The sequence below is a fragment of the Protomyctophum bolini genome (genome assembly GCF_963924005.1).
Source record: "Protomyctophum bolini genome assembly, chromosome: 15".
NCBI lineage: Eukaryota > Metazoa > Chordata > Actinopteri > Myctophiformes > Myctophidae > Protomyctophum > Protomyctophum bolini.
The window spans coordinates 24,899,182-25,043,360 of NC_137876.1; the positions used below are offsets into that span (position 1 = coordinate 24,899,182).

Below are 144,179 nucleotides of genomic sequence, written 5' to 3' on the forward strand. Positions count from 1 at the left end.
ATAGCGCGCCGTTTTTCATCATTTTTGATGATTTGACAAAAATGAAAAAATGAAAAAAACGATGGGTTATAGCCCATGTTTTTGAAATTTTGAAAAAAAAAGTTAGCCTCGTTTCTCATCATTTTGGACCATGGGCTATAGCCTATATCGTACGGCATACTATAGCGCGCCGTTTTTCATCATTTTTGATGATTTGACAAAAATGAAAAAATGAAAAAAAAACGATGGGTTATAGCCCATGTTTTTTGAAATTTTGAAAAAAAAAAGTTAGCCTCGTTTCTCATCATTTTGGACCATGGGCTATAGCCTATATCGTACGGCATACTATAGCGCGCCGTTTTTCATCATTTTTGATGATTTGACAAAAATGAAAAAATGAAAAAAAACGATGGGTTATAGCCCATGTTTTTTGAAATTTTGAAAAAAAAAGTTAGCCTCGTTTCTCATCATTTTGGACCATGGGCTATAGCCCATATCGTACGGCATACTATAGCGCGCCGTTTTTCATCATTTTTGAGGATTTGAAAAAAATGACGAAATGACAAAAACGATGGGTTATAGCCCATGTTTTTTGAAATTTTGGAAAAAAAAGTTAGCCTCGTTTCTCATCATTTTGGACCATGGGCTATAGCCTATATCGTACGGCATACTATAGCGCGCCGTTTTTCATCATTTTTGATGATTTGACAAAAATGAAAAAATGAAAAAAAACGATGGGTTATAGCCCATGTTTTTTGAAATTTTGAAAAAAAAAGTTAGCCTCGTTTCTCATCATTTTGGACCATGGGCTATAGCCCATATCGTACGGCATACTATAGCGCGCCGTTTTTCATCATTTTTGAGGATTTGAAAAAAATGACGAAATGACAAAAACGATGGGTTATAGCCCATGTTTTTTGAAATTTTGGAAAAAAAAGTTAGCCTCGTTTCTCATCATTTTGGACCATGGGCTATAGCCTATATCGTACGGCATACTATAGCGCGCCGTTTTTCATCATTTTTGAGGATTTGAAAAAAATGACGAAATGACAAAAACGATGGGTTATAGCCCATGTTTTTTGAAATTTTGGAAAAAAAAGTTAGCCTCGTTTCTCATCATTTTGGACCATGGGCTATAGCCTATATCGTACGGCATACTATAGCGCGCCGTTTTTCATCATTTTTGATGATTTGACAAAAATGAAAAAATGAAAAAAACGATGGGTTATAGCCCATGTTTTTTGAAATTTTGAAAAAAAAAGTTAGCCTCGTTTCTCATCATTTTGGACCATGGGCTATAGCCCATATCGTACGGCATACTATAGCGCGCCGTTTTTCATCATTTTTGATGATTTGACAAAAATGAAAAAATGAAAAAAACGATGGGTTATAGCCCATGTTTTTTGAAATTTTGAAAAAAAAAGTTAGCCTCGTTTCTCATCATTTTGGACCATGGGCTATAGCCCATATCGTACGGCATACTATAGCGCGCCGTTTTTCATCATTTTTGAGGATTTGAAAAAAATGACGAAATGACAAAAACGATGGGTTATAGCCCATGTTTTTTGAAATTTTGAAAAAAAAAAGTTAGCCTCGTTTCTCATCATTTTGGACCATGGGCTATAGCCTATATCGTACGGCATACTATAGCGCGCCGTTTTTCATCATTTTTGATGATTTGACAAAAATGAAAAAAACGATGGGTTATAGCCCATGTTTTTTGAAATTTTGAAAAAAAAGTTAGCCTCGTTTCTCATCATTTTGGACCATGGGCTATAGCCTATATCGTACGGCATACTATAGCGCGCCGTTTTTCATCATTTTTGATGATTTGACAAAAATTAAAAAATTAAAAACAACGATGGGTTATAGCCCATGTTTTTTGAAATTTTGAAAAAAAAAATTAGCCTCGTTTCTCATCATTTTGGACCATGGGCTATAGCCTATATCGTACGGCATACTATAGCGCGCCGTTTTTCATCATTTTTGATGATTTGACAAAAATGAAAAAATGAAAAAAACGATGGGTTATAGCCCATGTTTTTGAAATTTTGAAAAAAAAAGTTAGCCTCGTTTCTCATCATTTTGGACCATGGGCTATAGCCTATATCGTACGGCATACTATAGCGCGCCGTTTTTCATCATTTTTGATGATTTGACAAAAATGAAAAAATGAAAAAAAAACGATGGGTTATAGCCCATGTTTTTTGAAATTTTGAAAAAAAAAAGTTAGCCTCGTTTCTCATCATTTTGGACCATGGGCTATAGCCTATATCGTACGGCATACTATAGCGCGCCGTTTTTCATCATTTTTGATGATTTGACAAAAATGAAAAAATGAAAAAAAACGATGGGTTATAGCCCATGTTTTTTGAAATTTTGAAAAAAAAAGTTAGCCTCGTTTCTCATCATTTTGGACCATGGGCTATAGCCCATATCGTACGGCATACTATAGCGCGCCGTTTTTCATCATTTTTGAGGATTTGAAAAAAATGACGAAATGACAAAAACGATGGGTTATAGCCCATGTTTTTTGAAATTTTGGAAAAAAAAGTTAGCCTCGTTTCTCATCATTTTGGACCATGGGCTATAGCCTATATCGTACGGCATACTATAGCGCGCCGTTTTTCATCATTTTTGATGATTTGACAAAAATGAAAAAATGAAAAAAAACGATGGGTTATAGCCCATGTTTTTTGAAATTTTGAAAAAAAAAGTTAGCCTCGTTTCTCATCATTTTGGACCATGGGCTATAGCCCATATCGTACGGCATACTATAGCGCGCTGTTTTTCATCATTTTTGAGGATTTGAAAAAAATGACGAAATGACAAAAACGATGGGTTATAGCCCATGTTTTTTGAAATTTTGGAAAAAAAAGTTAGCCTCGTTTCTCATCATTTTGGACCATGGGCTATAGCCTATATCGTACGGCATACTATAGCGCGCCGTTTTTCATCATTTTTGATGATTTGACAAAAATGAAAAAATGAAAAAAAACGATGGGTTATAGCCCATGTTTTTTGAAATTTTGAAAAAAAAAGTTAGCCTCGTTTCTCATCATTTTGGACCATGGGCTATAGCCCATATCGTACGGCATACTATAGCGCGCCGTTTTTCATCATTTTTGAGGATTTGAAAAAAATGACGAAATGACAAAAACGATGGGTTATAGCCCATGTTTTTTGAAATTTTGAAAAAAAAAAGTTAGCCTCGTTTCTCATCATTTTGGACCATGGGCTATAGCCTATATCGTACGGCATACTATAGCGCGCCGTTTTTCATCATTTTTGATGATTTGACAAAAATGAAAAAAACGATGGGTTATAGCCCATGTTTTTTGAAATTTTGAAAAAAAAGTTAGCCTCGTTTCTCATCATTTTGGACCATGGGCTATAGCCTATATCGTACGGCATACTATAGCGCGCCGTTTTTCATCATTTTTGATGATTTGACAAAAATTAAAAAATTAAAAACAACGATGGGTTATAGCCCATGTTTTTTGAAATTTTGAAAAAAAAAGTTAGCCTCATTTCTCATCATTTTGGACCATGGGCTATAGCCTATATCGTACGGCATACTATAGCGCGCCGTTTTTCATCATTTTTGATGATTTGACAAAAATTTAAAAATTTAAAAAAACGATGGGTTATAGCCCATGTTTTTTGAAATTTTGAAAAAAAAAGTTAGCCTCGTTTCTCATCATTTTGGACCATGGGCTATAGCCCATATCTTACGGCATACTATAGCGCGCCGTTTTTCATCATTTTTGAGGATTTGAAAAAAATGACGAAATGACAAAAACGATGGGTTATAGCCCATGTTTTTTGAAATTTTGAAAAAAAAAATTAGCCTCGTTTCTCATCATTTTGGACCATGGGCTATAGCCTATATCGTACGGCATACTATAGCGCGCCGTTTTTCATCATTTTTGATGATTTGACAAAAATGAAAAAATGAAAAAAACGATGGGTTATAGCCCATGTTTTTTGAAATTTTGAAAAAAAAAGTTAGCCTCGTTTCTCATCATTTTGGACCATGGGCTATAGCCTATATCGTACGGCATACTATAGCGCGCCGTTTTTCATCATTTTTGATGATTTGACAAAAATGAAAAAATGAAAAAAAAACGATGGGTTATAGCCCATGTTTTTTGAAATTTTGAAAAAAAAAGGTTATCCTCGTTTCTCATCATTTTGGACCATGGGCTATAGCCCATATCGTACGGCATACTATAGCACGACGTTTTTCATCATTTTTGAGGATTTTGAAACCATGGACCATGGACCATGGACCTTTTTCGTGATTTTACTCAAATCCATGGCCATTGATTAGGAATAGGCTAATGACTGGAAGACAAGAACAAATGCTACATTTTCAGTAGTTTTATTGAAAAATGCCTCTTCTGTTTCAGAAATAAATAAGAAAATAAGGCTGTGGAATTCACAAATGTGCAGTTAAAACATGAGAAAAGCAATTCTATGTCCATAGTCTTGCACGCAAATCCCAACTGCATTGATACAAAACAACAACTATTTTCTGATTTAGAAATACTTAACGTCCCTAAATATACAACACAGACATGCAATTCCACCTTTGGTAACAAAAATATTGTCAGCTGTGAATTGTTACAATATTTCAGATTAACTTTGGTTTACAGGACTTGGAAAAGCCACAATGACCAATCGGTGCATGAACTGGAATGGAGATGTGGATAAAATCATTATGGCAAACAGATTTACATTGTGAATTTGTTTTCCCTAACTGTGAAGTAAACATAGCTTTTTGGAAAGCATTGACAAACATACATACTACTCTTGACATATTTGTTGATTTTCACATGATTAGTGCATTGCACATTGGACTCCGATAAACACTTGATGCAGTTATATTACAAGCAGAGACAATTAAGGGAACAGTTAGCAAGCACACAGGTTTTGTAATGAAAGAACATCGAGAGTTTTGTACTCTTCTTGCTAAACTTGTCTCACGTTGGCAAAATATATATGTTCAACAAAGCCAGGGGTATCAAACCCGTAGAGTTTTTATCAAGTCATACTTACATGTGACCATTGAAATAATTTTAATATAGCACTTTTTTGAGAACTCATGTTTGTGCCTATGATGGTATTCTCTCAGTATCTCTTGGTAGTGACCGCTTTCCTCGCTGGTTTCGTGTGTAACCAGGTGACTGTATTGTCTCATAATCTTCGGCTGGTTCCTCAGGTATAGACACGACCGCAGGCTCGGGCTCGTAGTGATTGGCTAGAAAATATTTAAGTTTGGCCAATCAAAAAAAAGGGTTCATTCTACATTATTTCATCTTAACATGCTCAACATACGTTTAGTGTTACATTGCACAATGCTATGGGAATCTGGCATGGTTGTTTCCTTCTTAAGATGCCAGGAGAGTTTTGAAAACCTCTTATTTTTAAACCTCAAAAATACAAAATAACAACCCGAAAACAAAACAAAAACACAAAATGTAAGGATGGCATTGACAATAACACATTCTGGACTGATATTTGTCTCAATTTCCTTTCTAATCCTAAAACCCGCTGAGGTATTAGATAAGAATATAGGACATCATCAAGTAAAATAAAAAATAAAATAAAAAACAACAAATCGCAGGAAAACAAACATTGTCAATTCTCAGGCAAACACAAAAAACATGATTAATTGTACAAGTGGCACATGCTTCAGTCTGAACTGGAGCACTAGCTACTGTATATAAATCACTGAATGCATCATAATCAGAGGTTATGCTGGCAGTAAGTAAGCAGAGTGTTATAGGGCACAAGCTCAATACAGATGTTAACTTGATTTTTTTAGTGAATTGTTGACTTTCAAACATCATTTACAAGGCACAAATTAGTTTATTTACAGGTATCACCTCTTCATTGACATGTTAACACTGCTGTTGTCAGTTACGAAATCCCTTTGGTTAGTAGTTGTTTTGGGGTGAAGTTTTGTTTTGTACATGCTCCTTCCTTTGTAGAAAATGCTCTCTCACTCTGTTTTTTCCCCACCGGGTTTTGGGTTCAAGATGCAAACAGGCCAGTAGGTTGCCATCACTGTAGCTTGCAGCTGTGATTGGATGTTAGTGCCAGTCCACTTCTCTGTTTTTTCTTTTTTTTCTCTTTACAGTCTATTGGTTCGTTTTAACGTTGCTCATTAATTATGTCCATGGTGATTAATCCTTACATGCCCCTTTAGTGACCGGGAAAACATCTCAGAAACAGGACTTCAAAGTGTAAGCAGCACAGGCGGCTTAGTTTATTATGCCGTACCTGAAAATAGTTGAAAGAGGGTGTGAGTGTTTTCTGTAGCACAAAGTCATCTGCATTCTGCATCTCATTCTGAGTAACCAAACATCACATACACAACGCATCACATGCCACTTTCAGTATTCTATGTCAAATGTATGGTTTTTGTTTCCTGAATATAGGGGTTCCTCGTGAAAAGATGGCATTCGCTCTCAACAAAAGTGAGAACAATTATTTGCGCTCGTTAACCACTTAAGCTTTGTCTACTTAAGTCGTACAAGAAATAGTGACAAGACGTGCAAACATATAGAAGAGAATAATGCTTGCACACTGAAGGAAACCTAAGAACACCACACCAGGGTTTTCAGATGCAACATTCTTTTCAATAATAATCCATGGTGTGATGCAAAACAAAGATGCTTCCACCATGGATAATAAATATATTGAAAATACTTTAGCAACCCCAGTGTGTGGACATTCCCCTCTTGACGAATCAGTGGGCGAAAAATGTTTACTGTAGCCTATCATTCTCTATAGTCTCAAACATCAATCCGTTGGAACCCTTATATTCTGATCACCATACATTGTCAAAGCAAAAAGGTAGTGCATTGAGTTGCGAATAAAAATTAGTGTGCATCCATTTAACCCGATATGTAATATTGTGCCATGCAAGACCTAAATATTGTTCTATGTACCTGCATATCCTTGTCCATGTCCGTTGTAAGGAATGCCAACACACTGAGAGGAGTCGCAGTACCCTGGAGGTCCTGGTGGTCCCCTCACCCCGGGAGTACCCTGGCGACCCGGAGGGCCACGAGGCCCAGCAGAGCCGGAGGGACCCGGGGAACCCGTTCTCGACTCGCCTGGTGGCCCTGGAGAGATGAGAGAAGGTTCAAATAGGAGGACTCGCTGCCAAGAAGAAAACCCAGTGACATCACCAACGGAAATGATATGGGTCACACTGGTATGTAGTACTGTAATTTAAATATTTAGACAAGCCAATTAAAAGCTTGACCACAAACATACCCCCCAACCCCCAAAAAGTTGTACTTAAGGGGGCTCAGTGCAGTTGCCCCCCGGCCCCCTCTGTCTAGACGCAAAAATCCCAGGGTGGAAATCACCCCCCCTTCTCTCGTTCTCTCTGACTCCCTTAAATGAGCCCATGTGTTGTCAATGAAGCCACCAAGGAAAAGCTCATTGTACAACAATCTGAATCTCCCACCCACACACACACACACACACACACACACACAAGAGTGAGTCATCCATCCATGTGGGTTTCCTCCTACTACTGCTCAGTCTGTTCTCACTTCATTCATAGAAAGACAGACATGGCAGTGTTTGGATTGGGGTCGGCAACACATCAATAGAAGATGCCTGCCGTTTCCCACTACCCCCCCCCACCAATGATAGGCAATCGTCTGAGGTGGTTGGTGGGCTTTTCCGAGGAAGCAAACTGAATATCGGTTGCAGCCGAGACTCGTATTGTGGCCAATTCCATGCAGACAGTGTCCTAATAATAACTCGGCCCAGACTAAATACAACATTTTGGTCATTTCCAAACAGTTCCAACAGTATTGAGATCAATTTTTTTTTAAATCCCATATGACTATGAGGCATTTCAATGGAAAGTAGTCACTTTCCATTTAAAGTAGGCTACAATAGTTCACGCATTGTGGAATAATTTTCTTTGGCAGAATGTGGGTTTCGCAGAATAGCTATTATGTGCACGAGCTGTAAATCATTAAAAAATGAAATAATTGGGAATACAATTCCAAGTATTCCCCAAGTGGTGAACGAAGGTACTGCACAGTAAAATCCTCAGTGTAAATGTATCCATTCTGTACCTCAGAAGAACCCTGTATAAATGTAACCTGTGTATAAATGTAACCTGTGAGGGTACACTCTCTGAGTTAAATTAACACTGAAGATTGTACCGTAGACACACAATATGTAAATCACGCCTGCTCTTTGGCGCCTGTGATTTTAATTGGACCAGGAGGAATGGTCACAGCAATGTATAGTGAAAGAAAAGTCACCATTTTGGAACTAAAATGTTAAAAACCTCCCTGGCAGTGAACAGTGAGATACACCAGACCATCTGCAGCTGTTGAAGAACACAAGGTTGTACAGGAAGCCTCCGTGAAGATGCTTTTATGTTCCATGCTTCACTGTGATGCACATGGTGCATAGCAGCCTCATTGTTCATCGTTACATGTCACAGTCACAGCTGCCTTGCAATGTGGACAGCACAGTACAACTAGAAGAGGATGTACTGTGTTCCTTGATGTCAGTGCATGCATCACTAAATTCATACGCTCTACATTAGTGGAACGGACTCGAGATGGTCTGCTCTTATTTCCTTCCACACCAAATGTCTTCGCCATGGAAATGGTGGATCTACAAGCTCACGACGTGTTCCCGCGTGAATGTTCACGCTTGGCATTTATTTCTGCCGAATGTTCCCCCCCGTAATAGGCGGTGATGAGGTTCAGGTGGTTAAACGATGTTCAAGCCCAAATTACTACCTTGAATGTGGTCCCGGGGATCAGACAAAATTGGAATGAAATGGATCTCTCGTGGTCCATAGGGTGAGAGACGAAGGAAAGTCTTACCTGGTGTACCACTGTTTCCTCTTTGTCCTCGCTGTCCAAGTCCTGGACTTCCTCTCTCGCCTTTCTCTCCTTGCAAACCTGGAAAAAGACATCAGAAGGGGCGAAATCAGCAACAGTAACAGTTTGCACTAAAAAAACAAAATGGGTCTGGAGTGACGTACTGTATAGATCAGGAAGAATTAACCATGATGGAAAAGTCTCATGTTACTAGTGTATACTAAAGCTAACCTAATCCATCCATGTGCAAACCTCACAAGGAAATATAATTATGTCATTTCCTTCAGGCCGGATGGAACAGCATGGGTACCGTAAACGTAGTGACTACGGCGTAGTCAAATGCCACTGTGTGCTTAACTACTCTTTTGTCATTCTTCTGTGACACCTTCTGAGACCCTGTGACACCTCCAAAACCACCAGTGGAACCAGCACTTGGGACTGCATACCTCTTTCTCCTGAGTTTCCAGGTTGACCCGGATGACCCGGGGTTCCGCTTCGCCCAGGCTGACCGGGCTCTCCTCGGGTTCCCTGTTCGCCAGAGGGGCCGGCGGGGCCGGGTGGCCCTCCCGTGCTGCTGCGGTATCCAGTGGGAATCTGGTTCAGCATCATGTCGATCCTGCTCATTTGGCCTGCGAGAGGTAAACGACGTGATTTCATGAATTTAACCCATTCTGACCAGAGATCAGATAGAAAAAAATGTCTTCTAAATCCTGACAGTTTTCATTCTGACCTGAGATCAGATTCTAAAAATGTCTTCTATGTCAGTCGCTCTTCGATTTTTCAAAAATAGCAGACCTACAAGCTCGCTATGAGCTTGTAGATCTGCTATTTTTCAATAGCTAAAGCATAACATAATGCTAACACAAAAATGTGTTCCCACGCAAAATGGGTTAAAATAAAATCTCACGACACAGGGGGGATAAAAATGCGTATGGCCAAAGTCCTAATATGCGATTTGTGAAACATGATATCATACTGTGTTCATTGTTTAGGAAACAGCGCTATTTTATATCATAATTGTCAATATGATAAACATTATGATGTTTTAGTAATATTGTTCCTGCTGTTGGCAGTACATACTGTACTGCCAACCAGATGAAGAAATCACAAACAGACTCTTTAACCTTTGCTTTTATGACATTTATGGCAAATGCTTCAAAACATGTTGCTAGTTTGACCACTTAAAATGCTCTAATCTTTAAAAGAAATAGTCAAGTTCCCAATGCATCTGTGATGCGTTTGGAGCTTGTAGCTTCCATGCTTCCATTGAAGACATGCTGGCTTCTTTGGAATTCCAAATGCCTGAACTCAAGTGTGGCGACTTTAATCCATGCGATTTGTAAGGTTTGAAAACAAAACAAAAAACTAGATTTACAGGTGGTGCAAATGTCCTTTAGGCCATTGGTTCAGTGGACGAGCCCCATGGGTTTTATTGTTTTCTGTGTACATTTTAATAACACAAATCTTGCATGGGAGTCCCTGGCACAAAATATGTTCAGATGTGTGCCGGCGGCCAAATACATACTCACTTGCCATCCTTGACATGGAAAAAAGTTAGAGAACCACTGCTTTAGACTAAAGAGACATTCTACTTACTGTTCACGAGCTGTTCACAAACTTGTCTGGCGATGGAGCGCATCATGTTCTGGGATGCAAAGTCTCCCTGAGCAGCAGAGACATTTTAATGAGACCAGTTTGTCTTTATGCCACATTATAATAGTGCATGATTATACGATTCTAATAAACATAATACATACCCTCTCTCCCTTTTCTCCTTTGATGCCAACTGGTCCCTGTTAAAGAGAAGAACGCCATTGTCAGTGACAAGATGAGAAACACGTTGCTTGAGCTTTGAGGCAACACCAGAATGGAACATGAATAACCATGGCTTTAACATTCAAAATAGACAATAGATAGATCCAATGACATCTGACCAATTTAATGCTTAATACTTTTGTGAAAACAATAGACAACTATTGGGTATCTATTATACTGCAGAATCTTCTTCAGATATAAAAGAATATATATAGTGACATGCAAGCATTTCAATCTCAAGTCAAAGCATGGCTTAAGGCAACTTAAACTTGCCAACATAAACAACGCTGAAGCTGAACTCATGAACCTCTATTCTGTCTTTCACCATAACAGGATGTTCCTCACACGTTCACCTGAGAGGACAACGTCCTCTACGGTTTAGTATTGTAACGTAGTGTAATTTCATCATAATGCATTATTTTGTATGTGTTTTGAGTGTTTTTGTATACAGCGTGGTTGTTCCGTTTCATTTGCTCAATAGCTACAGTACATCTGGTACACCGCGTCAGATTTCTATTGCTCAAGTCAGTTCAAATGTGTACACCGTCTATGTCAGACAAAATAAAGTAAAACAAACAAACAAAACACTTCATCATCGTGGTCCGTCCATGGAATCGAGTTGCGTTGCACATACCGCGTTTCCCGTTTCTCCGGCCTTCCCTGGTTTTCCTGAATTTCCCTGTGCTCCTGGATTACCAGGATTTCCCTGGAAAGAAACACAAAAAAAGTGTACTGTAATATTGACCTAGTGCACATTACGTGCACAGCACAAAGTGTAATATTGACCTAGTGCATGTTCACGTGCACAGCACAAAGTGTAATATTGACCTAGTGCATGTTAACGTGCACAGCACAAAGTGTAATATTGACCTAGTGCATGTTAACGTGCACAGCACAAAGTGTAATATTGACCTAGTGCATGTTCACGTGCACAGCACAAAGTGTAATATTGACCTAGTGCATGTTCACGTGCACAGCACAAAGTGTAATATTGACCTAGTGCATGTTCACGTGCACAGCACAAAGTGTAATATTGACCTAGTGCATGTTAACGTGCACAGCACAAAGTGTAATATTGACCTAGTGCATGTTCACGTGCACAGCACAAAGTGTAATATTGACCTAGTGCATGTTAACGTGCACAGCACAAAGTGTAATATTGACCTACTGCTTGTTACTGTACGTGCACAGACCTCATCACCATAACGGCTCACTATTATTGTGATGTGATCAGCTTTCATTTCAGATGTGTGTTTTATGTACATAAGCCCTGTCCGGCTAAATTAGTTGATATAGCATCCAAATCAGTTTAAGCACTTTAACCCTACATACAAGCTCAAGCTTTGTAGATCTGCTATTGACGCTATCCCTTGACACAGAAAACGTTGACAGCCACTGTGATACACCACTCCCAAACGCACTACAGAGGATGTGGAAGACCACATCTAGATGGGATGATTGTTTACTGTACTGTACTGTAATGTACTGTACGCGCCAGCCCATGCTAAGCAGCCTTTTGAAGAATCCAGAACGGTATAGTGCACGTGAATGCCATGTTGGCATGCATGTAGCCCCTGTGGCATTGTGGGACGATTAAGTAGATACAGGCCTAAACCAAACCACAGAAAAAGAAAATGAGATGCCTTGGCCTTTTTCTCTCATAACAGAGGCCGAGAGACTACAGTCTGCGTTTTTATGTGCAGCGCCATTGGAGTGGAACTCCACAACCGGACGGGTAATTGTTTTACATATATCAGGAAATAATGCATGCTCCAAGGGGGTGTTTACTCCCCTTAACACAAAGACACCCCCCCCCCCCCCTCCCCACACACACACACACACACACACACACACACACACACACTGTCCGAAACTGGTACTTTCAGGATTCAAATAAATAAAATAGAGAAAATAGCAGATCTGCAAGCACGATTCTTTTTTGATTCTTTAGTGTGACATTGTAGTATGATCAAGTATAAGGCAGACACACACACACACACACACACTCACCATTGCTCCTGGTGGGCCTCTGGGTCCAGATTGTCCCTCCTTCCCTGGTGGTCCCTGTGCAGAAACAACAATATACGCTGACACGCGGGGTACAACACACTGGGGACCTTAATCCAATACAACGGGTCCTGTTGAGATCTTTCTTTCTTTATATTTCTACCTGAACAGGGTGCTGAATGGGGTGCTGGACAATTCATTACAGTAACATGCATTTACTGCACAAAGAAAACAGTTTTGGCTTGAGGCAAAATGGATAAAATCCAAAGTAACTGTGAGATATGGTAATGCTACTGTACATTACAGTACATGCTGAGCTACGTAAGTGCTCACATGCAAAGCACATGTCTAGGTAGGTGTTGGCTGGATTTATTTGTAGGCTGTCAACAGCATGTGTACATTGAACAGGCTTACCCGTGCTCCGGATGGTCCGACTGGGCCTAGCGGGCCAGCAGACCCGGGAGAACCCTGTAAATAAAGCAGACACACTTAATCAAATGGTAATGATCAGGAAAATAAGATTCATACAGGTCCCAAATGACTGTCTATAAAAATGTCTGCAGTTTCCTAATGATGTAGCCAAAGATGATAGACCATCTGTTTCCCTCCAAACCGGAACTATTTCATTTTCTTTTAAACTGTAGCTGCATGTGTTTATTGGAACCGTGTGCGGGACAATGCTGGCATAATTAGCTTGATTGTGCGAGGGAAACAATACAATGGTGCTAACAGCACTCTGAAGCTGCCCAGGTCTCAATATGTGATTATTCCCATGTCTCACAACTGCCTTATTTCTAGGTCAAAGTAATCAGTGATGAAGTTCTGTCCAGTTGAAGGGTGGAAGTTGGCTGAATGAGAGGTTCCTCAGCCAGAAGATGACGCTGTAATGCCAGGCCATTCAAATGGCCTTGAGAAACCATGGTGATCTTTTCAGAATGCTAAATAAATCCATCTAAATGTCAAAGCCAAGTCGACCTCAGCAAATCTGAGTACCATTGTCTGCATGGAGCCTTTGGACTTGGTACAGCACAGCGTCTACAATCCAAAGAACCTTCAGGAAAACATTAAAAGAGACAGTAGGAACCTTTGGAGCAGTAGTAATCCAATTTTTGGAGGTCGATCTTCTTAAGACTTCTATTCCATCAAGCTAGCGGAGACGAGAGATGTTCAGACCTATACGACAACGTGGTCTCTGGGTCTTTTCACAAAGTCCTTTTCAAGCACCAGAAAAGAACGTGTTCCATTCCCGTGTAAGACGAGTCTGCGCGCCATAATAATTTAACTGCATCAGCTGGCCTTCTACTGTGTGTCAATCAGTGGGCTGATTTCAAGAGTGGGGGGGGGGGCCTCTCGGGGGGATGGCACGGTCTACCTCCCACTTTGAGTGTGGTTTCAGACTCGCCATGTGGACCCATTCCAGGCTCCAGTAGCAATGCTTCTCTCCATGGATAGCCTCCGGTTTCCTGTTCAAAAACCACAGCTGGGGAATAAAAAATAAATTAAAAAAGAGAAAGCAGCACTCACTTGACGACCAAGCAGACCTGCGTCTCCGTTCTCTCCCTTTGGTCCTTGGCGACCCTGAAGGAGGAGTGGGGAGGTGACAGGTTAGAGTTGAAATACCAATCGAGATCACTTCACTTCAAAAAAAGAAGGAAAAACTAATAAACAACCTAACCTGCTCTGGTCTTTCTCTCTTTCACTATAGGCCGCCTATAAATGGGAATGCATTAATATGCATGTGTTGAAAGAGATTCAGAGAAGGAAAGGAGGAAGGAGTCTATCTGGCTGGCAAAAATATAGACCATAATCAGTCAGTCAATCCATCCATCCATCCATGAATCATCTTTAATTACCACACAAATGAGGTGTTGACAGTGCAGACATCAAGTATAAATCACAATCACTGATAGACTAGTATCAGAGAATATTATGATTATATTATATTCATAATTATTGATATATAATATATTGATATATTATATTCATATTCTGCCTTCTTCCTACAAGCTGTCGATCACTTATCACTGGTGTGCATAGGTGTGGTCACTGTGGTGTGTCACATGTGGGCCAGACCGCTCATTTTCGGATATCGGTACCATTAGAGAGGGGACAAAGGTTTCATGTTGGTATGTAGTGAATGGCATAACTCAGCAACTAACGGGCTGATTTGGATGAATCTGCTATCAAAGAATAGGTGTTGAGTTGATTTGAGGTGACTGAAGCAATCCAAGTCCAGTGGCATGTGTCAAAGGTCAATGTCATGGTCATTTTGGCCTCGACCTTTATGTTGACCTTGCCCTCGATAATACAGATGGAATAAAATAAAATTGTGTAGCAAATAGCAAACATAATAAGCTTGATTGTTTTAGTATTTTTTTCCATTATCGCAATAATCTTTCAAGACCCACAGGCTATTTTGTTCTATGACGATGTAAACACCAAATGTCTTGAAAGAAAGAAGAGTGTCTACTTTCATCGGGGGTGGGGGGAGTGTGTTTCTGTTCTTTAATTATTGTATGGCAATTGAATAGAGCTTGTTTTTACCAAAAATTCGGTCTGAGAACAGAAAGCAGAACATTTTATTCTTATAAATCCCATAATACTACTAAACCGTCTTGGATTTGTTTTCATTACTTTTTTTCCTGTTGTCCTCTGATCCGGAAGCCTTAGATTAACTCACATGTTACGGAAGAGCGGCCTCAATCGGAAACACTGAAAACACCAAATGCCGGTCTGTGCGTTGGATTTGAAATGAGGTCTATAGACGGCATTCGCAGTCAATGAGTTAATATAATAATATATCTGTCAACAACTGCAGTTAGGAAACTTGCATAGTCGTGGACATTTACAAGCCCAAAACTCATAGACTACATGTGGTGGAGGGGCTGTGCATATTCAATGAATTGCTAACTGTCCACCATCAACAGTTGTCCATCCACTGTATGGGATCTGGTGCAGATGAGTCTGTGGAGAGCATCTCCATATTCAAGTCTGGTAATTGGCACGGAGGACATGGAGAAATACACTTTCACTACATGGTGGGTGGTCCCAGACAGATACCAGCTACAAGTGAACTAAGTTGAAACATCCCAAGTCTGGCTAAGTTGTTTGAATGAATATAAGTGCTGAAAACAAGTAATTTAATTAAATTGAAAATCAGGGTTTTTCTTCAATAACGTCAGTGCATTCAGTTTTCCACGACCAGCAAAGGCAATCACAGTGTCATAGAAATGTGTAGCGCAACCAGACTCTCACAGAGGTTAATTCTAGTTGTGTGATCCTCATTTACATTCCTTTATTTGAATTTATTGCACATCTTCCTGAGTTGAGTTAATTGTGCGCTGGGATACAACCATGAGTGTCGGAGTTCCTGACTCTTCAAAGTAAAGTCTAAATGTTTTCTCACCTCACCTATCCCATAACCCTGGAGGGTCGTTGGGGCACCACATCCTCATAAAAAAGAGGTATAACTCATGATTCTATGATGTTTCATTCAGAAGTTGTATGATAATTTCAAACATTGTTTTTATTGTGTATTGTGTGTGTGTTTTTTCTTATTTTTTGTTGTCTTTGTGATTTTTCTTGTGGTTGTTTTTTGCTGTTCTTGGCTTTTTTTCTCAATAAAAATTAAGTGAAAAAAATGTTCTCCGTCTCAAGAGTGGCCGCCATCTTGAATTTTCCCAGTATGGCTACCAGAAGGTATAATTCAGCCTGTCTGTTGTTATACTGTATTATGATGCTGGTTAGAAACATCAGAAATGTGCATAACAGTGAATAATTTAGGAGTTTAGACAATGATGAATTATGTAGTTTTGCACCAGAGTATACTCCGCTCCGCTGCCCATCTGCTATCACACCTTTTATCACTCCTGGATGTCAGACAAACAGTACGATAACACATTATGGCCTCTATTTGTGTCAATGCTAAACCCCTTATCCCTAACCTACTTTGCTATTTTGAAAATAATTGTTGAATAGTTCAACTAGCCAATCTACATCGACACATTGTGAGCAAAGTATTTCAAGCTTGTCGATCTGTCACTTTTGACAGAGGTTTCCACCCGACAGAGATTTCCAAAACTTTTCAGAATTCCGATTCAAAAGTAGCAAAAATAGCAGATCTGCAAGTGCAAAACACATCACTATATTCAAGTAGATCAACTATTTTCAACTTTGTATGAGTGCAGTATGACGAAGTTGAAATATCTAGATATACCAGGTTTCAGCAACAATATATACTGTAAGTGCGGTGGCTGACACCTGTATTCTACTGTAGGCTACATAACTGTAGTCCTGGCTTCCAGAAAGCGGCATGCCCATTTCTTGGCAGCAGAGCATACAAGCTGAGTGGAACGGGAGCGGAGCGCGACATTTGTTAACATAGGGGGGAGTGGGTTTATAAAAAGGTAGGAGCAAACTCTGAGCGAGGACCACCTGCCGTTCCAAGCCGCTCCGGTCGGGGCCGCACGCCACATGTTGGGGCACACGTGTTGCGTGTTTGCTGCGTGTTTCCGACACGCAGCAAAATGAAGGCGAGCGATAGAGCGATGGAGCGGGGTGGATCATAGCGCCGGGGCGGGATGGGGAATCAACATGAGCAGATAGCCGCACCACTCGGCTCGTATCCTCTGGTCGCAGTATGCCGTTGTGCTGTCTAACTGCATACACACATGCTTCTATGTGGACCTACCGATGTGTTGCCACTCTTTGTTTGCACCTTGTGTCTAATCTACCTACTACCTGTGCATTCACTCACTGATTTACACCTGCAAAAGATATATATATATATAGATCAGATTGCAATGATATTTGAACTGGAAACTCATTATGTCCCCTCCACATGTGTTCCATTCTGCTGCTGATCAAATGAAGCGATGGGAAAACGAACCGGAACGGGAGACAGTCATGTCACCTTCTTGGAAGCCAGGACTACAGTCATGCACAGATCCTACTGACTGAAGCCAGGACTACAGTCATGCACAGATCCTACTGACTGTGATGATGACCGTGCTTTGTTCTAGACTGGAGTCTAGGCCTAATATCATGCATGAGTGTAGTTTTAGTGGAACTGAATGGAGGTTTTAGGAAGCAGTTAAAGTTGACTCACAGGCTCTCCAGGAATAGACAGTCCGTTAGGGCCTTGTGGACCTGGGGGTCCCATCGTACCTGGAAGACCTGAATCACCGCGGGGACCACTTGGACCCTACAGAATATACCCAAAAACAAAATGGTTAAACGCAGCCACACTTAAAATATACACGCACAAATACTACATGTCCTCAGAGAAGGAGAGCAGCATTTTCACAACAACATAGATGGGAAAAGGATAGTACTGGATACAAGGCCATGAACACCCTAGGTGTACAAATGGATCCCTTACAGGTCCACTAAAGTTTGGTTCCAGTTGAACACTCTCTGCGTTACAGCGTTAAAGGTCCATTTGGTTCGATCATTAAGCAATCATTAACAATCATATGAGTATCAATCATTTGAGAATCGCTGACATGAGAATGAACCACCACAGATAATTTTGAGAAATGTGCCTTTGGAACATTCAACATACTGTATGGCATACAGTATGTTGAGTGGTTCCCAAAACAGTGACACCCCCCCCCCCCCCCAATGGGTCATTGAGTCTCCTAAATCTCTTATGGTGTCCCTGGCACAACATATTTTCAAATGGTACCATGTCCTGTGGGGTTCTTGAAATCACGCCAACAATTGTAATAAACTGTTCGATTTAGGAATTGTTTTTGAGAACTTGACATTATATTGCCTTTATGGTGCAAATGTGTCTTTTACTGGCTGGTAATGTTCAAAACCTTTATATGACCGATGTATTACAAGTCAGAGAAAACGGTCAAAAAGAGCGTGCAGCTTGTAACTTACAGCAGGGCCGCTATCGCCTCTCTCTCCTCGTGGTCCCTTGGTGCCTGGGCTTCCCTACGATAGCAAAGAGAAAGCAGTCGGTGATGATTGAGAGTGAGTGTAAGAACAGGAGCAGATTCCAGAGGTCCTAAAAACGCAAGCCATCAGAAATGATCCTCGCTGAGGTTGCAGAGCACTCATATTCCAGACCTCCTCTTCAAGGAGTCTGCTGCCGTTGTTTTTTTTCCGACGGGCATTTATCTTTTGACACGTCTCCCCAAGCCCCCACGTTGTTTCACATGCCACTGGTTTCGTCCCCCTCTCGATTCCCCTTTCGCGAGGAAAAGGAAAAACACCACTCCCTTTCGCTAGGGATGTCCTTGGTTTGTCTCTCTACTATCAACTACCAAAAGTTTATTTTGGAACTCTGCGTAACTCGGAGTGGGCCATTTTGTTATTTGTACACTCTCACATTTAAATGGGATTTTATTATGTAGCCCACTGCCTCTATGTGATTCGTCTATCTATAATCAGAGAGATATATGGTATTATCGTCATCATCATCATCACCACCACATGAGAAAGGATACAATCAGGCGACTGACAGAGACAGAGCAGGTGATGAGAGACAAGAAGAGAGATGTGTAATGTCTTTACCAAAGGTCCAGCAGGTCCTTGAGGGCCGATGCTGTCCTGAGTGCATGTGCAGGAGTGAGGAAGGGACGGGCACTTGGCCTCATCTCTCTGAAAAGGAAGGATGAGGAGAAGAGATACATGAAAATCAGGTCAGTTTATAAAGAACGCGCATCTTAAAGAGTCCTGGCATGTTCCTCTAGACTTGTGGCAACCCAGAAACTGCATGGGGTAAACTAAAGTGAAGAGTGTTGATGTGAGTGAGTGACAACGCACTGGCAGCTGCGCCTTTGGCATTCCCTTGGAGTTTAAAAGGAGGAGACATATTAGAAAACCTGCGGAAGCCATTATGGAAAAGTGGTTCGTAGAGAAATGGGGATCTAGGACAAAACTCTTTATGGCAGCTAAAATCCTTCAAAATATTTAAAGGAAATTAGCATTTGACATAAGTCATGTAAATGCTACAATCATTGCATTAACATCTGATGCATTAATATCTGATGGAAATTATACACAAATAACTTATAATTGGCTTAACTGCACATGCATCCGGCGGTATTTGACACATCACAGATCATGAGCATGACGATTTGCTATCTGCCTATGATGAAAATAAGTAGTGCTTGTTTCTATGTGATTGGGAGGGTTTATTGACCACATTCAGAATGGTGCTATTAGGCAGGCTACAATGTCCCATTCATTTGTGTCCAGGCAACAATTTCAACGAGGAGCCTATTTCTGAGCCTCCCATTTAGCCTATAGCAACATGTGTGTATCATAAACATTGTAAATTGCAATGCCCCTAAAGGCATAGCCATAGGCTACAGTACATGCGTGAGTAAGAGCCATGATTCCCTGACCATGCATTCCAAACATTGGTCTAAACATTGGGTGATGATGGATAGGAAAAGAAGAAAGAAAAAAAATACAAAAGGGGTGTTTTTTTTTTTCCTGGTTTTCTTCTCCCTCCAAGAGTGCATGTTTTAAATCATCCAAATGGATTCAACATACGACAGAGATAGAGAGAAACAACATCGGCAGGAGAGTACGACTGCTACGTTCAAATGACGTTGAATTACAATAATGACACTTTCCAAAAGCCAGCGAGTTTTCCCTTACCGTGGCAGGCAGATCGCAACATTTGTCCCGCGTGGACCAGCTCTTGCTGCAGACAATATCAAACATCTGGAGCTGGAACTAATAGAGCACAGACAAGGGGAAACAATGAGGGGTGTTACAAATGGCTCCCATTCAGGATGAAAAAGGCACGCTTTGGAGAAATCAGGCCAGCGCAAACCAAGATCGAGACCCTCCGAGAGATGAGAGTGAGAAGTGGCCTGTTGTTAATTGTTGATCGTGCCAGCTACAGTATGGATGAGGATCTGGGTGAATGAATTCAACCTGACAACCTCTGCGACACGCCCCCCAAAACTATTTTTCCCCGCTTTTGAACTTTGAGTACCGGTATGTTTCCTATTTTTTTACTTACTGTTGCAGATAGCCGAAAGAAGCTTGGCTTTTTGTTTAATGCAATAGATGCTGCTTTCCATGGCCTACTAGAAAGAGCTAGAAAAGTGAGGCACTATTCCTCTCTGCTTTAGACTATGGGGACATAATATACAGAAATATACAGAAATGCATCAGCTACCACACAAGTTTGGACTCAGTTTATTATTCTGCCCCTCAGATTTATAACGGGCGACAGCTATAACACCCATCACTGCATACTGTACAATAAGGTTGGATAGCCCCCCTTGTGACTAGGATTGCATTGGTTCTAATTTATCTATAAAGCTTTAATTGGGAGTTCACCCTCTTATTTAAACAATGTAAAACATTTTTTTTTATCATACACGCTCTCAGGACAATTTGATTGATTTGATTGAAATTGAATTGATTTCCTGATTTTCCAGTTTGGAAAATCTGCTTTCAAGTGCTGTGCGCCGCACACCGTTGGAACACTTTACATACTTCACTCAAGTACAGCTCTCTTGTTCCACTAGATCGCTTTCAGTCGGACATATCAATCCCCCCTCCCCCTTTTTTTACTTTGTTGTTGAAATCACGGCACCGCTGAAAAAGAGGTTCCTAGCTCTCAGTGTGTTCTCCAATACCTAAATAAAGGTTGAAATTAAATGAAATAACTTACTGTTGCAGATTGCCTCTTTCCACCTCCAGGCTTGTTTATCTTTCCAAGCACCTCATAGCCTTCCAATGTGATGTTGTTTGCTTCTTTGATGGGCTTCTCTGCCACCTCTTGACAGTCAATCCTGAGCTGAACATTCTCTGGTGAGATGGTGATGTGGAGCTGCGAGAAAGACAAGGGACAGAAGTTTAGAGAAACTTTCAAAATGTTTAATTGCTAAACACCTGGCAGCTTTGTTTCAATACAAATGCTTGGCGTCGGTACCAAGGACATTTACAGCTTTGGAAAAACTTGGTTTGGCATTCAATTTGGCTTGAGAGGGGGAATGACTGCCCCTTTAAAAGACAAAATAAGAAAAATTAACCAAGCGAGTAGGAACAACCTCTGTGAACTTCCTCTGTGATGCTTACAAAGATGCTGATACTGTATTTCACATAATCGCTGCATTTGGTAAAATGTTTAGTCAATCTTGTCTCCACAGAATTATGCTAATTACAGATTCTGACATTACACAAGAGTGGTCAGAGCTTTGGCATGAAACCCATGTTTTGGCATCCAACCCATGCCTTAACAGATGAACGGAACATTAAGAAGAGAAACATACTGTACTGTGTAACAGTTGCCATTTCCATGTAGCATTAGTGATTGTGTAACAACTACAATGACAAGGTGCCAGATTTTGAGATTTCCTGTCCAGGGAATCCTATATACCACATCTTGAAATCATACCATTTGTGGTGCCCCATCAAAAGTGCTACACTTTCCATATTTTCCCCTCACTGTTGCAAATTTCCCCCTGCTGAACAGGCCGACAAGCTTTCTTTCTGTCAGGGGAAAAAAAAAGGAAAAGCAAGCTAACATTTCTCTCCACAGAGTTGTACCAACCACAGGCTAGGCCATAGCTCTTGGCAACCAATCAGAAAATTACAGTTGACTTCCTTGGCAACAGAACAGACCGTCACACAGACCACAGCGGTGTCTGTTACTCCAGGGTTCTGGCTTGGATACGTATATTACACCATGATGCTCTTGAGGGCTTACCAAAATAACTCTCAATGATATACTGGGATGTGCAACTAACACATACAGTATATACATAGATTACCTCATTGACCAATACGTAAACACAATAAATACAGTTCAGTCCCCTGGAAAATAATGATTCATGAAAGCCAGCTTTCCGAACAACCATCGCTATACTGCAGTTGACTTGGCTTATACTGTCAACTTTGTCAAGTGATCTGGACATGCCATGGTCAAGCCATGAATGATGAAGAACGTTTTAGTTCTTCTCTCTCAATAATATGTATTACATATTAGAAATATGTTCCATATGGGGTGTCTCGTGCCTGGTCTGGTTGAGCCAATCTAACTTCTTCTCCTCCTCTGTCACAACCAAGTTCGAGTCCGACTCCAGTCTTGTCTCACATGTACTGTATACCATCTTTCTGCCTTCAGTTTCCTGTCTTTCTACACTCGCCTGTCTAAATAAAGCAGAGCATGGCGAGTATAAATCGAAAGAAAAAAGAAATACGTTCCATGTTGTCCACATTATACAGATAGTATATCTGTATACCTACATCTGGTTACGTTTCAGGTTCTTTCCCCTGGACTCCATCAATATACGTACTTCCATGATTTCTATCAGACTCCGTTGTATTGTTCTTGGCTCGTTCTTTGTCCCCCGTTTGTATTTCCAAACCTATGCCTTCACGCTCACACTTTTGTGCACTCACCATTCCGTTAATGGCCCAGGTGCATTGTGCGTTACCTCCACGAAAATGCAACCGAGAGTTAGCAAGTTAGTGTCGCTGATAATAAAACGGAAATTCAAATGTAAAGCCACTCCATGAAATGGCCGTCTCGGTGGACAGAACGCAATATTGTCTATTAAATCTCCACTTTCATTGACCAATGTTCGCTTTATTGTTGCCAGAATGCAAGCTCCCATGTCCGCTCTGGGAAGACACTGCTCATCAGAGGCCCGGGATTGAAATATTGCATAGAGAGCTACTTTGAGTTAGTCACTAAATCATTTCCCGCATTTCTAGCATGGCTTTTCAGTTCATTAATTCTACTTGGCCAGGTCACAATGAGCAGACTTCTTTAGCAGAAAAGAAAGCATCCAAGTCAAAATACTGTCCTAAACGGCGGAGTACAAAGAGTGCAGTCAAAAAACACTGAGAAAAGTCTGCAGGGCCAGCACCATAAAGAGCTCTGGCTTTGTGGAGCGCTCTGTTCACCTCCCCCCCTCTTGCTCAATTAGTGCGTGCATACACTGGCACGACAGCCTTCCCCAATCCAGTCCCTGAAAGGAAAGTTTGAATGACTTTAAAGAAAAAAGAAAAAACAATAATAAACTTAAGGTTGTGTGGCTTTAAGCTCAAACATCGTAGTGTGTCTACGACCACTAAAGCACACCCCTGTTTCCATTCCAGGGCCGCCCTCGGGGCACAAAACTCTACGACAGCGACGCATATAATGTCAGTGTGAGTTCAGGAGAAATGTCCTTGTCCGAGAGGAACGTTCTCTCTTACTCCCCCCCCCCCCCCCCCCGACGCCCCTCACCTCTACAGGGAGGGATTCCCTCCTGCAGCCACGCTAGCTAGGGACCGTCGGCGTCTGTTAAAACTATTGCTAAAAGCTTTCCCACATGAACAGCCAGCAGCAAGGTAGACTCTGGCCTCTTCAACCTGGATTTTGCTTTATTATTATTTTTAAATTACCGTGCATGTGCCATACTATTTATATCCATAAACGAACAGTTGTGTTGTTTTGTGACTGACTGCAGTTACTCTATTAATTCTTCCATTCTCATGACAATGAAAATAAACGCTTTTCATGTAGATTTTTTCTTCTTCTTTTGCATTCTTGACAAATAACTGTAAACCTCATTTATTGCAACAAATTGGAGGTAAAATAAATAAAAACTAGTACCACTTGTATATAGTTGCTGCAGTACATAAAGATAAATGTACTCTAAAAATCAGTAACCCTACCCTGAGGGTCAACATTATTTGTGTGTTCTTTGTCACGGTTGTTCCGGACATTAAGTTCAGCTGTCGTTTGTGTCAAAACCTCAACTCTGAGGCCTCAGCACAGATACTCGGGTCACTCCAGTAAACGACCATGGACATAAGTGTTGGGAAACCACTGACAACACATAAACACACAGCAGCAGTACGACACTTGGCACCACTGCCCATTCGGCAGACCAGCAAATAAGCAGGTAGGCAGACCACTACAGAGAGCTCTGCAACTACTGCACCACAACGCAGCCACACAGGGTACATTCAGACTGGAGGCTCCTCCACGGCCACAGTCTTAACAAAACAAACACACGCGTCAGCCTTGTGCGTGCGCGCGCGCACACACACACACACACACACACACACACACACACACACACACACACACACACACACAGACCAGGCTGGCATCCAACTAGAGCAGCGTTGATGTCACTTTGGTGATGTCACTCGCATCTAGCCTGAACCAAGCCATTTTTCAGGGTCCCACTCATTCATGAAGTTAGCCTTTAATTAGTCGTCTAGCGGTCGAATTGAAAATACATTAACTGTTCACTCTGATTCCAAAGCCAATCTATCTCCCACAGTGGGTTTTCACTAAGCGTTCTCTGCACAAGAAAGAGCTGTACTGTACTCTCTTATACCAGGAAGGAAGTGGGCGACGTTTGATGTTGTAGTTAAGGAAAAAAAGAAAAGGGTCAATCCGTTGATTACCTAGTAGTAGTAAGTAGTAGGAAAACGTTGAACTTTTGTTTCAAAATAAGGGTACATTGTTCTTCCTGGGAACAAAAATCAGATTCACAATTGCACATGCCCTCTACTGCGCGTTTTTGTTTCTGTGAAGAATATAGCCGTTTAAAGCCATTCCGGGTCGGCATAAAAATAAGCTCTTCCATTGTTCAATCCGTCACGCCTTCCAGTTGGAGGGGAACAAAACAGTGGATGTTTTATATCCACTGCTGCTTTGAGTTGAAGGGCAAGGCGTTTGATGTCCCCTTTAAACCCCCTGCTGTGCCCCTGGGAGACTCTGGCGCTTTTCAAACAACTGTATATCACGACTGTTAAGCTTGGTATGTGACTAAATCATTATAAACAAAGAGTGAATTTTTTTCAAAGAAAGTGCCATTTCATCGTACAGGGTTCAATAATAATGCTTTCCCCGACGACACAGGGCCAGTAGAAGTCATGGCGTGACAGTACACTCACTGTACCGTTTGAAAGAAAAGAAATTGGCAAAAGAAAACAAACATAGTTATTCTATAATATTAATATCACCGCCTCCAGCCTGCTACTGTTCAACCGTCTGGCCCAATAGTATCATTGACATTGAACCCTGAGAGATGACAGGTTTTGACACAGTGATGAATGGCTTTATTTGTCATTTTAATCAATTGATTCACTACATTTCCGAGACGGGAAAGAGAAATATCCCAATTCAGTCATGGCAAATTCTATTTAGACTTGGTGACGTATGCCAACAGCATCTCCTTAAACTTTAAAAACCTAACTGGATTCTATTTCTGAGGTCAGAAACAGTCAGGTTTAAAGAAGGAAATTCTGCCTATTGAGAACAAAATTACAGTCAAGCTTCCATTCCTGAAACAATATTCAAAGGCAACTTACTGTACAGTAGGCAAATGTTTCATTCTGTTTGCCAATGAGAACCTGGCCAGACTCCTAATGCACTGGGCTGCATTTACCGCAAACAAGATAAACCCAAACAAAAGCTGATTCAATCCACCACTACTACACAACGGTTTGGAGCTCAGAGTCAGCCACCATCACATCCAATCAGCACGTGGGGAGACCTCTGTGGCTAATAGCACTGTATTGTGCTAGGTCTCTAAGGTCACTGACTTCTATATTTATAGCCTTTCTGACCCATGAATCAAACGAACTGCCTTTGGTCGAAGAAAACCAAGATTAAAGCCAAAGTGTAAAAAAGGCCCTATGTATACTTTGGCGTCAAATCCTTTGCTGCTGAGAGATGGATAGCTTTGAATCATTGTGATGAGGGTAACGAGATACCTTGAACCCCGGTCTCGGCTCTGGCTTCTAGTGAGGTCTTCACCTTAAAAGGTAGTTTAGCCAAGTAAATGAGGCGCGGATGTCGCCCATACGGTCATCAACTATGGTTAAATGTGTCCAAGAATTGTTTCCGCAAAGATGAGCATCTTTGCCTTAAGGGGTGCATACAATTCCAACACAAAATCTATTGTAACCAAAAACCAACACCACGGAAAAGAATATGATAGTCAAACACATCTGAAAAGAATGATCAATGCAGATGCTGAAATTATTCACGCAAAGTCTCAACAGAATCTGCTAACACTCAAGTTACAGTGCCAGATCATCTCCGATCATTCATGAAATGAGATCACATACAGTAAAAACCACCTAGTCTCACAGTTGCCAAGCTTGAATAATATTGCAATGTGACACATACAGCATTCTTCCGATTGGAATTGTGCATGGTGTTTACCTTGTGGAAGCTCCCATGGAAAACTCGCTTCACTTGCTCCTCATTAAACGTGGCTCTCTGGATCTCTCCCCGCGTGTCCTTGTTGTAGAACGTGATTGTTTTGCTGGAAGCTGAAAAGAAGAAAGTCTCTGGTGAGTCCCTGACAGGGACACTATGATGCTGTGGCACGCGACGTGCGCATAAAGGAACACATGTTGGCGTACAGAGGCAAGATGTAAAGCAAGGACGACGGAATAATAAAGGCCATTGTGAGGGATCACAAAACATGCATTCAACATTCACCAAGTGTCCGCTTATAAAAGACACAATAGTCAAAATAAAAACCAAAACAAAGTAGTGAACTGAATCACTCTCCACACCTTTGGGACGCACTGCCCGTCTATGTACAGCGGTCCAAATAAAATAAAATAAAACAAAACGTTTGAATATGAAGATGAAACAAAATGGGGAAAATGGGAAAGAAACCCCGGGAGGGAGGTAGAAAGGGATCGAAGAGGAATGAAGCATTTCACAGCTGTGCAGATGTTGGGTCAGGGACAGCCGAGGCCCACATTGAGAGAGAGGGGGGGGGACTTACGGTTGAGGGTGACCCCGACCTCTGGGTTATTGCTGCTGTCGGAAATCTGCCAGATATCAAAGGCTTCAGTGGCGGTGTCAGGAAGGAGGCGGAAGAGCAGGATGATGGTGTAGGATGGGGGAAGACCGTCCGGATGAATCTCCCTGTTAGCACAGAGCACAAATATGTACACGTGTGATGGGAAGTGGGTCAGAGCTCTGGTTCCCCAAACAGTGACTTGGGACTAGAGGTGGAAAATAACATCGATTCTCAGGTTAATCATAATTATTAATCGATTCACAAATGTCAAAAAAATATTATTTTATTATTTAAAAAATATATATTATTATTTTATATTATTAAAAAATATTTGTTTATCTTTTTCTGTTTTCTGCAATTGTTTGTGTTGTGTAATACAACCTGACATATCTCTTCCATTTGTTTTTTATTAGCAATACAAGCTAATCAAGAAGTAAATAAATGTGTTTTCTTATGGATCATTAGAAAGCACTTTATTAGTCACACAGTGAGGGGGAAATAAATCACGTTACTTCAAGCATTGGCATTGCGATTGCTCGGTAATCGATCGGTAATCGAATCGTAAACGTAACGAATGAATATGAATGAATCGAATCATAGCCCTCTGAATCAGGATTGAAATGTCAGGTACCTAGCGAATTCCGCCCCTAGTCGGGACCCATCTTTGGGACGCGGACCAATGTTTATGAGTAAATATCTATTTTTTCCGTTTCCTAGCTGGGCATAGGAGGGGCTAGCACCCCTTAAAAAAGTAGTACTGAAAACAGCAGATCTACAAGCTCACAGTGCGACGAGAAGTGATGCGTTGTGAGCTTGTAGATCTGCTATTCATTCATTTGCATTCATGTTATTTTCAGAGGTGGACACCTAAGTAAATTTACTTAAGTAAATGTACTTAAAGCTGCAGAATTTCTACTTAAGTACTGTACTTAAGTACAACATTTGTACTTAAGAACAGATTTACTTAAGTAAATGTCCACCTCTGGTCATTTTAGACATTTTGTTGGCAACCTTTTTGTATGCATGTCGATATGCATACTAAACCATGACCATTGAAAATATCAAGGCTGTATAGCAGGGAACTAATTAGGCTACGCTGCCACCTCACCATAATCCCGAAACACATTTGTGTATGTTAATTTGGATAAGTTCAAGAATGTAATTCAAGAATGTAATTGCATAAACCCATGAAGATAACGGTTGCAGGGCGAAGAGTCAAGTTTGCAGCACAACACACATTTCAAGTCCATGTGAGTTAGTGCTGGAGAGATGCAACAATGCTTGCAATGCAACAGTAAGACTATTCAACCTTCCTGACAGGATGTAGACTGTAGGACCTGTAAATGGTTGCCAGTTCTTCCTTGGCCTCGTTAAAAATCACCCGCATACTGAAAGTATTTTCTGTCCCCTCTCTTCCTCTAGCCGTGGCTCGAAGTGTTTCCATTTGTTGAGCATTAAGTCAATGATTGTTAGGCCATGCACCCCGACTACATTCATTATAAACAAATTAACAAAGCATGCTAAAGATCCTTGAATAGTTGAGTGGTTCAACTATTGCCTAAGGGCATTTTAATGGGGCCATATAAAGACCCAGAGTGCTCGACCTGGGGGCGATTCCCTTGCTCCCATTAAGACTGTTGGGCCAGGTCACCCAGGCAGGGGAGTGTTTAACTCTCTGAATCTTTTTTTTTTTTACCAACACCTCATACTACACAAGCTGAAACAACAAACATTGGCTGGCGTGTGGGTTTAAGGCCGCAGGGCACTGGGGATGGAGGTTGTGGAGGCCGTTGAAGAACATTATGAATTATGATGATGATGGGCTGGCCAAGACTATAGTGCAGTGTGAGAGAGAGAGAGAGAGAGAGAGAGAGAGAGAGAGAAAAGAGGCCAAGGACTTGGGAACATGCAAAGAGAAATAGAGGCACGCGTGGTCATGAATGGATCACCATGAATATGGGCATAAAACCACACTCGTGCACAGATGGGCACAGACATCCATCAGCAGAGGTGTACAGGAATATGAAAACAGCAAGTACATCCTCAAATGATCTCACACTTGTGCAGACAAGCATGCATGTACTTGCTAATGCATGCGTACACCCTTTCCTTATCTTCTTATCATTGGTCCTCACTAATGCTCATTATACTGTAAGATGGCACCCTTTCCATCTACTCGCTCTGCATGTCAGTTCAGAAAGCTGCCTACCGATGACATGATTGATGGGGATTCCAAGCTAATAACTATAGCCTTTCTCTTCCTAGAAGCCTTTTTATTGTTAGGTTTTTTTTCTCGTTTGAAATGACCGAGGAAGTAATCGGTAGGTACTAGGTAGGTAGGTTTCTGAACTGTCCACAGCCCACCCTGAGACACACAGCGAATAGACAAAAATGGCACCGTCTTATTATAGAGCATTAGTGAGGACCAATTATGTAAAGGTAGACAATGGATTAAGTGCTGATTTAAGCCTCAAACCAGGTAGAAATAGCCAATTGTTGCCTGGCCACGCGCAAGCGACGCAGTATGAGCTTGTAGATCAGCCATTTATGACGCTGCGACACCGGCATGTAGAAAGGTGTGGCTCGTACTTGGTGGGCTGGTTGATGAAGGAGTTCTTGTGCAGCCGGTAGGCGATGTAGCTGTTGAACGAGCCCGTTTCCATGGAGACGCCGCTCATGCCGCCATACGTCTTGTCCGTGATGTTGAAAGCATCCAGCATCCTGAAGCCTGATGGGTGTCAACAACATGTCAACACAGGGGATTAGATTGCACGCCGCGTGATGGGACAAAATGAAACAGTGGGCAGTGAACATACAGCCACTTCGAATGTTATCAACCGATAATCACCAGTACGTTCTTATCTGGACCATGCGATGCAGGCAGTGTGGACATTCCTACATACTGCCTACCCCGCGCAGTAGGCTACTAGGAGATGCGGAAGTGAATGACTGCCGCCGTAGCGAAAACATTGTGAAACTGACATACATGGCTGCTTAAGACTGATATGAGGTTAGGGGACTTACGTGGCCGGTTAAGACTGATATGAGGTTAGGGGACTTACGTGGCCGGTTAAAACACAGGTCAGGGTTAGGGTTACGGTTAGTAAAGGTCGGACAACGTGACCAATGCATACTCACCAGGCGTTGTGAATCCGTTCATGTAGATCAGCGGGCAGGCTGGAAAAGGGAGCAGACAAGTTGTAATCGGTGGTGGGAAAGGTACTCGCATGTTTTACTTAAGTAAAAGTATCAATACTGCAATATAGAAATACTGGTACTCCGGAATTCAAAATGTACTTGAGTAAAAGTACAAAAGTGTTGGCAAAAAAAAGTACTTAAATTACCACATTTTTAATGTACAAGTATAATTAAAAATATGTTGAAAATAACAATCTACAAGCTCACAATGCATCGCGATGCAACGCATTGTGAGCTTGTAGATCGGCTATTTTCAAACGGCCGAAATGTATATAGGGTTAAAGTGGTTAATGTATGTTTTGTAATAATAATCAAAGTAACTAGTAACTAAGGGTTTCAAATAAATGTAGTGGAGTAAAAGTACAATATGTGCCTCTGAGATGTAGTGGAGTAGAAGTAAATGCATTGGAAATACTAGTAAAAGTAAAGTACAAATGTGTGTAGTTACAATGTGTGTGAAACAGAAGTTAGCAGCAAGTGTGTGCATGAGTGTATATAGTCGGTGTGACTAATCTCTCTCAACACACTTCCTTTGGCAGTAAATTGAGGTCAAAGCGATTTGACATGGAAAGAGAACTACTCCAAGTTATTCAAAAGATCCAAGGGAAGATGGGAGTTACAGTATATGGACAGGGATGAAAATAAACAACTGGAAAATGACAAAGAATAACTCCATTCTTTAGGAGAATAAGGTTTGGGGTTTTGCTTAATTTCCTCTTCACATTTGTTAAGCACTTCAGTGTGGCATTTAATCTTTGCTTTAATCTCCTTACTGGAAGTGGCCGTTTCGCAGATGAAGGTGATCAGGTTATCCTGGATCTTGTCGAAGGACTCGAAATCGTCCACCACGAAAACGTGCCTCTCGCTGGGTTTGCTGCCGATGCTTCGAAGCTCTGTGGTGTCCACGTCCGCCACACCCACTACGAACACACTGTAGCCTAGGAGGCAACGCATTCACACAAACAAACAGACACGCACACATACACACACGCACACACAGATACAAGACAGCTTCCGTTAGTCAAAGACCGCTGCATTATCACATTTGATGTGGCCAAGAAAAAGTTGTGTTTGGGAGTGTAACTAATTAAAAACAGCCCGGTTGCATTTATATACAAATTACAAAACAATAAAAACAAAACATAACAACGATTGAACAACATCCCCTAGGAGAGGTGCTGTACATAGTACTTAACCCCAGTACTAGAATCAAAGTAGAGATACTCCTGGTCAATATAACTCAATTACAATTAAGAGTTGCTCAGTCAAATTTGTACTTGAGTTAAGGTACTGCATATATTAAAGTAGCCTATTCAAAAGTACAACTTACAAAGTAATAATTAATTGCATTTTTATAGCGCTTCTCCAAGTGCTCAAAGCACTTTACAATGGTTCATTCATTCATACATTGGTAGCGGTAGGTGAAGCAGCCAACAGTCGACACCAGCGTCCTCACTTCCCACATTCACACACCAATGGTGGCAAGCTAGCACTGAGCAACTCATTGGAGGCAAAGTAGGGTTCAGTGTCTTGCCTATAGGGACACTTCAACATGTGGACAGGAGGAGCTGGGATTCGAACCACCAACCCACGAATCATTGGCCGACCCGTTGAATTGGACTACCTCCTGAAGCCACAGCCGCCACAACCACAGCCGCCCTAGATTTTCTTTATTTAACAATGCACTCTGTATTGAATTTAGCTACCCCATCCTACGTACCTTGGTGCTGCAGTTTCTCAGCGGCCTTCTTGGTCTCGTCCTGGGAGCGTCCGTCTGTGACCACCACCAGCACTTTGGGAACGTTCCTCCTCATGCCGCCTTCCGACGTGAACAGCTTATCGTTGATGTGCTTCAGCGCCACGCCTAGAGAGAGGACGACGACAGAGGGAGACACCACTGGATTCAACCAAACTCTTCTGCATAGAGTTCCTACTAGCTGCAAACGATAAGAGCCATGGGACTCGTACGCCCAGTCACACGTGCAAGCAACTGAACCCACATGTCTACTGCTGAGCTAAGATGATTGTTAATAGAGCACCGAAGTGTGATGTCAATATCGGTAGAGGGCGCAAATCCACGGGTTCATGTACTTTTTATTTGCATTGTATCCCCATAGGGGGATTTTAGATCGCCTCATATAATAACTGTGTCATCCCGGCCATTTCACTCATATGGATATGAAGAATCAACTGACTGAGAGAAAACGCTATTGTTACTGCTACTGAATTAGTTACATTTTCGCTAGAAACAGACCGTATATGAGTGACTGACTGTCGCAAACGATACAGAGACACCTCCCTGACAATAACGCTGTGACAGCTTGTTTATTTTTGGACCACAAGGCTTATATGAAACGATTTTAAGATGAACCCATGTTATTCTCCATAGAGAAATGACTTCCGTGAACCAGGGGATGAGCGAGTGACGTCAGGACTTTGGCGCTTTATTGCAGATTTATTATTGGAATCTTATACATGTCCTTTTATTCCCATGTTTTAGGCATGCTGTGTTTTTACCTGATGTTTGCTATTTGTTATGTCAGACTTATCTTTTTAAATTGTGAATTGTTATTTGAACACTATCCCGGCTGTGAAGCACTTTGAACTATTATGATGTACTGTGTACCTGTCTTGGTGTTTCCTCCTCGGTATTTGACCATCTGCAGAGCAGACAGCACTGTTCCCTTGTTCTGGTAGCTGTTCAGCTTGAACTCAGTCTTAGCCTCGTCGCTGTACTGCACAAATGCAATCTGTCACCAGAAGACGAGAGATTAATTAGCCACCGTCAATCTGCCGTATCCATTTTGGGCATGGCATCACAAGCAAAAATATTCAAAAACAACGTTCAAAAGAATTGCAGCGATAGCCTATCTACAAGATTGTAGATAGGCTAATAATTGGGCTTGACAAAAGAGTGGAGCATGAGAATAGCCGATGAATGAAACTCCAGCATAAATGACAAAAAAAAGTTTGAAAATAATAATAGTCTGTTCCCATGTTGTTGCAATCTTCAAAAAACAAAACAACAAAGTCAAAAAAACTGTCCGAATGAATAGAGATACTTCAGAGATAGAAATAATAATAATAATAATAATAAATTAATAATGAATTTTATAGCGCTTTTCCAAATGCTCAAAGCGCTTTGCTTTGTTCATTCATTCATAGATTTGGAGGTGAATCGGCGAACAGTCCTACTCCAGCATCCTCACTTCCCACATTCCCACACCAATAGTGGCGAGCTAGCGCCAACAGACTCATTGGAGGCAATGGAGGGTTCAGTGTCTTGCCCAAGGACACTTCAACATTGTAGACAGGAGGAGCCGGGATTCAAACTGCCGACCCACGGGTAATTGGAAGACTTGCTCTGCCACAGTCGCCCAAGAAGGTGGACTTACCTGCATGCCTTTATTGCTGATGACATCGAAGGCTCCGGTCATGCTGAAGACAAACTGGATCACCTTGAGGAAGCTGTCATCTCCGATACTCCAGGAACCGTCGATGAGGAACACCAAGTCTGCCTTGGCGCCCTTGCACACTGAGGGAAGCAAAATAACTGGGTCAGTAACGAAGCGTCTGGGCTGATGACCCCAGCACACCTCTTATTTCCACATTTTAACTTGTTGTTTTTTACTAGCTGCTGTGTACTAGCACAGCTGGTCAATGTTCTCTCTGCAGTGCTTTCACGCCCACTTGCTGTAGTTGAGACCTACAGTATGTTTCTCATTGGCTGTACTGACAACCTATCGTCCTGATAGTTTTTGCCTCTAGCCGACGTCTCAGCCATGGATATAAGGCAGCAGCTGGTAATTAATTGATGTCATCAATTCTTGTTCGTAAATTAATGCCCTACTTGACAATACTACAGCATCACACGAAAGCATCAAAAGAAGCAGATCCACAAGCACAAAGCGCAGCGCTAAGCGACACGCTTTGAGCTTGTACATCTGCTACTTTTGAAATTTGAATCCTGAAAAGTAACAGTTTTGGATATATGAGGATGCTAGCATCTTGCAGCATCTTACCATCCAGGGCAGGAGGGATGGTGGCTGGAGGAGGAGGCGTAGGAGGCTCCGTGGGGGCCTCAGTGGGTTTGACCACTGCAACACAAAATACATTACATGAACATAACATACAGCTGAAGGCAGCAGCACGGTCTGATGCAGTGCTTTTACATAATATTTGGTGTGCAAGGCACAACGATGAGAAAGTCGTCTTAACTGATATGTGCAAAATGACCTCAAGCTTCACAATCATGCTATTTACAGTAGTGATAGCAATGATCAAGTCACGCGAAGAGCTACAAGATCACTCTTGAATCCTGCATCTATTTACGTGTCTCTGCAGTCTGCAGTAGTCTAGCAGTCTATAAGACGGTCGGTCGGTCTGTATGTGTCCGTCTGTGTGTCTGGAGCAAATCTCGCATACCGCTGGACTGATCAGCCAATAATCGTAATGTGCACACTGTCAGTATTAAGCCACAGAATTACCTCCACTCATTTTCTTTTTGAAACATTTAATGTAATTGTATAATAGGAGTCAAAGGGTGATGCCTCGATGAGGCAGAAGCCGTGGCCACATGTCATCATACTGTAGATGCATTGGAGCCATTCCCATGTGGATATTATTAGATTTGTATGCAACACCATCCATCAACAGACAAAGAGGGGGATTTCCCTTACACGTGCGCTCCTTGATGCTGACTCCGGGTCCCTCCAGGTTGGGGGTCTGGGTGTAGACGGTGGCGTTGTAGAGGGCGTCAGGGGTCAGGCCGTCAAAACAGTAGGTGCTCTCGGAACCCCTGACGGTGATCTCCTGAGCTCCGCTGTTAGAGGCTGGGAGAGGACAGGGTTCGGATACAAGAGAAGAGCGCAGAGGAAAACAAAAACAAGGGTAAATCATGAACATAAGTCCAAACTTTAACGTGTCAAATTATTCAACAGTTCTCAAACAGACATGCGCTCACATAATAATGGTCTTCATAAGTGCTCTCTTTCTATCTGTAATGGCTACCATATTCATTATTCACATCCTGCTCCACTCCAATACTCTGTTATTATTTTCTTTTTTGAGTTTTTTCCTATCTCTCTCCTGCTTTTTATTTAAAAGTTCTCAGGCAAAGGCAAGTTAAACAAAAACAGATGGACAGGTCGCCAAAATTCAGGCTATTTGTGGCTACACTGAACAATTTACTTTCATGCTTTCTTGGGAGAACGCATCGTGCACTGGCTTTCACATTAGGTCTAGACATTGGCGACATGAATAAACAAACAAACATTTTTTTGGGGGTAAATACAAGTTCAAAATTTCACAGACTATAAGGCTAGATAAGATGGTTGAATACTTACGGTCAAAGGGGTTGACTTTGAGTCTGTAGGAGGTGGCAGCTCTGTGAGGGGCCCAGCGGATGCAGAAGCTGTCGTAGCCGACGTTGTACGTGGTCAGATCCGTCACGTTCAGATACACTGGAAGAGAAACTCACACTTAGCATACAGGATTATATACTTAACCCATTCTGACCGGGCACCCATTTTGGTGTTAGCATCATGTTATGCTTTAGCTATTGAAAAATAGCAGATCTACAAGCTCATAGCGCGCCACCGAGTGGCGCGCTACGAGGTTGTAGGTCTGCTATTTTTGAAGAATCAAAGAACGACTGTGACATTTTTAGAATCTGATCTCAGGTCAGAATGGGTTAATCAGACCCAGTGTGTGTCCAGTGGAAACCTCGTATGAATCTGATCTCAGGTCAGAATGGGTTAAAGCAGTGGTTCTCAAACTCTTTCATATCAAGCACTGCCTAAATTGATGTGGCCGCAAACCCCCCCATCTGAAAAGGATTTCGTGCCAGGGATGCCCAGATGAGAGGATTTATGTTAAAGGATTCAAAATGTTTTTTTAATAGCCCATGTTTAAATGGATAAAGTAGTTAAAATGATTTTGAGTCTACAGTACATTAACTACCTTCGCTGGGAACCCTCTGGAATATAGCCAATGGAAAATAGAGAATCTACAAGTTGTTAAAACTATCCAATGAGAAATGATGGATATCTACAGTACGTACGCGTGGTGCCTTCTCCAATCAGCGGTTCGCTCAGGCCTGTGGGGTATTGGGCCAGCACCTTGACGTCGTACGTGGTTCCAGGCTTCAGGTTGTGCAGCTGATGGGTGGTGACGTCTCCAACAAGCGCCTCCATGGACTCATCTGAGCCTAATAATAATAAATGAAAATAAACATTATTTATATAGCACCTTTAATGACATAATAAAGAAAAAATAAATTAAAAAACATCATAACATTAAAATAGGCCTAATAGCAACAACAAAAATAGCGGGGGAAAAAGGTTAGCGAATCAGGCACAACAGTGAGTACATGAATAACAACACAGAGATTTAAAAACTCAACTAAAAGCAAGAGTAAAGAGATAGACCTCTATTGGTCTACAGAGGCTTAAAGGACACATACCAAATAAGTCAATATTAAATACTCAATGCGGGGGAATTAACAAAACCAAAGCTATCAGTGGTTCTCAACCTTCAGGCCATGACTCCCAAAATAATCATATTTGAACTGGGAACCCTCGACCCAGACAAGCACTTGGAATTATAGGAGTTGAGGCATTACATATAGTTCAACTCGGTTCCACAGATACTGTACATATTGGATCTACGCACTGCAAGGCGTTGTTGATTAGTTTTGATGCAGTGATGGTCTTTTTCTTTTTGAGCCTTTGAGTCTTTTAAAGTCTTTAAATGATCACTTCACTGTCATCTGGCCTGGGTGGGACTCCCGACCCACAGGTTGAGAACCACTGCGCCTAGTTATAACTGCAACCACACTTACTCTTGACTTTTTGGGAACATGAAATCCTTGATAATTGGAGTTTTGGAACAAACAAACAGTGCTAACAACACTCCATCTCCTGCAGAGACATACTGTATTGTAGGAACACATGTTGCGTACCTTCAGGTTGGTAGACCAGCTTGTATCCAGTCACTTTGGAGGGGGCAGCGTCCCAGGACACCCTGAAGCGGGTGTACCATTCATCAGACACACGCAGGTTCTGGGGACCCAGCAAGCCCACTGTTTGACAAGAACACATTTGACAAAGAACAGTCAAAACAGGCTTGCATGATGGCACAAGAGAGAGTGCACATTCTTTCAACTTGAATGAACTGCCAGCATTGGGACTTTATATCACACACATGGGCATGCCTGACATTAATCACTTTTGGATTATTTATCATAATCACTTAAAGCCCTTATAAACTCGATAAGCTCACGACTTCGATGCTGACATTATAGATGTTCTTCTTTTTTTTTCCGTAAACATTTTGAATGCCCAAAACAGGGACGGTTGAAAGTAGTTAAAGTTTAATCGAAATCAGTACAACAATATTAATCATGTCAGAGAAAATGGGGACAACAAAAGGCACTTGTGCAAGCTCTACTACTGCATGGTATAAGGCAGGAATATTCTCTTTGATTCGTGAGGGGAAATCGGTAAGGACACTGGGCGTATTTACGAGTGTGAAATCTCCCCCACTGGAGGACTGCCAGTCCAGAATTCCCTGGCACAGGCTGTAGGTAATGTTGGCCTTCAGGACGAGTCAAGAATTTCCCTATCGTTTCATCCATCCAGGATCATAATCAGCAGTTCAGCCTATTCACATTTTCTGCTGAGCATTCCTCTGTGTGTGTGTGTGTGTGTGTGTGTGTGTGTGTGTGTTCCTACGCATTTCTTTCCTTAACCGTTTTCTCCACATAAGCTTTATTGCTTTCACCATACAATTAGCCTCAGCAAAACATGTGTTAAAAAGCAGCTGGCAAGAGCGCGTGTCGTCCCCCCCCCCCCCCCGTGCGTGTGTCTGTGACCTACAGGTGTGTCCATCTTTTTCCAGTTCTCCTCCTGGTCCATCAGCGTAGATGGCGGTCACTCGGATGTTGTAAGGTGTGTCTGAGTCGAGGTTCTGAAGCACCACGCTGTTTCTGTTCCCCTGCACTGTGGTCTGTTAATGCACACAAAGACAGTCAACTCATTGAGCCCTTGGGTGATAGTAGTACACATACAGCACCTTCGAGTGCCTCAAAGTGTGCTAGGAGTAATAGTACATACATTATTTTTCTTTGCAGAAACCCTTTATCATATTTTTCATAAATGAATGCCCTACTTAATTGATCATAGTAATTTGTAGTCACAAAGGTATCAAAAGTAGCAGATCCGCAAGCTCGAAACGCGGCACAAAGCGGCGAGTTTTGAGCTTGTCCATCTGCTACTTTTGCTATTTTGGAATTTTAATCATTCCTTTGATTATCAGACATATGAGGTTTCCACCCGACAGAGACTAATTGTTATTCTTAATAATTTATGTCTTATTTCTGTTATTGCTGCTACAATGCCGAGGAACCAAAACCAAAGAATTGTCCTCTTGTGTACTCGTATATAAGTTGTAATAGTACAAATATAGGATGTTGAATCTATTCACATATACCGTAAATATTATGTATAGTATACCGCTCAACAAAAAAAGGAGTGATTGTCACTTCTCATTCAAACAATCATCAACACATAATTGTCCCGCTGTAGCATGGCTGCTTACATGTTCCTCGATGGGGTCGCCGGTGGTTTGGGCGTAGGTGATCTTGTACTGCGTTACGGGACCATCGGCGTGTTCCCAGGTCGCCGACAGGGTACTGGTGGTGGGGTCGTATACGCGCAGGTTCCTAGGGCCACTGCGGGGGACTGGGTGAGGGGAAACAAACATTTAAATGGTGCATAAGAGCCTTGTTGGACGGCTAAGTGGCTCAGCTCATCATATCATGGCAACACTGTGAACAGTTCTACAAACTCACTCAATATGAAATATAAAAGGTATTAATAGGCTAGTTGTATTGTTAATATCCATAATTAGGGCTCCTGATCTACACCCGTTCTCAAGGACTTACTCAAGGTCATTATTTAGGTAGCGCACACGTATTTTGAATGCCTTCGGCAGAGTTCAAATGAGCCATTTTTATCTAGATTAACTCCAGGATTGCAGTGAAATTAATATAGATTACATTTTTTTATGCCCACCACTAGAGAAAACGTATCCTATAGTATAAAGGGTATGCACATGCATAAAGTGAGTGGCAAAGTGAGTTTAACGTCATTTAATACAATCAGATAGGACTACCCTCTATCGACATCATCCACTCGTCATTATAATGCCCAAGCTAAAATAAACTTAAAATAACCCCAACCAGATTCAGTCATTAGATACTTTCTGTATCCACCACTGCATGCTGATCTGGGGTCTTATTCGGGTTATTTCAAGTGGGAGTGACTGAACAGTCAACATGTAGGAATGCAAAGCAAAAACCATTACACGGGTGTCATTTAAAGTAGTGCTTTATTTCATCACCGAAAACAATATTTTAGGTAAGATCAGTGTTCCTGCCTCTATTCTGCGTCTGGTCGGTGAGAGTTTTAAAGGAGTAGTTCACCAGAAAAAAATACTTATTTTCTATCAATTACACTTTCCTGGAGATTGTTTAGTTTTTGCCACATCCCTGAGCCAATAATTTGATCACTGGCAGCGGCGGCGGAGGAGACTTGCTACTGGATACTGATAAAATAATGAATGGCATTTTTATAGCGCTTTTTCCAAGTGCTCAAAGTGCTTTACAATGGTTCATTCATTCATAAATTCAGAGGTGAATCAGCGAACAGTCAACGGCAGCGTCCTCAATTAACACAGCAATGGTGGCAACCTCACACCGACCGACTCATTGGAGGCAATGTGGGGTTCAGTGTCTTGCCCAAGGACACATTATGAGGAGCCGGGATTCGAACCATCAACCCACGGATCATTGGATGACCTGCTCTACCTCCTGAGCCACATCCGCTCCCCGAGCAGGTGTCGGGGGCGACGTCTCCAGCTCGAATACTAAAAGATCTCCATGAATTCAAGGCCGTTCATGGGGTGTGTAATAGATAGAAAAAGACTTATTTTTTTGTGGGTGAACTACTGCGTTAAGTTTGGAAAAACAAAACCAAAAGCTTTGATGGATGAATAAATGAGTTCTTACGTGTTGTGCCCTCGTCGCTGATGGCGGGACCTTCTCCGTCGGGGTACAGGGCCACCACCGCGATGTTGTAGGGGGTGTCTGGGAGCAGCTGCTGCAGGAAGGCTGTGGTCTGGGTGCCTTCGACTACGACCTATAGCCATACATACAACAGACCCCGGTTAAACAGAAAGTAAACAGTGCCTTCGACTACGACCTATAGCCATACATACAACAGACCCCGGTTAAACAGAAAGTAAACAGTGCCTTCGACTATACGACCTATAGCCATACATACAACAGACCCCGGTTAAACAGAAAGTAAACAGTGCCTTCGACTACGACTTATAGCCATACTGCTACAACAGACCCCGGTTAAACAGAAAGTAAACAGTGCCTTCGACTAAGACCTATAGCCATACATACAACAGACCCCGGTTAAACAGAAAGTAAACAGTGCCTTCGACTAAGACCTATAGCCATACATACAACAGACCCCGGTTAAACAGAAAGTAAACAGTGCCTTCGACTACGACCTATAGCCATACTGTTACAACAGACCCCGGTTAAACAGAAAGTAAACAGTGCCTTCGACTACGACTTATAGCCATACTGCTACAACAGATCCCGGTTAAACAGAAAGTAAACAGTGCCTTCGACTACGACTTATAGCCATACTGTTACAACAGATCCCGGTTAAACAGAAAGTAAACAGTGCCTGGGACTACGACCTATAGCCATACATACAACAGACCTCTCTAATTGTGGAGACTTCTTGTGAAGTTACTTAATGTTTAACAATAATTTAACTCTTTTACAGGTCCATTTGGTTCCATTTTACAGTCTGAAGAGATAAAAGATCTATAATGGTCCATTTGGTTACCAACTCTCTATCATTTAGCTGAGTACCACCTGGAACCCCCTCAAGGACCACTGCTAGTCCCCGGACTACATCTACATCTACATCAATGCATGTTACGTAGATGCAGACTTACGTTGTAAGAATAGCATTGGACAAACAAAAGGTTTAATTCTACTGCAGATCTCTGGTTCTAGTCAACGTGGGGTCAGGAGACCTCCCCCTGCAGGGGTCGTTGAGGCATTTCCAGGGGGTCCCGGCCGGCCATTCCTGGCTAAATGATTGATAGCTACTGTAGGAACCAAGTGGACTCTTAAGGGTCTGAAACTCTGTGAGTGAACAAATGGTGCAGTTTCTGGTGCGGTGACACCAGCCCGTCACCATTTGTACAGTCTCAGAGTTGAATGAGCACAGTGTATATCGGGGGTCCCTGGCCAGAGACACAATGCTGATGATTCTCTGAGTGAGCAAACGTGACACGAGTCCCCCTACAACACGCACGCACGGACGCACACACTCACACACTGACAAGCTTTCCTTCCCTCTTCGACAGCTGTTTGTGTCGGCACACGCCCTCTAATAGCTCCCACTCACTCAACGACCACTTTGTGTTGTCAGCACAGAGGAGTGAAAGGGAGAGGGTTTGGGCGCTGCCTTTCATGTGGGGGGTGGAGGGGGGGGCGGGTGTCCCGTGGACACGGGGCCTGTATAATAACACAGTCCAACGGCGGTGACAGCTGATTACAGCGGTGACGGGCGGCCTCCTGTTCCAACCTCGACGCACTCCCATCAGTGGGTTAGCGGGCTGTAGAGCCCATGAGGTCAGCGCTACCCTGGGGCTCTGTGCTGGTGCCATACCATGTGTGTGTGTGTGTGTGTGTGTGTGTGTGTGTGTGTGTGTGCGTGCGTGTATGTGAGAGAGAGTGAGGGAAAAATCCCACTGATCCACATGTTCGTTTACTGCAACGTCCTGACTCAAACTCAAACTCAAAGGCTAGTGCGTCTGATGTTAAACTCGAGCTGGCATCTCCGTGCTGACCTCTCTACACAGTTCAAATCCTGAGTGTTAACCCACGGGTCCATTGGGTTCCATTTGCACACTCACTCTTCGGAGTTACATAACACTCTGGGATTTTACTGTGTGCACCCTTCGCTGGCACGCGGGCACGCCAGCGAAACTACAAAGTCCTGTCTAATCTACTCGACTTCTCCTTACATCACTGGCCCCACTTTCCACTGACTCGTACAGTATAATCAAAACTTTACTGTATGTGCACTGCAGTAATATAACTCTGTTACGGGGGTAAAAAAAAACCCTGAGCCGATATGACATGCTGCTCAGTTAAGCTGGTAATGCACGCTACAAATCTCAGAATGGTGTTAAAATTTGATGGCTCTGACCGACAAAGGCCACATTGCCGGTGACGGGTATCTCTGGCTCCGGCCGTGGAAAATTGCCTAAGCCACCATATAAATGTACAACAAACCATTTCAGAGCGGGCGAGAGTGCCCCTCTCTCCGTCCATAAAATGGAAACTGCATCACTCCATGCGAAGCTGTAATGTGTCTTTGACTCCCAATAACGTGACAAGCTTGATTGGTGCAATATTTGCTGGCAGAGCGCGGAGCCAGTTGGTTTGCCTTGCTGCGACGCCCAGTACAACGTTCAGATGATGTTTATGGATGCACTATAAAGCCCCTTCAGATCCCAGCCCCTGCATGTGGAGTGATACCAGCTATTTAATTAATCGACACTTTTAATGAGCTCAAAAGTTGTTTAAAATATTATGCTGTTTGTTATTACTAACAATAATTCAAACTGACATTAACTGCACATACACAATTACACATACACAGCATGCACGCAACACATACAGTACAAAACACTCACATGCTCCATTTGAAGAGCAGGCTGTTATTTCCTTCTTATCTTATCCTTATATCTCATTGTTATCAGTAAGGGCATAAAAATGATTCTATTCCCATTGTCCAAAAAAAAGACCGTCAATGTATCGTAACACTGTGTTGGTTTAACCTGACTCACCCTTAAGGGCTTGACCTGGGATGAGCCTACGACCCCAAGAGGGGATGTGGGTTTGGTACGTGTGTGTGTGTGTGTGTGTGTGTGCGCGCGCGCGCGCGCGTGCGTGTGCGTGCAAATTAGAGAGGTTAATTCCTAATCTTTCAATGACAATTATAGTCTTCCCCAGCATCCCCTCTCTTGTGCCTTCATCTGACCCGACTGCATGTTTGCTTTCGTGTGAAAAATAATGGTACTAACTTCTTATCTTTCTTTGCATATCTCTATTTGCCATAGGAGAATATGGGTGAACTCACCGACTCAGCGGGCCTGGTACCGGTCACAGGGGAGTAGACCACCCGGTATTGCTGGACGGGGCCTGAGGCGGCCTCCCAACGCACGTTCAGGGTGTTGGTGGTGGGGTTGAACACCTGGATGTTCCTCGCTGGGTTCCGCTCCTCCACTGGAGAGAGAGATTTAGGATTTAGGGTGGGAGATAAAGAGATGGCATGAGATAGGATTCAGGGTGGGAGATAAAGAGATTGGGGCCTGGAGGGAGGGGAGATTATAGGATTTAGGGTGGGAGATAAACAGATGGTATGGAGGGAAGAGAGATTAGGATTTAGGGTGGGAGATAAACAGATGGTATGGAGGGAGGAGAGATTACGATTTAGGGTGGGAGATAAAGAGATGGGGCATGGAGAGAGGCGGACAGTAGATTATTGGGGCAGAAAAGTGAAAAGGTAAAGGAAGCGAAGGGTTAGCGTGGGGAGGGGATCAGGATGAGTTAAGCGTTGGAGGGGGTTTGGGGAGAAAGGAGTGATGACAGGAGGTGTAGACAGAGAAAAGAGTGATGCGATGGAGGGGAAGGGTAAACACCATTAGCACGTGGGGAGTGATGAGGGAGAGAGATAACAACACATAACAAAACAAAAGAGCTTGAAGGAGGGGGGGAAAGAGAGGAGGAGGAGGTTGTTAAAGGACACCAGTTGGGTCGTATCTTGGGGGCCAGATTTACAAGTGTAGTAAATAGCACTCTTGTGAATGTTCCTCCAGTGCTATAGTGACAGTGTCTTTGTCTACTGCTGTGCATGGTCTAGACCAGTGTTTCCCATTTTTTAAGGGTTGTTGTGCATGGGTACATTTATTTTTCCCCTACAAAAACATGCTTATGAAAAATAAAATAAGGTGCAAAAAGTCAAACATTTTTTAAAGAATTTCAGAAATGTTATTTCTTTTTTATATATACATATTGTATATGCGAGTGCGACACATTGTGAGATGATAGATCGGCTTTTTTCACTATTCTTTGCTTCAGCGTTTAATTTGTATTGTCTTTTTGTAAGACTGGGTACCAAGGAGACACCACCAGATGTGTCTTTTGGGTCTCTCGAGACGAAAGGTTTGGGAACCACCGGTCTAGACTGGTCTAGTCGACCGACGGAGAAGTCAGCGGAACACATGTGAATGTTTCAATAAAGGAACATCACTCCCCAGCACTCCCCGCAGAGACGGTTTTAAAGACACTGCTTAACAATATTGCTAGCGCCAGGACGCTTCTTTTTAATGCCTTAAAGGTTAATGAAAAGGATATACTGTACCAGAAGCCTGTGCTTCCCTCTGTGAAGATTGCCTTCTAAAAACCAAAGCAGATGTTTGGGGGCTTTGTACTACTCTGCATTGTAGCCTCGTAAATGAGACCAAAAAGCAGGGTGAACTTCCGCACTGAAACACTTCAACGAGCGAAGCCTAAAAGAAAACACTTTTCAAAAAATAACCTACGCCTAAAAAAGCCTTTCAAGGAGTCAACTCGTTCATCGATTGTATAGATTCTCAATGGTGAATGAATGAGTCAACTCTAGAAATTAACTAAATTGAATTGCATTTTGTTTGGCAATTGAAGAGACAATCTATTCCGCATACTGTAGAGATCAAAACCACAGGTGTTTGCCATCAAAGCCATCAAAATTGCAATGTTCCACATCTCCTATACGGGTAGAGGTCTGAGAGATGCAGGGTTTTTGCGTTACAAGGGCCACAACCCACAAGCACTTTTGAACCTAGCAGACCACAGGCTATGCTATGGGGAAATGGGTAGAAACATGGAGTGTGACCTTGTTAAAGTGATCCAAGAGCCATAAGAAAGAGAATGCTCTCCATTCATTTCACTCCCTCCCCCAGTTTCTTTCTTTTCCCCCCGAGGGGAGCCAATTACTTGCCCCACCCCCCAAGCCAACCGACGCTAACCCACCATCAGCCCTGACCGCCAGCCGTCATGCTGGCCCATAAACGGCCCATATTACGGTAAGAACAGAGGAGACACCATTATAGCGCTGCCAACCCGGTGGAATTCCTTCCTACGCAATCACCCCTCAAAGCGCTGACTCATTCCCAGCAGAGGTTGGTGGTTTGAAACTGCGGGACACACTGACGATTGACCCGTGCTTTCTGATTAAGTTGAGAGAAGCCAAAAACATAACGTCATTCTGTACCATATGTTAGATCAAATGATGAAGAACTCCCTAACATTTCCGTCAGCATGGCTCATACACATACTGTAAAATGTCAAGTCAACCTGTGTATACGTACATTTGGCCCACGATAAGCAAATACTGCATAATATTCTTGGCTTGAATTGAAGGTATTGAAAGGTCTTGGATTGTTATTTTCTTTTACAAAGCCAGCAAAACAGCTCTGTCTGGACGCCCTCGACGCAGCTTACTGACATGCAGAGGGAGAGGCCAATGAGTTCATGCCGGACGGACAGAAATTGATTCATTCCAGCGCAGCAACGGAAAGAAAATGTCAATGCCTTGTCAACGTGTCTTTCTCAAAAAAAAGACAGAGCGCAGCCTTCACATTCTGTATGCAGCTGATTCGACACTGGCACGTGTCCAAAAATGCTACCACGCTACTGTGTATAGCCTATAGTATCTGCACACGTCGAAGAGTCTTTGAGAGAATTTGCCATTGTTGCTGTGCCGTAACAACTCAATAGTACAGAGCACACAGACTCAACATAACCACTGACTACAATTGTGCAATATGCTCTATAGCCCACTTACGCGTCTTGCCGTTCTCTGCCATCCGCTGTCCCTCTCCAGCAGAGTAGATGGGCACCACGGTCACAGTGTAGAGGGTGTCCGACTCCAGGTTGGTGAGGACGGTCTTGTAGGTGTTACCCGATACCTGCGCCTGGAGCCACAAGACAACACAGAGACAACTCCTGTTCATTCCTTGACGTAACTTTGACATGGTTTAATGGTCTCTATACAGGCGTGTGGTTTTCCTGGATAAGAAAATAAAATAAAGAAGGGGAACAAGGTTAAGAGGACAAGTAGAAGCGGGTGTGGTCCAGCCCTACCATCTCCTCGGCTCCACCAGCCGCAGGCACGTAGAAGAGCTTGTACTGACGCACGCTGCCATCAGCCGGCTCCCACTGGACGTTCAGGGTGGTGACGGTGGGGTCTGTGACACGCAGGTTCCTCACACCACCCAGGGGCTCTGGAATACACGGTAGGATTCATTTACAAACTGGTAAGAAAAACAGCCTTAGGCTAACAGTATGACTACATCAAAATCACACCCGTGTGAAGTGAGGGGCGCTAAGATATTAAAGTATAAGGGCCGACCGATTCTTACTCCTATTTTAGAGCCGAATAAAAGTCGGTTCGGCTCAGTAGAGCCTACAATGTGACGTCATTTGAGGTTCGGGTGGGGGGGGGGGGGGGGGGGGGGGGGGGGCGGGGCGGGTACCGTCCTAAAGTCATCTCTTCGGTGCTACTGAAAATTTCTGACGAGCACTACAGCAGTAAAATAGTAGTATGAATCGGCCCTAACTCGTGTTGATTAGGTGATGTAATGGGGATATAAATGGTGCCTACACAAACATTAAACACCATTAACAATAAAGAGACAATATGACGTGATGAGGCACATTATGACGCAAATTTCCCATCATTGTCAATGGCGTTTACAAAACGCCATTGACATTGAAATGAAAACATTGAACTAAAGACAAACATTAAACCTGTGTATAGGAGGGGCTGGTGCCCCTCAAAAACAGCTCTATCACAATCTTCATTGTGAATCCTCAGCGGCACCACCTTTAAGTCATCATCTTCTATGTCTGAAGAGCAATCAAATTCCTCTGACTAAAGCGATGCATCTCAGTCCAACATCCCCCAGAGCCTGATTGTGCGTTAATTCTCCAAAAGGTACTGCTCTCTATGATCTAATAATCCATTAAGTCATTATAGCTTGAATGATCGAACGCTCCCAAAAGACAACTCTACATGAGATCTCTTTAGCACATCTGTCGACATATCGGCGAGAGACAAAGAGAAAACAAAAGACAACTCTACATGAGATCTCTTTAGCACATCTGTCGACATATCGGCGAGAGACAAAGAGAAAACAAAACTACTCACTTGTCTTCCCGATGCCGTTCAGCTCCTTGCTGACCCCGGTGGCGTAGACCGCTACCACGGTGATGGAGTACTCGGTGTCAGGGGTCAACTTGGGAAGCAGCACAGTGGTCTTCTTTCCTCCGATCTGGGTCTGTTGGGGATGGGATGGGGTGGGAGAAGGGGGCTGATTAACCTCCTCGAGCGACAGTATATTACTCTTGATTAAGATATTCCACATATGAGTATGACTCTTTCAAATGATGAAGAGGCCCCTGAGATGTCCTATTGGAACGGTGATAGAGTAGCCGACTTGCACCGACACTCACTGGTTTCACACGTTCACAGACACAGACACTTGGCTGCCGTATTCTGTTGGACAGCTGCGGTATCGCCCTTTTATAGAAGCCTATCCTACTATATATATATATATATGCACCTCTTTCGTCTAAATTCTGAAAGCACTTCTGTGACTTTGGCGTCAACGGCATCTGGATGTTCTTTTGAGTTCTGGGAGACACCGAGGGGAGGGAGTTGATCTGTTTCTAAGATGGGACACAAAACTCATCCCAGGACTCTGGAGTTGAAGTCACAAAGCTGGTGGAAAGAATTTCACCTGAGAAATAATGGACTGGAGGGATGTTGTGAGAGTATTTGGATGTTGTTACTAGAGTGTGTAGCGGCCAAGGTAAATATATATCCTAATGGCAAAAACAGTTGGATGTCCTGCCATCACAGACATTAGTGGAGGGTCAATTTACTACACCGAGTTTGGCAAGGCTAGAGGGATGCTGTAGGACAGGGAGTGGGGATGGAATGTGGGGGGGGGGGGGGGGGGGCGGCTGAGAAACTGTGTGTGTGTGTGTGTGTGTGTGTGTGTGTGTGTGTGTGTGTGTGTGTGTGTGTGTGTGTGTGTGTGTGTGTGTGTGTGTGTGTGTGTGCGCGCGCGCATGCGTGTGTGTGTGGCCTTTACACCCACGAGGGAGTGATGGATATACAATACAAAATATGAAATACTTGCTAGCAAATATTTCACATTAAAATGAGCCTCGTTCCGAACAAAGGAAAAGAACGAACCCGGAGTGTAGAGACCTTAAAGCACGTGTGTGTCTGCATTACTGTATTGTATGCGTTTACAGTGTGTCTTTTCTACTACTCCATGGAACCGACTGCCGAAATGTCTTATCAGCTGATTCTAAGAAAACAGCGGCACGGAAGCCTCGTCATTCGGCACCGTGACAACTTTCCTTGTACTCAAGCGCAAAGCGTGTGTCGGGACATTTCCTAACACAGAATTCATCAGAATTGGTCAGACACACACACTTGTTGTCCCAGATGAAACAATGCAGGGCCGCAGCCTGGGCATGCTACACTTGTTGAAATCCCTACAGTGAACCAAAAAGACTTGGCCCACGCTCGGGCGGTTTCTGTAGCTCGTTTCCAGTTCTCCTTCAATCTCTCATCTCTTTAAAGCGTGATATCACTCAGGCAATCAGCACAGTCAGCCGGGTTTTCCTCCAGTCAAAAAGACCAAGACCTTCCATCCTGCATTAAGGGCGTTACGCAGCTGGTGGTCCGTCGGCGTGCAGCGTGTGACCTCCACACAGCCAGCTGGACCGAAGCTGCGTTTCTCGCAATCTTCGGCATGAAATACAACCTATGCTGGATGGTAACGGAGTGAACATCTGGGCCATATATGACGAAACAGGAAAACTGACGGGGGAAACGAGTCTTTCTTGAAGTGCATCGCAGTTCTGTGCAACACTGTAAACACCCTCTTCAGAATATGTCCCCCATGGCAGCGGACTCTACTGTTACACAAACAGACACTGATCCCTGCCAGGTCTCAGCATTCCATCTCAGACTGCGCAATGAACACAAACATAAAATACGACTGTACATCCGGACAAAAAAATGCACATTCCGTTCGCTAATTTCAAACGTACAAACTTATATGCATACTGTATATACTCTCAAATACGCACAAACGCCTACAGACAGACACACACACACACACACACACACACACACACACACACACACACACACATTAATCTCAAGTGCCTGGTCAATGTTTCCCTCAGCGGCTATTAAAATGGTTTCATCTGAACGTTTACAAGGTGGGACTCTGAATGTCTCTGTTAAGCAACTCTTCACATCCTGTAAACTCAGTGATGGCTGAAGAATGCTTGACCTCAGTTCCCTGGATGGGTAAAAGGGAAGATCATAATCTTCTTGGGATCGTTTAACAACGACATGCAGGGCTGTTAAATAGCAGGAGACACAGCTCGCCTATGCATGTGTGTGGGTGTCTACACAATACACATGCACAATAGCTTGATTTATTATTTAGATTTTTTAAAATGACAGCCAGCCTTGCTTATCGATGTTTCCATAAAAGCAATCAGAAATACTCATCAGCATAAGTGGCAAAAATGTGGCTAAATTGTCCACGAGTAAGCTTCTACGATACAGCTGGTACACTGCTAGGAACTATCTGAGGAACTTTGGGTAAAATCCTCAGGGTTAATTTATCCAGTTAAAACTCAGATTTTTTTTATATAGGATTGGGGATTCTTTAATTAAGACATCTGACCATAGTCTGAGTATATTCACACTGGTTGTGTGTGCGTGCGTGCATGCGCGTGTGTATGTGTATGTGTGCATAATATCGTGTCCGAAATGGTAACTTCCAAATCCAAACAAAAAGAAAAAACCCAGGGAAAACAGCAGCATCTGCAAGCACGGAATACGTCGCTTCACATCGCATTTCGAGCTTGTAGATCTGCTAGTTTTGATACCCGTGTGTGACGCTGTAATATTATCAAGTAGGGAGTACATTTACAAGAAAAACTATTTAAGAATATGGACATAGGATATGCTTACAGTTTGGGTCCTGCCTCCGGCAGTAGGGACGTAGGTGATCTTGTAGTTCTGGACCCGGCCCGGTGCAGGGTTCCACCTGGCATTCAGCGTGGTGGTGGTCTCATTGAACACAACCAGGTCAGTGGGAGGTCCGTCTGGCACTGGACACGCGCACACACACACACACACACACACACACACACAATTACAACCACGCGGATATTTGAATCAGTCACATTATTATTATTATAGCAGATGCACAGTAGATTTATTTTTACAAATAATTTTACAATAAAGAATCTTTAAAAGGACACAATCCTTGATATTTTGGTCAACAGACTCTTTATTAATTTTATATAAAGGAAAACTTAGTTTTTTCAAGATGTGGATAATTCCTTTAATTTATACTGAAACAAAGAGGCTGTGTTGCTCCCATACAGCAAAGAATATTTGACAATGTTGGACACCAATTTGCAAAACTATATTTTAACTGCATGGCCAAACCTTCTAAAAAAAAAAAAAAAGGAAAAAAACATCTGTGAAAATAAATTTCCAGGGTTCAAATTACATTTTAGAATTCTTTGCCAAACTTTTGTATTATAATGTATTTCTTTGCAGTAGAGGCATGGTTTGGAATCGAGGATTGCAGCTTTAAAGAAAGAAAAGACAATGCGTCCTCTGGTATGCCGTCTTTTCTGAAGCGGGGGGTGGATTCACTGGAACAGCAATGGATTGATGGATGAATGGATTAATGGACTGATGAATACGGATGGATGAATGAATGAATGAATGAATGAATGGATGGATGGATGGATGGATGGATGAAGGGATTCACAGCCATGACGTTCAGGATGAATGGAATGACACAGACCAACATAGAGGTGAGAGGGATTGAAACCCCTGCTCTGCGGGGCATGCATATACTTCAAGTACTTCAACTAGGAAGGCTTCATTTTATACGCAGTTGCACGTCAGTGTCTCACACACACACACTTGGAGGACAGCAAACATACCAAGCATCGTGAGCTTGTAGATCAGTTATGTTCAGCAAGAGACACCGGCACGCAAAAGACGTATAAAATAAAATCAGGCGTAAACTTGGCTGTTTACAGCAACAACCTGCTGTGATGACTGGCGGGGGCATGGGGACGCACAGACAGACAGAGACAGACAGACAGACGAACACAAAAAAAGGCTGTTTCCAGCCGCAATGCAGCACCACTGGAGCGATGTATGGGTTAAATATGCCTTGCTCAAATGACACAATGATGGCAGTCCGATGAACATCAGCGCTGATGATTGAACAAAATAATGGAACATGCGTTCATCTCTTGAGGTGAAGAAAATAAAAAAAAGAGAGATCATCCTCTTGGTTTACTGCAAATATACTTACCACGACCACGACTAGGTTGACCGGCTTTCACTAAACGATCAGAAATAGAGAAGCATAATGGACACAACCTTTACCCAACATTTCGCAAAAGCCTTATATCGTGTTACACATTCCATTCGGTCAGGAATTTAAAATATGAGTTACAGTTTTGGAGAATTGTCAGTGGAAATATTCTCACCAATCAATCACAAGTATGAGGAGATTTCATATATCGGCTAAAGGTCCTTACACACTGGATGCTTCTTTTATTTTCTTTCATGAGACTACCTTGTCAGTAAATATTGTTCTTTGATGTGTACATGAGTACATCCACACAGAACGTGAACGCCAAAACAAGGTTGATTTTCCGCAGCAAATAAAATCATCAACTTGAACGATGCATCAACCAAATGCATAATTCAATGCCAAAAAATTCAGCGACCCAATTTCCTGATCATTTATTCTCGACGCCACTGGTGTGTATAAGGACCTTAAGTGTAACTTCATTAACTGGCGAGGTCATAGTGACGTTAGGACAGTGTTTCTTACGCGTCCTCTCGGTTCCCAGCAGGTCCTCGCTCTCCGACTCGTCGGGGTAGATGGCGGTGACGGACACGTCGTAGGGTGTGTCCGGCTCCAGGTTCTCCAGGAGGTGGTTGGTCTCGTCGTTGTTCAGGATGGCCTGTGGGGGGGGGGGGGGCGTTAGAACACGCACGCAGGTGGCAAAATGTGCAAGTCACCATTCCATCAAAGCCGGCAAACCGGTGAGAGTCATGTTAGATCATAAGCAATGTAATACAACTTGTTATCCGTTGCCAGGGGTCTGTTTTGCAGATGTTTGGCCCACCGCAGGAGGTCCCTATCACAGGAGGGCTTTATCGCAGCTGGAGTGCTTTGGCACTCATCAAACAACTACACACAGAATGATTCATCCCAACACCAACCCTCGAGTCCCTATTCCAGGGCAAATGTAGTTTGGCTATTTTTGGCGAAGAGATATGGTGTAGATGGGGGGGGGGGAGCAGCAGACTTTGTATCGAGCCATGGGGGACTCCGGTGTACAGTATAGTACAGTACAGTATATATACAGTACAGTAGGGTCATTAGGGGTTAACACAGCTAGTGAGTTCTCTTACATATTGGAAGTTGGTGTCTCCCTTCTTGTTCCAGCCGATGCGGTAAAGGGCCACGTCAGGGGCCCCGTGCTCCCAGTGGGTCCTGAATTTGGTCTGCGCGGTTTCCGAGAAGCGCAGGTTCTGGGGAGCGGGAACCACATCTGCAAATAAAAAGGGGAGGAAATTAACAGACGGCTAATGGCAATTTTAACATAGTATCACATGAGAGCTAAATGGCTGGCGTGTGAATATATATGTTTTTACCCGTGACAGCTTCTCCCAGCATGGGCTGACCAGGACCCTCGTCGCAGATGGGAGTGACGGCCAAACCGTACTCGGTCTGTGAGACGAGGTTGTCCAGCACCCTGGTGGTCACACCGCCGCCCACCTCCAGCTGTGGACAAATGAAACAGGATTTTTTGTTTTCTGATAGCATCACCCAATGCAGTACATGATCCAACGACTCAAGGGCTTCATGAATAAACTTGTGATCCCTCTGTTGGACGTTAAACTTCGTCAATGCCTCTTTTCTTCCCCTTCGAAGGCCCGATTGCCAAGGTTCTCTCAAGTCTAATGAAAATCGAGTTCCATTCTCACAGCGCGTTTCCAAGAGCGATGGCGACAGAGGTGACGTACATACACCGAGAGAGGGATTCTAAAGCTTGACCCTGGCACAAGAAATTGTGTCCAGAGGAAAATGGAAACAAACAAGGACATTTGGATCAAAACTGTGAACAACCACCAACCAGACATCCCATTCGCTTCTGTTTGGGTGTTATTATTATTTTCTTTTTGGAAATGTGTTTGAGTCATAAATCTGAACTGACATTTCTCTGGATTTGGCTCTCTGAGATCATAAATCCAAGCTGACAGGCCTTTCCTGGATAGAGGATGTTGCACCGCGGTGAGCTCTGTGAGTGGCGCGCTGTCACCAAATCAGGTTCCACCGCGTTATCCATCAGGTCAGAGGGTCGAAGCCCTTGCTCCTTTTTTTCTGGGCAAGGAGGCTTCTTCGCTCCCACGTTTACCCAGGTCAGAGATCCAAATCCTCTGCCTCCATGTGTGTTTTTCGACTCTTTTAAGAAGTCCCACAGAGGAGTAAATGAGGCACGCTGCTGCCTGATTTATGCCTGAGGATGTAGCAAATGGCCTGTGCCAGAAACTTCAGTTGTTGACCAAAGACTCCCAATGCAGGGAGGGGGGGGGGGGGGGGGGGGTGTGCCATGCGACCATTGAAGTCTGCCAGTAACAGGACACACAGGACCACAAACCTTATCACAGCTGCCTAGTGCTTTTATATATTACCAATTACCAATTACGGTACCTTCCAACTCTAATCATGAACCCTATAGAGCGTCGCAGTCCCACCCCCTATCATGACGACGCCAGGCCCAGGAAATGATTCCCAATGCATTTTTCCCATGGACATTTCAAAAGGTATTTATTTAAAGACGGTTACGCCAACTCGAGTCGTGACAACTCATGACAACAAACACAATATTTTGGACCAAACAAATAATTACAAAGAAGAAAAACAACAAAAGAAGTGTTGTAAATTATTTGTTCGGCCCCAAAAATGGTGTTTGTTGTCATGATTTGTCACGACAAGAGTTGGCTTTGTCCGCGGCGTAAACGTCTTTAAATAAATACTTTTTGAAATGTCTATGAGGAAAATGAACGGATAATCATTTCCTGGGCCCTGGTAGGGGGCGGGACTGCGACGCTCTATCTATAGGATCCCTATTAACAGCCAAACATTTGTGGAAATAAACGGCAGCTCTACATGTTGTGGGATCTTGTAGAATAGATCATCTATTTTCGACGAAGAGATCTGGTGTAGAGGGGGGGTGGGGTGGGGGGGGGGGGGGGAAAGGAGAGGGCCAAGTAAAGACCCCTGGGGGACACTAGTCAATGAAGTATATCATTCTATTCAAGCACTTGCTGCTGATATCGTATACTCTTCTGACAAAGCTATGATACACACACCACAGTCTCTGTCCAATAGGAGCACTCCCTGAGGTCCCAAAAAAGAAGATCTCACCAGCAGCAGCTGCAGTCTCTATCATGCTGTCTAAGAAAATATTATTATAGTGATCAGTCATATGGCATAACTACTAATTTATCAGACGTAATGATTCAAACAGACAAAAAAGTAAGACGTCGAGTATATGGGATGAGCCAACGCGAGGAGATTCAGGGTTACGATTCTTGACATCTCACTCCTGCACCCATTCCACATCTTTATCTATTATTCTTTCAGGTGCAGCGCCAAAGAGTTTGAGCTGGAACGGATAGGTGTCATTTCTGGAAAGCTTCAGTTGCGCCGAGTCCATCGCTCTGTGCGTGCGTGTGCGTGCGTGCGCGTGCGTGTGTGTGTGTGTGTGTGTGTGTGTGTGATATGGACATAAAACAGGTGCATATAATCTAGAAGGCCAGTCCACACCAATGCAACTCCTTGCTACAGAACCGTTTTAAGGCCAGTCCACACCAATGCCATTGATCCACAATATCCCAACGGTTGCACGTAGTTGCAAGGAGTTGCATTGGTGTGTGGACTGGCCTTAAAAGCCAAACAGAAATGACGTTTTTATTCACAGCGTTCCAATGGTCAACGACAGTAAAAAACAAAATGAAATCGTTATAATCACAAATGTAATCATTGGTGACAGCCCCAGCGACCAGTACAGAGTCTCATAAGCTCACCTCCTTGGCGTCGGCGTCCTCGGCCTTATAGGTGATGAGGTATCCCCGGACGGAGCAGGGCGCTGCGTCCCAGTCCAGGAGCAGGGCGCTGTGGGTGACGTCGGACACCCTCAGGTCACCGGCTGGGGGGAGGGGCACTGTATGGGGGGGGGGGCACAGCAGATCCCAGTTAGGGCGCAAAAGTATCCCTGACGCGAAGTCAGTTATAGATCACGGTAGATCTGACAGCGAACCTGCTCACTCGTCGTGTGACTGCCGAAACAGGCCGCAGTCGCGCACTGCCGTTGGACCGAATTGCATTTAATAACACCTCATTATCAAATATATGCATGGTTATTGTCGCCCCATGAATTAACACTCACAGAGTATACAGTATGCCTGGTCACAGATCAGGTACTTATTGTGATACGATACCACTACAAATATGTGACCTCGTACAGTAGCAACAAATACATTTACAATTACAGTTTACAATTACAATTACAATACCATTTACAATTACCATTAACTGTACATTTACAATTTACAATGACCATTTACTGTACATTTACAATTTACAATTACCATTTACATGTACAATTTACTATTGCCATTCACAGTTACCATTTACAATTACAATTTAGGCATTTAGGAGACGCTCTTATCCAGAGCGACTTACATGTGCGTAATCAGAGTAAGCAGAGTAATCAGAGTAAGCATGAACCCTCGTCAACCAACAACATTGTAAATAGTCACATAGGCAGAGTGCAAAGACAACAATGCAGCACTTCAAAGAGGTTAGGACACCCGCTAAACAACACAACATCTACCGTCTGTCTGAACAACATGCAACATGCATCCATGTCATCTAAATAGCATTCTTAACATTTGTGCTCAAGCAAAACAAATCTAACAAAAACCATGTGAATAAGTAACCAACATTTGCATGCATAGTATTAACCCATTAAGACCAGGAGCGCCTTTGTCACTTTAGCGTTAAACCACATTAACCATTATTTTATACTTTAGCTATTGAAAAATAGAAGATCTAACAAGCTCATAGCACGAGCTTGTAGATCTGGGATTTTTTTTTAATCGTGAAAATGTGTGCAAATCTTTGATTACCGGTATATATTCTTTCACAGCGGATGTTTTTAACTCAAATATTTGCTTCGGGGGGGGTCCCTGGAACAACATACTTTCAGATGGGGGTACAGATAATTCTGGACATGAAAAAGTTTGAGCACCACTGATAAGTTTTTTCAGAAAACTGTCATGCGATTTGGAAGACATTTAGTAGAATCTGGGCTGAGGCCTTAATGGGTTTACTAGCATAAAAAAGGTGACGAGAAGGACGAGAGGGAGAGAGGAGTGAAGTCTGAAGACGACGGCATTGATCAAGCGATGAATCCGGTGACTATTTTACATACGGGTGACTCCCTGCTCGGTCAGAGGGTCACTGGCGGCCTCTCCGTGCAGAGCGAAGACGGAGAGGGAATAGGCTGTGATGGGGAACAACTGAACCAGCTGAACATCGGTGACATTGGATCCCACCCTCATCTGCAACGGTCAAACCGCAAGAGAAACAACAACTTACACACGGGGGTCATGTCAGGGGAGTCGACGACAAGGACTCCTCAGTGTGACTCAGAAACAGACATGTTGGATGAGGGGCTCTCGTCTCTCGTGTGTGTGTGTGTGTGTGTGTGCGTGTGCGTGTGCGTGCGTGTGTGTTTGTGTGTGTGCGTGTGTGTGTGTGTGTGCCTTGACCCTTTGGGGTTTGACACCTCGTGGAAAGAAAAGGGTGATGATGTTCCCTTGGCACAGTGAGCTCATAGTTTACCCACCCCTTTGTGTCAAACAAATCTGTTTTCGCCCGGGCGAACAGCGAGGCGAACACTGGTGGCTTTGTAAGAGGTTATTACACTGCGTGACATCTGTATTTTGTCAGGAATCGCTGACAGGAATTTGGAGTATTTGGTCTATGTGTGTGCGCGTGTGTGTGTGTGTGTGTGTGTGTGTGTGTGTGCGCGCGCACGCCTGTGTGTCTATGCACGCCTGTGTGTCTATGCATCCCTGTGTGTGTGCACGCGTGTATCGGCGCACGCCTGTGTGTCTACGCACGCCTGTGTGTCTACGCACGCCTGTGTGTGTGCACGCCTGTGTGTGTGCACGCCTGTGTGTCTACGCACGCCTGTGTGTGTGCGCGCATGAGTGCCTGCGCCCTTATTATATGCGTGTATGGCCCTATAAAGGCGTCGGGTTATGTCATATCCACAGCTGCTTGGCGGGGTTCTAGGGGCATTGGGTGGATGCGTTATCGCCCAGTCAGGGGGCGTTGCTCTGACCTCCTTCTCGGGGGCGGGCTGGGTGGCGTTGATGGCGCTGTAGAGCAGCATGTAGCCCGTGGCTCCCTCCGCCGCCTCCCACCTCACCCGCATGGTGGTGATCTGCTCATCGTAGACCGTCACGTTCCTCACCACGCTCAGGGGCACTGGAGGGCCGTGGGAATAAAATGACGGATGGGGTGCAATTCAAAGCAACGGGAGAGGGGTCGAAATATTCAATGGATCGTCATCGGTTCAAAATACCTTTCACTCACCTGTCAAGTAGTGGTTCATGAGAATTACATTTATGATTACAATTACAGTTTACAATGTAGGCATTTAGCAGACATGCTAAATGAGGAGTTAAGCATGAACCCTAGTCAACAAAACGACAGAGTAAATTGTCACATAAGCAGAGTGCAAAGACAACAATGCACAGGACATGAGGTTAACAGCGAAACTGAGATCTGTCTAAACTCTAAAATAACATTTAAAAAACCCCCCAAAAAAAACATTGTGAAATAGGGAACCAACATACAACTGCTTAACTATCATGAGGTGACAGGAGGGGATACAAGGAGAGAAGGGCCCTGGGGGGTGAGGTGTAATCTGAGTCTTCAGACTGTGGAAGAGTTTTGTTGGAGTTCAATACTTTGTCATATAGCATATTTGTTGCGATAAGCTCACATCTTTTAGTGATGGTGAGGTGATGGCTCCAACCAAACCCAGGTTCGGCACGTGTGTATATGCCTACAGTACATTAATCTTACAGACATTACATAATACTTATAAGGTACATTACACTACATAGTATACATGCGTGTGAGCAATTACACACGCTTACACACAAATGGCTACAGAAATTCTTCCACATCTGCGAGTTTGCAATGTGAACGGGCCAGGCTGATTTCACGTGCTATAAGTAAAAAGTCAGTAGAATTATTTTATGTGTGATTTTTACAGTGGTATAAGTCACGGCATGAAAACTGTGCTATTCTGGAGAGCACAAATAAAACAACAACCATGAACGACATGAAAGACGCCAAGAAATGAAAAAACATGCCAAATTCCCCCCAAAACCTCAATGAGAGTCCGTTGCAATTGAACTTTACGTTAATTAAGTTATGCTAATGCTCACTTTATACACCCACATGTGGTCTCACAAACGAGATGACAATATTCTGCTTTTGAACATTTAATTAATCGAGGCCACACAGGAGTTACAGTCCGTAAACATACAGTATTGCGTACTGTATGTGTTGTGCAACCTTGCTTTAATCAGACAACATCCTGCAGGTCTGGAGTTCTTACATCACGTTATCTTGGGCCCTATTTCATCAACTGTCCAAATCTTGATATCTTTGATATAACCAGACCATAGATCTGATCCAAGATCAGCAATCAGCAACCGACCTTATCGTTAAGAGAGGTCGTAGAATACACACATCGACAGGTGGGTGCTGGGCTAAAAAAATAACGTCAGTAGTTGGATGGAGCCCGCACACCATATAAGGTACAAAGAAATACTTATTTATTTATCTGACAACGTTTCGACCCTGTGGATTCATAACCTGATGAAGATCCACAGGATCGAAACGTTGTCAGATAAATAAATAAAGGGAGTCTTATTTGTACCTTATATGGTGTGCGGGCTCCGTCCCTCTAGTACATCATTACCAATCCGGCAGAAACCTTGTATCTCTGAGTTTCAAATGATTTTTCATAAATTATGAAAGCCTTTCTTCGTCCTAAAGAGTGTTGCACAAACGTGGTGAAAATAGCAGATGTACAAGCGCACAACACAAGTACAACGGCTCGCGCTGTGAGGCGCTGTGCGCTTGTATGTCGGCTATTTACACTATTTGAAATCGTTTTTTTAATAATAATAATAAAAAAAGAACGGTTTTGGACATACAAGGTTTCCACCCCGTTTTTCATTTAAAAAAAAAACGTTTAGAAAATTGCCCCTCAGGTCTTAAAATTGAGGGTTAAAATTGACTTATAATGTAAGAATAGTGGCAAAATCTAAGATATAAAAAGCATTGCTGCAGTGCAGACTCACGTGTGGTCTCGGCTCCTAGGAGGGGCTCGCTGCTGTCGTCAGCCACCATGGAGTAAACACTGACGTGGTACAGGGTCAGAGGGTCGAGGCTCTGCAGGACCACGGTGGTCTGGGTACCGTCCACAAACACCTACGGACAATCAGTAACAATGCACTTAAAGCACAGTCGCAGAGTGCCTCGCACAGCACTGAATGTAAAACAACAACGTAATAATTGTGCGATAAACATAATAAAAGGGCATATAGGTATACGCAGGTGTGAGAGGCACATAATAAAAGAGCATAAAAAGGGGGGGGGGAAGAAAACACCAAACAGACTAATCAGGTAGTAAAAGTAAGTGTGTTTTAAGAAGTGGTTTAAAAGCCTGATCTCCTCGGGCAGGTTTCCCTTGGGGGCAAAGGCCCGGGTCACCTTTTGTCTACAGCCTATACTTTGGAACGACCAGAATGGCTCTGCCCGACGATCTCAGGGCTATGCTCCTGCTCATATGGGGTTAAAATGATTGTAGGCAGAGCCATACCTTAGAAGTAATCAATACAATCTTGAAGTTAATTCTAAAATGTGCTTTGCTCTGATCGTTTCATGAATTATGTCTTGCTTCTGCATTCTGAACTAATTGGACATGTTGTTTTTATTTGGAGCCAGGGTGCACTAATCTAAGAGAATTTGAGAAATATAAGCAAATGGACCTTTTACGGGTCCATTTGTTTATTTTTGTACACTCAGAGTTAAATATCTCAGTGTGGGACTGTGGGTGAAAGTGTGGCGTGTGGCGCGCCTGTGCACGTGCACACATCATAGCTAAGTGTGTGTTTGTGTGAGGGGTACTGCTGTCTGTCTCGGCACCAACGTAAACCCAATAAACAATAGGTTTTGTTTACGATGGTACAGAACATCTATTATGCGAGACAACTAACAAAGAAATCTATCTGTTTTCAGTGTGGGGTTTTTTAATGGTTCTCCAATTAAAACCACAGAAGCCTCTGACCAAACTAAGCTGGGTCCAAATCCTGCGTGCGCGCGAGCGTGCATGCATGCATGCGTGCGTGCGTGTGCGTGTGTGTGTGCCTGGGGTGAATTACAGATCCCCAAGAAAAATAAAACCTCATCCACGATGTTCACATACAAGCAAAAGCATGGGGGCTGGACAAAAAACAAACAACTCCAGAAAAGTAATTGAATTCAGACGCTACAAATGGATCAATTCCATACATCCTGGAGCCAGAGGCTCGCTTGTCCCATGCAGCTATTACACATGAAACAACTCATTATTTGCCTTCTCCGCCATTAAAGCTGTGTTTGTGTTGCTTCGTCCGCTGTCATATTTTATTGTACTTTAGACACCCACACACACCAAAAGGCCAACACAAAGCTAAAGGTTAGGCTAATTGGCTGGAGTGTGAACGTCTAAGTAAAGTTTCCCCCCTGGCCGTAGCCAGAGTGAGTCAAAGGATTGAGCTGAGCTGCGCTTCCTTAAAATAGAACACTACACAAAACTACAAAACTTGTGTGGATTCTTACAGTCAGTTTAAAATGGCACCACGCTTCCCACAATGCTCTGGCTGATGAATAATGTAGGGCTCATTTTTCACAGCTGCAGGGATTTGGGAAATGTGCAGAGTAATTTTACTTTAAGAGGGTAAAAGATTTGCCCAAATGAACACTCATATGGGACCCAAATGTTTAGCTCAGGCTTAAATAGAATTAAAACAGGGATTTTGAGTAGTGTAGAGTAGTATTACGGGTTAAGCGTGAGTGTGAGTGTGTGCGAGTGTGTACTACCTGCTGGGGGCTTCCAGACACAGTCATGTACTCCACACGATACTTCTCCACAGGGCTTTCTGGGGCCTTCCAGGTGGCTCTGAAGGAGTGATAGGTGACCTCAGAGGTCACCAGGTCAGTAGGAGCCTCAGCGCCTCCTTCTCAGGTGGAGGGAGGGGAGAGAGAAGGAGGAGAGTATTACTACATCGCTGTCGGGAAGAAACCGCTTATCTCCATATTTTTGCCAACGTAATTGTGGCACAGTAATATTTATCACAAGTCACACAATGTGTTTATAGAGCATGCTACTACAGCTTCGAACGTGGCTAAGCCAATCATAATCAAGGACCGCAATCATATTATATTTTCTAGTTTTTACCGATGTATTCAGACAGGCTTATTGGTGTAAAGAGACAGGAAAGCAAGGGGCGAAGAACGGGATGCAAGGCTTTTAGTTATGAATATGGGCCACAGCTTCCGCCTTCCAAAGCTCGAGGTGGTGATATGAAAGCGCTTTGATGTATCAAAAGAACGCATAACCTGTCCTTAAGATGGCCCTGTAAACATCATAAACATGATGCCTCATGAACTACTTTTTTTCCAACACAGCCCGTGTATTTTTGTCGCCGCTGCATGAAAAAACTGTCCCTCGTGTATATCTGGGAAATGTGATCCAGAGGAGAAAAAAGGAATACTCTAGCCTAGAGTGATAAGAACGAATAAGAACTCGTCATGAGCAAACCATATCTGTGCTTTTTCCACTCCGCTACAAAGACAGATGGTCTCCGAGAGTTTTGCTTTGTGTACTGTATTCAATAACGGCTCTTTAATTCGATTAAGGAATAGACTATTTGTAATTCCAGTGACAAAGGGGAAAAGCATGAACTGGTGTGTAAGAGAAGAGAGGATCTGTGATCATTTCCAGGAGTTTGGCTGCTTTTCTTAGCCTCTAGTGTTACCTGCAGACATTTAGGAACTGTCTGTGGGTCTTGGATACAATATATTTATATGGCATACCTTTAATCCGTTATGGCAAGAAGGCTAGCCAGGACATCATGTCAATGTACTCAAACAGATGTGAACGTGTAATTTAACCACATGAACCCGTACGATAATACAAAGTTGACCGGTGTCCCCCAGGGGTCTATAATTAGCCCTCTATGTTTTTTTCCTGTACATTAAATATCTTCACCGGAAATAGCCGATATACAAGCTCTCATCACAACTCGTGCAACGTGTTTTTTTCCCCGACTGTTCGTCCCCAGAATAGGAACGCTGGGGTTCATATGGTTAATGAAAACACGTGACACTTGGAATATCCGAATATATATGCACATCTCTGTATTCTACTACGAATTACCCTAATGGGGGTGCAACCACTTGCATAATAACTTCAAGAATGTCTCTGCATAGAAGTGTGTGCATAATGTGAATTAAACTCCTGCGTACCTGGTCCCTTCACGCTGTTACAGAGGTTGTCCGTGAGGTCGTCCACAATGTCCAGCAGGAAGGAGAAGTCGGCCACATTGTACATGTGGATTTCATCTGGGTCGGTGGCGATAGACCTCAGCTCGTTCTCGTCAGCGTTCTTCACACCTAAGCAACAGCCACAGAGTTCACAGCTCATTAGTAACATTTTCCTCCTCAACATGCTTTGTGGTAAAGATGGTAAGCCAATGACATTCACACTTTCACACAAATAATTTATTTAGTTTAGGACATGGAAGTCTGAGTTCACTTCCGACACCGACACAAAACAAAACGTAAAGAGAAATAATGGCTCGCGGGAAAAAGGTGTCACAAACTATCCTAACTTACCGATAGCATAGAGCTCGATGCCCTGGTCACGGAGATTCTGGGAGTTGGCGATAATGTCATCCTGGGACTTGCCGTCAGTGACCAGCACACCGATCCTGCGGGACTTTGGCCGCATGCCAACGTTCTCGTCAAAGTTGTTCTGGAGGATGTAGTTAAGAGCCAGACCTGCGATGAAAACACAATACAGTATGTACACCTTCCTTTACCAGCCCGATTGGGGACTGCTGCTGCCAGGCTCTCCAGCATACAGATCCACAAGAATTACCAATGAAACATGAAAATGGGATATTTCACAAAATGTTAGATGCTCAACATCAGTTCTGAAACTAAAGGATCTCACAATATGAACAGTCAGAAAGTAATTATTTCCACATATGCATAGGATAGCTATAATCATCATGTGAGCGTGATAAACGATAACGTTCTGTAAACATTGCTGAACCTGACACCGCAGAAAGTTTGATTGGATTATTTTTTTCTTTTTCTTAATTTTTTTGGATTCTTGGTTTCATAAAATCGCTCTGGAATTGACCCCGATATGATTCACAACTGCTGTTACAGTTGTGTGAACACTACCATGCACTCAAGTTAGAAATGTTTTTTTTGTTATCATCCTTGGTGTGGTGAGGACGGCTATTAACACGAAGTGGCAGCGAAGGGCATCGTTACCACTTACCAGTCAAAGTGTTTCCTCCCTTGTAGGGCAGGTTAGCCACGGCCTCCAGCAGTGACTCTCTGGTCTTGTGGGCGTTGAGGTGCCATTCGGTCTTGGGGTCACCGCTGTACTGAGCCAAACCTGAAACAAACGCAAAGCTCTTTGTCACACGTCACGTCACCCAATCACCACACTCCACAGAAGTCACAAGAAACTAAGTTCAAATGTGTTCACTACATAGTTGAGCTACACCCACCGATCTGGACCCTTTCGGGGCTGATGTCGAAGACTCCCACCATGCGGGCGATAAAGGACCGAATGGTCTTGAAGTTGAGACGCCCGATACTCCAGGAGCCGTCGACCAGCAGCACGATGTCAGCCTGGGCCTTGGTCTTACACATCACATCTGAGAGGTCGAGGGGTAGAAGGCCATTAGCAAAGCTGGATCCAAGCGAAAACCAGATCCATGCAAAAACTATGTTTTTTGTATTATAATAGCATGATCAAATATGACTTAGATGTGCTCAAAGAGGTGTGAGCCATTTAGGAAAAGGACAGAAATCAGGTCAGTGACATCACATAACATAACATGACATGACTGGACTGGCATTTAACCTGCAGAGCTTACATAAAAAGAAAGCAATGAAAAAAAAAGAAAAACATTTCCTGCTACACAAACACATTTCCTTTAATTTTCTTTACAGGCAAGCAGTAAAAAAAGAAAAGATAACATTCTCCCTTCCTTTTTGTCTACTACTGTATTACGAGCCATTTTTATCAGAGCACATTTTATTTTCCAGGTGTGGTAATTATCATCTTCATGTCTTCTGACGTGTCGAGGCAGTTTGTCACTGCTGGTGGGTCTTCTCAGAGGCACCAGGGACCTCGTCTGAGGAGAAGGCACCTGGCAGAGCTAGCTCTCCCCATATGACTGGGATCTCCTCTGTGCTAGATTATTGTGAATTCCACAGTTTTCTGTTTTCCAGACACCTGTTTGATGATGAAAAGGAAGGCGTCTCATCCGTGGCACCTAAAGAAAAAGAAGCCAGGCTGCAGATGTGCTAGGGGGCATAGACGCCGTGCAACCTGCCACTGTCTGCAAATTGAAAACAGGTTACATGATGTGTGATTTACAGACATTTTTTCACCCTTATCCACTAGCACTAACCCCCAACCCCCCACACCCCCTCCCTCCAAATTTAACCCCCTCCCATCCCAGATTAACAGATGGCTGGCTGGAGTTTGAGGGACAGAGAGAGAGAGAGAGAGAGAGAGAGAGAGGGGTACTCAAACATGTGTCTGCTCGCTCTCTATTCCAGGTACACAGATGCAACGATGAATATTCTGAGGATATTTTAAGAGTTATCTGAGACGAGCGGACGAGGGGAAAAGTTTATTGGCTTTGGCATAATGTTTGTCCTGGCATGCCGGTATGCGTTTCGCCAAATAAATTAAATCCTGTCCAAGCCCCATTAAATGGCTCTGTAAATCCACTGCTTGCTTACTTTTACTTTGTTGATCGCAGCCGCTCAAAAAGGGAAAACCTCCTTTCAAAGGCATGGAAATACTTTAATTGGGGGAAAGAAAACGATAGGAGGTTTACATTAACCACTTTCAACTTGGCCTCGCTATTTTGGGCACGTCATTATGGTCTAAATTTGAAAGGTTCTCTCGTTTTCAGGAATAGCAGATCTACAAGCACAGAAAGCATCACGATGCAAGCTTGTAAATCGGCTATTTTTGCTAGCATTTTTAAGTAGTTAAGTTGACTTCAAGTATGCATCTTTTTGAGGCCCCATGCACCCCTGTGTCTCCTTGCACCTCAGATTGTAGGAAACTAACTGAGGTAATAGATCTCCCATCTCCTTCTGGTTTATCTTTGGGAGCGTAACCCCTTCACTGTACGTGGATCTGCTCCCTATTAGGAGGGGAACTCACAGCTGAGGGGTCAAGTCAACCCCCTCCGGAGACCTTCCGTCCAACTCACAACATTTTCCTTCTCCTTGCGCTTACCGCCTGCCGTGCTTCGGCTCACGAGGTTGTAAAACATTTCGTAATTGCAAACAGATCAGAACGTTTGTGGGTCAGTTCTTAGCCCCGTGGCTTTGCCTGGACGCGGAATAAAAGAAATAAAAAAGGAAAAAACACGAGGATGAAAAACGAACGAGCTCAGAATGACACAAAGTACGAAATAGCCGACATATGGGATTGTCATTACATCTGTTATTTCGCGAGGACAATTAGCTTTGAGGAAAGGCATTTAGGGCAACTCATCAGCTTTTATGGGCTGTGAGTGTATTTTCCTAAGTAAAAGGTTTACTGTGTGATGATACGTGTCTCCATTGTTAGACCGTTACTGTACAATGTCAACAAGATATAGTAGACACCACTCTTAAAGTGGTGAGAACCATTGTGACACCTTCATTCACCAATCTATCTATCACCAATAATCTATCTATATAGACGCTGACAATCTATATGTCAGCATTAATATCTAAATGTTAACGCTGACTTCTTCAAGTTCTGAAGCATATTACGTGCAGTTTGTGCAGCTTTAGCATCTCACAACAGTTCCCAACATGTTGGTTATTTTGCCATTCTGATTAACTTCTTAATAATTATTGTATCGTGTCCTTTGGCAGGATAGCGTGTGTGTGTGTTTAATGTGGTCTGGTCAGATTAATAAAAGATTTAAAGATGTAAATGAAAGGATTTGGAAGAAGAGGTATATTACCAGGGGCTTCTAGCGGAGGTGGCTCAGGACCGTCATTGAGCGTGGTATGCTCCTCACCAGCCAGTGGCATACTCACTCCGCCATCAAACATTCCTAACACGCTCACCATGTACTTTGTATTAGCCCTGTGGAACCAAAACAAATTCAAAACAAACATCGTATCACAATATACAATTGTGGGTACAATTTACAATTTAGGCATTTAGCAGACGCTCTTAATCTAGAGCGACTTACATTAAGCAAGAACAAAAAAGCATGGGAATACATCACATAAAAACATTTATCATGAAACATGCGTAAGCTAAGAGTAATATCTATCTACAATAAGATTATTATTATTTTAATATGTCAAAGAATTTGAAAGAGTGAAGTCATACCGATAGTATTTAGTGAACCCACCTTAATTCCTCCAGTACCACAGTGTTGTCATAGGGCCCCACCTGCAGCTCTCCCAGGTCAATGTCATCGCCTATGGGGTGGAATTTGACCGTGTAGCCCTTCACGTCGCCGGGAGCATGGTCCCAGGTGACGCGGAAACTAGTCCTGGAGGGCTCAGAGGTCTGCAGGTTTCTGGGGCCTTTGTAAGGTGACACTGAAGAAGGAAGCAAGACATGACTTTGACCTAGACCTCACACGTTACGCATACTCAAAGGCAAACCCTGACTCGGAATGATACTGTATGTATATGCAAGAAACATAAAAATGAACTTACGCGTTGTTCCCTCCCCTTGTCTTGCTTTTCCCTCCCCCTGACGGTAAACCGGGTGGACGGTGATGTCATAGGTGGTGAGGTGAGTGAGGCGTCTGAGGACAGTTGAGGTGGTGCCGCCAGGCACCTTGGCCGCCAGCTGGCGTCCTCCTTCCTTGGGCTTGTAGGTGACACGGTAGTTGACCACGTTGCCAGGCGCCGGCTGCCAAGTCACCTTCATGGTCTTTTCCGTCTCCTCCGAGACAACAACCACTCTGTCGGCAGCTGAGACTGCAAGGAGGGAAAAATAAGGATGAAACAGGATGGACGGGTGAACTTCTATAGAAAGTAGACTTTTTTGGACCAGGCTCAACTGGAATGTGCGACAATTTACCGCCAACATTTGCCATATGCATGTACTTTTGCGAATACTGGGGCTTTGGCTTTACTACGGGTGAGTAAAGTAAACATTAACACGCTTGGCTACCTCAGAGACTTCCATCAGGGTATCTGCACAGTTTTCATAATTGCTTATGAACACAAATCCTCCCAAATACAGCTTGATTTTCAAGAATATACACTGAACAGACCCATCTTTACAAGATCGATCGTGTTTAGCTGGACAGGTTAGAAGCCAAATATAGATGTATTTTTTTATTTTATTTTCCACAGTGGTGGTCATGGAGTTTTTCTTCTTCTTCTTCTTTTCAGAACAGGAAGGGCAAGTGTGAATTGTCAGAACCCTCTAAACGAGCCGAGGAAAATATTCAGACATCTTGACTTCAGAAGATTTTTTTTTGTTTTTTTATGAACGGAAAAAGGCAGCGCATCCAAGTTTTCAGTGTGTGGCTCGACCTAAATGGATCTATGATTTCTGTGGAGCAGAGAGAGAGAGAGAGAGAGTAGAGACAGAGAGAAATGGAGGGTGCAAAGGAACCCATGGACAAAGTGCTTACGGTTATAAACCATACAAGCCTCCGGAGTCGCCTCAAGGCTGTTCTCGGTGTATAATGCACCTGTCCTGCTTGCCAGAATCAACAAACCAAAATGATGGTTGGACATATTTTTCCATTAGCACATTCCGTTTTGCTAACCGGTGGATGAATTCCCTCCCGATTGGGGCAAGTTTCCATCCAATGTGCTTTTCTCATTTTGGCAAGAGAGCAGTTTAGTAAGGGAATCACCAGGGTCTATCGGTGTCCTGCATCTCCCATGAAATCTGGGTGCAGGTGTGATGGACGTGATGTAATGTCTCAGTGTACAAACACATGGGGCCATATGCTCGAACTTGCAAAAAGGCCCAGAGACAAAGACACATACGGTATCACCCCGATTACATAAGCATCTCTGTGACCTTCTTGACCTTCTCAGGTGAGAGGTACTGTAACGGCGATGACGTCATTCCAGAGCACTAGAGAATGAGCCATTACTGTCAATTCTTTCCACATCATCGTTTAAAGCCCGTTACCGCTAGATAATTTTTAAACCTATATGTCACTCTTCCAGACAGCTCAGTGAAGGGCAATAATTCATGTTAATAAATTACAAAACCTGCTCTTGATTTGCAGCCCAGAAAGCATAAAATATTTAATGCTCGCTGCACATTTAGGATATTAATTCCATGGTTTTTTGATGAAAAACTAATTTTGACACACTCTGTCATGCATTTAGGCTAAATTACTGTACAATTTATTTTCCAAGCGACCATTAAATGGCTGTCGCGTTCGTTCCAGGTGCTCTGTGCAGGATCAATTGAGTTTTACATGAAAATGAAGGCTGGACTGGTCTGAGGTCATGGTTTCTTTTGGTAGCCTACATCATGATTCTCTAGCTCTGCACTTTCGAGGTAGGTAAAAAAAAAAAAGAAAGAAAGAAGGAAATAAAAGTAAAAACATAAAGAGAAGAAGAAGAGATGTGGAAGAGAGAGGGGGGCTCCCAGAGTAGATGTATGGTGGATGCATTAAAGGCGTTCAAGTGATTTACCATCTGTGGTTTCCTCTCCTGTCAGTGGCTCCCCCTCTCCATGGCCGTAGCCGGCATAGACCGAGACCTGGTACCGTGTCTCTGGCGTGAGGCCCTCCAGAACCGTGGCTGTGACACCCCCCGGCACCGTCTTCTCACCGGTCTCTTCCGTGAACATAGACTTCCACCTGACCCGGTACTGGCGAACATTACCAGGCGCCGCCGTCCAGGCGACCGCAAAACTGTTCTCTGTGACGTCACTGGTCACTAGGTCCTTGGGTGAGCCCAGTTCTGTGGGATAAATGTTACATTCGAGGCAGCGCGTTAGGAAACAGGCTTCAGTTCGCTCACTGTGAGAACGTAATCACTATGTCAGGTGTGCTAGATTGGGTTTACTGAAAGGCATTGAAGCAATGTTGCCTCGCTCAAATGCAGATCAAGTGCTGTAAGATGTTGCTGTTAGATCTTTGCTTTGAAAATGCTTTTTGGAAAAATACACGTGCAGGCGCAGGCGGTGGCTTTTTTCTCAGCTGTGCTTGATTTCTCATGCAGATACACGGAATGCTAAGGAAGTGGGCTAGACATGCGACGGACAAAATGGACAGCTCTAGCGATAAACCACCAGCAATCGTCCGTCTGTCTCCGCTTTAACCCCTCAGGGTCTGTTTCAACAGTGATTTACTCCCTTCATAATCAGAGACTCTTGGAAAAATCTCTGCAAAACCAATCACCGATCACACCGCCTCAAACCCTCTCCTGCCAGCACTTTCATTTTCCATTGAATGTGAAGAAACCTGATCTGTGCAAGTGTGTTTGCTACAATCGCAGATGTGTGAGTGTGCGTGCATGTGTGCGCGCGTGTGTGTGTGACTGTGCGTGCAAGTCCCCCCTGCACTCTCTCTCACTCTCTCCCCGAGACGTCGTCGGGGGAGGAGACCGGCACAGTAGTGGGGTTTTCCGCAGTGATGTTTTGTGATGCGCTGCCAGGAGGTGCTTGGCCGTGTGGGATGCCCCCCCCCCCCTCCCCCCCGTTGAGATAGTCTCTCTCAATAAGCTGCACTGGCTGTGCCACAGAGACACTCCGCCTCGCACATCACACACTCCAGCACAACCCCATAGTCCCACAGCTGGAGCGAGGCGGGTGGGTGGTCTTCACTGGATGAATCTGTTTGGATGAATGAGCGAGGTCCAAAGAACAACACACACACAAGTCTGTCCTATTTTAAATGGATCCTTACTCGATCCTTTTAAAAAAAAAAAATTTATTCTCCCGACTGCTTCCTTCTCAGCACTCACTCACAAGTTCCAACAGATGAATTGACAATTACTTCCACTCAGACACAAATTACACAAAAAATAACCTCGTAAACCCCAAGTTGCACCTCAAGAGAAACCGCCAGGTAAGGACAATGTGGACTCCTTTTAAATGCCAAGATCACTTCATCCAGAGAGGGTTTGCCAAGTCAACAGCACGGGATGGACTTGACTGACTTCTCTGGCTGTGCGCAAGGCAACTGTGACAGGATCACAAGATAATGACTTCTGCAGACAATGGTGCACTTTTCATCATCACTATGAGCCAAGCATGGAGAAGGGCCGACTTCCAGAACTGAACCACGTATGCACACCCATGCAGAACACATGGGCCATCTTGTGTTCAACCAAGGTCTCACTGCAAAACACAGTCGAAAGGTGTTTGTCTTCCATGTATGACAAGCATTTCTTAAGCCAAAGGCAATAAATATCAGCCACTATGGCTGCTTCATATTTGTCCACACCATTTCAGGCAAAGAACTATTCCCCAATGGCCTGGTTATTTTCTCAATGTGACCCATGGTTGGATCCACACCCTACAAGGAGAAGTCTGCTCTCATAGAAAGACCATTGACTAGACTACCAGAGTAAACCACACATTAACTCAAAAGGAGGATCATCTTGTAGGGCGAGTTCTGACATGACCTTCACATCTGCAGCCATAGACGTGTACAGCCTGAAGACATCATTGTCTGCCCTCACACACAAACATAACATAAGGTAAAACCTGTAAGGAACACAAACTGCAGCTATGATATTAAATAAACAGCCAAGAAATATTTTTAAGATGACACAATGACCATGCTATTTAATGCTCCAACACCTTTTTGCTGTAGATTAATATCTCTGCTGTCTGGAAGAAACACACCTAACTCCAAAATGTTACTTTTTCAGGAAATGGAAAAAAAAATAACATTCAACTCAAGTGGAGTTAGGAGGTTTTTGACGAAGCGCTATTTGATACTTTTCACTGGTTCAATATTTCAATGAATGTTTAAATTCTCAAAGCTGTTCTTTCCATAAGCCACTCCAAAAGCCTCGCATGAAAATCCACTATTCCTCCAAAAACGCCATTTCAGCACAGGGCCTTCTATTCACAGTTCCCTTGGACTATGTCATTGCTCTCAATTCAGCAAATTGCTCATCTAATAAGCCATGGAGATGAACAGTTCACTTATCTGTGTGCCAGGGTCCCTTAGGGGACCTTTGGTGGGAGAAAAAAAAACTGACTTGGCATTGCAACCAACTAGCCTGGGCTGGCATCACCTGAAGCCCAGTTTCCAAAGGCCTCAGTCTGTGAGGAAACAAGACCGCGCTGGTATTATTTTTGCCCTTGTTCCACTGTCTGCCTACCATAAATCAAAGCCAGTGACTGACAGGAGTTTGAAAGGAACGGGTCGGGGTCGCTGCATTTCAAATAATGACAAAAAATGAGCAATAGCAATGTATTGCAGTTAACGAAACACACTCTTGAAATTACAAAGTGTGTTTGGAGAAAAGAAAACAACAATTATTATTACTTAAGTATGTGTCTAAAAGGGCATTAATATTAGGTGATGAGGAACATGAGTTGAATGATTGATGATGGGTGTATAGTTTAAATCACACTCAGGCATCTACATAGATTTTGGAGGCCAAGTAATCAAACCAATCTAATGGAATATGTTTTGTAATTTTGTGTGTGTGTAGGTGTGCGTGCGTGTATGCGTGCATGAGTGCGTGCGTGCGTTCGTGCCTGCCTGCGTGCGTGCGTGCGTGGTGTGGCGTGCATGCGTGCGTGCGTGCGTGCGTGCGTGCATACTGTACGTGCGTGTTTTAGAATAATAACGTTTTGGAATAATCAATAATAACAATCAATCACATTTGGAATGGAAAGTACTCCTGACAAATCTCAAATACTCCAGACAAATCTATTATATATTGATTACACGATATAATATATGGGCCTAAGTGTAATCAATCAGGAAATTTGTCTGAGACAGACACGACTACACAGGCACCAAGAGCAGGTCAGAAGGTCAGGGCACTTCATAAAACCCTGGAGCAGTGGTACTTGAACCCTATCCACCTTTTTCCTGTAACCCATAAGTCTTTGCGTTTGTGTGTGTGCATAAGTTGCCAGCTTTGCAAGAGAAACAAGTGGCCAGGTCTATGAAAACAAGCACAAATGATAAATAGCTGATCTACAAGCTCACAGCGACACATTGTGAGGTTGTACATCTATTATTTAAAAACACATTGAGAATAAATCGAAATATATTTTTTAACATTTTAATAAGAAATGCACAAAATATTTTCAGATGGATGTCTGTGGACAATTACATGGGGTTCCTTCCTTACTTCCTACACGGTAAAAAATCTCTATGATACTTTATCCATATGTAACTCATTCGACAGTGCACAAATCCCCTCATGTGTACACCGTCCGTGACGGTCCGTCAGTGTTAAGTTTGTAAGACAGCATTAGCATGCCACCCACCTAGCTAATCCAGAGCGACTTGCAGTTCATTCAAGGCAACACAAAAGGCGAGTTTATACTGTTCACCACAATGGAAAAGCTCTAGACTGAGAAATATCTGTTCTCTACTCTCTCTCTCTCACCCCTCCCTGGAAGAAGGTGAACGGCCAGTTCTCTCTGGGACCAGACACAGTTCGTGGTTCGTGCAGCTTTGATGTTCCCCTAGGTAACACCTTCCACATGTTGGAGAAGACTCCATTGTCTTTCCTCTCACCACATATTATAGACAGACATTGATGTCTTACAGTATGTTCACCTTTGAGATGTGCATCTTGACAATTAGTGTTGACACCATATTCTCTTTTCTTGGCGGCGCAAGGATTTTCCATTAGTCACGCCAATTTGAGAGGATGTGATAAATTCAGTGCTACTTCAGGGCTTTATGTAATGGGCTACGGGCCAATGTTAGTTACAAGGAGCGTTATTGTGTTTGAGACATTTTGTTTTTTTTGCTCTGCAGAGTTCTCGCCTACATGCAGGCACATCACAGAGGGGGGTCACTGAAGTCTAGTGGCACCCACTGGGCACAATGAGATCAGTGTCGGGGGCGTGCTGATGTCACCGCGGGGCATCAATGGAGTGACAGTTTAAACGACATGCTTTGTCATGGAGCACAGAGGCTGGTCTGCTTTTCCCCTGTGGGTGTGGGACGGGTATGGCTGATGACTGGGCAGATCTGCAACGTGGAAACTATCTCTATGCCATCCCAAACCAAGCCCTTTGGTCAACAATGGAACACAGAAAGAAAAACTCTGAATGTCCTATGTCGGTTCACCCAGTAGAATAGAACATCTATCATTCAGGCTGCAGGCAGCACCGCAGCAGTGCAATCAATGTATGTTTGTAACATACTAACATTTGAATTTATTAATGAATCAAATCATTTTTTAAATGTAAATGAATCTCGAGGCACTCCTCACATCCGGCCAACCCCCTATTAAACAAGTTTTTTTTCCACAGAGGAACAAGGTTGCATTAAAGATTCAGCCACATGCTCAGCAGGTCCCTGTGGTCTGCTATAAAATGTCCTTGTTAAGAGGTGACACACCCACCACTAGTGACCACACTCCTCAAGACGGGAGGTGGCATTAGCAAACAACAAGGACTTCATTCTTCCTCTCGTGACAAACAGGATAGCTTTAGTGTGTGTTGGTGGCCTCAAAGAACAAGGAAAAAAAGTCCATTTGGCAACTTTGTAGCTACTGTCAAAGTGAGGTGAGCTTGGAGCCAGGCATGAACCAATTAATAATAAATAAGACATCCATAGTGTACAACAACAAAGTCTTCCACCCTGGTCTGTCTGCACCATGGGCCCCCGTGAGACCGTCATTCTTATCCGCCCATTCATTTTCAACTTGGCCAATTTATGTTAGCCCTTTGTATTTTGCCAGTTTACCGTGTGGCAACAATTACATATCGGTAAACCAAACAAATGATCCAGTCCATAGGCCACTATGGGGGCTTTGTATCACTCCCGTTTAGTTTTCAAACGTTGGCCACAAGCTCTAAAGTTTCTGACCAAAGCACAAGGCTCTGTGAACTTTAGATTCAACTGCCACAAGCGAAACTGGTCAGGGGGAAAGAGCTGTTAGTCTCTGTGGGAGACAGGGTCTTTGTTGTCGTTGTTATTGTTCAGACCTCAGGGGACAAAAACATCTTATCACAGAGCTCATGCTCTGACTGTCTTCTTGCCCCCTGGAGTGACCCCAGCCATAACCTTTCACCTCCCTCTGTGCTGGATCCTACAGCCAAAAGACATCCCTTAAAATGCTCAGCACAAAAACAGATGTTCTTCACTCTAGAATCCAACCCCATCCCCCAAAAAAGGTCTGTACAATAAAACCCAGAGTGCTAATTTAACTCTGAAAGTGTAAAAAGACCCCTGTGAACTACTCAATACTGAAATACTCCTGGTTTAGCTGTGTGCTGCTGTGGACAGAAAACGACTCTTGACCATGCTTCTTGGAGTACAATGGAATGTCCACTACCACTCGTCACAGTCAGATGAGCCAAAACTGCTAACGGATAAAATGGTAAATCCCGTTGCCTCAAATCAGTAGCAAAGCCAATATACAGTACATATACTTTATGAATTGTAAAACTTAATATCCAAGTGTCATTAACACTCCCCATATGTCACATAAACCGTTGTCCGATAATGAGCCATAATATGGTTCATTATACTCCCCATATGGGGAGTGTCTAGGACACATTATGTCCTAGACAAGCAAAAGTATTAAAGTTCCCCAAGTAGCCAGGCATGTGGGTCTATACGTCTGTTCCAAGCCATTCCAGGAGTTTTCTAGGTTTACAAGCTTTCCTGCACACCACACCAATCCTCCACACTCCACCCCTCATCCATTTCCATCTGACTGGCTTCATGGGCGGTAAAGCCAGTCGGTGCCAGAAGAATTGGGACCACATTCCAGCCTTTTCCCCAGCAAATGGAGCCCATATAACCGACAGCTTCCTAAAAGCTGCTGCGTCTACTGCAAACCGTGACACATTCAGCACCATCCTAAGAAAACTAGGAGGGACTTTGGAACAGTGGCTTTGCTCCACACCCACACCCACACGCGACCTAACACCGCTCACAAATCAGAGATGTGCACGCCGCGCAAACCAGCAATCTCCAGGTTTGCCTGCCTCTCAGTGACCAATCAGCCATCACCCACTCGCTGTGACCATTGCAGCAAGCCATATGTCAAACTTCTCTCTCACATCTGCTATAGAATAAATGAATACCTAAATATTACAAAGTAAATATTACAAAAAAAGACGTGTCTTTTACCTTCTAAAGTTGTTCCGATGCCTAAGAGAGGCTCCCCGACACCAGAATCGTAGCCAGCGCTGACAAACAGCTCATATTCAGTGGCGGGCTGGAGAGTCTTCAGCATAGCCTCAGTAGTATCTCCATTCACGGTCATCTCGTGCCGCTCTCCACCCTCCGATGGCTTGTAGGAAATCTGGTACTGACGCACATTCCCTGGTGCCGCCTGCCACGACAGTTTCATTGTAGATATCGTCTCGTCGAAGACGCGGAGGTCACGAGGAGACCCGAGTACTGCAAACAAAGGAACCCGGGTTAGACATTCATACAGCAGGTGTCGCTGACTGCATTTTTTAACTCTGCATTAAAACTTAACCACCTTTGTTAAACGCGTCTAAAAAAGGTTGACCACCGTATTTCTCTCCTCACCTTCCTTCGTGGTGCCATCCACCTCCATACCGTCGCCCACGCCTGAGCCATATTCAGCAGACACAGACACACGGTAGGTGGTGATGGGGAACAGCTCCTCCAGAACTATAGTCGTCTCGGTCCCGATGGTCTGGGCCTGCAGCGTGTCCCCGGCCCCACTCAGCGAGACGTAGGAGAGGTGGTATCGGATCACGTCACCCGGAGCGGCCTGCCACAACACCCTGAAACTGTTCGTCGTTTCCTCCGTCACTCGCAGGTTCCGAACACCTCCTTTTTCTGAAATGCAAATAACGTGGGGTTGTTGGGGCAAGGTCAGTGACGTAACACCACACCTTTAAATCACAGGTATAAAAATGATTTACTTTTGTTCTACTCACTCTCATCTTTATGGAAACACATTTGGTTTTTAGATATTTTATTGGAATCAGCGTTTATTCAGCATTTTGAAAATGGAGTAGATCTTTCTTAAATTACTCACTTTATCAAAGTCCGACTCCTTTATCATAACTAACCTGTAATCCACTATAGTTTTGTGAAAATTAATTAATCAACACTCAATGGAGGCCCATGTTGTAAGGTCTTTCAACATTTTATTTATTGTGACAAACCTTTCTATAAAATTACACAAATATTTGTGACTCTTCCTGATACTATTTTCTATCTAATCCATCATTTGTTTTGGGTTTCATCATTTAAAGGTATCTGGTATGACAGCTCCTGGACAACCAGGACTACAGTCATGCACAGAGCCTATTGCAATGAGCTGAGCCAGCGTTATACACACCTTCCAGAGTGGTCTCTTCGCCTATCAAAGCGAAACTGTCTCCTTGCAGGTACTGGGCCAAGACGTTGACCTCATACGCGGTGAGGGGGAAGAGGTGGGGCAGCACGGTGGTGGTTGTGTCGCCGGGTACCGACATGGAGATGTAGTCTCCGGTGGAGTCCTCTGCCTTGCGGAAACGCACCAGATAGGATAGGACGGCGGTGGAGGCAGAGGTCCAGCTGGTGCGGAAGCTCCTGGAGGTCACCTCTGAAAACACCAGGTTTCTGGGCGGAAGCAGACCTGCAAAAGAAAAGCTCATAAGTCAGTCCTTGTATACAGTCATGAACCACGTGAGGTGTCACTCAACTCAATATACAATCTAGAAAGACCTGTCCAGGTCTAGATCAGAAATATATTTTGTAATAAAAGTTAATGGAACTATTTGGTTTAAAAACAATGTTGATTTGAATAAAATACTATTTTGGGGCGGTTGAATTTTCTTGTCATTATGTCATTATACGCAAACATTTATCAAAATTCAGGTCATTAAGATGTGCACCAGATAATCTCAGAGTCTCTCTCTACACTGTCAATAAGGGCAAGAAAAGCACAGAAAAAATAACTAAAAATAAATAGATGAAACTTTGTACAACAGCAAATGGGTGCTATATTCTTTTACATAGGCCTATCTCATTTTTGTACCTCAACCACTCATTAGCTGTTCTGTGGCCTATTTTACGAAATAAATGCCACCACAAATTAAACAGTGACCATTTTCTTTTTAATAAAAAATAAATAAATGCTATGCCCACTATGGGGCTCTGGTCAGAGAACTTGGTTTCAGGGATGACGGTGATGGCAATTTTAATATGGGTTTTTAATAAGGAGATGATGGCAGTTCGATGCGCATACATACTGTACATGATGAATAAATGAATGGTAGGCCTATCTGAAATAACAGAAATAACATGAGGGTATGGAGCATACGGGCATACACACAATTACAGCAGTTTTTATCGTAACTGGGATACACAGCGGAAACAATTAAGTTAGGACTGCTAGTTATAAATTTAGCACGTATCCAACTGCCATCATAAAACTGCCATCACTGTCCTTTCTGAATCCATGTTCAAGCATCCTTCTACCCTCATTGAAAAGGGGGGGAAAGGAATATGCCAGTTTGTCTTCTTCTACCAAACCAGTCTGTTTGCACAAATCTCTACCTGCACAAATAGTAAGCGACTAAGCGTGCGGCATGCCATAGGAAACACAATGCACTACATTGCATCCTCTAGTCACTAGAGGATGCAATGTAGTGCATTGGGTTAATGACACCCTCAGACTGGCAATCACTAAATATGAACCAGATTTCAAAACGCTTGCAGATAAAGTGCAGTCACAGCAGTCTCATTAAAGGTGGGCTGACCCTGAGAGTATGTCACCATATCTGTGCAAATATATATGGTCATGTTATGCCTATGTCATTTGAACATCTGCCAATGTGAATATTCATTGAAAAGAGAAACAAAATATTTCTAATACTAATTATTTCTAATTTGTCTTAATATTATTTGACATTGATAATATAACTTACTATAAGTATTTATTCTAATTTAAGCTTTAGTCTTTGTGTGGATGTGTGCACATGCATTGAGCCTGTCAGAAATAGCAAAAAAACAAGTGTTTTTTTCTAACACGTTTTAGTGGTAGATCTTGGCTTACAATTGGGAATAAAATGGGCTCTTGGGCTTGAAAAGGTTGGTTACCACTGCTCTAGTGCCTATATTTTGAAATATGCTGGCGCATCCGTTGTGTTAACTAGCCATTAGTAAGTGATATACTAATAGCTTGTTCTTAATCCATAACATATTTATAAGGCATACAGTAGTTATAAATCATTAGCATACAGTTAACAATATATATATATATATATATATATATATATATATATATATATATATATATATATATATATATATATATATATATATATATATATATATATTATTTTTAAGCTGCCAATCCCAAGATATTAAGCTAGCTAATTGTTCTGTGTTTTGGGGCCAAGAGGATTCAGTATCAATAAGCATTTCATGGAGAGTGATGTCATGCTACTGCTGTGCCGAGAAGTAGCCACAGTCCTACTCCCTCTCAGAACTGAGGTGGCCTTGTGGATCCGAATTATGGTTGGATAAGAAAACAAAAAAGAAAGCACAAAAAAACACAGGCCTTCCAGTTGCTATAGTGTTCATAAAACAGTAAACGATAGCAAATGGTGTGAGAGAGCTCCCCTGAGCAGCAAGCGTGCGGTTTTCCGGTATTTGTGGACGTGCTAAGCTCAATTGAGTTCACAATGTTTTTCTTGTGTCTGCTTGTCTCAATTCCAGTATAGTTGAAACGGGTCACAATCGAGAAATAATTGAGACATACGGTAGACAGACTGTAATATAATGCTGTATATATGTGACCTTTCCTTGATTATATTGGTCCAATGCCAATACGAGCAATCTCTAAAGGGCCCAGCGATGGTAAATTCTTTCTACAAAGTCAATAGTTACGATATGTAATAAAGTACACGAGGACGTGCATGATGGTGCTAACAAGGACAAATGAAAAGTCAGTTACTGTAGCAAGAATGATTTTACATTACGGCAAGAGCAGAACACAGGGTTCCTGGCTGCACATATCAAGCATCCGCATCTAGGTCAATGGTTCCCAAACTGTGACCCAAAACTAGTCAAAATAGTTTTGCGTTGCGTTGTGTGCTGGTAGATCGGCTATTTTCCCTACTTCTTATTTGTTCAACTTATGGATTTTCTTCGATTTTGTTTTCAATTCATCAAAAGCTTTTTCTTTTTTAGGGAATGTTTTTTGAAAATGTATTGAAATAATAATAATAATAAGCTAAATGTAGGAAACACAAAATAAGGGGACCCACAAATAGGCCCCGACCCAGTGTTTGGGAAACAGTGCTCTAGGTCATTTACTTACTCCTCTTTTTGATGTTGAGGAGCTCCTGTTCAATCCTCAGGCAGATGGACTGAGTCAGTTCCTTGGAGATCCTTTGCATGGCATCGAAGTCCTCCACCTCAAAGACGTGATTGTCTGGTGGCTGGTTGGCAATCGCCTCCAGCTCGGACCTCACGGCGTCCTTTACGCCCACGGCAAAGATCTCCACGTCGGCGTCCCTGAGTTTGGTCGCCGCGTCCTTGAAGGAGTCGGACGACTTGCCGTCAGTAATCAGGACCATGATGCGGGGCACATTTTGGCGGGCGCCTCGCAGCGGGGTGAAGATCTTGTCCCTGACATAATTCATGGCTTTGCCGGTGTTGGTGGAGCCGCCGCGGTAGGGGAAAGTGCGCACGGCCTTGACCACAGCGCTGAGCTCGTGGTGGGTGTTGAGGGCGAACTCGGTGTGTGGGTCTCGGCTGTACTGCACCAAGGAAAGCTGGATCTTGTCTCCTCCGACATCGAAGGAGTTGACCATGACCTCCAGGAAGGCACGGACCTTGGCAAAGTTTTGTAATCCAATACTGTAAGAGCCATCGACCAGCAGGACCACATCAGCCTGCACATCCAGTCCCAGAGAGCATTCTGGGTTAAAGGACATGAAATCATGGATTACTTACAGATCTGGTATGAATGAGTTATATAGTGTGTAAGAATTCTTGTCATATTTAAAGGACAACTTCACCACTTTTCAACCTATCTTCATATAATTAGTCCTCGCTAATTTTAAACATTATGTTATAATTTAGCTATTGAAAAATAGCAGATCTACAAGCTCATAGCGCGCCACTCGGTGGCGCGCTACGAGCTTGTAGATCTGCTATTTTTCAATAGCTAAAGCGTAACATGATGCCAACAGCAAAAGGGGTTCCCGCCCCAAAATGGGTTTTAAGCAGTGGAGGCGTGTTGGTTGGCTCACCAGTTGACACCTTGACGGGCTGGGTCTTCTCCATGGCCATGACGGCCTCGCTGGGGGTCAGGCCTTTGAGGGCGTACAGGAGGATCTCATATTCCGTCTCGGGAGACAGGTCCCGGACATTGATGCTGTTCTGGGTGGGCCCCGTGTACAGCTCCTGGCGCTTCATGCCCGGCACCATGGGGTTGAGCGTGATCTTGTAGCCGGAGATCTCGCCCAGGGAGGGATCCCAGATGACCCTCATGGACTTGGAGGCGATCTCTGTCACCTGCAGGTTCGACGCGGGCTCCACCACTGTACGGAACACGGAGAGATGTCAGGGAAGGCTTACAATGATATGAGGATCGTAAGCTTTTGATGCGTGCTCCCTTGGCCCCGACAAGCTATTTACAATGCAATGTAATGCATACAGAGCCTGTTTTCTTTGTAATATTATAAATATATAGTTTAACTAATCAAGTATGTCATTAAAATAGCACACTCTGGTGTTGGTCGGCTAGAGTGCAGTACTAAGTTCCGACCAGTCATTGGTCCGACAACGACAACCTACCTCAAACCCTAACCTAACCATAACCGCAAGCACGAAACATGTTCGCCAACCTTAATCCGGTCGTTTTCCGCATGTCAGACTATTGACGGGTCGGAAAAGCTTACAGACCCCGGTCGGCTAGGACACCTATAGTTAACAAAGCCTGAAACTCATAAGCACAATATCTCCTGTCGCCAACTACAGTAGGTATTCAATCTTGTATGTGCGGGAGACCAGGGTTTGCATCCCAGGTAGGACATAATGCTATTGCTGCGGTCGCACGGGCAGATGTTAAAGATACAAAGATGCAAAGCTACACAGTGTATTTGCAACTGTTGTACTGTAGCTTTTGCAGCAGCTACAAATGTCGGATGCATCTTTGCATCTTCATGTCGCTGGCTTCCATTGACAATGAACGGTAGACTGTAGCTTTGCGTCCGCCCGTGTGAACGCAGCATAACCCTTCGGATTGCAGCTTTACATGACTTGCACTCTGATCTGTTGCACAAGGTCATATGTGTACAGTATATAGTAGTGTCACAGAAATACATTAGCTTCCTATTGAGAGCATTTCATATTAAGTGTGTAAACGGCCAACAAAAATCATGCCAACATTCGTGGGCACATGTATTCAAATAAGAATGAAGTGACTTACTTTCCTCTCCGCTGACCAGAGAGCTGAGCTGCTCATCAACGCCAGAGCACACCTCCGTGATGATCTGCTTCTGCACTTGTTGAATCAGGTCAAAGTTGGGCACGTTGTACACGTGTTTGCTGTGGGGCATGGAGGCCATCTCCTTGAGCTCATCCTCATCTGCTCCCTTGATACCTGAAAGGTGACCATTACAAACGCAATGTTAACGTACTAGGATCTTTCATCAAGGGCTGTCCCCCTCATAGGTGAATTACAGTCTTCCAAGACTCGTCCAAGACTATCTTTTTTCCTGTGCAAAATGTATTATTTATTGCTGAATTACGCACACATCTCTTGTAACCTCTACATATAATCCTTTAATTATACCAGTCTTCTTTGCATGATTGTACACTGCAAACACAGTTTTACAGATTTGTTGATAAAATCGACAAATCAATTAGTCTGTAAATTCCTATTTTGAATTTCTTTCTTTGCAGACATGCCTTAGAGTTTTTATCTGACACTTACAGACTGTAAGCATGCACGTGTGGGCTACTGTTGGCTGGTGTCTAGAGTTATAGTTAGAGTGAAAGGTTATTATGTGACTAATACACAAAGTACAATAGGGATCTTTCCACCAACATCCAATGGAAAACCAGGCCTTGTCCAAGAGCAGCCTTGTTCTCGGTTCTTGGATTTTCACTTGGGAGAACAACATTTCGGTAAAACAGAACAATAAACTATACCTAGGACAAAGATTTCCACTCCGATGTTCCTGAGTCTCTTAGCGTACTCCTCCACTGGGTCCTGAGACTTTCCGTCAGTGATGATCATGGCTACCTTTGGAAATGCTTTCCTGGAACCTCCGGCCTCCGTGAAGATATTTTTCAGCAGATACTCGATGGCATCGCCTTTAGAGAGAGCAGAGAGCGCATGCAAAGTCACCAAGTGCTATGGAATTTGCCTGGACATGTCATCATTATATGTTCAAAAATAATACAAAGAAATCCATTTCCACAATAGTTTTCAAAAATCTGTTTAGAATATCTGAACATTGTAGGTTTGTAGTTTTCACTGCACATTGTGCACAGCACCATTGTAAGATTAAATATAAAAATCAGGCTTAAGCACTTACGGTAATTAATACTTTGTTGACCGGAGTTGGTTCCCCAGGTATATTATTATATATTATACTAGGGCCCCTCCTTTTTTTTTGAAAATAGACGATCTACAAGCTCCACAGCACGTTGTGGTGCGACTCATTGTGAGCTTGCAGATCAGTGACTTTTGACAAACATCTGCCCCAAAATAGGGACACCGGAGTTCATGTGGTTGAGTGGATTTAAGAATCGCAGTCACAGCAGCCTATTCCCCTGTACATACGTCGTATATATATACGGTACCTGTCATAGTGTTTCCTCCCTTGTAGGGTAGGTTACTGACGGCACTTAGCAGGGGTCCTCTCTTGGTGTGCTGGGTGAGGGGGAACTCCGTACGGGTGTCTGTGCTGTACTGGACCACGGCCACACGGGTCTTGTCCTCGCCGATATCAAAGGCGCCCGCCATGGCACCGATGAAACTGCGGATGTGTTTGAAGTTCTCCCTGCCCACGCTCCATGACCCGTCCACCAGGAAAACCAGGTCCGCGATGGCACTGACCGAACACTCTGGGGTGAAGGGAGTGTGAAGAGAGAGGGAATTAAGTCACATAACGCCACAGAATCAAATAAATTATTTTTGATCCGGATTGTTTGTGGCCATGATCCATGGAAAATATGAAAACACTGGCAACCGCATAATTCTACTATAAATATAAATATAGGCCTATTCCCAGAAATGTGCCATGAAGACATGGTCCTTTTTGAAAAGCGAGGTGCCAAGGTATGGCTGTAACATCTTGGTGTTTGATCCATATTCTTACACTGGCACACTTCTTACTCCAGGGGCCTGAATAAAAAATGAAAAGCCCTGACAGCTAGTTGGATGGTTGATAGAACACATTCTGACATCAAAAGGAATGTCATACAATGAAGAGCAGGGCCAAACAGTGGGCTGGTATAGTCATTCCAGCAGATATACAGACAAAAATGTGCCTTTATAGACCAAACAATCAACAAAGCTCTAACCACAGATGTTCAATTTTACGCGTCCAACCCTGGTGGACTTTAAATCATAGATTAAATTCTTTGGAACGTTTGAGATAACTCTATTGGGATAAATTGGCAGGACTTCTGTGGATGGTCTTTAATCCCCTGTCCCCCAGGTCTCATTGACTCTCAATTCCGTTTCTCACATCTTGTTATCCTCAAGTAAAAAGAAAAAATATATATGTATCAATTCTTTGACAAAACGTCAAAACGAAGGCATCAAAGTCGGGCTTTAGCCGCGTTAATTAGGGTGGTTGTGAAAGAGGTCCTGTGAGTGTTCTAGCAGAAATAAAGTTTTTGGAGCATCTGGACCTATAGGAGTACAGTTTCCAGCAGAAGAATCAACATGTTAAGAGGGAAAGAATGACTGTGGCCCACTGTTAGTCCGCACACTGGACAGGTCGGACTGCATCAGAAGACTAACTGAGGAGGAGGGGACTTGTGATGGAGAGCTGTAATCCTTTCCACATCTTTTAACAGTTAAACAGACAACGCTCACAGCGAGCTGGCACTACAGTGACGTCCTTAACACTCTGCCCAGGATTATGGGAGCTTTAAAAGCTCCCATTCTCTGACCCCCCCCCCCCCCCCCCCCCTCCCAACTCCATGACGCATAGCAGCACTGTCTCCTAGCTTCAAGCCTAGCCTTCCTATTCGTTTTTTTTGATGTGCAGACTGGTTCCAATTAAAAGGGAAATAATGTGTGCTTTCCCAGCCACTGTCGGAACCCCCTGTCTGCTTACCCAGTGACAACCCACTCAGCACAAGGTGGAATGTAGGTCTGAGCAAATTATTCCAGTGTAGAAAAAAACGTTATGATGGAAGTCCCATGGAAAAACATCTATTAAAAAATGGGAAAAAAATAAAAGAAAGAAAAAAGAAAGCTGTGTGTGGGATAGACACGGACGAGATTTTAGTTGACACTACAGTAAACATACTCACTGATTGCATCTGACTGTGGCCTCCTGACTCGTCCGCTGGTGTTGCTGGACTGGACTGAAACACAGGAAAGGACACACTTGCAGTGTTAGCAGCCGCACACATTTGCCATCCCTGCAGCATCACGTGTGTTTTCTTCACAGCGGAAAGAGCAAGAAAATCAACATTTCATAAAAGCCCGGCCAGCGGGATCAAAACCGCTCGCACACAAACACATTTCTTTCGGCTACATTAGCAGCGAAAATATATAAACAGAGAGTGATTCGGGTCTCAACAAACAGACGGGTTTCTCTCTCTCCGCTCTTCCCTCTGTCATGTGTGGCTGGAGGAAGCTGTTGGTCTATGACGACGTGGAGAACCCCGGCGTTTCAGGTGTCAGATGTGTTATCCTGTAGGACAGGCTAGTTCTCGTAGGATAGTTTAGTCTAATAACTCCTTCCATCTTCCACGGCCAGAAACAACCCTGAGCAGTTTGTCTGACTCCCGCTCTCATCCCTCACAGCTGTCAACGCTCATGAATTGCTCCATATAGAATGAATAGGAAAAAGTGGACAAGACGACTGTCACAAGTACCCCAGATGATTTCCTGGATACGTTTTTTTGGTTAGTAAATGATGGTTCTACTATAAAATAAAACTCTGTGGGATGTTAAAGTACATTAAAATCATTGAATTAATCCACAAAGTCAGAATCCTATTCATTGTCAATGGAGCATGTTACAGAAACTGGCCAGTAATTATACATCATTCCCATTAAACCACTCAATTTCACAGTGCTTATGCCCATATCATAAAAGCTGCTCATTCTAAAGGAGCCCAACCATGCGTGAATAGTGCACTTACTGGTGAGTTGTCCAAAGATGGGGATGCTTTCATCTGCCCCAGCGTAGGAGAGGATGGACACAGAGTAGTCCAAGTCAGGGGTCAGGTCAGTAATGGAAGTCTTAGTGGCAGAGGCGGCAAGGGAAAAGTCTCTGGATGGTTCATCTGATAGAAGAAAATACATTTCAATGATGCAGCTATTGTTTGGACAACAATTAGTAGAACGAGTGTGGAGTGTGTTTGTCATCAGTGCAGTTGGTACAGTAGGCATTTTAAACTAAAGTTATGAATGTAACTACAGTTATGTGTATCCAGAATTACCGCTATGACATACTAACCTGAATCTGCTGCTGTTACTTGTAACCTGTAGCCCTCTATCCTTGACGGGGGTTTTCTCCATGACATTTGCACTGTGTTCTCATTTAGAATTTTAAACTTCAAGTCTGAAGGGGGCTCCACTGCAAATAAGAGACAGGTCAATGTTAAAATGTAGCTCTGCAAACAGAGCTGTATTAGAGCTGATATATTTCTGATCAAATCAAAGCAAAGCATTCTTCTGCTTATGGCATTCAACATTGAGCCCAACGACAAACACTTCATGGCTGAAGTGGAGACGTTCGTTGTTGGGGACAGACGAACAGGACTGACATCCAATTTTGTGAGGTGACAAATAAGGAACACAGAACAACACTGGGGGAAAGTGTGAGAAGCCATTTTCGGAGGAAAATGACATTTGTTTGAGTTGCGCGACCGAGACGGCCAGCAAACTCAAGCACCGGGATACACAACGTGTGCACAACTCCACACAAACTTTTATCATAATGCAAACATTGAGGTGAACCATACAACACATGCTGAGTGCAGTCATTACAGTGCATGCCCCAACCAGCCCCCCTCCCCCCAAACTACACAGCCAAATCCAGAATGTCAATTTAACCACTTAAGCCCTGACCATTTTCAAAAATGGTCAAAAACATTCCAAATCTAGCAGTGAGAGCCGATCTACTTGCTCACATGTATGCTGTGCGCTTGTAGATCTGCAGTTAATGCCATTTCTGAAGATTTCTGACCATTTTTGCCTATAATTGCATGCCCGATATAGGGACGCCAGGTTGAAAGTGGTTAACTCTGAAAGAAAGAAACATTTTGACACTTTCAGAGTTAAATTAATACTCAGGATTTTTGCTGTTTAAGTTGCTTTCATTATGGTAGATCTGAGCAATATCATATAAGTACAAAGACAATTTCATTCTCAAGTTACTGATTATACAATGGAATCAAGGCTGCCAGTTAAATTATTGGCATGACAATAACATGAATTGACACCGTATATGTTATATATAGTATATAAACATATTTTAACACAAAGTGTTATTTCTGTTGTTGATGTTAAGACTCTTTACACAAGTGATTGGCACACATCCATTGCAAACCTCTCAAAAAGAATACACAATTTGTCGCAGAGGACTTCTTGTGTACGTTCTTTTCATTGGCAGCGCAAATGCATGAGATGGCGTGAGACGGCATGAAGTGGACAGGACACCACTTTGGACAACCATTACGGACAGACGAAGCGTGATGTTTAATGAGGTGAACACAAGAAGACATCGACCTCCACATGGAGCCGGCCTGATCACAGCCGTCATGCATCATGTACAGGAGAAAGTTGTTTGGGTCACAACAACTTTGATTGATTGGATGGGAGTTTCCATGTACAATCGGGACCAAACAGACAGAAATGACAAGACATATTGTAAAATGATATTCTTCCTCATTGGTTCTTGGCATGCAACCTAACCGTAAGTTAGTAACCGGGGGGGAAAGAGGGGGGGGGGGGGGGGGGGGGGGTGAGACTCAGAGAGGCTACTGTGTTAAAGGCAGACATTACAATAGTAATGTCTGTAATTATCATTTATCTCACACATGCTCAGTTTAGAGAAAAGCTAAAAAACTAAAAAGCTAAAACTTCTTCAAAACTTAAAAACAATTAGTGTGACTTAAAGGTCAGACCCGAAATCTGAGCTTAAATATTAATATAATGCATAAATATCCATGCGTAATATTAGTTTTACACAACAATAAATAACAGTGGGACAAAAGCTTCTTATGGAACTAGAAAATTACTAATATAATGGCAGTTACACTACTCTAGTGCTTCATCTCTGCACCAGTCGGTAACGGGGGAAGATAGAAGCTAGGTTTAGCATGCATTCAGGACTGGAGACTGGTCCACTTCACCTGGAATCGTTCCGTCATAATAGAGGCATGCAGTATTGAGATGGCAGCTGGGCCAATGGGATGCAAGAATATCATTGTAAAATACACTTTGGAGGAAGAAGCCATAGTTCAGGACACACTGAATGCACAGGCAGATGACAAAACAGGACCTGAGGCCACCAGAATCAAAATAACCAACCTGGCACTTCAACTCAAACGGCCCCGCCTGGGCCATGTTCCCCCTGTTGAATCCACAAGTGCTCATCGCCAACGTCAAACGCACGAGTGTGTGTGTGTGTGTGTGTGTGTGTGTGTGTGTGTGTGTGTACAGTAGACAATAAGGATAGTTGTGGTAGGCAGTGTTAGTGTAGGTAGGTAAGGAAGGAGTCATACGAGTGTGACAGTGGATGAGGTTGAACATTTGGAAGAGAATATCGTGGTGGTGGTCTTCATTCACACGAGAAAACGCGTTTGACTGCCTCCCCCCCCCCCTACTCCCCCGACTGCAAGACGCTTGGAAATGTCTTTGATTTACAGCACAGTTGTGTAAACAATTTAAAATAAATAAAATTAAAACCCTTGTTGGAGGAACGGATATTATCTAAATAAAAGGTTTCCCCCTCGTCAGGTATAAACAGATGTCTGCCTGACCAACTGCTAATCAGAGGACACCTCAGAGGCGTCTAGGGGCCCAGAGTCTGGCTACTGTTCTGTAACCTCTGTCTCCAGCCAGCCAGTCAAGTCTCCTGCTGTTGCCAGGAGGAGAGTGAGAGGAGGCGGAGGAGAGAGAGAGAGAGAGGAGGGAAAGAACTCTGACTCTCCCAAAGAGGCAGAACAGATGCCAAAGTAATTCCACAACATGTGCTGACATTAAACATTACTGCATATTAACTTTCCATATGGATTGCAACTCAGCGTTTTCTCGAATGCCCGCAAAAAGAAGCCCGAGAAAGGCTCTTTGTCTTTGCGCTGTCTGAGGATTAATTTGCGATTCTCGTATTACATCTTTCCATTCCGTTAGTGAAGATATATGGGAGCAGACGTTAGACTCTCCCCCTGCGGAAGACTTTTCAGGGGAAAGAATCCCCACATTTTTTCCACATTTCCATTTTGGGTTTTCGGTATTATTTGGACTGAAACTGTTGGTATATCAAATTTCACAGAGAGACATTTTGTTTAAACTATCAACTATCAACAGATAATTAACACTAACACTCAATCTAACTCATTTGACATGTACAGTATGTAATAACTCTTTCTACATTTACAAACAATGACTATTGCACTTTAGTGTAGAATTCAGAATTAAATAGCAATATTGCCACAACTACAGTATATAACAATTTCACCATTTACAAATAAGAAAACTAGTTAAACCTTAATGCATCAAGAGTCATTACTAAATTATAACTGAGGGCTCTGATATAGCTGCCCAGCTGGATTTGGCAGGATTCCTGCCAAACCTTGGTTTGGACACAGAGTAGAGCCTTATATCATAAAATCAAATGTAAGAGAGAAACCACTAAACAATTACAGGGAAACATGAATCCATTAAATGACTTTTGTTGTATTTCTGGTAGGCTATATGCCCTGTTGTTGAAAGGCATATAATCGTAAATTGTAAATGAAATAAATGTGGTGTTTTATCCTTGCCAAATCTCTATGAGAAAATGGTATCTGGACTTACATAACCAACATAATTCCAGCCTAATTAGAACAGATTTATGCGATAGAGACACATCCAAAAATACAAAAGGACAAATGTCACACCAGATAAAATAAATATAACAAAAGTCATTTGACGGATAGGCTAACCATACACAGTTAATTAGCATACACATGAAACTGGGTATAACTTTATTCAAATGATCAACACAGACACTTGCAGTAATTCCATAATGATGGCTCTGAATTTAAAAACAAAAAAAGACCTACAGCTCAAACCCTGTAATAATTATTGCATAAGTGAAAAAGATACAGTGATAGGAAAACGAGAGGAGAGAGAGAGAGAGAGAGAGAGAGAGAGAGAGAGAGAGAGAGTGATGATGTGAGAGGAGGGAAGGGGGTGGTCGCATTTACCTTGAGCTTCAACGGAGGAGAACAGAACTGCAACGAAGGCAGCGGTGGCTAATGAAAGCCCTATCTTCATCTTTAGCTGTCGTGGGTCAGCAGCTCATAAATGAATCTGAGAGGGACAGACAGGCAAGGTGCATGAGTCTTAAGTTGCAGCCGCGATGGGCACAGAGCCTGGCAGTCACGAGTAGGCCTCTATAGGCGTATGAAGTGCCTGAATTTAAGAACCCACGGTATGACAGACAGATTGACACGTTTAATTTTAACCTGACTATCTGTGTGCCCCTCGTTTGGTTTTACATTAAGGGAGATGATATAGGCTACACAAGGACGCTATTTCAAAGCCTTAAAATCAACCAATCAACTAACAAACCAAGAATAATTATCATTAAATTTCGGATAATTTTTTTCTGCAAAGGACGTGTCACGTTACTTCGCCATATTGGTAAAACTCTGAAGCCAAATGCCATCTTAAGCATAGGTTGCGTGCCCCGCCTAGTGCAACAGCAGGCACACTGCAGTGAGGGGGCACATTCACTCACTGCTCCGCTGTGGCCCTTCGGAATAAGGAGCCCACCTCACCTCATGATAATAATCACAATTAGACCTGTGTCCCAGTTCCAAACTTCGACATAAATTAGGCTAACCATCTACAATACATTGAGCTGACAAGAACTTTAAATAATTGACACTGCATTATTTTATAGGCTAATTGATTAAGAAATGTTTTTAAGGGATCGATTTCGAAATGTAAAACAGACTAAGCTCCGATCCTTAGAACTCATTTAAACTAACGAACCAAGCAAGTTGTTAATTAAAATCGTGAAAAAGGAGTCTGAAAAGTGTAATTAAAATCGTTAAATGTATCAAAATTCGACCTGAAATTTGGGAGGAAAATGCCACAAAACGAACCAATTCGCCAGAGTAAAACGTTCCCATTCATAATAAAGCGAGTATACAATAAGCCTATACAAATCGCAACAAAGAAGGGAATGCCAACTCACCTAATCAACCCAAGAAATGAACCAACAGAGTTTGAGTGCAGCCTCCCAACAACTATATCAGAGAACTTTTCAGGAGCTGGGTGGACCCTTCTCTCCTCTCCGGCTACTGGAAGCTCCACTAGCAGATGTCCAAGAAGGAAAAGCCTCTTTCCAAGTGGGAAGAATCTTTCCACAACCGGCTACTTAATAGGGGGGGCAGTTCCCAGCTCTCATTTTACCATCATAGGGCTTTCTTACGAAACGGGGGGTATGAAACATCAAACATCCCCCTTGAGACTTTATGGAACTTCTGGAAACATTGCATTCTTCTCTGCATTCCTCTGGCATGGAGATTATGATCAGTTTTAAGTGGCTAAATAAACATTCGGGTCACATAGTTTGGGCAATTTGGGCAAACTGGCTGCGTCCAACTGGCGAGGGGCTCAACGTCCCGACCATGCTTTACACACATTATTGTCGTGGCGTAGCCTATACATTTATTTTATGCACATTTTCATTTTAAACTAAATCAAACTTATATTTGTTAGTTAAACTGTTGGTACAATGAGCCGAGGCCCCCCCCCCCCCCCCACGACTCGAGCATATGCGTGAGATTTATTTTCTCTCGCGCACGCGCGCACAGTGACACACACTAGCCTAGAGATATAGTCGAAAGATGTGCGCGTATCATTCATGTGTAATTTATATATCGAGAATTACATTGACAGTTCATTTAATCGGCATCCTCTATTGGTCTGTCAAAAATATTGTTTGAAAAAAAAGTAGGGCTACATTAGATACATCTGAATTGTTGCAAACTATCAATACAGAAGGGGCTGCCAGCATGACATTGTTGCAGGCTATTAGGTAGTTATTTGGTGCCCTCTAGTGTTCAAAACGAACACATGCACATCAGGGTTTAAGCGTTGCCCTTGAATCACCAAAACCAAGGCAGTGGTTTTCAACCATTTTTGTATCAAGGCCAATTATTTATTCTGCATTTGATGGCATTTAGCCTCTTGTCGTTGGATAAAATTGTCCACAATTCCATTCTGTATTGATGTTGGTAGTGGTACCACTAGGAGAGATTAAGTAATGCAGATGTTTAACAATAATGTAACTCTTCAGAGTTCAAGACCTATTCTCTTTATTCAGACCGCAGCCATCTTGCCAGCAAGGTGATACCTAGGTGACACTTCCCATAGACAGCCCATTCATCCAAACAGATAAGTCCTCTCTAATTGTATTAAACAACAAAATCACCAACATTGCAGCTGTAGAGAAAGCTTGAATTATCCTCTTTCAATCTGTAAAGTGTTTGTTTCATAAAAATCCACCATAGACATTTTATGAGCTAATTCCGGTCAAGAAATACCTTGCAGATGATAATGGGCTCTCTATGGGAAGTATCACCTTGCTGGCAAGATGGCAGCCATGTGAATATCATCAATAATTTGGTTACCAACTCTCCATCATTTAGCTGGGGACCACCTGGAACCCATCTCAAGGACCACTCGTGGTCCCCGGCCCACTGATTGAAAATAGCCTCAGTCCCAGGCTTACTCAAACCACTGCCATAGACCAGCTGTTTAACCAAGCACGTCGTCATTCATTTTATTTGGCATCTTTAGGTACTCCTCACAGCAACCACACCTTACTTTAATGAAATGTTCACACAGGATGCTTTGATCTGTGGGCCAGAAAAATCTGTTAATGCCGGTAAGGTTGTGTTTTCAATGCCATGAACACAGTGGAAATAAGATTGGCTAGTAAGTGGTCCGATTTAAGCAAGCATGAATTTAAAAGACAAACACTACTGAACTCTGGTATATAATTTATTATCTCTGGCACATTAATTGTACAATCAATAAATAATGATCCCATGCATGAAACATATTGACATTGACAGGACAAATAATCTCCCAGATTACATATCTGCACAACAGAGAAGAGAGTAATGTGAATTATATTCAAGCTATGTCGCTTTAAAACCACTAGATAAAGTCTAGTTTTCCAGTATGGTGGTTCACTATGGTTTCTTGGGCATGGCTGCATGATACAACGAATATAGAAGGTAGCAAGTGCCTGTGAAGAGATCAAACAGAAGAGAACAAACATTAAAAATGGACAAAAAGATGGCACATAAGTCAGTTAAATGTTAGCATACTTGTTTGTTCAGTAACAGAGGTCTTCCCCTCATTCAAGCTCTTTAGAAAAGCAGAACATATAAAGCTCAGGATACTATTTCTCAGGGAAGAGAGAACCCCCAAAAGATAAGCTTCTAATGTTATAGTGACGGGTTCCAGTTGCATTTAGTCTGCACACTGACATTTTACTTTCAATATACTAATGAGCTGCCATGATCCCTGATACTTAACACTCTATAGCAAATTATTGCAATCCAAATAGATATTTAACAAAAAACATCACTTGATTATTTTACACTGTTAAAAAGGACATACCGGCAGCACTGCCAACCATGGTGATTCTGTACATAATTGCATCCTTGGTGCCTCCCTTCAGGTGTACGGGGACGCCGTTGTCTTCCTGTTAATGCAGGAGGCGGGTCATTCCCTCGTCACAAACACATCAGTCAAACAGCCTCACTCACAGCCCACACAATAAGGATGAATGTTTGCACTTTCAAAATTAAAAGCACCTTTCCATAATACGGATATTAGCTTGCGAGGAAACAAATATAAAGTTAATTCGAATTCGTGTATGGGGAATAAAATCTAAAATAAAGAGCATCATGCCTTTCAAAGTAATGTGCAAGGCCAAAAAGAACAAGTGTTTTCCTACTACATTGTTAATGCTCAGCTGTTTTCCAAGCTCACACCACCTCAACAGCTAGGAGGTAAACTTACCGTTTACATCAAAAGAGATCACCAAAGCAACTAAGATACAATAGTATGCAGTGCAGGAGCAATGACGTTGAACTATTATATGAGATTTAAAAAGCAAAAGTAGGCTGGGTGTCAGACTGTCAGCAGCTGTGGACATGGTTATTTCTAGTACTATATTGCAGGGATCAGCAAAACCATCCTCTGTGGAACATCGATTTGATGCAGGCTTTTTGCTTATCACTCTGCATGCAAAATTAGTACATGTTCAGCCGCAATTACAACCTACAGTAGCGACAAAAACCATGATACTGTATATACTTATCTGTCAGGCTACAAAGGAGACATACTCTAACAAGTCTCCAGAACCTAGGAATAAAGTACACACTTTAACATTATCATTAACATTATTTATACTTAAGGTTTTGTTCAAATACAAAGTAATGAAAATGTATTCAACGACAAGATTAAAAGGGCATAAAAAGAGTAAACAAGATGATCAGATTGGGAGATATACTCAGTATTTACATTATTGGGTTCTGCATTGTACACAAAAATCAGGCCATTCCTAATGACAACTGATGCATTTTAAACTGTATGTTTTGTATCCAAAACATTAAGACGTACTGCGTGGGTTTTAGATAAGATGAGTTACATATTACACTTTATATTCCTCATACTGTTGAAAATATACATATACCCTGAAGAAGACAACCCGTTTGTCAAAACATTGGTCAAATAAAACGTTTTTTGGCATCCTTTTCTTTTGAAAATATACATCCCAACATATTTTCAAAATCAATTTATACCATGTCATCTTTTGTATACGTTTTAGCCCAAATCGGAGCAATGGTTTCTCAAAACAAAAAAATAACACCGCTTCTAAAAAAACTAGATCCACCTATATTGTTATCACATAACCCACTAGAATGCATACAAGGATGTATGACTGTTCTCAATTGAACGGTATTGCCTGATTGATTCTATACTTGGTTGGTTGCGCTCTGTTAGCCTTGCCGAGCCATGGGCCCCATACTAGGGCATCTGACTTACCCCCAATCCAACCCGTGGTGCCGAGTGTCAAGCAAGGGTCCCATACAGGTATTTACTGTGTTTGTTATGAGGCTGGGGATCGAACCCTGACCTCCCAATCTCAGGGCCGACACTAACCACAAGGGCACTGAGCTGGCCCCCAATATAGCCGATCTACAGTCAAGCTCACAACGCTGTTGGCTATTTGTGAGAATATTGTTTACCAAGTAACTATTATCTGGCTGAGTGGCGAGAGTTTGGACAGAGGCACTCGGCCTACAATTTCCGCCAATTCATTCAGCCATCAGCACTAACTGAAAACACGTTTGCTTCTTCTGTCATCAACTCGTAAAAACAGCAGCAACTAGAAAAAGTGCCCCTCGGGGCACAGGTCTCCACCAGGCCAGGTCAGGTTGTGGCCTCCTTCGGCCTGTTGGAGCCGAACTAGCTAACTAGGCACTACACCACATACTGTATGTGGTCTTAGACCCTTCTCGAAAGACAACATTGTGTCTACTTGTACGACATTGGCGAAGCCGTTACTCCACATAAGTAACATGTTTCCAACTGATGAAAGGTGTGTGATGCGAGTCGTGTCCAGATTGTTGTTTTTGTCAATCATTCTTATATTCTTTGGCAAGTTTACTTCAAAAGTAAACAAAACTTGAAAAAAACAATACTTTTCTTGAGTCTAGAAATTGTTGGGGGCGGGCATTCCCTTTCAAACTCAGATTTTCCAAATGTAAAACATATTGTTTATAACAATGCCATATAATTTATACCAGAGGTACTTTTCTTTCACATTTCCATCATTTGAAAGTAGCTGATGCCTGCCTTCTCTTTGACGCAAACAAAACCATGTGAGCTTACTGTTAAAGTTACATTGTTCACCTTTAAACAAACAGTTCCACTGAAGTGGAAGAGTCATTACCCAAACAGGTAATTATGTCAAACAAACAGTGCCTCTTCTTTTAAAGTGGTCACTTGGGCAAGTGAAGCTTAGCTTATACAAAAGTAAAATCCTGTACCTCTGAGAATGTACAAATGAAGTCAGGGTTTTATAACACTGAGGATTTTACTTAAGTGCTGCTAACAATGCCCTGCTTAGGCTTGGAGATGCTGTACCTGAAAGAACTTCTGTTTATCTTTGATTTTGTTCTCCGTCTGCGGGCACTGTCGCAAAACCATGTGAGCTTACTGTTAAAGTTACATTGTTCACCTTTAAACAAACAGTTCCACTGAAGTGGAAGAGTCATTACCCAAACAGGTAATTATGTCAAACAAACAGTGCCTCTTCTTTTAAAGTGGTCACTTGGGCAAGTGAAGCTTAGCTTATACAAAAGTAAAATCCTGTACCTCTGAGAATGTACAAATGAAGTCAGGGTTTTATAACACTGAGGATTTTACTTAAGTGCTGCTAACAATGCCCTGCTTAGGCTTGGAGATGCTGTACCTGAAAGAACTTCTGTTTATCTTTGATTTTGTTCTCCGTCTGCGGGCACTGTCGCAAAACCATGTGAGCTTACTGTTAAAGTTACATTGTTCACCTTTAAACAAACAGTTCCACTGAAGTGGAAGAGTCATTACCCAAACAGGTAATTATGTCAAACAAACAGTGCCTCTTCTTTTAAAGTGGTCACTTGGGCAAGTGAAGCTTAGCTTATACAAAAGTTAAATCCTGTACCTCTGAGAATGTACAAATGAAAAGTCAGGGTTTTATAACACTGAGGATTTTACTTAAGTGCTGCTAACAATGACCAATGGCGGCTTGGAGATGCTGTACCTGAAAGAACTTCTGTTTATCTTTGATTTTGTTCTCTATCTGGTTGCGGGCACTGTCGCTGAAGGACCGCTTGGACAGCTGCCGAAGACCCTGTTGACACAAGGAAACAATGACAGGAATTTGAGCAAACCCAAGAGACGATGCATGACAATGACAACCACAGGTGGATTATATAGATGATAGAGAGAGCAAACAAAACGATCACCAGCACTCACTTCCATGTCCTTTTAGGAGATTTCATTATCTGGCACAGGCAGCAAAACAATGGAGGTGTTTGGAGTCTTTGGACAACATTGTTGTGCTACCTGTGCCAGATAAAAATCTCCTAAAAAAGGAGGGATGTTTTGGTTTAGTTATTAAAAGACAAGTGCCAGCATTCCTTTTGCCGAGATAATGAGAGGGCTGGTGGCTTTGGCTGCATCAATATTCAATTTACAGAATTAATTTAATTTCAAGTGATCAGTGCTGAGTGGGAAGTAGATTGGCTATAAAGGAGTTGTCTACTAGTTTAACTACATTTTTCCCAGTAGCTTGTAGGGAACTTCACAACTTTCTGAATGCTCTGGTACAAAATGCCAGTGCCCTTGACCAAGGAACTGGTCCCCGAGTGCTGCATGGTGACTGGCTGCTCACTGCTCCTCATGGATGGGTTAAATGCAGACTGAGAGGACAAAATTCCCAAGACTATAAAGTAAAATAAAATGATGTACATACTAGGTTTCAGCTAATTTAAGTAATTTTCCTGGGTAGCTTGTGAAAAACTACTGCTAGTCTGCTACATCACTACCCATCACAATAACGACATAATTCACAGTTGTAATGTAAATAAAACCTTCCTCCACAGATGGTTAGGAAAATAATTTAGTTCATTTAATTTCATAACTAATATAAACTGATTGACTTATTCTGTGCATTATTCTGATTGACAGCAAAGTGATGAATAATATACACTGTTCAGCTTGACTGGCAATGATAAATCACTCCAGTCTGGTAAAAGTAGGTTGCCCAGTACACCCTGTTTACACCACCCTATCACTCAATGTCATAACCCACAGTAGCTCTGTTCCATAGCTCTAATGCAACACATTAGAGCTATGTTACTATCAACTTCCGCCACTCGCATGAATGCAGACCAGCCTCTACTCTTTAGTGTAAATAAAAAGAACGTTTTTGCTACTCACCAAAACAAAGGCGGGTTGTGTCAATAGAAAGACTACTTTCCTTAGTGGAAGCACTCTGCCCCCCACCACACGTATAAACTGTACTTTTTTTTGTAGTTACTCCGCTGCGCCCTCTACTGATATTGCCCAGAGAACTGCCTCATAGAGAATATTTTTCCTCCGGTGAAAAAAAAATCCCTTTTTGGCCAAAAAGTACCGTTTATAAGTTTTGATATTCTCACTCCCGTGCGCGGGTTTTCAAATCCCAGCAAATAAACAAAACGACGCAACTACTCACCGAAACAAAGCCTGCTAGACCTTGGTAAAAGTCTATTCTCGTTTTACCAAGGTCTAGCAGGCTTTGTTTCGGTGAGTAGTTATGTTTGCTGTAAGCCCTGGACCAGGGCTAGGTACAAAGTAACTTCAATTTTAGCTAGATATTTTTACTAAGTAAATTGCAGTAGGGGCAGCGGTGGCCGAACGGTTTGCAGAGCGGTCTTGATATCGGAAGGTCGCTAGTTCGTATCCCTGGACCAGCACGTTAAAATTACCACCGTTGAAGTGGCCTTGAGCAAGGCATTGAACCCAGGTCCCCTACCATGAAATGTTCTATGAGCAGGGCCTGGCTGTAAACAAGTTCTTGAGCTTAGTCCAGTTACCCTGGGTAAACATGGTAACTTTGCTTTGCAGTGTATATGCAATATGTATTTTGAAAGATAAGAACCTTTAATGTAAGAGGAAAGGAGGCACTGGAGCAACTCAAGACAGTTTAAGGCCTTATGTTATTATCAGGGTCACAGGGTGCAAGTTATGCATCAGTCTCTCAGTCACATATTCGTCACAAAGATGTGACTGATACGTACGAAAACGTTTTTTTTTTTTATTGCACCCCGATAATAAAATAAGGGCCGAGTTGCTCCAGTGCGTCCTTTCCTCCTGTAACCTGTCCTGCCTCAGAAATGCACCAGACTGGCCTGCCATAGGCTAGAGGCGCGGTTGGAACTCCATTCTGCTTAACCTTTAATGTAACTCAGGTACATACAATGGTTCACATGACTGATGACGAGCGTCTGTAACTGTAACTATAGTACTACTATAGCTTAGTTTATAGTGTTTATAGATGTATTTTAGGTAGCTTGCCCAACACCAATGACAAAATACGAACAAACATTACCATTTGATTATGTTTATGAATTATGAATTGATCCAGACATTAATTTGCTAACGTACTACCCATGGTTCACAGGACATGATAATCATGACAGTCATGTTTCAGGGCTACTAACGTACTAGCTTGTGTTTGCAGCTAGTATATGCTAAGCTAGTAAAAGACATTGACAACTTGTCGTACTTATATTGAATGTAAACGTTATTAAAACATTTCAGGGTAAATAGAATCACGTTGCAACACATACAGTAGATCATTTCATATCTTACCATAAGTTGTCTGTACATTTTGACAGAATGTTTGTGGAGTTATATCCTGGATAACCTTATATATCACACTGAGCACACGACAAGGACACAAGTATGGGTAACTTCTTCTACGTTTACTGTCTATGTGAAACTCAAGAGACGTTGGGTACATTACCGCCACCTATTGCTCCGGAGTAACCTCGCCTCACCAGGCTTTCCTAGCCTGACACTCAGCCTGAATTTTCATTTCGTTTCACTCCATCATTTTTTAATGTGGCTAGCGATTCAGGGGCTGGAGCCAGGCTAAGGCTTTCCACCACCTCGGAGGAAAAGGTGGACAGTAACGAATTACATTTATATCACATGAGTGGTTACAGGCAGCCGACTGTCTGTAATAAGTAAACACAACTTTTTATTAGTAGTAGACTTTCAATCCACTACATTTACAGGGACTTCCAAAGGCTATAGAATGAACCACTTGAGCCCTAGGCTATTTCTTAATGATATAAATGTAATTATTTTATAGTGAAATGTACTATATATATCACTAGTTTATTTTTTTTCTTTAGGTATTAACAAGCACTTTGTAACTGTGCAAATGTTTGTTATTATTCCTATTCACAAAGTCGTTATTTTTTACTGCTGTTCAACACCACTGTGCTGTAAAACACCGTAGAACTGACATACAAAACCAAACACACAAAACATTAACTTGGGACATTATTGTTACATTCACAATAATACATAAACCTTCACAAACAAATACAATACTGACCACTTTGCCTGCTTGCACATCACATGAATGGGGGGGGGGGGGGTTGGATCCTTCAGTCTTTCTTGAAAAACCCTCTTTGTTTTCTCTTCTTTTCTCTATTTTACTTTACTTCATTTCTTGTACTTAACTTAACTTTCTTCTGCTTTACATTTTATAGTTCACTTTACTTCTTCTGGTCTACTTTGCTTTCTTCCTTCTGCACAGTGCACTCTCCTTCAGTGTAATGAGACCATAGACTGAGACTTCTGCCCTCTCTCACTCACAAACAGGTGTAACCAACAAGCTTAATTATCAGAACACAGATGCAAGACACATAATTGAGAACCCACTAGAACCCACTCAGTGTGTTCGAGAGCGCCCCCAAAAGGACACATACTGAAACATGAAAACCTTGACATGGCTGCAGTAACAGTCACTGCCAAGTCAGCCCACACCACAAGCCGAACCAGGAGGAAGTGTTACTGAGAAAATGCTTTTAGCGTTTATGCAAATACTGTATAGTCATGTATGTAGGCCTACTGGAATAACTTCTAGTATGGCAGCCTATAAGGGAAAGCTACAGTACGGTGAAGCGCTGTAGTCAAGCATGATGACAACACTTCATGAATGCACAGGACTATAAAGCTATGAAAGAACAGAAAATGTCAGACAATTGGCTATATGCATTAATACAAAATGGATTTCAGACTTTAGATGTTTGTATTACATATAGCCTACATGTAGTGTTCATTGCAATGATTTAGCAATGCCCTGAAAACATTTATTTTGCCAATGTTATTTGCATATAACTAACTATCTGCTATCAAATCAAACGACACAAATGACCAACACATTGACCAATGTATTTTTAATATGGTCATAAAACAACTCACCAGAACTCCTGATTAATAATGCATTTATAAAGAACAAAATTAAGTTAGGTGCAAAAAAACTAACAAATGAGACACTTTTAAAGTGCATATCATTGGTCAAGAGTGATGTAAGAATTTGATTAAGTTAATTAAAATAGATTACCTTTACAGAAGACTGGACAGTATTCGCAAAAAATACACATTAGCTCATCAGTTCAACAAAACCTTAGGAATGCCGCAATCCACACAAACATTTGTATGAAACCAAACAGTGCCATAAATAAGTTTTATTTTTGGTATAATTTGTCATTGACCATATATTTCCCCTGCAAGAGTAAAATACTTAATAAATGTTTTCCATCAGCATACTAACCCACTGTGAGCATTCCGTCCGATATTCAAGCCAAGTTGAAACAGCTAGAGGTATGTGTCAGTGGGACACAGCGATACAATCATCAGCAGGACATATTACAGTACAGGATGGCCACACAAAAACTCACTTTAAAATCTCAATTTAAAATTAAAAATATATACATCCTTCAATAAGCAAGCCATTCACAATGCACTTCTCAGAGAACACAATATATACAGTATGGATAAATACAAAGTAAAACAGAACAGCAGCAGCCATCTTGAAGCTACACCACATGCACATAGACACAGAATCCAAGGCTCCAACACTCATGCCATGACCGTCGACGTTAGCCAAGCATGATGGCACAATTCTGGTGCAACACAGAAGGATAACATGAATTTAGCCCCCCCCCCCCCCCCCCCCCCAATTTGTGGAAGGTGGTGGTTCTCAACCTGTACACATTTTTTTTTGGGGGGGGGGGGGCATCCCAGATGACAGTTGACTGACTGTTTATGGAACTTTTTAATACCTCAAAAAAGACCATTACTGCTCAAACGTAATCAACAAATTATCCTATAAAAGCTGGTCAAACATTGGCAAAATTGTCAAGTTAGCGGTTTTTGAATAATTTTTAAAATAGACGGTCTACACTACAAGCGGTCTACTCCTCATGTGAGGCTTCGTGAGCTTGTAGATCTGCCATTTTAACAATATGTATTCATGTAACCGATGTGGGCATCAATAAACGCTGCGTGCAAATGCTCTGAACGTGATATCCAAAGCACTCCTCAGCTCATAGAATGCCCTCTCAATGGACACAATCCCCAATGCTATACAAGACCATGCAGTCTCCGAAGGTAGTGGATGAAGAACTGACGACCATCACCCCTCTCCCCGTGTTGACACAGTGGTTGCTGCAGAGGGTTAGAAGTCGCTTTACTGCCGAGTGCAAAACTCAGCAGTAAAGAGAGTATTCCAACGTAACACAAACATACATTTACAAGGACCAGTGCATTCAGGCTGAAATTGACAAGCAGTCCAGAATGGGGCTCCACTGGGCGCCCAGGCATGCGTGAAGTGGTCTCTCAAGACAGATGCAATGTCTCCCACAATTTTCAAATATATCTGTACTTCGAAAGCTCTGAACATTTGTAGAAAATAAAGTGGATGGCATGTCAATTCCCCACTTGTTTGACCCGTGCGGTCATGTAAATGTACTGGACTCCAAATTAGTCAATTCCTAGCTGCTTACCGAAAATGGATACCGGTATTCAAAATCTTTTAAAATACATTTTGTCATGTGTCATTATTGGTTGAATACCATGTGGAATTACAGACACACATTACACATTATGTAGCATTAGAAAATTGTGGAAGAGATACTAATGGCTTGAGAGACTAATGGTGCTTTGGCGATACATAATCCCAGCTCGCCATGCCATGGCTCTACCCTGCTCATTTGCCTTTCCATTAGTACCTGGTACCAGGTATCCCATACTTAACAAATGAATTGCTTCTGACAGAATTCTCCGTCATATGAAATCCAATGATTGTCTGCTTCTGACGGAACACTCCGTCATTTAATGTTTTTTATCGATATGGAGCGGTTAGAGTGAAAATCAACATTCAACTGACCTGGTTGCTAGGCAACGTCTTGGTCACTCCCAGTACAAGGACGAGTGCACACACACGCCATAGCGATCCATAATAAGTTGAATCTTTGTTGGCTATTCTCTCTGAAAAATGCGCCGCTGTCCATGGTTTTGGCCATACCAAACGGTGACATCTAAATGCTGCCGACTACTGGTTGTCCGAGAATCTATGGATGAGACTGCATGGAAGCTCATAAATTGGAAATACCGTAGTTATGGCCACCCACTGGTGTGTTAGTAATCAGTGAGATTAGACGGCATTGTGTCTGTGTTTACTGTAATAAGGACGATTAGCTCTAAGAGTAACAAGATGTAGACTTTATTAACATTAGCTTCCTGCTCCGTCTTTGTCTGTCTATCCATTGCACTTAAATATATAGCATTAGCACGGAGCAGTAGGGGCACATCACCAGTTTTGTGAAAAATCTGGTTTGATTATTTGTTTTCCTGTCAGGTAGCGTGTTTTTCACAAACCTACTTTGGGTATGTGTATATTATCTGCCCATGGTTCACCCTGACATTAAGCTCCGCTGTGTGTAATAATAAATTAAACATTTGATATCTTATTTATTTAGTTGTCTCTTTTTGTGTTGCGCTCTTAGACAAAAAAGGTTTAAACCAGACGTTGAAAATGAGAAATGAATCAGTGTTGAGCAACTGCATGACCTATTTCTTACCTTGAAAGGGATAGTTTACCAAAACAAAATAACTTTTTTTCTTATCGATTACTCAAATTCATGGATTATTTTGTTGATGTTTTTGTCGCATTCCTAAACCAATAATTTGATGACCAGCAGTGGGTCCCTATGGAGAAACAAAGGAGACTCTTTGGGGTGAGTAATCGTTAGAAAATAATTCTGAGGGTGAACTATCCCTTTAATGACAACAGAAACTGTGACTAATTGCATGTACAGTATAGGTTAAAATGGAGATTATATCCAGACATCATTAGCACTTTGGACGGCAGTTTTCATATGACGATAGCCTACGGGAGGAGGGGGTACTATGGGGGGGCCCCAGTGCAGTGGAAAACCAAAATAAACTGAGCAGAGTAGAGTAGTGGCGTGGCGTGCCACAACTATGTATGGAAAAGTGACATAAGCATGAGGTTATAGGAAGCTCTGTATAGGAAGAAGTTAGTTTGGAATATCTGGGCTGCTGTTGCGGCTGCCATATTTGTGGTGGATGATGAGCAGAACCACCCCGAGGAAAAAGCAAACAGAGCCCACGGTGATGTACGCGATGCCCAGGAAGGGGTTCTTTCCGCCCATCCAGGAAATGGTGCTCAGGATCATGCGCTTCCTGCCGCCAAAACTACGCACAGGGTAATCTGATGCATATGGTTAAAGGAAAGGAAACTTCAGGATCAAGTGAAAAGTAAAGGAGGGTGCAAATGGTTCACCTAAAATATATGAATTTAAACATTTATATGGCAACTCTCACCTATGGTCATGAAGTGTGGGTCATGACCGAAAGAATAAGGTCGCGAATACAAGCGGCCAAAATGAGTTTTCTTCGACGGGTGGCTGGCATCTCCCTTAGAGATAAGGTGAGAAGTTCAGTCACACGAGAGAGACTCGGAGTAGAACCGCTGCTCCTTCGCCTGGAAAGGAGTCAGCTGAGGTGGTTCGGGCATCTGGTTAGGATGCCTCTCGTCTCGGGCACCTCCCTAGGGAGGTCCTCGACGCACGTCCCACTGGGAGGAGACCCTGGGGCAGACCAAGGCACAGTTGGAGGAAATACATCGATTCACTGGCCTTGGAACGCTTCGGAATCCCCCAGGAGGAAGTCACTAATGTTGCTCTGGAGAGCAACATTAATTGATGTTGCCTCCGCGACCAGACTACGGATAAGCGGTTGAAGATGGATTTATGGAAGTAGTACATTAAAATATTGATTGTTGACAACTTTACCTTGATTACAAGTCACTGCTTTAGAAAATACAGACAATTTCAGGAAGAGGGAAGCAGGCTGTAAGGGCTGACTCTTATTTGAAATGTACAAACATTGCCTATTAACTAAAATAAAAAGGATACTATAGGTGACCTCGAGGACGTATTTGCCACTGGGCAGAGTTGGAGTCATGCTGGACTTTTTCTGAATGATGCGGTACAGCTTCCGGAAAGTGGGAAGGGCGGCGGTGCGCATCCACACGATAAAGTCCTCGTTGATGAAGCCGTTGTTGTCTGGGTCCAATGGGTCCAACTCAAACACCGGCTTCCTCCAGTTCACCGGCTTGTTAGTGCCTGGGAAAGGACGAATGGCAATGAATTTGTTATCATAGCGTCTTCACTGGCTGTGTGTCAAGCAGGTCATTTGTATGGCATGTAACGTACCTTGGAAAGATAGGGTGAGGTTGCCGTCTCCGCCGGGATTCCTGAACTTCACGTGCTTGTCTGTCCACCACGCAATGCCCTTCTTTACCAGAGGAATGCGGTTTTTCGTATTGTTGGCATCAATGTGAAACAACTCCAGAGTGTCTAGGAATCAGAAATATTGTTAAACATAAATGTTTGTGGCCTATCCCTCCATAAAAAAGGCGAAAGCCACACAAAAAAAAATACATAAAAGTTTGTTCCCACAGGTCAATGTGATACAAGGTTCTGGTTGAGAAGGATGTCATCAACATTCCTTTTACCGATGAGAATAAAAATGCAAAACTAAAAATGCTGCTACATTAGTTTTACTCACCATTAAAAAGGCTGTTTGCAATGGCACCACATGGAGCGATAGGCAGGCCATCACTGGTACGGTATGGCATACATTCAAAGCTTGGGGTCTGAAAATAGTGATGTAGAAATTGAATTTATCGCAAGGATAAGAACAGGCCGATCTTACAAACTCAAAGTGTTGAGCTGAGCTTCTAGATTGTCCATCAAAACAGGTGCACCAAAGTTAGTTGTTTAATTAAGAAAGGCTGTAAAGCCTAGTTCAGACCAAACAACAAAATCGTATTATAACGTTGCAGAGAAATATCACAGTGGCCTGAATCACCCAGTTCCAGGTCAGCTGATTGAGTTATAAGAGATTCAACTTGCTGAAACGCAAGCAACAAGTTGCAACACATTTCTGATCACACAAAAATATTGCTCACATGAATCTGCCATGGTAACTTTTCTGTGTAGGCAAAGTACAGACAGTCTGTAGATGCATGGGCCTTTCAAAAAAAGATTGCCTTTTCACAATGTTTGCTTCTTTCGTACTTAATATTAAAAAGGTCTTAAAAGTCACCAATTGTAACTTCAGAGAAATGTGCAGAAACCCTGTAGTGTATAGACTGCATGTTGGTTTGTTTACTTTTGAGTGAGAAAAAAACAATGTTGCATGTTAACACATTGACTGCTACAGGTTCTAGCGGACCCTGGCTTACTGGTGCTGAAGGCTTAACATGGGCTTTTTGAACTTTTTGGGGGGCCCACAGCGAGGGGCCTCTTATAGCGAGAATCACAATCGCATAAATAAAAAGAAAGCCCAACTTGTCCACTTCAATTTTAAAAAAAAAATATGATTCTACCATCTTCCATTCTGGAGATATTGACCTTTTTCTAACACCTGCTTTTGCCTGCACGCTGCTTGTGAAAAAAAACAACAGAGATATGGAGGCCTGAAGTTGACAGACATTTCAGTTCAGTTTTTTTAGTTCAAAAGACCGATATAAAATTGAGCACAAATAATATCCTATACAAACCATATACCGAATGAAAGCCCTGAATGTCTACTTTTAGGAGGAAAACAGTACACATTGTACACATATACAGTTTGTCACTAATTGGCTATTGAATGCAGCTTGCGCCCACCAGAGAACTTTAGAGAAGGCATGGACCCGAAGAACTATTATTCACAAAATAAGGCCTATAGCGACATGTACATACTATATACCGTATGAAACAGTAGACTCTCTGCTTTCATAAGAAAAATACCACCCAGAAAAATCACACCCCTGTGAAGTGAGCAGTGCAATTGCACTGCTCACTTCACAGGGGTGTGATTTTTATTATTATTACAGTATTAGTATTTTTCTTATGAAAGCAGAGAGTCGACTGTTTCATACGGTATATAGTATGTACATGTCGCTATAGGCCTTATTTTGTGAATAATAGTTATTCAGGCCCATGCCATCTCTAAAGTTATCTGAAAAAGATAATTTTAGAGAGCATGGACCTAACAACTAAATATTCACAAAATAAGGCCTATAGCGACATGTACATACTATATACCGTATGAAACAGAATACTCTCTGCTTTCATAAGAAAAATACTAATACTGTAATAATAATAGAAATCACACCCCAGTGAAGTGAGCAGTGCAATGTTGCACTGCTCACTTCACAACATTGCACTGCTCACTTCACAGGGGTGTGATTTTTATTATTACGAGTAAGACGCGCGAACGCGGAAGGCGAACGCAGATCGTAAATTGCAATAACAATTAGAATAAATTACAGACATGATCTGCAGGGTGTCATAGTTAGTGCTTGGACCACGCCAGCTCCATATATGGTCACAAAAGACGCCATCACACTCATGTCACCATGACTCAGCCATAACCATATAAGGAGTCCCCAAAGCAGGACCACGCCATCACACTCATGTCACCATGACTCACAAATCACTCAGCTCCATATATGGGCACAAAAGGGCCAGGTCCACATATACAGTAAGCGGGACAGACAGACACACACACACACACACACACACACACAGACAGACAGACAGACAGACAGACGTGATCTGCTAGGTCTCATAGTAAGTGCTCATTGCATTCGCAATTACAGTATTAGTTTTTTTCTTATGAAAGCAGAGAGTCTTGATGCACATTATCTGATCATAAAACGGACTTGGAAACTTTCTTCAATCGTAGCCCCATATGTGCCCTCTCCCTACGCTCATTGAACTCATTCTGTGATTCGAGCTACAAACAATCGCAGTAACGGGGGGGGGGGGGGGGGCAACTAGGCTTTGAGGAAATGATCTTGCATAATCAACATTATTGTCGATTGTCGTGTGCCGCTCCAAACATGTCCAGACATACCACTAACCTCATCGATCCAGTCTCGCGTATCTATAAGGTGAGACGCGAGACTGGATCGGATTGTGTCTGGACATGTTTGGGAAAAAAACAAGAAAAACAACGAGATGGATGCGGCAGCAGCAGAAGCAGCACGTCAACGTATTTGGAAGAAAAAAAACGAGAAAGCACCACCTGTCGTTGCAAGACAAACACCCGTATGTTGCTGATAGACAGATAATAATCGATCCGATTTTGTCCTGCCGTTCATTTTATCACATTAGGTGCAGGGCAGGCTGCTCGACGGTGAGTTTATAATAGCCTGTTGTAACGAGAAAGGGGGATGGATTGGATGGTTGGATGCCAGCAGCGCAGCAGCAGTACGGCTTGCGATCAGCGACCAACGTATCATGGCGGGCCCTCGATAATGATGTGCAATCTGTCCATGACTAACTCCACATGTGTCTGGCAAACGTTACGTTATGAAATCAAATGCCGATCGTTGCAGGTTTATATACGGGCAGAGAGCAAATCGCGTTGTATCTTGTTCCGAGAATGAGAGCGCAAGCCTTGCAGTTGAAAGCAGTGGGGACTCGGGAGTGGGGGGGGAACTGCCAATGCGATCCAAGAGGAAGAGACCCCCCCCCCACCATTCTCCCTCGGGAGAAACCATGTAGAAACAGGAGGGGAGGGGGAATCGAGTGTATTCACACAAACAAGAGCATTGTCCCATCCATTTTAGATCCCCTGACATCTGCGTTGGTCTATGCCGGACGGCCGTATCCATTACGTCGTACGTCCTCGCATAGACCAACCAATAGGCGGTGCCAGACGCTTCTCAGACCAACACCTCTTTTCAGCAGGGGGGGGTTTTAACTCTTTTTAGAGCCGATCGGTGTTACATTATGAGTTGTCCGGGCGCAAATATAGTTGAACTATAGTAATCAATAAAAAAACGTTTTTTGGACCATAAAACGTATAAAAACGTTATGCGCTTCTTGCGCTTGGCTATAATAAAACGTTTAAAAACGCTTTCAGCATTCTATGAGTTAAGCTAATGATCTGGGGACCCCCAGTTTGGGAACCAGTGGCATAGAGGCCCTAGACTAGAGTATACAATAATAATTATATAATAAAAATAGGTTGACAATCTATGGAAATGGTAAATGTTATGGGGGATTCTGTTGAAGTGTCAATGTCTCATCATATGTGGTCTGAACTAAGCTAGCTTAAGTTGAAAGCCAATATAATTTATTTTTAAAGTAGATCAAATAAAATCACTCATCATAGTCATAGCAGAAACTCAACTTTACTTACAAGTGACTGTGGTTGACCACATAAGTCAATGAAAAAAAACATACAAAAAAGAAGCAAGAGAATAAATAAACAAACAAGAAAAGACAAAAACAAATGCAATATACAGTGAAGGTCACAGTTTCTCAATACAGTTGAAGGCCAGGGAGAAAACACAAGTCTTTAAAAATAAAAACCTCTAGTGAGTACCGGTAGTAGTGACTGGGCAGAGCAAATATGTAGAGACAAGCTGTTCATGAGCCTAGGCTCTGGTGGCATACCTTCAAAGATGACCTGTCACCATTCAATTGGCTGTCATCCCTCGACTTCACATAACGCCTGTGGTTCTGGTAGAAGTTGGACAAGCCATAATACATGAAGACATTGCTCTGCAAGGGAGGAGAGGTGGAAATGAAGATATATCAATAGAGGCACATGTAGATATACCAAGAAATATTTTGTATGATTCACCACACAGAACATTGTATGTTTAGTCAACATACAATGCACCGTGTAGGTTGCATCATGCTGCTTTCAACTAGCGGCGACAAAAGCTTCAAAACGACCAAGCCTGTCTCAGCTACATTGCTGCCGAGTCGTCATTGAAGTGTTACCACACAGGTTAAATAGCACAGGGAACTACATAGTTAGTGTCAAGAATGACATTTTCTTCCTTTTATGGAACAGAGCAGGAACTTGTAGGGAGACAGTGATGAAAACAAAACATACGACTGATTGACACTCCACTGCGTCATTCGATCACTGAAAAAAAGTTGAAGCCATTGACACTTCACTGCGTCATTGGATCACTGAAAAAAAGTTGAAGCCAGTTTAACTTTTTCGTAGCTCGTCATACCCATCATGCAGTGAAGGGACGTGTCGCATGTCATTTTGTAGCTTCATGATACGTGATTGTAGCCTTGTTGCTTCATCGTTAGGCTTAATTTCGTAATTTGTATAAACCGACCAGTTGTTCTTCCAATACATACAGTATACAGCAGTAAGTAGAATACTAATACTGTATGTATACAAGCCACTGAAGCCAGGGAGGATTGTTTCTCAGGACAATTGTGAGCCAACAACACTAAAATAACAACATATGAATCTGCCACAGCTAGGCTTAATGCATTTATCACTCTTTGGCGTTTTCCAGAAGCGCTTGCGATGAAAGGTAGACTTAAAAATACAATGTAAGTGCAGGGGGTTCTGTGAGTAATCGATAACAGCCTTGTGGAGATGTTGCTGGATTGACTTCTTAACAGCATGCTCTAAGATGGACTAATCAATTATAATGAGTGCTCGAGCAAACGCTTGAGTGTCTCTTCAAACACAAATAGATGACTAATGGACACCATCTGCTGCCAGATTTATTTTCTGGTACTGTGGTACACAAAGTAAAATCCTCTGTTTTATTGGATCCTTTTGTAACTCAGATAATGTACGTTTGTACATTCTTTTAGTTAAACCAATACAGAAGATTTTATTGTACTGAATACTGATCGAAAGCATCAATAACCCATTTAGACCAGAGGATGATTCTACAAATGCCTTCTAAATCCTGACTGTTTTCTGAAAAAGAAAACATGTTTCAGTCATGTCGATTTCAAACATTTTCATGTCAAGGACCCCCAAAAATATACTAATTGGTCGCTGACCCCCATCTGAAAATATGTTGTTCCAGGGACCCCCCAGAAGCAAAGATTTTAGTTAAAAACGTTTGCTCTGAAAGAATATATATTCAAAGATTTGCACTACAATTTCATGATTTTTCAGAAATAGCAGACCTACAAGCTCGTAGCGTGGCACTTGGTGCCGCGATATAGATATAGATCTGCTATTTTTCAACAGCTAAAGCATAAAATCATGCTTAAAAAGGGGTCCCCGTCCTGAATGGGCTTATCAGTCTTAGGCCCAAGGGAGCTCTTCTCACCTCAAATGGTTGCTCCAGTGTAAAGTTCACAGCGCAGTTGCACAGCGTGGTGCTGTTGAAGCTGAAGTTTTGAGCGCAGTTGTAGCATGGATGAGCCACGTTGTCATCACCAGTGTAATCGATCTGAAAACACAAAAGTTGACAAAGTTACAGTAAAAACAAAACAAAAACAAAACATTGCTGCAAATTAGGGATGCAGCTGTCGATTAACTAATTTTGTTTTACAATGTGTCTTTTGTTCTTTTGTTCTAATTGTCACACACACACACACACACACACCCACACACACTGCGCGGTGTGGTATTCCTAAAGTAACCTAAGAAAATTATGCATAAACGGTTAAATCTAACCTTATTCCTAACCTTAACCTGAGTAAAACTATATCTAAACATAGCCCCAGTAAAACTATGCCTAAACTTAACCCCAGTAAAACTATGCCTAAGCCTAAACTTATTTCTAACCATATTCTCAGTAAAACAAAATAAAGAATTTAAGAACCGTCGGACTGAGCGGTCGGTGTGAGGTCGGCGGAAAAATCGAGGGGCGAGATGTTTTAGGGGGGACCGTCCCTGATACCCCCCCCCCCCCCCCCTCCCCACCCCATGATCCCCTTAAACAAGGACACGCATGTATTTCTTTACAGAATTGATTGATTGATTGAAATCTTTATCAACAGTTTGCAGAATTACAGTACATTTCAAGCACAAACTCAATACAAAGACTGTTAACTGTGAGTGGACGACCCAATTAAGCCTTACACTTGTTTACAACAGGGTCCACATTGTTCAATTCATCAAAACATTTAGAGACAAACAAATAGACACTTCTATGTATAAGCATATTAACAAAAACAACACACATCATAGTAACATTAGCATAATAAGTTATTAGTTAAACTATAAAAAAGACAAAAACATAAAGTAAGACAAAATAAAACATATACATCATAGATGATGGGTGTGCATCTTCAATCATCACAGGAAATATTCAAAATCGGGGTCACCGTCTGTCACTGAATGAGACCACAATCCCCACATCCTCCTCCTGTTGCAGTAGGTTACCAACACTTTTATCATTTCGTAAAAAGTAAATAAAAAGGACTCCATCTAGGTCTTCAAAAATAATGTCTATACTATTGTCACTCCCATTCATCCCCACAATGTCACTGTGTTTGTTATAGGGAACAGCTAATAGAGGTTTCATTTGTCAATGTCAACTACCAGTAATACAGTGAGTAGGCAGCGAAATGCAAGTGTGGTATGGCCCCCATATGGTTCACACTGCCACTGCCAACATAATCATTATCACAATAATAAAGATGATGATATAGATACAGAAGATAACGATAAATAGATAGATATTTAAAAAGACCCAGGAGTTTATTATTTACTGTCAAATAGTGACAAATACTGGTATTCATACACAACAAGCAACAGGAAACTCTAGTGTGATTTAAACTGTCTCTTAAGTCTATAATAATAGTAGTCTTGGATCAAGACTATAATAGATGTATTTGATCAATTTTCACATTTTCATATGGTAGATATAAAATATTAAAATTACATCTATGATGATATAACGTTAACGTCACTCATTGCAGCAGGCAGCAGCCGCATTTAAAGCCAAGTCAAGTTGTCTTCTTTGATGTGCAGAATCTCGTCCATATATTTACACTTTTTATATTTTTATTTCATTATTATTATTATTATTATTACCTCAAACTCTTTGATGTTGTTTGACGTGACGAAGAGACCGATGCCGATCGGGATGAAGATGAGGCCGATGACGAAGAAGGCCGGGAGGACGGTGCCCGCGGTGAGGATGGGCTGCCAGGCGGGCAGCCTCTGCTGCTTGAACGCCGTGTTGTCCGGCTTCTTGCTCTTCGCCGCGGCCGCTGCGGCGGTGCCCCCCACGGCGGGCACGGAGTGGTTCCCGTCCTCCTCCTTGGCGTTGTAGCTGGACGCCATCATGGTGGCGGAGAGAAATAATAAATAACCGTTCCGTTCCCCCGACCGACGTCGCCGCAGCTGGGGTTCTGTTCTTCAAGACTTCAAGGCGACAAAATAAAAAAGAGACGCTCCGGTTGGAGGAAAAGAGGATGTTGTGGTTGGAGGCGTGTGTGTTATTCTAAACAACCATTCATCATAAACTGCTTGATTTCTGCCTTGTGTTGTTACTGTAATCTGACCAGTGTTGCCAGGTTTTGCGAGAGAAACAAGCAAGTAAACAGGTCTATGAACACAAACCCATACTGTACCCATTTCAAAGTTGTACACTGTACAGTGTACAACTTTGAAAATAGACGATCTATAAACTTACGATGCGACGCGTTGTGAGATCGGTTATTTTCAAAAATTCTTGAAGTAAAGTTTAAAAACGTGGAATTTTTTGTTAGCTCTGGTCCATAGACCAGAGCTAATGTTTTTTAAACATTTTAACAACAAACATCTTGTATGGCCGCGGGGGGGTTCCTTGGCATAAAATGTTTTCAGTCAAATGGGATGAGATGGGCGTCGGCAACTTTAGAGAAAAACAAGCCCTGTTAGGTCGCTTAAGGTGGAAAGCCTGGTGAGGCGCAGATGGCAGATTGGCAGGCTAGATGCGGCGAGGTTAGGTAAGGAAAGGAAAGGTACTATTGTTTACCCAGGGTAACTGGACTAAGCTCAAGAACTTGTTTACAGCCAGGCCCTTCTCATAGAACATTTCATGGTAGGGGTTCAATGCCTTGTCCAAGGGCACTTCAAGTCGCTTATAATAAGCAGACATGGCAACACTGAATCTGACAGGAAGAAGGGAGATGAAGCAGGAAGTTTTCTCGACCAATGAGGTGCTGTTGCGTGACTGTGACTATGGTGACTGCAGAGTAATGTAGTAAGAGAGTGGTGACACGCTTTGATCTAGCCGCAAAGCGGGTGCCTAGTGGGCGATAGTTCCAAACATTGCTCCTATGGCTGGAACTATTCCATTGAAATAGAAAGAGTACTTCCGCATTCCATTGTTACAATGAGAGTCAACGGGAGTGTCATTACTCTCTTACTAGATTACTCTGGTAGTGGTAACTGTTTCACTTTCTATTCTATGCTTCACTCTTTAATGTTTTCTGTTCGTAATCCCCCCTGACTTTGATGTTGTATTGTTGCATTAATAACTTTGTTGTTTGTCTGTCTTGTCTTGTTTTGCATTGTAATGTATTCTAGGCTATGTTTGTATTGTGTCTGTTATAAAGATTTGCTAAAAAAAACACAACTAAAATGTTAATGTTACAGGGAATCAATAGGGACACAGCCCTGACGCCAATCTATGTGTGTAAATATCATCACAGAGAAACGTGATTACAAAAGGTAAATTAAATGTAGCATTTACTCTCAGCTCTGAACTTCACAACAGCACTGTGTTTGAAAAAGTCTGTGGACATGTCAAATGTCCTTGTAGTAGGCCTAGCCTCCTCAAATGACCACTGATAATGATAACGCCTTTAATTTCACTGTCCTCATATCACACAAATACCAAATATCTCCAAAATAAAATAAAATTATTGAAAAACTAATAATAATTACTGAGTGCATGGACAACATGCAATGAATATGTCCACGGACCACCAGTTGAAAACTAGTAGTTATATAGTAACTGTTTTAACAAGTAAACATCAACAACATCACTTATAGCAGTGATACTCAACCTCAGGCCCGCGGGCCACATCATGACTGGCCCACCAATGAAAATCTAAAAAAAAGAAGAAAAAAAAATCTGGAAAATGAAAAAAAATAAATAAATCTGAATGAAGTTATCTTTAATTACATTATTATAAGTAATACTATTAGAGTTGTACTATTACTCGAACGAAAATAAAAGCTTGGGGGGGGGGGGGGGGGGGGGAGATGCAATGCAAATGAAAGACATATACTGTGTATCCCTATTCCCTGACATAATTTTATAGCTAAACGGACAGAATTCTATTTTATTTGAATGATGAAACCCAGCTGCCATTAATAGTTGGAAATGGAAATGGAAATTGCGGAAATGGTGGAAATGGAAATTGCGGAAATTGCGGAAATGCGGAAATGGAAATTGCCGAAATGGTGGAAATGGAAATTGCGGAAATGGAAATTGAGGAAATTGCGGAAATGGTAATTGCGGAAATTGCTCTTCACTTATAGCTATCTATTTTCAGGTAGATTGTTTTATTTTACTCAGTCAGCCATATCACTACTCATTTTTTTTCATGAAAAAAGGTCATAGCTGGGTAATCTATTTTCAGGCAAATTGTGTTTATTGTATTTTATTTTACTCAGCCATAACAATTTATTTTCTGTTAACCAACTTGCTGGCTGGCAGGCAGGCAGACAGCTACTCATAGACAGGCAGACAGACAGACAGCTACTCATGGAGAATTGGCTAAATGCTAATATTCTGAAGATCATCACCTGCATATGATGCTTTCTCAGTCAAACATCATGCAAAGACCTGCACACGCCATATATCTTTGATTAGATTTGTAATTCTTTACTTGATTCAATCCTATTTTTCCTAAATTCTACTAAACTTATACAAAAAGTTCACTACTACTACTAATAACAACAACCTTGGTACTGTTCTGTTCCTCTGTATAAACAGATGAAATATGAATAACTCGTCTGCTCAAGTGGAAACAATCATTTTCTTTCATCCAACACAAGCATCTTTGGTAGTTGTTGTTGCAAACAGCTTGTTAGTCAAATTGTTCTAATTGGTGGTTACAGGCAAGCATTCAGCTGTGTCGAGATAGCCGTGAGAACTTTGCTCATAGTCTCAAATACAAGATTATATGACCATCTGTTTTGATTTCATTTTCTGGCCACACAAATAATAGGTCAATACAAACTCTTATGGCTTAGCAAATTACTGTGAAATTAAACAGGCGGCCCCACAGAATACTGCCAACATTTATAGAGCTAGAGCACTCTTTCATCTTGTCTTTTCAGAAAACAAATCTCAAGCCAGTACAGTTTGGTGTTTCTTATTTGGCTTCTAACATTCTAAATAAATTGTCACAATCCCCTTTCAAAAGTACATTTTATTTAAATTACTTTCCATTACAAAACCATGTACACAATAAAAACAACACATCGCTTGAAACATAAAACAAATACTTGGACTTCTGGTAAATTAAAGTCTTTAGAAAAGATGTCAACAAAAATTCATTACATGTGAGAGAGACACTCGCTAATGGAAGAAGCAGTTTGAGTATAGTCTGAAACACCCCACCACACACGCACGTGCGCGCACACACGTACACACGCGCACACACACACACACACACACACACACACATCACACACAGCAAATATGCTCAATATCAGCTCTACATGATAGAAATGGATATGAAACTGACACGCATAAAAGACTGCAAAAATATAAAATATATTCCTGATTTCAAGTACAACAGCATTCCACTGTATTCTACGTCGTTAAGTGTTGCATTGTTGAAGGGAATTAGGACACAGAACATCCTTCTGGGTATCTTGGTTGTCCTCTTATCTACATCTATCTGTAAAACCACAATTACAAATCTATATGGCAGGTAGCTCATTGGTACTGTTTGTTTTAGCACCTCATACCCATTCAATGCCTTGGATAACACACAGTTTAATCCTCCGGGTCTATCAGCCTTTTCCTCCATTTTGAAAGCCACTGGTGTTTACTGCAGATTTCCTAACTTCTATTCTCATTGATTGAGTCTCTGCTCTTGCCTCGAACTTCACGCCACTGGAGATCCCCAGGGCTCCAAGCACGGTCTTCCCCGTCTTCAGGCTCTTGGACATTGGGATACGCGTCAGCCCTCCTCTGGGTGGCTGGGGCTCTTGCCCGGCCTATTAGAAAGCAAAGAGAGAGGGTTCCGTTATGAATGAAAGGAGATAGATTGCAGGAAACATGCAAGGTAAATCACTGGGAGAAAGGAAAAACATATTTCAGGTGGGTGGGGTTTCCTGAATTCAAAACAATATCACCAATCATAAGTATCATATGGAATGAGTTCTAAGAAAATGCAAATATTTATTCATTCCTTCATTTCAAGCTGAGCTGGTGAGTGTTGACCCAGCCAAGGTTTCAGTGCGGCGTGCCAGCAAGAGTGCGTCGAGCCCCATGTGGCTTTTTGTGAACGTAAACAGAGCACAGCAGCTATAAATGACGTTGATCGTAACATGGTGGCAGTTTGCCACGTCGTTAGAGCTCCACTGTGCTCTGAGGTGTGTCTGTGAAGCCATCTCTGTCACGCTATCCATCTGTACCACAAAGAGCAGATCATAACGCCCCGCTGAACCCCCACCACAATGTTGCATCTTCTTCACCCAACAGTGCCAACACCGTTATGTAACAGTGGAGAGAGTGTAGCTGTGTAACACATACAAATGTATCATATACAATACATCATGCAGGACCAGTATATGTTTGCGAAAAAACAATATTAACAAGAAAACTTACCATTGTTTGTGATGGTCTAGAAGGGGTTGATGTAACTGGCGTAATGGTAATACTGCTCATCACTTTGTTGGGAGAGGTTCTGGCAGTAGTAGTGGTGATCTGGCGAGGGGAACGCAAAACGGTCCCTGTGGATAAGGTCATCTCCTTGCAGTCTGTTCCAGCAGTGAGAGGCCTGACCACCATCTTCGGTGCTGCGCTGTTGCCTAGGTGAATGTGGATCTTGTTGTCCTCCGTGGTGGTAATGACGTTGGCATTGACCTGGCACTTCCGGATGGGAACCGGGACCATCTGTTTCTCAGGAGTGACCTTGAACACGGCCCGGCCCATGGTCATCTCCTGGGGTTCTGGGGAGGCAGAGGCGTCAGGCACTATAGATGTGCTGACTGTCATTATGGAAATCGGGGACAAGGGCCTTCCTGAAGCTGAGGATGAAGTTCGACTGCTCTCTGGGGACTTGGCCCTGGATATCGTTGTGATGGTGACAGGTGACTTGGCTCTCTCTGGGCCCCGTGGTCCAGTGGTGTTTCTGCCTCTCTGGATAGCTGCAGTGTGTGTGGGAATGATTGTAATTTTGGGCTTAGGCTGGGCCGGGTTGGGGCTAAGTGGAGCAGAGCTGGAGAAGAAGTCTTCAGGAGTCTGGCTGCTGATCTCGAGTGTGGCTGTGCTGTTCTGGTGGTTGGGAGTCACTCTTATATGCACGGGATGCCCTTGCTTTTGGGACACCGTCAGCTCAGTGGGCAAAGCCATCCCGTTAATGTGCAACGGCTTTTCCAGGTTATTCCCCTGAGGGGCATTTTCCTTTTTCCTCATCCAGGGAATCCAGGACTTTTTCATGCCTAAATCATGGCCAGGACAGCGCTCAAGACCACCGGTCTTCTCGGCTGGCTTCTTCAGGCATTTCTGCCGGAGATTACTCATGATGTGATTCTCTTCCTGGACAGACTTCCTGATGAACACAGCTGGGGTGTCCTCTTCTGCTGTTCCATTCGGAACCTCTGTCTGCACTCCAGTAGATGTCATGGCAATGTCTACCATCCTCCTCCCATTCAAGCTGGGCCGCAGCGCTCGGCTCTGTCTCTTGGTCACCTCAAGCTCTTTGGTGAGGTGGAAAACCTCAAAGCCCATGTTCTTGGCCTTCTCCTCCTCTTCCAAGAACCTTTGCTGCAGCAATGTGTAATCCACCTGGAGCTGAGACAGCTGATCCTCTTTGTGCATCAGCTCATGGATCTTCTCCTTCAGTGCCACAACGTCAGACTGTAGGTCTCTGGTTTTGGCCTCCTCTTTTTTGCAGAGCTGCTGGAGGTCCTCCTCCCGGCTCTCCTCCTCTCCTTTCTCGATCGCTTTGTTCCGTGCGATCTGGCTCCGCATTTCCTCCACCTGCTGTGAAAGAATGTTCGCCTTGTCTTGCTCTGTCATGAACTTTTTCTCCAAGAGGTCGTACTGATCCTCTGTCTTGATCAGATCTCCTTCTACCACCTCGAGCTGCTTGAGGCGGTTCTTCAGTCGCTCAATTTCGAAGGTCAGTTCCTTTACTTTATTATCTTCTCTCTTGCCAACATCAATTGCTTTATCCATTTCACACTTTACTATGTGCTTTGTGGATAGTTTTTCTGCTTGCTCCAGACTTTCCAAGGTCTTTTTCATCTGGCTGACCTTGGAATTCAGGTCCTTGTTTTTATCCATTTCATAAACCAGCTTGGTGTTTATCTCCCCCTTTTCTATTGTTAGAGTCCCCACTTTGGTTTCCATCTCTGACTTTAACTTCAGATATTTTTTGCTTTCTTCTATCAATCTCTCAGTGACCTCCATGACCTTGCCCTCCTCTTCTTGGACCCTCTTGCTCAAGTCCTCTTTTTTCCGCTCCTCTGACTTCATTCTCTCCATGAGATTCTTTCTCTCATCCATCAAAGCGACAGTCAGTGACTTGAGCTTACTCAGGTCGTCCTTGAGGCTTAACTCTGACTTCTCTAATCTCAACTCGGAGGACTCGAGCTCTTTCATCCTGATCCTGAGCGCCACAAGTTCATCTGAGAGTTCTTTGGTCAGGCCCCTCTCTCTGTCCAGAGCAGTGTGCAACTGGGTGCACTCTGCCTTGCTGGTGTTGAATGCTTCCTCAAGCTTTTCCAGCTCCATCATTCTCTTCTGGAGCTTCTCCACCTCCAGCCTGAGGTCTTTGCTCTTACTGTCCTCCTCCTGCAGTCTCTTCCTCAACTCCTTACACTGGTGTTCAGTCTTGGTGATCTCCTCGTCCTTGCCCTCCATCTCGAGCACTCGTTTCCGGAGGTTTTCCAACTCGGCAATTAAGTTGGAATTTCCACACTCCCCATTGCTGATCTTCTCCCTCAGCTCCTGCAGCTCCTCCTCTGACTTCTTCAAGGCCCGGTTGCTTTCCTCCAGCTCCTCCACCCTGTGCGACAGTCCAGAGATCTTAGTGTTAAGCTGGCGGCTGTGGGACTCCTGGTTGGCCAGCTTGGCGCTCATCTCCTCGTGCTGCTGGGCGAACTTGGCCGTCTTCTCCTTGAGTTCGGTGTCCAGGCTCAGTACCCTCTGAGCGTCCTCCTGAGCACGCCCACTGGCCTCGTTCAGCGCCTGCTCGCGCTGCTGCAGCTGCTGGCCGAGCTCTTGGACACGCTGGCTCTGCTTGTCGATCTGCTCCAGGTGGAGTTGGCGCTCGTCCACCAGCATCAGGGCGAAGGACTTCAGCTTGACCAGCTCCTCTCGCACCTTGGCCAGTCGCTTGTTGTGCTCCTTCTCCTTACGCACCTGGTAGGCCTTCTCGTTCTCGAGTAACTTCTTCAGTCTGGAAAGGTTAAAGGAGAGCATAAGGTGGTATATTAGTTTGGCATTTCAAACGCTGAATATCTGTGGTTTTTGTCAAATATCTTTTGCATTTTAACATGGGCTGTTGTTTGCATTCATCATTTATTCATAAATGAAAATTCAGAGTAATAATTTCAGTGTTGAACCAGTGTTAATTCTTTCAGCATATTTTGATTTAGTCTTAGTCTTTTGAATAACACACCATTTAATCTTTTAGTCTTAGTCTTAGTCAACAAAATGAACACTGAGTTGTACAAATAGTCACCAATTATATAATGATTTATATAAATGTGGGCTACCACAAATCGTGATGTTATTAACACATTTGAAATATGTACTGCATGCGAGTAACATAACACTTTACACCATGACAAACTTGGGTAGTGAAAATAAGTGAAATCAACTAGATTTTCAACTATAACCTGAACCGACAGTACACTCTTCTGTAAACAATTGAGAGGATAACTGGTAGGATATTTTAGGATCACATACTGTAAGTTGCAATGATCTACACAACTGCCAAACTGTTTCTATTCTTACTGATGGACTAGAGACTGAGAACAGGAACTTTAACTGAAGCCCCCACTCTCTCTCTCTCTCTCTTTCTCTCTCTCTCTCTCTCTCTCTCTCCAGCTTCTTTCTATGCTGCTCATGTCCATTCTCATCCCAGTTGCCAACAAATTACATGCAAAGCGAATGCAAAACTGCACCATCTCTCTGTGCACTCCATGTAAAGGACTAATAGAATGGTCAACCAGCACATTTTTGCAATGCAAAATAAACCAAATATTTCATGGACAGCATCTCTGCGAGGCAATTATGCAACTGCATCCAAATCGACAACAACAACAACAAAAGAAAAGCTAAAATGACCTCCATTCAAAACAAGGCTACTGTCCTGGATATGTGGAAACAATCTTAAAGTTACAATCACAACTTACCCACTTAGGGATGACCTATACGCAGCTCATGAACATTAGCCCTTACAGAATCCACTGAAAGTACACAAAAGCTGACAGGGGGCCCCCCCTGTATCCAGTATCCACTGCACCGTCACATTCCAATATGTCATCTGGACAGTGAAAGGTGACTAAATAGAGAGGAGCACAATCGACCAACCGGACTTAAAGATAATGATGTCACTTAGAGATGTTGTGTGTGAATGTGAGACACAGAGAGAGACAGAGAGAGAGGGAGAGAGCGTGTGTGTGTGTGTGTGTGTGTACGTATGCTCGTGCGTGTGCGTGCGGCTGTAGTTTGGACTGTGTGAAGGGGGTGGAACCCATGGTCAAAGGGAGGGCGTTCAACAAGACTCCTCCCAAAATGTGTGCTTTTTCATGTTTTTACTAAGACTCAGCAGTCTGAAAGTTTAAAACCACCAGAAAGAAAGTTGCATTTCCATTCTTCTCACAACATCATGAAGACCTATATGCTCAGTAAAATCCTCATTGTTATGAGGAACAAATGTAACCAAATGGACCTGTAAAGGTACATTTGTATGCTCTCCGAGTTAAAAATTGATAAATTAACGCAGAGGATTCTATACTGCATATTAACTGCTCTGGGAAAAATAAAAAAAATAGATGAAGTCCAGTATTGTTTTCTGAAAAGACAGGAAATTACCTACTCAGACAGGAAGCTATATAATCTCACTGGTGTATGAGAAAGGACAGTAAGCGTGTCTACTAAAGTTCCACCCTGGGGGGAGGTGTGTGTCTCTGTGTGTGTGTGTGTGTGTGTGTTCGTGCGTGCGTGTGATCGTGCGTGCGTGCGTGCGTGTCTTGAGTGTGTCTGTGTGCGTGCGTTGCATGCGTGAGTGTATATGTACTGTAATGACAAATCCAGATAAGGATGAGCCAGGTTGAACTCCCCGGAGACAGACTGGGAAGGAATTCAAGGAACCCTGACAATATGTTTATGAGGTGCAGAGAGAAAAATGTTGCATGGTGTATAGATACAGTACATGTACAGCATAAACCGTAACATGGAGTGAAAAGAAAAAGCTCTCTGAGCTCACACAGTATTATGGAAAAGGTTGGACACGAGAATTTCACCTAAATTATCCCCTTCGTGAACACAAGGATGCGTTCAGTTGGAGTTTCTAAATGTAGATTCACAGTTTATGAACGATGATGAAAACCACATTGATTACCACATGCCGTTTGTTGCCAAGTGGGATTTGGTTGCAGAACGCAGCACCTGATATTCATACTTCGAATTGGCAGAAGACACTGTGAGACCTTAGCAATTGGCACTCTAAAATTACATCCACGCAAAGGTCAGAGTGATGATGTCAGGACTACTTGGCGCCAATGGTCAAAGCCACGCAAGATTATTATATCCTGACCTTCAGGTTTAAGACAAGGCTTGGCCCAGAGTGTATGAGGACACTAAAAGACAGAGGAGTGGCGGTGTCCTCAGAGATATCTAGACTAAGTTGCAGTTATTAGGCTAATCCGAGTTAGTCTCTTGTTGGCATGGATGGACAATAAGCATAGTAGTGCCGTGAGATCACATTAACCACATGACCCCAAGTGCATACCTATTCTGGGGGAGAGGATTCTGAGGAAATAGCTGATGTACAAGTTCACAACACATCACAATGCGATGCTTTGAGGGCTTGTATATTGGCCATTTTCATCAAAAAGACATGGAAGGGGCCTATTATAGAACCATTCAGTCAATGAAGTGTTTAAGTGGTAAAACTCAAAATTCAAGCTATAGGAGTGATTCCTTATGCATCATATGTGAAAGCTATAGGAGTGATTCCTTATGCATCATATGTGAAAGCTATAGGAGTGATTCCTTATGCATCAGTGAAAGGTATAGGCTATGTTCCACTTTAGCATACGTTTAGCATACATTCAATAAAAGGAAGATGATCACTCAAGGTTTCCAGTATTACAGCCTACTAAAATATATGCATTATGAAAGCATGTTTTCCAAAGCCCATACACAGGTGCAATCCATAGGCTGATATACCCTCTAAAAATAATAATAAAATACTTTCATCGTGATGGAAAAACATTTCACTCATCCAATGTTTCCTGGGGAATTTGCGGGGAGGCGCTGCAGCGTGTCTATGTCGGGAGGCTGAGGACTGATGCAGACATGACCTGCCAAAAACCTGTCAAAACAACCTGTTATGCACTAATGGCTGCTCTTGACAGAGAGAAACCATTAAGTGCTCTGCAGCCACAGTAATGGCACACAGCGCATGAGATTGATTTACTGTTAAAAGAAAGAAATCAGACACAAAGTAGCGTATTTCTTCACAGAATTAGTTTCTACAATGTGCAGTTTTTGATCAAAATGAATAAATTCAGAAAATGACGTTATTCTATCTATAAATGATTTAATAATATATTAAAATGTATTTCTTTAAGTGCGCGTGGAATGTGTAAGCTAAAGGTTTCAAGATGAGATTGGAATATGTAATGTAATCTCACTGTACATCATGTGTACATCTGCAGCAGTGGTATTCAGATGTTTGCAGCCTGGCTCTGAAAGTCTACGTGTGTGGGTCTGTGCGTGCGAGTGTGCTTGTGTGTGTATGTGCATGTGCAAAGTAACTAAAGCTGCCAAACAATTGCAGTTGAGTAGAATGTACAATAGTTGCCTCTGGGAAGTAGAAGAGTATAGAATAATGCTACAAATGGAAATACTCAAGTAAAGTGAAAAATACATCATATTTTGTATATTTGTATGCTTTATAGGCCATCCATGGAACAACCTCCAGGAATGGTAGATATTTCATCCATTAATCATTGCACATATCTCCATGCCAGCCAAACAATATCACCTCTTGACAAATTGCCCTGCCCTCTAAGAGTGTGAATCGCTAATGGCCACAACTAGCCTAAGTAAAAACATCTTCCTTGGTGCCTGTTATTCACATTCCTGCACAAGTCTGGCACAAGATGTCTTGTTGTGCCGCCGCACACGCACACTCTCTTCTTCACTCTCTCAAGTAGTTATCTGATGGATGAGAATGAGATGTTCCCACCTCGCTTTGACCAAAATGTGTCAAGCCGTCAACACAGTGGCTTGCCAGACATGACAGACATGGTGTGTGTGTGTGTGTGCGCGTGCGTGCTAAAGTATGTGAAATTTGGGTGTGTACTTGTATTAGTCATTCATTCAACCACCTGCTCATCCATCCATCCATCTCTCCCATACAGTGTGGTCCAAATGTATCCATGTAATGTAATCCCTCTTCCAGGCACTCTCTGGGAGACTTTGACAGTTTTGTGGGAACCTCCAAGACATCCCCTACATCTGCCATCAAAACCTGGCCAGTTTCAAGTCCTTCGGTGGTGACACCAGTGGATGGGAATGTGGGCTCTGTCGGTGCTGACTGCTGAGGCAGCGCTAACTAGCAGAACACATGTGTCCCTCTCCCTTTCGCTCTCCCTGTGGGGTGACAGAGGGCGGCCTGAACACGCGCCAGCGAGCCGACACACTGGAAACTACCTGGCAAGCGGGACGGAGGTCACCTCTGGAGTGCATTTGATCCATTCACCTACTTACCACGCAGCCTATTGCAGTGCTTCTCAAAGTGGGGTCGGGGGACCCCGAGCAGGATCCTTGAGGGCATTCCAGGGGGTCCCAAAATGAGTTAATATAGCATCAAAATCTTTTTCACCCTATTTTGGCTATTCGACCGAATTCGCTACAAACTCATTGTGAACTCACAATTAAACTATTTAACACCACAAATCCATATAGGGGTCCCTGGCACCAAATCTTTCTAAATGGTGGTCCACATATACTCTATCTCAATTGGGGGTCCTTGACATGAGGACCACTGGCATATAGGATCAAATACAGAGAAGAGCAGACCAGCGGGGGCATGCAGAGCGACCATCAAAGAGTAGTGCTAATAGTTCTCTTCAGTGTGCTTTGATCAACAGTAGAGTTCAAGAAGCATAACTGCGTATTAAGCCTATTTGGTACTGCACGTAAAAGCTGTAATCCTTACGTTTCATGTTCTACTGGGGATTTAAAACCAGGACTTCCCATGTAGGATACTGAATGCTATTTTTAAATGGCCAAAATGTATATTGGGCTGAAGTGGGTAATGTAGGCCTATGTTTTGTAATAATAATCCAAATCTACAAAGTAACAAAAGCTATCAAATAAATGTAGTGGAGGAAAAGTACCAAATTTGGATCTGAGAAGTAAATGTACTTTCCACTACTGTCTACCGCTCTCACAAAGTGGAATCCTGTGCTCATGAGCATCGGGCAGTACTACTTGTCAACCAGTAGGTGTTCTAACTCGCTGTTTCCCAAACAGTGGTTCGGGACCCATTTGTGGGTCGCGGACACATTGTTTTGGGTTCCCTTATGTTTTAGTTTCCTACATTTGGTTTTTAATTATAATTATTTCAAAAATATTATTTTCAAAAAAACATTTCCAAAAAAGGCAAAACCGTTCATGAATTAATACAAATCCAAAGTTTTTTCCCGTAATGTCATGAAGAAATGAAAGATAAATCAAATTCCATAATTTTTGGATTGCAACTTAAAGGACCACTTTTCAACCTATCTTCATATAATAGGTCCTCACTAATAATCAGTCTGTGTCTCATAGGAGGGCTCTGGGCAGTTTAGAAACCGTCCTCCAGTGACATCATCATTAGGCAGTTTTTTGTCATTGTCATTATCGTGAGAACGATGGCTTCCATTTTCGCATTGCAACTTTTCAGGACTAGAAAGCCTGCAGTTTCTATTAGCTTGTATTCCCCATCGATGATGTGAGGTTTCTGAACTGCCCACAGCCCTCCTATGAGACACAGACAGAGTAGAAAAAAAAGGCGCCATTATTTCATGATTATTAGTGAGGACCTATTATATGAAGATAGGTTGAAAAGTGGTGAAGTGGTCCTTTAAGCCTGCAAATGTGCACAGCTTTTCTGTTTTATCAGGTACATCAAAGAGAAATCATCGCTTCTGTCTTTTCACAAGCTTAGCGGTGTCTATCACCTTCCTCTCACACTCATCTGTATGTGAATCTTGTCCTGGCTTAAACACTTTCTAGGGTCAGACGCTGACGCTGAGGAATGTCAGTCAAGCAGCAGAATCCATGCTGAGCAAAGTTCAGGTTCGTTCATTTTAATGAATGCAACCAGCCAGGGCTTTCACCTACTGGGCAGCACGCATATCAAAAACACCTGCAGCCTGGCATGCTTGTCTTATGTCTTGTGTGCTATCACAACTTTACCGACCTTGCTAGACATACATGTATCGCACTAATTCTCAACCTGTGGGCCGCGGTGGTATTTAAAGTGGGACCCCAAATAATTGGCAAAACACCACAATTTTATTTTGAATGATAAAATAACACCATACTACAAGGCATTAGACATTAAACCTGTGAGGGGCTAGTGCCCCTCAAAAGCCTGAGGAGGACACACAGGAGTTTCTGAATGGAGGCGGAGGCATCGGTTCTAGGCTTCTCTGGTACGTCTGTCAGACTCCTTGAGTGATAGGCAGGGCTTTGTGACATGTTTTTTCTTGGGGGTTTTGCGTGACATTCATGCAGTGCTGAGCATAACATCTGTGCTGCATGGGCACAAACATATGCTGCGTACCGTACCTACATAAGTGTTTTTTTCATCTGCAAATAACTTGCAGATGAGGTCAAAATGCTGTATTATGAGGTATTTCAATACTGCATGAAGCACAGTTGTAAAGCATGTGTGTACAGTACATGTGTGTCACATTCAGGTAGGTAAATTAGTTGAGTTCAATGGTTCCCAGCTCTTTTGGCCAGTGCTACCCTATTCTGTAGGTTCCCCTCACACCCTCAAGAGCCCCTCAAGAGCCCCCTTTCAAAAATATTACTTCCAGCGTCCTCCAATGCACGCCCCACCGCCGCCGGGGCCGCCCCCGCTGAGAAACACTATAGTTAAAACAAAACAACACACTATATATATATTTTTTTTCATTTCGTGAAACCGCTATGAATAGGAATACTGCGTCAGTTCCATTGATCCAAGCCAGAACACAATTGATTGACTGACCATTAAAATAAACAAAAGGCATGCTCACCCATCTGGCCCACCCATCTGACCACACGGCAGCCAAATGGGCTGCAATCTAATGACTGGCTGGTTTATTCTGTACAAATGTAACCAAATGGGCCGTTCACTTCCAAGTCCCTTTGGTATACACATATTAAATTGTACACATCTGTACAGTCCATCTCTTAACTTTACTGTAAACCTGTAAAGCATGGACCCTGTATCCTAGCCCCCTGATAGTGGCAGAACAGTTATTTAGAACTGCCTGCCCTGTTCCGTGTTCCATGTGAACGCTGAAAGGAGAGAAGGCTGAGGGATAGTGTGTGTCCATCGGGTCAATCCAGTAATGCACCGTTTGAAGTTTTCGACAGTTTATGAAATGCAGCTGGGACTGTAGTACCTGCGTGGCCCCCAGTCTGCTCTGCAGATGACTGGCCATATAAATTACACGCGCGCACACACACACACACACAGGCGCACACGTGCACACACGCACACGCACACACACACACACACAGACACAGACACAGACACACACACACACACACACACACACACACACACACACACACACACACACACACACACACACACACACACACACACAGTATACATACTGTAAACCCATCTGTTATCCTTCTCAGAGCTTTTGGATGACCACTATATCCATTTATACAACAGCTCGGCCAATAAATGTTTTAGAATCTGTTTAGGAGAAAGGGCAGCAATATGGTAACAAAGCAAATCCCTGAAAACCTTCCTCCAGTCTAACCTTGGGGCTACTATCACAAAATACATAAAATAACAACAATAATAATAATAATAATAAATAAATTGAAAACACCATAATGCACCTGTAACCCAACATGCATTTCACTGTGTCACGTGACAGGCTACTGGCGTTGCCTTCCGGAGCAGTCGAGTGTGTTCGGCTGCACACGCGAAATGGGGCAAAGACAATACATACTAGGGCAGAAATGGTAGGGAGCAATGTCAATAGCACTGCACAACGCTGATAATCTACAGAAAACCTAAATAAATACGATTTAGCCTATAGTGACATTTCCAAAATTAGGACACCAGGCTTTTCAACCGTATCTTCATATAATGGGCCCTCAATGCTCATTATGAGATGGTAATTGGTAACATAACATTGCTCGGTGTCTCAGAGGTGGACTGTGGACAGTTCAGAAACCCACATACGATACGGATGACATCATTGGTAAGGAAATAACTTTCTCTCTCTTGCTGGAAAGTTAGCAGGCTGAAATATGAGCCACTGTCCTTGCATCAAGAAAACAGTTTGAAATCTTTGTTTGGAATCACCACAGATGATGTAATCGGTAGCACGCACATTTTTAAGAACTGTCTGAGACACAGAGCATGAAGACCGTAATGGCACCATCCCAGTGAGCATTAGTGAGGGCTAATATATGGAGATGATGTTGATAAAATAAAAATAAAAGCAAAATGGTCAATTTAACCCAAACGCCTCGTCACTGAGCGGTTTCCTATGGTGATCCCATAGTGAGACACAAAGGAAAGTTGAAAAAGAACAGAAGAATACCGGAGCATTTTAAATGCGGGATCTTTTCTTGTCAAATATTAATTGACTGGCCAACATATCTTTCTCTCTTTTATGTACTGTACACAAACAAGAAGATAGGCTTGCATGGCACACTGCAGGTGTTGATGATGGTGAACCGAAACGTCCACTCTCTGTGTCAAAAGACTATTTTTGCATCCAAAGGGCCTCAATGTTCATCTGTCAGTGTTCACGCCTATATTTTTGTTTGTGGACTTTCATGCTTGCCTCTTACACCCGTCTTCAACCCTAGTAAGCCTTGAGTTTAGAGCATGAATCTTTTTTCTTGAGGGGGCGCTAGCCCTTCCGATGCTCGGCTTTTGAAATGACATCATATGGCAGCGAAGTCTATGGACCTTTAATGTTTGTTTAGGGCACCGACGGGACGACGTGAGACGTCATGTGGCCAATATAAAAAAAAATCTTGTGACTGATTTTGTTTTATACAATAATAACACACTGCATTCATGTCTTGTAACATATATAGTGGCAGTGATTCTGCAATAAATGAAAGTGACACTGCCAGACTGCGCAGGCTTCTAAAAGTCGTCATTCCATCATTTACAGGTGCCCCTCACTTCACGTGTGATTTTTGAATGCCACTCCAAGTCACTCCTGGTCAGATTTCTTTCTACATGTAAAACATACAGTAGCATACATGAGCGCAGCAAAACGTAGTGTAAACATAGGTGGCCAAATGAGGTCAGAGAGTGTGTGTGTGGCCGGGGTTCTGCGAAGCAGCATTGTTGCGAGGTCATCGACAGGTCAAACACACACACACACACACACACACACACACACACACACACACACACACACACACACACACACACACACACACATGCACTGAACAGCTGAACGCTTTCATCTCCGTGAGAGTAGTTTAATTAAGTGGGCCACTCCAACACATGCAATGCACACGTGCACACACAGTGGCAGGCTTGTTCTTCGTGAGACCTTCTACACAAGATCCTCGTTGTTAAAAGTGACATGTCTTTTGTTAAAATAAGCATTAACGTAGATCTATATTGATATTCCCATAGTAATCATTGCTATAGAGTGTTCAGTAAAATTGGTCTCCCCTCTGCCCAGCTATTTAGTCAATTTAAAACACATTTCCAGGTCAGGATACTCATTTCATCCAGTGGTTCTCAAGGTGGGGTCCAGGGAGTCTCGTTCCTTGAGGGGGTTCCAAATGGACCCATACAAAGTGTACTAATCGAACCAAAATTGGTTCCATTACTAGTACACTCTCAGAGTTATGGGGGTCCTTGAAACTAAAAACCTTTTTAAAAACCACTCTCAAATGGGGACACAAAATGAGCAGCCAAAATTGCTCTTCCCAGATTCAGTCCCTAATACTTTTTTCACCTCTCTCCTTCAAACTCCCAAAAGATCCTCACCTTTCTGTCTCCTTTCCTTCCTCCCTCCCTTCCCCCTCCCCTCTGTCCCCCCCTATCCTCACCTCTCTCTGTCCTGCTCCAGGAGGTTGGTGAAGTCCCCTCTGTCCCCCCCTATCCTCACCTCTCTCTGTCCTGCTCCAGGAGGTTGGTGAAGTCCCATCTGTCCCCCCCTATCCTCACCTCTCTCTGTCCTGCTCCAGGAGGTTGGTGAAGTCCCCTCTGTCCCCCCTTATCCTCACCTCTCTCTGTCCTGCTCCAGGAGGTTGGTGAAGTCCCATCTGTCCCCCCTTATCCTCACCTCTCTCTGTCCTGCTCCAGGAGGTTGGTGAAGTCCCCTCTGTCCCCCCTTATCCTCACCTCTCTCTGTCCTGCTCCAGGAGGTTGGTGAAGTCGTCGCTCTTGTTCATGTAGTCGGCGTGCTTGTGCTTCTCGCTGTGCAGCTCGTTGACCGTGTGTCTGTGGCACTTCTCGGCCAGCAGCAGCTGGCCCAGCATGCGCCGGTACGTCTCCTTGTGCTGCTCCTGTAGACGCTCCAGCTGTGAGGAGGCACGCACGCACGCACACACACACACACACACACACGTTTGTATTATCCCGAGGCAGATTCTACAAAATGCTTTCAGCCAGGCAATCCCAAAATTGTAAATGTATTTGGCCGTGGACCCCCCCCCCCCCCCCATCTGAAAATGTTTTGTGCCAGAGACCCCCAGAAAGGAAGATTTATACCAGGCTCAGGCTATACCTTTGCTCAGTTCAGAATGTGGAAGTTTGGTAGTAGAATTAAGATTTTATGAGTTCATGTGTCACTTCACCGTGTTTGTGGTTTATATCCCAATAATGATGAGACTGCACATTATCCCGCGTATTACAAGGCTACTTACGAGCACAAATCAACAATTTGACACAGATTATTGATTCAAAAGGGTTTTATTAGCTAAAATGTTTAAACGCTTCCATAGCAACGTAAACAGAGGCTGAACAGCAGTCTGTGATTGAGAACAGCTGTCTGCTATGCAGAAATAATGGACTGCAGCATTGCCGTGAATCGAGCATTCAGCACTTTTGTACTTTTACCCAAGTACATTTTGAATTCCGGACTTTTACTTGTAAAGGTATTTCTATATTAGAGTATTGATACTTTTACTTATAAGTAAAACAATTGAATACTTTTTCCCACCACGGCATGCATGATGTCATCCAGCTTGGCATTACATCACATCACACCACTAAAAGTAGACTTTTTTTCAGCTTCTTGGGAAATCGCATACTGACCTCGACCATAGGCCTGTGACGGCGTGCTATAGTATGCCGTACGATATGGGCTATAGCCCATATCATACGGCATACTATAGCACGCTACCACAGGATTCGCATGCTGACCTGGGCCATAGGCCTGTGGCAATGTGGTAGACACCTTAAGGATTTGCATGCTGACCTCGACCATAGGCCTGTGGTAGACACCTTAAGGATTCACATAGATACTGACCTCGGCCATAGGCCTGTGGTAGACACCTTAAGGATTCACACATAGATACTGACCTCGACCATAGGCCTGTGGTAGACACCTTAAGGATTCACACATAGATACTGACCTCGACCATAGGCCTGTGGTAGACACCTTAAGGATTCACATATAGATACTGACCTCGACCATAGGCCTGTGGTAGACACCTTAAGGATTCACACATAGATACTGACCTCGGCCATAGGCCTGTGGTAGACGCCGTGTGGGCTTGGCTTCACGCCAGCCAGCTGGCTGTCCCTCTGCAGGGCCTGGAGGGCAGAACCCGCGGCTGCCGAGCCGTAGCGCGACTCCAACATCTCTGCAGAGGACGTCTTCTTGGAGTCCAGAACATGGATGACGTCGTCTCTGGCCTGAACCCAGGCGCACGCACACACGCACACACGCACACACACACACACACACACACACACACACACACACACACACACACACACACACGCTGTTAAATATGTTCACCACAGGAAACGAGGAGGAGGAAAGATTTACAGTACGTTTCTCTGACCATGGAGGCAATAAGGTCTTCGGTAATCAATCCCAAATTTAAAATGACATAATCGGTTCATATGTCAACATGCTTTGTTAGTTCAGAAAGGACAACTCTTTTTATTCATATATTTATCAAGGCTCCTCTTGCTACTGAGCTTTACATAATCATAATCATGAAACATATCAGAACCCCATACAAAACCATTAGTTTTTCTGCAGTGCATGTCAAAACACCCTTCAACCACAAGGTGGCACAATAGTGCAGTAAAAAAACACAGCAGCACAATGAAGGGAACAATAGTTTGACTTAATCTTTCATTGGTTTCTGACACAAATCCAATAACAATAGTCATAAATCGGACAAGTATAGTATTACAGGTTATCAAGGTAATATTATTAGCTTGATAACACAGAATGCTGTCCCTGAAGTCGACAAAGTCGACATTTAACTCAGATAATAATAGAAAATCAGAAAAACATACCCATACTGTACATGATATTAGTATTCCCAGTGTGGTAATCTAGATCAGGGGTTCTCAACCTTTTTGGCTGGGGACCCCCGAAGTGCTTTGGCCAGGTTCCTTGAGGGGAGACCTTACAGGTCTGTAGGTCAGAGTGTACAGATGTCAAACAGAGTCATGGTGCTGCTATTGTGCATGTTGGCTCACTGGAAACACTCCAGCTACACCAGTGGGTCTCAAAGTGTCCTTGAGTGGGTTCCAAATGGGCCCGTACCAGTGTGTAACTCAGACTGCACACACACCATTTGTACACTCTCAGATTTATGGGGGTCCTTGAAATTAAAAAAGGTTTGAGAATCACTGCACACTAAATGGAACAGAGCCTTGCCCTTAATAGTATCACCGTGGCCCAGAAGTAGGAAGAGTTATCCTGTGTGCATAGAGCCCATTACGCGTGACTAGTGCCATATGAGCTCACCTGAACTTCTCCTTCCATGATGCCCAGCAGTTTGAGCAGGTCTTCCTTGGTTAGGTCCATGATGCCTGTTGTTCTGTGCTCCCCAGCAGGCTGCCCGTGCACAGAGGAGTCCTCCTCCTTCCCTCCGTTGGAGATCAGAGAGGAGTCCTCCTCCTTCCCTCCGTTGGAGATCAGAGAGGAGTCCTTCTCTCGGTCCGAGATCACCTCGGCCTCCGGCCTCTCCTCCTCGGCCTCCTCCTGCTGACCTTTGGCCTTCTTCCGGTTCTTCATGGACGACAGGCCCACTTCCTGCTCCTGTTTTCCGTGGTTCTCGCCCTGGGGAACGACGCAAAGCACCCCGTTTGCCGGGCTCTCCATGCTGCTGCTTTTAGATCGCATTGTCGTCTGTACCTGCAACACCACCGGAAAGGCAATAAAGGACCAGAGAAGTTTAGCTACATCGCAGCCAGGTCTAAAAGCATTTTAAAACTATGAATACAATACAGTGGTGAAGGTACAACAATAACGCAACAAATAGGCTTCATGTGAACCACTTTAAAATCCCCATTTTTCGACTTGGGACCAATGTCTCGCCGTACCGGGAGAAATAGCAGATCCACAAGCTAGTTTGTAGATCTGCTATTACTTAGTTAGGCCCGTCGCTCCCAGTGGAGCATAGGCCATCTACAACTCTTCTCCATCCAACACGGTTTTGGGCTATCCTTTCTGCCTCCCGCCAGCTGATCTGCTATATGCGCTATTAGAAAACACACACGTTTTGTATAATTTTATTTGTATAAATAATAATATAATTTTTTGTATAATGTATAATTTTACCTAAATGACATGAATGAATAAGTAGAAGTAGGAGAAGTAGGAGGAGGAGAAGAAGAAGAAGAAGAAACAACTACTCTGACATTTCGTGTTGTGTAAAATAAATAGTTGGGAACTGTTCCCAGACCGGGGGTGGCGCAGCGAGGAAGAGTTTTGAAACTTGGACCAATGTCGTGTCAATGGCTGACATTGATGAAAACTTCTTCATAACTTTGGCACCACTTTGCAGTGGTGGAAAAAGGGTTTTTTTTTCCACTTAAGTAAAAGAGCCAATACTGCAATATTCATAGCTGCAATATAAATTATAAGTTGATCTACAAGCTCACAATGCGTTGCATCGCGACACATTGTGAGCTTGTAGATCAGCTATAGGGCTGAAGTGGTTAATGTATGTTTTAACAAAAGTTTTCAAATAAATATATAGTACGTAAAAGTACAATATTTGCCTCTGAAATGTAGTGGAGTAGAAGTAAAAGTACTGGAAATTGGAAAGTACAAATACCTCAAAGTTAAGTAAATGTTACTTTCCACCACTACCATGGCAGTGTTTTACCACAGTGTGCATTGCAATTCATTTAATTTGAAAGGGTGTCCTCTGAAGCCTCGTCTTCTTACTGGATGTGTTTCATGTCATACTTATGGTCACTATGTGCACTATGGGCACGGTCAGGTCAGCCAGGTTCAAGCCAGGCTTTTTCACTTAAGCACCTCTCAGAGGTGCTTAAGTGAATGCATGTCATCCAGTCTTGCTCTACCACCTACTGTGACCATCTGAACTATAGCATAAAATGCCACAAAGAAGTTTGTGTGTGTGTGTGTGTGTGTGTGTGTGAGAGAGAGAGACCGGTAATAAGCAACACAAGCACTGTTTGCAGCAGACTGTATAGGAACCATTTACAGAGGAATCTCATGACTTTGACCACGAACAGGCTATACCAATTTTCATATCCCCACTGCCCCTCCACCACTTTTCTAAACACACACAGTCACACACACAGTCTCACACACACAGTCTCACACACACACACACACACACACACACACACACACACACACACACACACACACACACACACACACACACACACACACACACACACACACACACACACACACACACACACACACACACACACACACACACACACACACAGTGAGATCATTACCGGGGAGTAAGGTTGGCCATAAGGCCACATCTACACAGTATCATCTGATAATATCCAGCAAGCACAATCAGGACAGCAATGGTGTGCGAATGTTCTATTATACGCAGATGCTTTCCTTCCTATCTCATGCTGGGTGTCGACTGTCTGGGAGCAGTCTGGCACCAGTTCGTGGCACCTCTGGATGCTTTGGTCCTTTTTGCAATTTTGTTTGCCGCGTGATGTCCAAGAGAAACGCAACCTTTCCTACATTCCTACAAAATTCCTACAAAAACAATCCAGCAATTTCATGAAGAGATCGAAGACGAAATTCCATGAATTGGATTTGTTTAAGAAGTAGTGAAAATAGCCGCTCTACAAGGTACAAGTGAGCTTGTTGTAGATCTACTTTTTTCACCAATTTCGTACTTTCTCTTTCGGGCCTCGAGCTAAAAACCGCTGATCTCTAGACCCTAAGAATAAATACATAGATGGAAGCCTGTATTCTTAATCTCACTGTTCTCCTCACACAGCATTTGGTGCTCCGCTCACACAGTATGAATCCTGAGTGTTCCTTTAACTCTGAGACTCAGAGTATTTAAATGTAACCAAATGGACCGGTAAAGGGTCACTCTCGGAGTGACAGAGAGGGTTAAACAAACATTGAGGATTGAAACACTAGGTACTTAATGGTCACACAATCACAGTTGTAGTAGGTCATCGGCGAGTTGCTCAAGTGTGTTTGTGTGTGTGCGTGAGTGTGTGCGTGCGTGCGCACATGTGTGCGTTCCCAGTAGTACTTAAGGCTTCTCTCCTCGCCCTTGTAAGCTGTTTTTTGATTAATAGCCCAACAACAGCTCAGGGACACAGAGCAAGTGTTCTACATTGTGATTGGTTGCAGCCATATGACATCAGCGGGGCCCTTTAATTACAAACAGATAAAATATCCCCTCCACACCTCCCCGGTGATGTCATATAAGACCCCCGACACCCCTGACTCACACACTGAGACATCCTGAAGGAGCTCGCCGGATTATGAAATGCATTTCTCTCTTCAAAACACATGGACAATATGTCTGCACACACACACACCACGCACCACGGCACATGCGTTATATAATAGACACTCACACATGCTGACACACATGCACGAGCGCGTACACACACACACACACACACACACACACACACACACACACACACACACACACACACACACACACACGTGAGCGCGCACAGACATATGGACATGCATGCAAACGCACGCACGCACGCACACACGCACGCACAGGATAGGTTGGCACCGCTCAAAAATATATCAAAACATTTTACTTACAGCACGCACGCACTATACAGTAACAGTATATATTCAATTATCTTTGAGGGCTCTACTGTTACAGTTACGGTTACAGTTTAGGCATTTAGCAGACACTTATGCAGAGTCACTTATACGTACGAATCAGAGTAGGCTAAGCAATGTAAGCATGTACCCTAGTCAACAGACAGAAGGGTCATTTAAGTACAGTGCAAAGACAATAATATAGTGCTTCAAACTAACTAGGATTTAAGGGAAATAAAACCTTGATATTAATAACTACCTGAAGCATTGAAACCTGGATATTCTGTCCTGTGTGAACTAAACATCACAGGTTCCAGTAATCCAGTTCACGTCCGAGGCCAAAATGTTTATCTTTTTTACCCTGCAATGGTGGGTCTGTAGAGCTCAGACTCCAGTGATTTCTAATGACGCTTGAAACCGATCTCTTTGAATTCCACTCATTTCCAGGAAAACAGACGTAGGTATGCATGTGAAGGCAGGAGATAACAGGAACAGAAAGACCACACTAAGTTCCTCGTCGTCTCACTTTATCTTAGCTGCCTTTATCTTAGTTCATTGGGTTTACAATGCATTGACTCCAGCTCGGTGGGGTTCTTCTGGACTATAGTGGGCTTCAGCCGCCCTGACCGTTTTACTGTCCAACACTGTTACAACAGCTCCACATTGCTCATGCCACCGTCCCATTCAAACAGTGCCAAAGCCTCTGCATGGCAGAGAAGTCATGCGCTGGAGAGGGCACTGGTGGGGGCATGAACGGAGGCACGGCGGGGGCACGCGGGTGACGAAAGATGCACAGTACCGTACGTGACTGGTCAAGCAGATCAAGTGCCCTCAGCGAGTTAGACGTTGGAGGTCTATTTATAGTTTCTGGTTTGATGCCATTCGACTCGACTATTATGCCACTCAGCAGAATGCCTGTGTGTGGGTGAGTGCCAGTGATTACACCAGGCAACCTAACTGTGTCCAGGTGCAGTGAAAGGAATTGGGGGGGGGGGGGGGGGGGATTTAATAAAAAGACGTTTTAAACCAGATCATTCAAATGTGTTCAAGCTTAGGCCAAACGGATCAGAGAGCATTCATCTCCCACATCTCACATCTATGCGATTTTATACCGCTCCGTTTTTCATTGATTATATCATGTCACTTTAACCGTGCACATGGAACTGTGATTTCATATACCTGGTGCTATTCATATGCTGGACGTTTTCCCCCCTGCACACGAAGCCTTTCAGCCATCCATATACTGTAGCACCATCTATTCATTGCAAATGTTTAATCATGTACTGTACTGTAGGATGTGTACTGGCCTGTCACATTTACCTTCCTGTTCATTTCCGCTCTAATCTCTATTCTTGTGCAATGTTGAAAGTCTGCAGGAAAATAAAAAGTAATCATCATGTGATGTAACAATAAAGTTGATTATGTGTACCTCAGCAACCTAAATAGCTTAGTTGTTCACACACACCATATAGACGATATGCGTGTGACATCATCATACCCGGAAAAGGTTATGCGGGAATGCCTACTGAGTGGCAAAAAACTACTTTCTGGCTTTGACAGCCCATACATCCAAACAAAAAGTCACTCACTTTATGCATGTGCATACCCTCTATTGCACCACTGACTATACATTTAGTTATACATAAATATCCTCGTCTTAATGTCAGATCTTTTCTGGCTAGGCTACTAGTGTATATGTAGACAATGATGCATGCGCCGCAGTGCAGGCAGAGTTTAATTATAGGACTTTTCACTACAATGTTACATTATTGTGCAATTTCAGCTGGAGGGACACATTTGTACTCTTTTGTGCAAGTTGAGAAATCAACCGGGAAGGTTTGACTTTCCCATGGTCTCTGTGGTTCAACAATTCAATGACTGGATGCATTTCAAGCACCGCTATGTGAGCTAATGATTCAATAACAAGATCTTTTTTTTTTTTGGCCTTCTTCATAATTTGTCATGTCATATCTAGTGATTGATCTACCCTGTCACCTGCGGGGGTCACTGATAGAGGTGAATTCTCCAGGGGCCCAAATGGAGATTCCAAAGCCACGTGGCCCACATTCCAGCACTGGCACGGGACATTCCCGGTTTCCTTTATGGGGGACAGAGTAGAATTGGCAGACAATGGGCCTCAACACTCGGACCGGTGCCAACCGTCAGAATGCCCACACGCATTTGTGGCATCCAAACCATGCGCAGAATGCTTTTGTTTGCCCAGCAGCCAATACCGCCAACACATGTAGTGGAATATGAATGAGAGCACTGGTACACTCGTAGTACCACACCGTTGAAGGCCTGGGACTTCAACTTGGCATCCCTACTTTGGGCACGCCACACGTAACAATTTTCAGAAAACTTACAAAATCTAAAACGTTAGCCAACACCTCAACTGAACGCATGGAACCACAAACTGATTGAGCATCACAGCCAACTACTGATGACCAGCTGTTCTGAATCTGACACTGAAGACAGAAATGGGTGGGAGGAGACCAGGGATGATGTTATGTCAGCTTTAAATACACTGACAACATGTAGAAGGACAAACGTTGTCTTTACGCTACAACAAGCTGTCCCCAAACATCATCCATGCAGAGGGATGTTGCGAAAAGGACAAATAGCAAGATCACAACATGTTGCAATGGGACACGTTGCGAGCAGTGCCGAGCACATAGATCAACTGTTTTTGCTACTACACCCTCATACAACAACGACGACGTATAAAATAGGAAATAACTGGCTAAAGCGTGCCCCCACTACCACTAGAGCTCTGGACAAGGCCAGTCCACAGGCAGCGAACAGGGACAGCTGTCACACAGAACTATTTATAGACTCCCCCATAACACACGTGCCACTCTGTTCTCCAATGAAGGAGGGGGGGGGGGGCATAACATTTAGTTGGTGGTCAGCAAGTCAATCGATACCTCTGATGTTGAATTATGTAAGTTTTATCTTTGGTCTTTGGCCCCAATGGGCGGGGTAAGGACTCTTGAGGTCAAGAATACAGTTGCGGTCATTTCTAGTTGCTGAGTTTGCACAACTTTGTGTCTACTACACCTTGTGAGGAAAGGACTGTAAGTGATGGACCGATTTCATCCTCTGCCCGGATAAACAAAATATGCCTCGTTGCTTCCAAATGGCATGACAGATGTTAGGAGGTTGTGTATAATTAACATATCATCGCTGTCATACAGAAACCTTGTATCTCCATATTTCATATTCACAGTTTTCGTAAATGAACACCCTATTTTATACTTCGCTGTCCGTGTCACACAAAATCTGCGAAAATGGCATATCTACATGCTCACAACAGGTCTTGAGGTGATGCGTTGTGAGCTTGTAGATCGTCTGCAATATTAGAGCTACTTTCAAAACATTTCTGAAAATCCTTTGATATTATCATGTCGAAAATAAGACCACCAGAATTAAAGTGGGTTATGCAAATAAAAGGTATTAACATCCACTGGAGGACAGGTTATATACATACTTTCCATTATCTTAAAAGGAAGGGTTTTGGACATATGGTTACCACCGACGGCGACGATAAAGTATCCTACAGTAAGTCTCTGCGCGTACAGTATATGTATATGTGAGCTTATACGTATGCGAGTTGCAAGGCTGGCAAATGTAAACATGACGAGGCCCGGAATAGACCATAGGTAATGTAGTGACACCTATATCCATGTTGTTATTTTTGTTTGTGTGTAATTGATCTTTGCACCCTCCATTTACACGTCTAATGAAATCCCAGACCGCATGTATGACGTGATCTCTATATGTTGTGAGAGAGTAAGAGAGGGAGAGAGAGATGCTGACAAAGCCCTGGAATGGAGCCAGACAGCTTTACAGAGAAATAAGAGATGAGGATAGCAATTGCAAATATTCTGATGTCGCCTTTGTCGCCTTTGGAAAACATGCATGGTTTGGTTGGGAGAGTTTGATATGTGCCAAATGGTTCCTTCCAACATGACTATATAAGGACTAGGGAATTGTGCTTTCGCACGCAAGAGTTTGGCAACTTGTTACGCCCGAGGATCCTGATCAAATGCAGCAAGGCTTGAGTGGTTCTTCCGTCCTGAAAAGAGAAACATGATTGCTGGCCAAATCAGAAGAATTTCAATCAAAACTGGGTTTTAGTCATGGACTAAAAGTCAATCCATTTATTATTGACTTTTTTATATTTATTCTCTGTGAAAGCTCCCACCATGTGGTACAAATGGTGCCGTCTCAGTGATCGTCTGATGGACAGTGCATTCCACACCAGACCACCTCTAGCTCTCGGGGGGTCAGATATTACATAACAGGAATGTTCCAGGGAAATGGAGATAAGCAGAGGAACAAGACAAGCTTCCTCTGTTGAAATGCCTGCACCATTAAACTCCATACGGGCATGCATACGTCGCTGGATTGTTTAAGTACCACTAAAGTAAGCAGCCGTGAGCCTGTTTGATCCCAACAATTGCCAAAAGCCCTGCACTCCGGCTTTACTTGCTACAGTACAAGAAAAGGCTTCTATTTATGTAGCGATGGCTTCTATTAATAACTACAGTAATTGCAGCAGTAGGCCAAAATGCTGAGTGGCAGTGCTGGAGCAAAATGTCAGCACAGGTAATAGGTTTCAGCTCGTAGTAGTCATGTTCCATGAACTTGAGACCCTCACTGGAACCCACGGTTAAGGTTCCCCATAAGGAGCCCACTAAGGGGAACTCAGGTAAAGTGCTGTATACAGTAGTACATTCAAATGAAATCTCACATTTTGAGCCAGGTCAGTGCTTGTGTTTCTTGAGTCATGCAAGATGCATGACTGATTATGACTGTATACTTTTTTCTTTTGCAGAGGTTTCATCATCAAGAACAACAAACGTGGAATATTCTCAAATGCAGATATCTCATAAATAGACATACCAGTATGTTGATTTATGAAGGATTTGTTGGAAACTTCAAATGGTTTTACGACGCAGTATACTTGCCGTGTAAATTCACAACAGGCAATCATAAATCTCTTACACGAGTTCAAGCAGGCACCATTTTGGATGTGTGCACCTGACCTTGGCGTGGCGTTCCCCCTGTGCCTAACGGGGTTTCACCTGACCTTGGCGTGGCGTTCCCCGTGTGCCTAACGGGGTTTCACGCACAGTTGTGTTCGGTCACACAGCATGGCAACGGGAATGCGTTGTCACGAGTCACAACACATACTGTACATACCATTACCATCACATATGTACGTACCATCACCAAGCGTATATCGCTGTTTGGCAAAAACCTCTTATCTCCATATTCTAACTTCACAAATGAACGTCCTACTTGATCACGCTAGAGTGTCACATAAAAGGCATCAAAAGTAGCAGATCCGCAAGCTTGTAGATTGGTTACTTAGTAACTTACTAGTTACTTACTTTGTAGATTTGATTATTATTACAAAACGTACATTAAGCACTTCAGCCCTATACATTTTGGCAATTTTAAAAGAGCCGATCTACAATCGCACAATGTGTCACGCATTGTGACACTGTGACTATTTTCAAACGATTTTTATACATTTGAAAACTTGAAATGGGACATTGTGCAATGTGCATATACTGTATGAGTAGGCTACGAGGATGATGATGAAATGGATGGCTGCCACTGCTGTGCATCAGCCCATGAGGCAGAGGGGCTGTGTATCAGCCCATGAGGCAGAGGGGCTGTGTATCAGCCCATGAGGCAGAGGGGCTGTGTATCAGCCCATGAGGCAGAGGGGCTGTGTATCAGCCCATGAGGCAGAGGGGCTGTGTATCAGCCCATGAGGCAGAGGGGCTGTGTATCAGCCCATGAGGCAGAGGGGCTGTGTATCAGCCCATGAGGCAGAGGGGCTGTGTATCAGCCCATGAGGCAGAGGGGCTGTGTATCAGCCCATGAGGCAGAGGGGCTGTGTATCAGCCCATGAGGCAGAGGGGCTGTGCATCAGCCCATGAGGCAGAGGGGCTGTGTATCAGCCCATGAGGCAGAGGGGCTGTGTATCAGCCCATGAGGCAGAGGGGCTGTGCATCAGCCCATGAGGCAGAGGGGCTGTGTATCAGCCCATGAGGCAGAGGGGCTGTGTATCAGCCCATGAGGCAGAGGGGCTGTGTATCAGCCCATGAGCTCCAGCGGATCCTGCCGGGAGCTGCCTATGCCATAGAAAGCATAGGTGGACCCCAGGCTACCACAGGGGGAGGCGGGCCACCACATCTTTGTGTTATAGGATATTCATTTTACATTAACCACCTGAACCAATAGCATCCCTATTCTGAGGACTTTAATACAAAATAGCAGTGCGTTATTTTCGACAAAGAGGTTTGGTGTATGGGGAGAAAAAGCAGACGGAGTACAGAGTGAAATGTGTTTAAAGGTCTGAAAATGCACATTAATAACATGAATCCAACATACACTGATGAGAGTGCTGTCAAACAAGTCTATGAAGAATCTATGAAATCAATTGAAAAGTTTAAACTGCA

General features: G+C 43.0%; 5 protein-coding genes across 9 annotated transcripts in view; all 5 read right to left on the reverse strand.

The window, feature by feature from the left end:
* Positions 1-4,347: 4,347 nt before the first annotated feature.
* col12a1a (collagen, type XII, alpha 1a) lies at positions 4,348-92,243 on the reverse strand. Of its 3 annotated transcripts, none has more exons than XM_080784556.1 (64): positions 92,084-92,243; positions 91,086-91,191; positions 87,128-87,247; positions 86,811-86,954; positions 85,972-86,025; positions 84,286-84,549; positions 83,629-83,793; positions 82,904-83,077; positions 81,723-82,013; positions 80,786-81,388; positions 77,816-78,094; positions 77,032-77,307; positions 76,624-76,896; positions 70,022-70,291; positions 68,063-68,329; positions 67,750-67,942; positions 67,351-67,475; positions 64,873-65,022; positions 64,638-64,757; positions 63,962-64,126; positions 63,593-63,739; positions 62,165-62,301; positions 60,382-60,511; positions 56,014-56,150; positions 53,575-53,704; positions 53,332-53,471; positions 52,745-52,877; positions 52,217-52,246; positions 50,845-50,984; positions 47,983-48,112; positions 46,917-47,056; positions 46,618-46,747; positions 43,870-44,015; positions 40,698-40,827; positions 39,227-39,369; positions 38,506-38,635; positions 37,590-37,709; positions 36,690-36,836; positions 35,974-36,090; positions 35,308-35,460; positions 34,651-34,725; positions 34,024-34,163; positions 33,255-33,378; positions 32,349-32,492; positions 31,402-31,566; positions 30,569-30,607; positions 30,020-30,158; positions 27,413-27,555; positions 26,836-26,945; positions 21,328-21,486; positions 20,298-20,375; positions 19,203-19,289; positions 18,567-18,620; positions 17,785-17,880; positions 14,202-14,255; positions 13,092-13,145; positions 12,681-12,734; positions 11,305-11,376; positions 10,613-10,648; positions 10,452-10,518; positions 9,302-9,484; positions 8,859-8,936; positions 6,939-7,115; positions 4,348-5,242 (listed from the first exon to the last, which is right to left on the reverse strand). In XM_080784556.1, exons 2-64 carry the CDS (start codon positions 91,153-91,155, stop codon positions 5,097-5,099), a joined length of 9,087 nt encoding a protein of 3,028 aa, XP_080640682.1. In that variant the 5' UTR covers positions 91,156-91,191; positions 92,084-92,243; the 3' UTR covers positions 4,348-5,096. The 3 variants fall into 3 exon arrangements, with proteins under 3 accessions (XP_080640682.1, XP_080640683.1, XP_080640684.1); XM_080784558.1 differs by lacking the exon at positions 4,348-5,242 and adding an exon at positions 5,834-6,267; XM_080784557.1 differs by lacking the exon at positions 52,217-52,246.
* On the reverse strand, positions 57,276-58,613 carry LOC308329152 (collagen alpha-1(XII) chain-like; the record flags this gene model as incomplete). Its single annotated transcript, XM_080783357.1, has 3 exons — positions 57,276-57,552; positions 58,341-58,486; positions 58,595-58,613. The coding sequence occupies 3 exons, from the start codon at positions 58,611-58,613 to the stop codon at positions 57,415-57,417; spliced, it is 303 nt and encodes a 100-aa protein (XP_080639483.1). The 3' UTR covers positions 57,276-57,414.
* A 1,641-nt stretch (positions 92,244-93,884) lies between the features above and the next one.
* On the reverse strand, positions 93,885-100,440 carry LOC308330004 (cytochrome c oxidase subunit 7A2, mitochondrial-like). Its single transcript, XM_080784599.1, has 4 exons — positions 100,318-100,440; positions 97,721-97,810; positions 94,525-94,609; positions 93,885-94,147 (listed from the first exon to the last, which is right to left on the reverse strand). Exons 1-4 carry the CDS (start codon positions 100,333-100,335, stop codon positions 94,092-94,094), a joined length of 249 nt encoding a protein of 82 aa, XP_080640725.1. The 5' UTR covers positions 100,336-100,440; the 3' UTR covers positions 93,885-94,091.
* Positions 100,441-102,194: 1,754 nt separating this feature from the next.
* Positions 102,195-114,358, reverse strand: LOC308330154 (cell cycle control protein 50A-like). The gene is made up of 7 exons (XM_080784882.1): positions 113,875-114,358; positions 112,160-112,282; positions 110,511-110,618; positions 106,621-106,708; positions 106,266-106,409; positions 105,966-106,175; positions 102,195-105,259 (listed from the first exon to the last, which is right to left on the reverse strand). Exons 1-7 carry the CDS (start codon positions 114,127-114,129, stop codon positions 105,066-105,068), a joined length of 1,122 nt encoding a protein of 373 aa, XP_080641008.1. The 5' UTR covers positions 114,130-114,358; the 3' UTR covers positions 102,195-105,065.
* A 2,353-nt stretch (positions 114,359-116,711) lies between these two features.
* The window catches only part of LOC308329584 (filamin-A-interacting protein 1-like), a 35,505-nt gene continuing 8,037 nt past the window's right edge, over positions 116,712-144,179 (reverse strand). The window contains exons 2-6 of one of the 3 annotated variants that reach the window (XM_080783967.1): positions 134,407-134,796; positions 133,155-133,331; positions 131,814-131,992; positions 118,622-121,421; positions 116,712-118,008 (exon numbers count right to left, since the gene is read on the reverse strand). In XM_080783967.1, coding sequence (XP_080640093.1) covers positions 117,802-118,008; positions 118,622-121,421; positions 131,814-131,992; positions 133,155-133,331; positions 134,407-134,784 — 3,741 coding nt within the window. In that variant the 5' untranslated portion in view covers positions 134,785-134,796 and the 3' untranslated portion in view covers positions 116,712-117,801. Of the gene's footprint in view, positions 118,009-118,184; positions 118,423-118,621; positions 121,422-131,813; positions 131,993-132,942; positions 132,958-133,154; positions 133,332-134,406; positions 134,797-144,179 lie in introns of those variants that run through there. The other 2 variants (XM_080783966.1, XM_080783968.1) reach the window with 2 other exon arrangements.

What these genes read in the sequence shown, in the direction of transcription:
- col12a1a (XM_080784556.1), bottom strand. Translation starts at nt 91,155, where the DNA reads ATGAAGATAGGGCTTTCATTAGCCACCGCTGCCTTCGTTGCAGTTCTG. An exon ending in AGGACGCCGACGCCAAGGAG is followed by an intron (nt 53,705 to 56,013) that starts GTGAGCTTATGA and finishes ATTTGTCCACAG; the next exon opens with CTGGAGGTGGGCGGCGGTGT. An exon ending in TGGAAACTCAGGAGAAAGAG is followed by an intron (nt 8,937 to 9,301) that starts GTATGCAGTCCC and finishes GTCTTTTTCCAG; the next exon opens with GTTTGCAAGGAGAGAAAGGC.
- LOC308330004 (XM_080784599.1), bottom strand. An exon ending in ATAAACAGAAGTTCTTTCAG is followed by an intron (nt 94,610 to 97,720) that starts GTACAGCATCTC and finishes CTGCATTAACAG; the next exon opens with GAAGACAACGGCGTCCCCGT. An exon ending in CATGGTTGGCAGTGCTGCCG is followed by an intron (nt 94,148 to 94,524) that starts GTATGTCCTTTT and finishes ATCTCTTCACAG; the next exon opens with GCACTTGCTACCTTCTATAT.
- LOC308330154 (XM_080784882.1), bottom strand. Translation starts at nt 114,129, where the DNA reads ATGATGGCGTCCAGCTACAACGCCAAGGAGGAGGACGGGAACCACTCC. An exon ending in ACAACATCAAAGAGTTTGAG is followed by an intron (nt 112,283 to 113,874) that starts GTAATAATAATA and finishes TTGTGTTTTCAG; the next exon opens with ATCGATTACACTGGTGATGA. An exon ending in CCTCACCCTATCTTTCCAAG is followed by an intron (nt 106,176 to 106,265) that starts GTACGTTACATG and finishes GTCCTTTCCCAG; the next exon opens with GCACTAACAAGCCGGTGAAC.